Source organism: Papio anubis, chromosome 18, assembly GCF_008728515.1.
Source record: "Papio anubis isolate 15944 chromosome 18, Panubis1.0, whole genome shotgun sequence".
Classification (NCBI taxonomy): Eukaryota; Metazoa; Chordata; class Mammalia; order Primates; family Cercopithecidae; genus Papio; species Papio anubis.
This window is the reverse complement of record NC_044993.1, coordinates 38,046,238-38,190,416: the sequence shown is the minus strand read 5'-3', so window position 1 is coordinate 38,190,416 and position 144,179 is coordinate 38,046,238.

The following is a 144,179-nucleotide window of genomic DNA, read 5'->3' as shown; positions in this document are numbered from 1 at the left end:
AATTAAAATATATTTTTTTGATATTGCAGTTTATTAATATTGCCAGCTTTTTGAAATCAATATTGCCATAATTTCTTTTCTTATTCTAAATAAACATTATTTTTATGCCTAAGATGTGGTTATGCCTGTGCATCCTTTTACTTGATAAGGGCTCCAAAATGGAAATATTCTGCAGGCCCCACAATTTATTAGAGATTAGAGGGCCTGGAATTGGTCTCAATGGTTTTTTTTTAAATGAAGATGAATCCTTACCATATTACCCAGGCTGGACTCAAACTCCTGGGCTCAAGTGATTCTCCCACCTCAGCTTCCCTAGTAGCTGGGACTACAGGTGTGCATCACTGCAGGATGCCCATTTACTTTAAGGACTTCTTTACTTCAGACTGTAAGCACAAGAAAATATGGGTTTATGTCTTCTTTTGTTTAAACACTTATATTACTAATACACCTTCAGTGATCAGTGAAAAGTAAGCACTCAATAAACATTGACTGCATGAATGAATGACCCCTTCTCATTTTAAGATTATCCTCCATGATTCTTTTGTTTCCTATGACAGATCCCATTGTTATTCAAAAATATTCACTGTTTTCCCGACTCTCACTGCCATAGGAGCAATACACTTTCCCACTCTGCTGATATTGAGCGTGGCCATGTGACTTGCTTCGACCTCGTGGTGGGAGGAATACGCTGACTGTTCTTCAGCTAGTCTGCCGATCCAAGGAGATGAGTGGGATAAACCTGAACCCAATCTGCAACCTTTGGGCCTCTGAGCATAACTGGAGGCAGACTTCAGCCCTGTTTCCTGGTTTTTGTCTTCTGTCTAAAATGTAGCCAGGAAATCATACTCCTCTTCAAGCAGACACATGGGTAGGGGTACGATGAACTAGCAAAAGTGAGAGGCAAGAAAAACAGCCTTGCAATGCAACCATTTAGACAAAGTCAAATATAGATTTAACAACTAATTATAGGAGAAAGCTGCAAAGTGCGTTATAAAATCAAGTGTTTGCACAGAAACATTTTTGCTAGAAAGCAAAGTGGTAGCTCATTTGCATGTTTGGTATTGTTAGCATACAAAGGAGCTGAACTGCTAAAATTAAGATAGTGAGTTGTTTGAAAACCTCATTTTAAAATAGAATAAATCACACCACAGACAGATGTTTAAGAGGGTGCCTGATGTGGGGAGAGCTGGCCTCCAGTGTGAGGCTTGGCGGCATTTGAGACTTTACTACAGAAAGGCCAACCCCAAGCTCTTCTGGGAATATCAGGGAGCCAGGAGCAGGAATGTGGGAAGCTCAGCATCTGAGGTTTCCTGGGGTGGCATCATGGTTGAGACTTTACAGTCCAAGACTAGTCCAAGAGAGTGAATGTCAAAGCTGGCAAGTCACCAGGGACTAAGAAATTGAGATGGAGCAGGAAACCCTTTTCGGATCCTGTCAGTACTCCCCACCCAAGCATAAAAACAAAGGAAAATCTTGAGTTCCTTTGAGGTAAATTCCAGGCACCTACCTAGCCCTGAGAACTCAATGAGCAACTTCATAAGCGAAAAAGTAGTAGTACCTTGAAACAATAGCCAAGGAAGTTGAAGTCACTGGATGTTTGGTTCCCCTATAAAAACTAAAGATTACATCTCAGCATATGTCCCTGAGTTGTTTGTCAGAAACCCAGACACTCACTAAATGGATCTGCTGGCACATAGACTTCAGATAAGAGGGAACTGAGGACAGAGCTCTAACCTCCATTTTCTGTGCAGAAAACCTTTGAATGCACCCATGACCTGTGGGCCCCTGTTTTAAGGTGTTCCGTTTTTAGGCCAAAGCAATGTAGACCCTTCATGTATTGACTTAAGACTACCTGTAACCTTTGCCTCCCTGCCTTTAGAAACCTTTGCCTGCAAATCACTGCAAAGAGACGAGAGGGACCTGTGTCTTAAGCATGAGCTGCCTGATTCTCCTCGCTTGGTGCCCTGTAAGTACATGCCCTCCTTTCTCTCGCTGCAGACCTCAGTGTGAATATTTGGCTTTACTGTGCCAGACGAGTGACCCCAGGTTGGTTTGGTAATAAAATATCTGTGTGCCAGGTGTATGTCAGTGGTTCCACATGCAACAGGATGAGGCAAGGAAGGCTCTTGGGGCACCCAGAATGTCATGGGCTCCCAAGCTTGGGGGCTGCCCTTGCACTTGCTTGGCCCTGTGAGGGAGCACCTCCCTTAGCTCACAAATGCTAGTCTTGGCTCTGACATTCAGGATCAGTTTTTACCCTCACCCATCTTTGTCAGCTAAAATATTATTATCTTTATTAAAATCCTGGAGGGATTTTAGGATTTGGAGGATGGGAGAGGTTCCAAAATGTTACCAAAGTCCAATGGACAATAAGTGGGTTGGCTCTGGCACAACCCAAGTCTCACTGCAGGGATTAGTCAGCATCAAACTTCTGAAATTACCCCGGTGTGGTGGGGCACGTGCCTGTGGTCCCTCCCAGCTACTTGGGAGGCTGAGGTGGAAGGGTTCCTTGAGCTCGTACTTGTGTCACTGCACTCCAGCCTGGGCTGGAGACCCTCCAGAATGAGAGCTTGCCTCAAAAAGCAAAAACAAACAAAACAAACAAAAAAACCCAACTTTTTTATTGTCTGCTTTACTGCGAAGAAAATGTGTGAACATACATTTCCATGTATGCCTACTTATTTGTTTAAAAGCATATGCATGCACAACTATATTATCTACTTTATATAGCATGCCCAGAAATAGAGTAATACAAATGAAATAAAGAAAAAAATAGAAATATTATTTTCTTCATATACCAAAATTGGTTATTTTGCATTTTTGAGGGTGTGATAATTTCCCTGCATTGGAAAGAAGTGCTTAACTACTATGCCTTTCATTCTTACTTCTTCTAGGCTAGGGGAATCTTTATTATAAGAGTTCACAGAATCCAGTCCCTCATTTTTATTAATGTGCACTATATTACTTTCCTATTTTTGCTATAACAAATTACCATAAACTTAGTGGCTTAAAACAATACATATGTATTCTTTTGCAGTTCTGGAGGTCAGAAGTCCAAAATCAGTCTCACTGAGCTAAAGTCAAGGTGTAAGAGTGTGAGTCCTTCTGGAGGAAGGAACCATTTTAGCCTGTAGGGACCACCTTTGCTCACTGGCTTATGGTTCCCTTCTTCATTTTCAAAGTGGATCACTCCAATCATCACATGTTCTTCTCCTCTGACTTTGCATCTCCTGATGATCCTTCTGATTACATTGAGCCCACCCAGATAATCCAGGATAATCTACCCATCTAAAGACCTTTAACTAAATCATATTTGAAAAGTCATGTTTGCCATATAAAGTAGCATTCACAGGTTCAGAGGATTAGGATGTGAAGATATATGTGACAAGTCATTATTCAGCCTACCATAACATCTCCCACAGTTCTTGCCTAATTGTGGCTTTCTGTAGATTCAAATCTCCGCAAGAACAGAGGTCATCACCTACAGTGACCAACTGCCCTGCTTTGCCTGGGACCTTACTGGTATTTGCCCTAAAATTCCCATGTCCCTGGAAGTGTTTCATTTCCAGGCACACCAGGATGGTAAGTCCTTTTACTCCCACCTGTAGGTGCAATGCCTTATTCAGAATGCACACTTATTGAGGGTTAAATTGACTCTCCTTCAAAATCTCTCTAGACTTTTCTAACCCTTTTAACTCTTCTTTCTGGCCCAGGTCATCCCAGAATCATGAACATTCATCCAAGCGCTAAATTCATTTTATAACCTTTATATTCCTATATATATAGCACTATGTATATATGTCCTATATACATAGCACATATACAAATTAATTGTTTTATGAAAGCAAGTCCTGATGTTCTGCTTAACATATTAAACCCATGAAACCACACATTAAATGTCTTCAATTTGTATCCTATTTAATACCTAAAACAGTCCTAACAGTCCTAAATCTCAACTAAAATTCAGAGTAGGTATATTCTGCCTTGCCAGCAGCGCTTACTCAAGATAGCTACACAAAACTGCCGAGGAATAAAGTGGTAAGTGGAGACAGAAAAGAAAGCAGAGTGTGAGGGTCTTAAATGGTGACAAATTGTTGGAAGTGGTAAATTCAAAGCCATTGCCTAAAGCAGCAGTTCCCAAACTTCAATAATTTTTATAGTGTTTGAAATACTGTGCCATATCTGCATCAACTGTACTATTATTCTCTTATCTTCACAACAACTCAATTTTTTGGAGCTTAAATACATTAACAAAACCAAAATATTTACTAAAGTTATAGTTTTTTTCCAATAGACATAATGATAAATATGAGATTATTGGAATGAAAATCTTTGTTTATATGAGTAATAGTTATCTATTTTCTATGTAATGAGTTACCCCAAGCCTTAATGACTGAGAGCAACAACATGTATTATCTCACCATGTCTGTGGATCAGGAATTCAGACATGGCTTAGCTGAGTCTTCTGGCTCAAGATCTCTCAAAGTTTGCAACTGAGGTGTTAGGGCAGCTCTTGTCTCAAGGCTGGACTGGGTGAGAACCTGATACCAAGCTCACTCACTGATTGTTGGCAAGATTCAGTTCTTCACTGGCCATTGACCAGTGGTCACCTCCATTCCTCGCCACATGGACCTCTCCATAGGGCAGCTCATAACACAGCAGCTGGCTTCATGAAACTGAGCAAGTGACAGAGTGAGAGAGGGTACACTTACTAGAAGATGTCTTAGTCCCCTAACCAACCGCATCTTGGAAGTGACATCCCAGCACATTGGAAACAAGTCACATTGCCCCAACCCAAACTTAAAAAGAGGGGATTATCCAAGTGTGTAAATACCAGGAGGCAGGAATCATTGGAGGCCATGTTTGAAGTCAGTCTACCATAATATTCCATCTGAAATCCACTTGCTTACTCTTCAGGGTCTATGTGTACTGCACTTTGACAATCCCTCAAATTATGGATGCAATAAGTTGAACTTGGCACAAGTTGCAATGGGGTGAAAGGGATTTGGGGAGGTTGAGGAGGGAAAGAGTGCAGCACAGCCACAGAAACACGGATGTGTGACAAAGAGGGTAAGTGAGAGGCTGCACGCAAATCAAATTGGTTAGCTGGAGTGGAGGAATCACACTAGAAAAAGATGAGTCTCGAGAGTTTTCTGAACTAGGAGAAAAGCCCAGAACTATTTAGCCAGGCTCCACCCTTCCATTGTACATGTCAGCTTCACCTCGGTGGAAGGCTAAGTAATAGCTTCTTCAGTTACAAAGAAAATTATTTTCGATAGATTTTTACAGGTAGCATTTGATAAAGGTGGATTTGATATAAAATCTTCAGACTTGGATGCAGATTTTTCAAACTCTTCTTTGCTGCTCTCCTTATACTGAGAACTCCTCCTATTCCTTAAGAATCAAAATCTTATCCAGTTCTCTAGAGCAATGGTCAGCAAACTACAAGAGCCAAACCTGGCCAGCTACCTATTGGTTTATGACTTAAGAGCTAAGAATGAGTTTTACATTTTAAAATGGTTACATTTTAAGTGTTTATACAAGTTCCTGCACAATAGCTTTAATTTTGCCCCATAAATAGCACAGCCTAAAATATTTATTATCTGGCTGTTTAAAAAACATTTGCCAGTCCCTGCTCTAGAGTTCCCCAAACCCCTGCCCAGCACAAAAAAGGGGATCAAAAAGAGTGAGCTATGTCGTTGTTTTATTTTTTGAAGAGAGAGAGAGGAAGAGGGGAAGACATGGAAGGCTGAAGGGCAGATCCAGGATGCACAGTTCTCTAGGGTCCAAGCCCATCTTTACCTGTGCTGCTTCATATACGCCAGTGCTGGCACTTGTGGATGCTGTTTCCAGATTTTACTGTCTTTCAAATTATGAGAATCTCTAATGAGAAAGAAGGTGAAATATTCCCTAGGTTGAAAAATGAACATCACTTAACCCAAATAAGAAATAAGAAGCACCCCTGACTTCAAAATGTGTCCCACTCTCAGGAAACTATTGTGGTAGTGATGTAGGGGGAAATGGAGCAGTGCTCAACACAAACCTTTAGTTCAAGAAACAGAGGGGAGGGAGATGGAAGAGAAACAGGTCTCGAAAGAGAACCAAGGGACCCAGAACTCAATAGAAGGAGACATAAGCAAAAAGGTTACATACATTCTTTTCTCTTAAAAAGAATAAGGCACAGAAATTTCAATATCTTCAAGAACAGAGAATGAGATTTGAAGGCTTTCCCATAGGAGTTATGTTTGCAGCAACACTTTGGGTGACTTGTCATTAAAAATCTAATAGAATACATTTGAAAACCCCAGAGACTTAGAACCTATGGCAGAATTATCAATCCATTGGCATGAAGGGATCAGACTGAACTATGAGACAGAGAAAGTCTTTCTATCCCATAACACAATAATAACCTATATCCAAGAGTAGAAAAGACACCAGTGGAAGAAGCATTTGGCTTTCTCGACCTCAGAGGCCAGCCTCTCCAGCTGGTGTCATATCACATCCTTCATGTGTCAATGAGCAGCTTGAAGACACTCTTTTTAAAATTTTTTTGTTGTTTTTCTGAAACGCAGCCTCATTCACTCTGTCACCCAGGCTGCAGTGCAGTGGCGTGATCTAGGCTCACTGCAACCTTCACCTCCCGGGTTTAAGCAATTCTCCTGCCTCAGCCTCCTGAGTAACTAGGATTACACATATGTGCCACCATGCCCAGCTAGTTTATGTATTTTTGGTAGAGACAGGTTTTTACCACGTTGACCAGGCTAGCCTCGAACTCCTGACCTCAAGTGATCTACCCACCTCAGCCTCCCAAGGATACTCATTCTTAACGTCCTACAGTGCTTCTTGGAATTGGGTTGGAACAAATGAATACATTAATGAACATGAGTGAGTCACATTGCCCCAGTCATTGATACCCTAGTTATTGGGTTTTTAAGCATCAGGAGGCTTTAATATACCTACCACTGAAAACTCAAATCAAACTGATAATAAAATAAATGTATTGGTTCACTTAGAGAAAAAGCACCATAGTATTACACTTCAGTCATAGTTTTATCAGGGATCTGCCTCCATTTCTCCACACCTCTCTCACATTTGCCCTTCCTTGTGTGTCAACCACGACATCTGTTTCCCTTGTGGTTGCACGTGTCCATCAGCAGGAGCTGGAGCTAGATGCTCCACCACAGAGTGAGACACCTTTACTTCCCGCAAACATCTAACAAAGCTCTGAGCGCCTTTCTGACCTCACCATTTTAGAGGACAGGTCCGTTCACGAACCAATCACAGTGCAAGAGGGTGATGTGCCTCTGGCTGGTGTAGACCATCCAGTGTCTACTTCAAGATCTTAGAGAAGATCAGTCTCACCCAAATCACAGCACTCACTGGGGAGGAAGGATGGAGTTCCCAAGGATTAGCAACTTCAGCGTGTGTTTCTTCTGTTGGCCAGGTGAGAGGCAAGGGAAGCCTCCTTTCTCCTTCTTTTGTTTTTCCTCTCCTACAGATGCATATCTTGTTTACCTCGAGTTGGGTTTAACTTCCTGGAACTGTGGAGCAATAGAAACTTTCACTCCCATGCTCCTCACTGGCCATGGAAACATATCCTCCCTTGCCTCCAGGACTCAAAAATGAACTGGTTAGTGTGGGAAAGTATTCTGTTTCAAAAGCAGTGGCCTAGAGTAGACTTTCTCAAAGTGTAACCCTTAATCCTTGGGCACTAGAAATGTCTAGGATTCTTGAATAAAAGGAAGGACTGAAAAACTGAACTCTATGTCTCACATGTCAGGGCTCAGTAAACCATATTTCCGACACAGTTCCCAAGTGATTTCACCTACTACACTTTTGAGAATTTGGGGTTTTGAAAATAAGAAATATATTGTATTGATAAACGGGGCTTTGACATTTGCCACTGCCACCATCACCATCATGTTCAAAAAAGTGGCTTCTTACCTATTACCAACCAATCCTTACCATATCAATGAGGGACAGAGCAGGAATTGTGATATCCATTTTCAGAAAAAGAAGCAGAAGACCAGAAAAGAAGCACAATATAGGTTAGCAGGGTAATTGACCTTTCAATAGTAACCATTGTGTCATTAATATTGCTTAAAGTCACATGGTTAACAGGCAGTTTACATTTCTGGCCAAGATAAATAAAGTAACAGATTTACCCTCCTGCTTGAACAATCAAAATAAACAGACAAAATATATGAAACAATGGTTTTCAAGATATTGGTCGTAATAAAATAAAAGACAGTTGACTGGGCACAGTGGCTTATGCCTATAATCCCAGCACTTTGGGATGCCAAGGTAGACGGATCATTTGAGGCCAGGAGCTCAAGATCAACCTGGCCAATAAGGTGAAACCCTGTCTCTACTAAAAATACAAAAATTAGCCAAGCGTGGTGGCTCACACCTGCAGTTCCAGATACTCAGGAGGCTGAGGCATGAGAATTGCTTGAACCCAGGAAGTGAAGGCTGCAATGAGTTGAGATCACACCACTGCACTCCAGCCTGGGCAACAGGGCAAGACTCCGTCTCAGAAAAATAAAAAATAGAAAAGAAAAAGACAGTGATCCCTGAGAAAGAAAAACAAGCCAAATGGGCCTACAATTGCCCCAGCTTACTGCCTTGAGAGGTTTCCAGGCCACGGCATGGAGAAATAAAACTCAGGGAGAGCCCAGCAGACTCCTTGAGTTGAAGAAAGGGAGCTGAGGGTCTAGGGACTCAAGAAGGCTAAAGTTCACAGGACTTAGTAACAGAGACAAGAGAACTGAACACAGCAAAGCCTGGAGCTCTTCCGAGAGTCCCCTCTGAATATTCAGCATAGTAGTGATTTGTGCATGCAAGTGAGGAAACTACGCAAGGCTGGAGAAATAACCATTCAATTAGAGGATTAGAGGGAAGAATATTGAATGCTTGCACAGGGCTGGGCACCACGCCTGTTCCCACAGCCCAGAGAGGAAAATCTCATAATTTATGAAACACTGAGTAGAATACTCAGGAATCGGGAATGGTATTGACTCAGGAATGGGGAATAATTAGCCTTAAACTAAGTACTGCTCCTGACCCACCTAACAAATGGTATAGAAATAAGAGCTGCGTTCAAAAGGAACAAACTGTTTCTAAGTAACTCAACTGTATCCCATAACAAAAGTCAAGAGTATTATTAGGAATACAAAAATATCCAGCACTCAGAGATTATCAGGCATGCAAATTGAAAACACACTGTGATCTTTCTACATATCTATTAGAATGGCTAAAATGAAAAAGATTAATCAGACTAAGTGTTGGTGATGATGTGGAGGAACAGGAACTCTCATGTCCTGCTTATAGAATTGTAACCACTTTGAAAAACAATTTGGCAGTTTCTTAAAAAGACGAACTTGTGCCTACCATATGACCCAGTCATTTTACTTCCAGGAATTTACCCAAAAAGAAATGAAAGTATATGTCCATACTAAGATTTGTCCACAAATATTCATATGGGCTTTATTTGTAATAGCAAAAAGCTAGAAACAATCCAATGTCAATCAACTGTTGAATCAATAAACAAATTGTAGTATATCTACATGAATTAGTATTATTCAGCAACAGAAAGGAATAAATTGTGGGTGCATGTTACAACAGTTGTGAATCTCATAATAATTATAGAATGAAAATATATCACACCAAAAAGATTATGTGTGGTATGGCTCCATTTACATCAAATTATAGGAAATAAAAACTAACATATAGTAACAGAAATTAAATCAGTGGATGTCTGCGGAGGAGGGTGACGAGGAAGAGACTAAAAAGAGTCATGGAGAAACTTTTCAGGGTGATTAATTTGTTCATTATATTGATTGTGGTAGTGGCTTTGGGAATGCATACATGAATCAGCATTTATCATATTATGATATAATAAATTTATAAATGCATAAACTGTACAATCTATATATATGCAGTTTATTATATGTCAATTATGCCTTAGTAAAACTGATCTAAAAAGTTGCATATGAAAAAACTCAATATTATAAATCTGTCGATTCTCTCCAACTTGATCTATTTAGACACAATCCCAATATAAACTCCAGCATGCTCTTTTGTAAATATGAAGAAACTGATTTTAAAGTTTATACTAAAAAAGCAAAAGACTCAAAATAGCCAAGACAATGCTGAAAATAAAAAAAACAAAAAAAAAAAAAACAAAAAACAAAGTTGGAGGAATGATGTTACCCAACTTCAGGACTTACAGTAAACCTACAGTAATCCAGACAGTATAGTATTGGAAAAAGAATAGACATATAAATGAATGGAACAGAATAGAAATTCCAGAAATAAACCCACACTGATATAGTCAAATGATCTTTGACAAAAGAGCAAAAGAAATTCAATGGAAAAAAGATAGAAGATAGTCTTTATAACAAATGGTACTTGGAACCATTTTGACTTCAACATGCAAAAAAAAAAAAAAAAAAAAAAAAAAGAAGAGGAAGAAGAAAGGAAGGAACAAAGGGAGGAAAGGAAGAAGAAATAATTTAAGCACAGAACTTACACCTTTTACAAAAATTAACTCAAGATGGATCATAGACCTAAATGAAAAACTCAAAACTATAAAACTTTTATCATTTCTGAGTTTTCTTGTGGAAAAAATCATTATAACACTTCGAGAAGATAACACAGAAGAAAATCTAGGTGACTTTAGTTTTGGCAATTCATTTTTTGATATAGCACTAAATGCACAATCAATAAGAGGATAAATTGATAAGCTGGACTTTATTAAAGTTAAGAACCTCTGCTTTGCAAAAGATAGTGTTATCAAAATAAAAAAGACAAACCACAGAGAAAACCTTTGTGAAACATGTACCTGATCCAAAATATACAAAGAGCTTTTAAACTTTTAAACAAGAAAAGAAATAAACAGCACAATCTAAAAATGGGTAAAAGATCTGAACAGACACCTCTCCAAAGAAGATATACGTATGGCAAATAAGCATATGAAAACGTGTTCAACATCATTTATCTTTAGGGAGATGCGATTTAAATAAACAGTGAGATTCCATGGAATACTTATTAGAATTAGGATGTTAAAATTCAAAACACCGAATACACCAAATTCTGGGAACGATGTGGAGCAAGAGAAACACTTCTTCATTTCAATGAGAATGCGGAAAGAACAGCTACTTTGGAAGACAGTTTGGCAGTTTCTCACGAAGCTAAGCACAGCCTTGCCATATGATCCAGCAATTGTGCTCCTTAGTATTTATCCAGTTGAATTAGAAACTCTCGTCCACACAAAAATATGCACATAAATGTTTATAGACGCTTTATTCACAACCATCAAAAACTGCAAGAAACTAAGATGTACTTCAATGGGCAAATAAATCAACTGTGGAGCATCCATGCTATGGAATATTATTCAGTAACAAAAAGAAATGAGCTATCAAGACACACACAGACATGGAGGAAATGTAAATGCATATTGTTTAGTGAAAGAAGCCACTTTGAAGAGATTATAGTACATTCTGAAAGAGGAAGAATTATAGAAAAAGTAAAATGGTCAATGATTGCCAGGAGTTTGAGAGGGAACACAGAGGGATAAATAGGTGAAGCACGGGCAGAGTGGTGAAACTATTCTGTGTGACACTGTGAGGGAGGATGCCTGACATTATGCCTTTGTCAAAATCCATAGAACTTTATAGTGCAAAGGGTGAACCTTCATGTATACATATTTGAAAAAAATTTAGGAGGTCAGGGGATCCCAGGAAAAAATGCAAACTGTGATAAGAGACTCTAACTGTAGTATAAATGTCTGAAATAACATCACTAGAGGGGACGGGGTAAAGGTACTGATTGTAACTTTGGAAATGAATAGGATCTGTAAGATTAAAGGCAAGAGGAACTGCACATAAGCACTGTACTCCCATTGATAAAGTTGTTTCTTATGGGGGACTAGATCAACAATTTTTGATAATGCTACACATGTATACTGGAATGTTGTAATAGGGATTTATATAAGTATGGGCAGGAAACCAGAATGATCTATATGTTTATAAATCAGAGTCAAAGACCTCAGTAAGAACTCATATTTATCTCAAAACAGAGATGATAACATATAGAAATATTTATAGATATGCATACATATATACATGGGTATTATACACACATATACAGTATTTCTTTGCTCTATTCGCTAAGAGGATCTAGATTCAAAGATAGCTCAATAGGAACAAACACACTTATTGGCCAGATCTTGGTTCCTAATATTATTCTCCAATAAAAATAACCAGAGTTTCTTGAAACAATGCCTGATTGTAGGACTGGAGTGAGAAATAAACAAGATGAGCTAGGAACATCTTATAGTGCTAGAAAATAAGGAAGTCTTTAAGAACAATAATGCCCTATCAATGAAGGTATGTCAAAGGGGTACAGGAGCCAACAGAGAGGGCCCAGTAGTCAAAGCTGAAACAATCTGAGCAACAAAATAGACAAGGTAATATTAAGTTATAACCCAAAATATGAAATAAATATTCATGAGTGCATACTAATATAAATATGTAATTGTATAAACTAATAAAAGTGGAAGAAGAGGCAAGTCTCCCATATGACAGAATTCCAAACAAATTACTTAAATACTCCACCCTCAAGGAGGGAGTACATAACTACCCATGCCTTAAGTGTGGGCTACACACAGTGACGTCCTTCTATAGAGTATGGAAAGGAGAAAGTAACTTAACAGTGGAGAAATGTGACTAACACTGCCTACGCCAGGTGACCAAAGTCAACACCAACAATGATAAAACACCTTGATGTATGATGTATCCTTGATATGATCTGATTGAAATGGCACTTTTGCTCTGTAATCCTCTTTCTCAAAAGCCATAGCCTCATCCAATCGTGAGAAAAACAACAGACAAATTCCAGTAGAGAGACATTGTACGATATATCTGACCAGTGTATCTTAAAGCTGTCAAGGTCATCAAAAACAAGGAAAGTCTGAGAAACTGTCACAGCCAAGAGGAATCTAAGGAGACATGATGACTAAATGTAATATGGTGTCCTGGATAGGATCCTGGAACAGAAAAAGGAGATTAGGTAAAAACTAAAGAAATCAGAATAAACTACAGATGTTAGTTAATAATAATGTATTAATATTTGTTCATTAATTGTAACAAATATATCACACTAATATAAAATGTTAATAAAAGAACTGTGTGTGTATGTGTGTGTGTGTGTGTGTGTTTGCACACATGTGTGTGTGTGTGTGTGTGCATGGTAACAGAAAAACGCCCTGGACTATCTTCTCTATTTTTCTGTAAATCTGGAACTGTTTTAAAGGGTAAACCCTTGTGGGATGCAGGGGCTCATGCCTGTAATCCCAGCACTTTGGGGGGCCAAGGCAGGTACGTGCCTTGAGCCCAGGAGTTCAAGACCAACCTGGGCAACTTGGCAAAACCCTGTCTGTACAAAAAAACACAAAAATTAGCTGGGCATGGTGGCATGCACCTGTAGTCCCAGTTACTGGAGACGCTGAAGTGGAAGGGTTGCTTGAGCCTAGGACGTTGAGGCTGCAGTGAGCTGTGATTGCGCCATTGCACTCCAGCCTGGGCAACAGAGCGACCTTGTTTCATAAAGAAAAAAAAAAAAAAAAAAGGTAAAATCTACCAATTAAAAAACAAAGTCACATGATTTGTGAGGTCCAGAGATGAGGCCCAGGCCCTAGGTGTCTAGACTCTAAGATCAGCGTCCTTCTATTACATAAAAGTTGCCCTGCCGTTCGCAATTAGTGACTAACATGAAACATTTCAGTCGTGGCCAGTACTACCTGGGGATGAGTTGGAGACCCTGCCACCTAAGTCACTTGAAGCTGGACCAGTTCTGTGTGTCTCGCCTGTGTCTCCGAATGGTTAACACCGCTCATATGCAGGAGAGGGAAGGGGCAGGTTTACCTCCTACAGAGTTTATGGAAGCCCAGGATCTCATACCATATACAACTTAAGCCTCATGTTTATGTCTGGGAATATATTAAATGCCATCTGCCTAACCATTTGCCATGTTATAAATTAAGGCGACATCAACAGTGCTGTAACACTAAGGAGCACTCTACTGTCTTCCAGTTTGATATTAAATGGGTTTTGTTACCAAACTCTCTGACAAACATGAAAAGAACAGTTGCAAGCCTTCTGGAGCAGCAGATGGTCCCGGAGGCTTCCCAGCACAGGCTCTCTGTGAAAGTTCCAGGGTTTACATTTTCTCTGCTGCAAAGAGTTGGCTGTGTTATGGTAGCTACAGAGGAGTCAAACACTGCTGTGGAGGAAGTTGAAGCCTGGTCCTGTTGCTTTCTTGCTATGTGAACTTGTGTAGATTATTCAACATTTTAGAGTCTGTTTTCTTACCTGTAAAATGGGGATAACAACGCCAAATTTAGAGCATTGTTATGAGACTAAAATGAGAAAACTCAGTCTTTCTCTAGTTGTATTTGACACACAGTGACAAATATATTTTACACTGTGACCTAGTGTGCACACATGTGCACATACACACATCCACACACACATAATTAAAACAGAGCTTTCATCAAACCAAACTAGTCCTTGTGATGGATCATACACTTTAATATTTTCCACTGTAACAAAATTTATTATAGTCTATTATATTGTGTTCTCTTCTATTTCACAGGCAACCCAGTAAATTAATTTAGACCTACTAAAGCTTACAATCTCCAGATTAAAAAACACTAAGCTGGTATGTTTAAACATGTAAAAAAGTGCTGATGAAACTTTGTTTGAAAACATGAAAGATATAAAATAAACGTTAGCTGTTAATATTATTATTATTGATAATATTGATAATATTATCAATTGATAATATTATTATTGATAATTTTGATTATCAGTTGATAATATTATTATTAACTGTGTCAAGGTGATGTAAAAAGTTGGAATACAAAACAGCATCAGCTTTTCTCCCACTGTTTCCACAAACCCAGTCAATGGGCTCATCCTGTCCTAACCCTGAATAGCATCTGCTGCCCCAAATAGTACCATTTCAGTAATTCAATCCAGGGCAATGTGCTTATTGAGCCCAAATGCTTGAACTCAAGCAGGAGCTTCTGTCTCTCTTGGCTCCTTTCTGCCTCTAGCAAGGTCAGATGCTTTCTCTTTCTCATGTTTCTGCTATTTCAGAGTCCCTAGCAGGACCATCCCCCAGGTGCCCACAGCAGTAACCTGCTCATTAACATGCCCTGTGTTGTATTCTTTCCCTTCTCTGGCTTACTTCCTGTTCCCCTTCCTATTCACCAGTGCTTCCTGGGATCACCTCCAAAATAAACTAGGCGCACTCACATTCCAATCTCAGCGTCAGCTTCTTGGGAGAACCCAACCTAGGACAGTCCTATGTGTGCTCTCCAGCCTTACGCTACCTACCAAGTCAGCCTCACATCAGACACAGGGGTATTAATGGTACAGGGCAGGTGAGTCCCACATTGGGGCTTAGCCTGGGAAGGTTCTTGGCTTCACTCAGGAAAGAATTCAGGGGCAAGCTGGTGGTAGAAGAAAACAGCTTTACTGAGGCAGCAGTGTCGTAGCTCTGTGACTTCTCCTGCAGAGCAGGGCTACACCACAGGCAACGTATAAAGAGTAGCGGCTCAGGGAAGTTCTGCAGTCATACTTTTACCTGCTGTTAATTACATGCAAATTAAGGCATGGGTTATTTAGAAATTTCTAGAAAACGTGTGGTAACTTCTGGGTTGTTGCCAAGTGAAGGGAGGGAGGAGACTAGCTTCCTAGTGTTCCCATGGCAATGGTAAACTCTCATGGCACTGGTGGGCATGCTTCATGGGGAGGTGCTTTTGGTGACTCTTCCCTGTGTCAGCCAGTCTTCAATCTGGTCCACAGTAAAGTCCCACCTCCTACTTCATCAAGATCTACAGACTTATCAATGTCATTTCCACTCATGCAAGTTCCAAAGTCAGTTGGAGACAGATAAAGATGGTCTAGCAATCCTCAGATGAATAGGGACCAACCTTGAGCACTTAGGAGCTTTTCTTCTTTGTCTACATCCTCCTCTTGTAGATGAGTCTTCTATCTTACATAGGTCTGTGTGCCTAAGGACTTCTTCAAATAGCATATGACATCTATCTGCCCATCTTTTCAGTTTGTTTTTCAACCAAATAAACAAAGTGCTCTGATCTTAAACATGGAATAGATTTATTTGCCTAGCTTTCTTAAAACATATCTAATATCCTCCAGGTCTAGAAGGGCAACCCTGCTGTATAACTCACAAGAGCACCCACAAAACTACATTTTCTTCAGAAAGAACATATCTTTTATTAGGCTTGTGTCTGTGATAATGATGCAGGTGAATTTTATCATTCCTTTCACCCTACTAGTAATGAACAAATTCACTGCGTATTACTTTGGACTTGATCTCTGGCAAAACACTACTGGAACAAACAATTTGATTTGTCAACACCTTTACAAGGGCTCCTCAATCAATGTCACAAATCCAAATTTAAACAGCAAAGTACATTTGACTGCAAGACCCTGGACTGATTAGAGCTCCGAGTTCAGAGAATTGCTCCAGACAGGGCAGCAATCAGATTATTAACTCCACTTGAAAATACTCTCTGCTGCCTGAGATTAGCATGCATATTTTGATATAGATCGATAAGCAATCTCCTTTCTATAAGAAATGCCTGCAACATTCATTTGGCTGATCAAAGGTAGATATCAGCTGGCTGTGACAGCTAGCTATTGTTTCCCCGCTTTCTTTACAGAAGAACCTCTATTAAAAAAAATTCTCTGCCTCTTTTTCAGCTAATAGTGGAAGCCAAGAGAGCCACAAAATCCCATCTCCTTCTCAACGCTGAAATACAATTAGTGCAGAAGGGACTTGAGTCTTTTCTGAGCTAACTTAACCCATTTTCACTGTGTACACTGTCAAGAAATGCCAAGTTTTTTCTCCCTCCTTCCCACACTCTTCTCCACTCTGGTTTATTTTCCACTGGAGTGGTGGTCCCAGTCTGGAAGTGTTAGAAGGATGGCACCCACCCTTTCCCACCTGGTTGTTTCCTTGGTGAGATCACAGATCATGCATTAAGTCGCCAATATTGTTTGAAACTAGTTAGCTCAGATTCGGATTCTGGGTGGGGGCTGAGCATTGACTTGCCGCTTTGAGCCTGTTATTCAATCCCCTCACCCCTCTTTCACCTGGATTCTGTTATAAAATACCCATTTCCTTTTTGAGAACCATTTCTTATTTATATTATTTGCCCATTTTGTCCATCTCAAGCTCTTTTCCCCTCACCTAAACCTTATGCAATCAACGAACTCAGAAATGAAAACCTAACTTACACACCAACCAATTCCTCTCTTCTGTCCAAAGACCCTAATAAATAATAAAGCAAGACGTGTTTTTACTCTAAAGATAGATTACTAAGAGATAAATATGAACTACAGTTTACACAGCATGATTCAGCATTCATTTTAAAACAAATATATGCTGTGTTTTGTTTGTGTATCTATATTAACCATATAAATACATATTCATTATACATACATATGCACACATACATGCACGCACAAACACACACAGAAAACATATTATAGTCCTATAGTTAGTGGTCACAGAAGGGTAGATTAATAGGAGACTTTTTTTTTTTTTTGAGACGGAGTCTCGCTCTGTCGCCCATTCTGGAGTGAATAGGAGACTTTTAAATTATGCTTAGCTCTTTCTGTTTTATTTGAATTTGGAAAATCTTTCTTTGTATTATGTTTTAATTCAGGAAAACAATTACTTTAAAAACGAGAACTGGAGATGTCTCCCACATACTCTCACTGTGTCTATGCTCTGATTTGTTCTCAAACTTTTTTCCATGACATGTCAGTGTGTTTGTCTTAGCTCACAGGGTCCATGAAAGCCAAGATGGCACATTTTGATGGCTCGGTCTCGGTGTGTACATTACAGGCTCGTGCCACGAACGTGGCAGTTGTTCAGTGCCTGCTGGGTGGGCGGCGACGTGCTTTTCAGGATGATTTGATTTGTTTTAAAACCTCATGGATCTGAATTGATAGTAGGGGAGTACAGTCTGAACTAGTGAAAATCTGCATTTTAGTATTGTTTAAAATAAATGCACTTGGAACTGAGTCACTTAAGGTACACCTAAAACCACACAAATAGAGAATATCCAGATAGTGGCTGTTGAATACTGTTACCATTAAAAGGTAAAAATATACAATAACTTTTAATTGTACAATCCTTCAAGTTTTGAAGTGTTTGAAACAGTATTTTCTTGAAATAATATGTTTTCTTACTAGAGAGGGGTTTGCTAAGCCTACCTCTTATTCAAGTAACTCCAACTGTTTTATATGTGGAATTTTGAAACATCCTTTGAGTTAGTTATGATAGATAACATTCACAAGTTTTTCTATTATCTCACTGAATCTTCACAACAACATGATGAGCTAAGTTTATATGTTTCCATTTTATAGATGAGAAAACTAAGTTTCAAATGATTAGATGAATTGCCCAGGAATTTCAATTTGGATCTGACTATGAAGCTGGAGGGGAGAGACTTATACTCAAATGGCATTGAAGTCACCTCATGGTGGAATGATATAACTGATTTTAAGAGCTAGAGTCAAAAACTGTGGATCGTAAAAGTGGTATTTGTGAAACTAATATGTCTAGAAAGACAATGGAACTGATTCTAATGTTCGATGTAGGTGGAATCTTGCTCATGGGTCTAACATCTAAATAGAAGTTAGAATTAGAAATTTCTAATTCTGACAGTTCCTTTACTGATAGACCCTAATTATGTCCATACAGAAAATTGAGCTCTAATAAATAATTAGATGTGGCAAAAATGGATATAAATGTGACTCACAGTTGGAGCATACTTCCGTCTCCTCCTGATTGGACGTGCATTCTGACTCAACTAACCAGTTAGGTAACTTTGGTTACACATATTACCCACCCTGTGCCTTTTCTGGAAAATGGGAATGATAATAGTGTCCACCTGATGTGGTTGCCATGAGGTTTAAATGACACAGCATATATAAAGTGCTTAGAATAGCACCCAGATCTTAAAAAGTGCTCAAGAAATATTAGGTATTACTAGTAAAACAATGACAGTAAGCCTCCTCAGGCCATGGGTCACTCATCTATACATATAATCAGGGGCCAGAAAATAAGTATCTTCTTAAAATGAATTATTCTATTTTTCTAATCTATGAAGGCATTTAACTCTTTCTTCCTTTGCCATGAAGACTTAGGTCTTTAGTTACAGAAATTATAATATTGGCTTCCAGTGTTTTTAAATTTCCAGAGTGATTTTATATACATTACATTTTTTTTATGTCTCACAAAACCTCCTCATAGGAGGCAAACACAGAGTCATTTAAGAGATATTTATTAAGCATATATTGTGTGCCAGGTGTTGTGTTAGGTGTTGACAAGTAAAAATGCTGAGGTCCCTGCCCTCGGAGATCTCAGTCTCATGCAAAATTATTAGTCTTATTTGAAATAAATACAAGTGGAAATGAATTGCCCAGCAAGCATCAAAACCTGGGGCTTCTACTTTACAGTTTTGTTGCATGAAGACAGTGGCCTTGTATCTACAATCTACAAAGATCTTTGTGAAGATAGGAGGGAAGGAAAAGAGAAAGGAGGGAAGAAGAGAAAGAGGAAGGAAGGGAAAGAGGGAGGGAGCAAGAAAGGAAAGAAGAAGGGAGGGAGGGAGGTAGAGATGGAGAGAAGAAAGAAAGGAAGGAAGGAGGGAAAGAAAGTCGGAAGAAAGGAAGGAAGGAAGGAAAGAGGGAGGGAGGGAGGGAAGGAGGGAAGGAAGGAGAGCACATTTGCCTATGAAAACTGACATCATCTGTTATCATTAACATGATAACTAATAATATCAAGCTGAAATCTTAGCTGGAATTATAAATGAGAAAACAGTTTAGTTATCACCTAGTCAACATACTTTGATTGGCTGAAAGAATTTCTAAATAATCTGTCCATGCAAAGAAAACCAAGGAGGAAACTAGCAGCTTGACCTTTGTAATCTATGATCTTGATTTCTGTAATTCAGAATTGTTTTCATTGTGCTGTCCCCACCAGGGTCTCTTGGTTTGAAAATGTAATGTTCCACGTGCTTGAACATGTTCTTGGAATCATCAGGTTTAGCTCCCTCAAGGGCCATGAATTTACAAGGGAGAGGGCTTTTCATAAGTTCTTGCCACACAGAACTCTACTGAAGTAGAAACTCAGCCCCATTAGCAAGTATTACCATGCCCTTAAATTCCATGATGCCAATCTACATGCCGTTTTTCGGATGCCTAAGTGCCAACCCCTCATGGTATTATCTCTAAGGGACAAGGGTCCATAGTTGGGGAAAATATGGCAAATTTCCTTTGCCATTGAACTTAAGTTTTGCCTTCTTGGTGTTGTGTGGTAACTACCTGCCTTGGGCATTTTTCTAAGTGCTTTTCACTGCAATATATTGTATATAATAATGTAGCAAATGTTTTCGTTTTCCCTGACTGAAAAAGAAAAATGGTTTTCATTTCTAGCCCAATAATCTAGGACTTTTGCAGCACGAAAAGTGAATCAAACTTTTTGATCCACCTAGTCAAGCCAAAAAGGACATTAGGATGCTGTTACTAAGCAGCCAGAGTGAAGTCTTCTATCAAATCACTGCTTTTTTTTTCTTGTATGAATGATGCTGTTGATGAGAATTCAGACAATTTAAGGGCATGTTTGATGAAAAATCTGGTTTTTCTCCTTGGCTTGCCACAGATAAATCAAATGCAAAGTTTGTGAGATGCACAGTGGGTGTCCATTTGTGAGGACAATTTCTCCTTCTGAAGTGAAAGATTGAGTGCAAGAGGCAATCCAGATTATTGGATGGCTGTGAGAATCAATGAATGAAAAATATTCTTCCCCATTGAATGGGGTAATTTATTCTCATTGATGGGACAAGGGGTCAGAGGATGGTTCTGGCTTCATTAGCTCTCTCACTGGGAGACAGTTCTGACTGGGGCCACTCAAAAGAGTGTCTACACCAGCACATAGTCAACATCCGTGCCTTGTAGTGCTATTGGAAATAAAACTTAAAGGAAGACCGTAAATAGCTATATGTTTTCTAATTTCTTTATTGTGTAGGGACAAATGCCATCCTGATGTTATTTGGTTTGATTTGGAATATCACAGTGATTTATGAGTCTGTTAAATAAAGGTCATTTAGTAGGGTCAAATCACCTTACCCTTAAGATTTCCAAATGTATTTTGGGGAGATTTTCTATGTTCTGTACCAGAGTTTGACACATAATGGTTACACATAAATGTTTCTTAAAATTGGCTCTACATTAAAAAATGCAATGAAAATTATTGTTTGGCATATAATAGGTAATCACAGATGATAGTTATCATTAATAAATAAAATATAGCATATATTATTAATTATAATAATGTGATTTTTACCCTAAATTTTATCTTTGTAATCTAGTGGGAGAAGCAGAAAAACTATATGTATAATTTAACATATTGTGATACAAGCAAGGATGAACACATTTACAAAGTATTATATTCATGCAGAGGAGAAAGGAATTTATTTGATGTGGTTGAGGAAGGTCTTGTAAAGGAGGTAGTGACTGAGCTGGGTTTTGAAAGATAAACAGGAGTTAGCCAGGTTGGGTGGGATGGGTGGAAACGGAAGGGCATTTATACCGAGGGAACATCTTGTGAACACAAAAGCACACACAATCAGAATTTGTGTGCCAATTTATAAGTCAGTCAGTTTTGGAGGAGTATGATATTGTCTTGGTAAATCTTCCACGTGTGCTTAAAAATCATGACTATTCTGGTCTTATCAAGTAGAGTGTTCTATAAATGTCACTTCGGTCAAGATGGTTAATTGTTTTGTTAACATCATTTATATCCTTTGATATGGTTTGGATTTCTGTCCCTACCCAAATCTCTTGTCAAATTGGAGGAGAGACCTGGTGGGAAGTGATTGGATTACGGTGGTGGATTTCCCCCTTGGTGTTCTTATGATAATAAGGAAATTCTCACGAGATCTGATGATTTAAAAGTGTGTGACACTTCACCTTTCTCTCTCTCTCTATCTCTCTCCTGCTACACCAGGGTAAGATGTGCCTGCTTCTCCTTTGCCTTTCTCCATGATTGTTAGTTTCCTGAGGGCCCTGAATCATGCTTCCTTTTAAGCTGTCATAACTATCAGTCAATTAAGCCTCTTTTCTTCATAACCTACCCAGTCTTAGGTAGTTCTTTATAGCAGTTTGAGAACTGACCACTACACCTTACTAATTTTTTATTTGTTCTATAAATTATTAAAGGGGTTATTAAAATCTCCATATATCCCTTTGGATGTGTCTATTTATTTTTGCAGTTGGATCAGTTTTTGCTTCATGTATTTTGAGGCTCCATTATTAAGTGTATAAACACTTAGAATTATTGGGTCTTCTTGATAAAATTACCTTGCGTGTATGTGTATTTGGTTATATTCTTTGCTCTGAAATCCACATTGTCTGATATTAATATAGTCGTTGTTTTGATTGGTGTAAGCATGACATGTTTTTGTATCCTCTTGCTTTTTAACATTCTTTCACATCCCCTCTGAGTGAAATATATCTTTATATTTAAAGTTTGCTTATTGTAGGCAGCATATAGGTGATTTCTTACTTATATATCTAGCCTGACAATCTCTTCCTTTTAATTAGGGATTTAGACCATTTATATTTAATATGAATATTGATATAATTAGAAATAAATATGTAATGTTTCTATTTGCTTTCTATTTGTTACATTTACTCATTTTTAATTTTTTATGCCTATTTTGGATCAAATATTTTAATAGTTCCTTTCTATCTTTTTTGTTTTTTATTAACTGCAACTGTTTTATCATTTAAGGGGTTGATTTTGGGTTTATAGTATACATCTCTAACTTATTATCTTCAAATGATGTTATACCAACTAGTGTATCTATAAGAACTTTTGAATGTTATACTTTAATTTTTCCTTTCTCAGTCATTGTGCTCTTAATTTCATATATTTTGTTTCTATATAAGTTACGTACCTTACACTACATTGTTATTAACATTTGTTTAAAGATTTAATTATCTTTGAAAATATTTGAATAACAAGAAACACTGTATTTATTTATCCATCTAGTTACCACTTCTGGTACACTATATGCTTTTGTGTAGATCAATATTTTCAACTGGTATCATTCTTCCTCTGTCCAAAGGAAGAGGAACATTTCTTACATGTGGATCTTTCTCAACTCTTATATGTCTGGAAAAATATGTATTTCACTTTTTAAATTAAGTTGTTATTTTAGGATGGTTTCAGATTGACAGAAAAATTGTGAAGATAGTACAGAGTTCCCATATATACTGCATCCAGTTTCCTCCATTATTGACACTTTATTCTAGCATTTACCTTCATTTTTGAAAAAATATTTTTGCTGGATGTATTCTGGATTCATGGTTTTTGTAAAATTCAGGATTTCACTTATTTATTTATTTTGAAATAGAGTCTCGCTCTGTTGCCCAGGGTGGAATGTAGTGGCACGATCTAGGCTCACTGCAACCTCCACCTCCTGGGTTCAAGTGATTCTCATGCCTCAGTCTCCTGAGTAGCTGAGATTACAGGTGCTTACCACCACACCAAGCTAATCTTTGTATTTTTTAGTAGAGATGGGGTTTTGCCATATTGGCCAGGCTAATCTTGAACTCCTGGTCTCAGGTCATCCAGCCACCTTGGCCTTCCAAAGTGTTGGAATTATAGACATGAGCCACCACACCCGCCCAATTCAGTATTTTAAAGACACTGCTCTACTGTCTTCTTGCCTGCATGGTTTCTGATGAGGAATCTACTGTAATTTAATTTTCCTTTTCTCTCTGTGACATGTCATTTCTTTTTTCTAGCTGCCTTAAGATTTTTTCCTTATAATTGCTTTTGAGCAATTTGTTTGTGATGTATCTTGGTATTGTTTTTATCATGTTTCTTGTGGTTGGGGTTCATTGAGATTTTTTCTTAGTAGAAATTCAAAGCAGTAGAGATTCTTGTATTTGTGATTTTATAGCAATTGAATCTATAATCCGTGCACCAAACCTCTGTAATATGCAATTTATCCATACAACAAACCTGCACATGTACCCCTAAACCTAAAATAAAAGTTTTTAAAAAGGAAACTAGTGGAACAATTTGCAAAATTTAGATATACTCTGAATTTTTACCTTATCTACTATGTAGATAATAGTATTAAATCACCGTTAACTTTGTAGTGTGGTTATGAAGATGATAACATTAGGGGAAGTTGAGTGAAGGGCACACAAGAACTCTGCAATATTTGTAGTGTTTATTATAAAATGAAAATAAAAATTTCAAAAATTAAAAACAAAAAAAATTTGGAATACTTTCAACCATTATTTCTTCTTTTTTTTTTTTTTGTGCTGTCTTCTCTCTTTCCTCTCCTTCAGCAGCACACATTGTACATACATTAAGCCATTTAAAATTGTCCCACAGCTCTTTGATATTATGTGCTTTTAAAAAATATATTTTTTTCTTAGTATGCTTTATTTTTTATACTCCCTATTGTGGTGTCCTCAAGTTGACTAATCTCTTCTTCTGTATTGTCTACATTTCTGTTACTCCCATCTAGTGATTTTTTTTTTTTTTACCTCTAGATGTTTGATTTGGGTCTTTTTTCTATGTGTATCTTTTTTAGTATATGGAATACTGTAATAATAACCATTTTAATTGTTTTATGTGGTAATTCTAACATGTATTTCAGATCTAGGTCAGTTTTCACTGTTTGATCATTTTCTCCATGGGTACTATTTTTCTTCTTTATTGCATGCCTGGTGATTTCTTTTTTAAATCAGATATTCATATTATGGATTTTACCTTATATTAGGGTTTGGACATTTATGTATTTCTATAAATACTCTTTACCTTTGTTTGGGATGAAGTTAAGTTCCTTGAAAGTAGTTTAATCTTTTTGGGTATTGCTTTAGAAGTCTGAGTTTTCTCTAGGGCTGGTTTTCTCCACCACTGAGCAGTACCTTATTGAGTACTCTGTCCAGTGTCCCATAAATTATAAGCTTTTCATTCTGGCTAGTGGAAACAAACACTATTCTTAGCACTGTGAGTTCCCATCCTCTAGTCACTCCTGTGGTTTTTCCCCTGTCCCAGTGGCTTTTGTTTTACATACACACTGATCAATGCTCTGTTGCATACTCAATAGAGTCTCTACTGACTTCTAGACTTTTCCCTCCATGCAGTTCTTTTTCCTGGTACTCTGACTGCAGCCACCTTTGTCTTGCCCAACTCTCAACTCCAGCTTCTCAACTCTGAGAGTTCACTGGGCTCCACCTGTGATTCAGCTTCCCTGCACGACAATCTGAAAACTTTCCAAAGGCAGTAGGCTGAGGCAATTGTAAGACTTGCCTAACTTATTTCCCATCTCCCAGGGATTGATGTCCTCGGTTGCCTGATGCCTAACAGCCTGAAAACTGTTGTTTTATGTATTTTATCTTGATTTCTAGTTGTTTAAAGAGGGAGATTATATCCTACTTCTGTTTCTCTGTCTTAGCTAGAAGCTGAAATCTAAATCCAATTGTGTGTTAAACAAAGGAATTTTATAACCTATTTGTTTTCCTGGAAGTTCTCTTTGGTGTAGCGTGGAGGATCACTTTGGCAGAATGGAAGGAAGAAGGGAAGAGGAAGGGGAGAGAGAGAGAGAGAGAGAGAGAGAGAGAGAGAAGACTAGTGTGACAAAATACTATTTGAGTTGCACTAGCAATAGTTCAGAAAATACATTTCAGGCCAAGTGCATAGAAATGATAGTGGGGTTGGAGAAAAGATAAGACTTTAAAGATGCTTAAGAAGTGTACACAATAGGAATTGGTGACTTGGTGGCCAGATAGTTGTTTGTGGTGGTGGTAGATTTATCAGTCTATGTCCCAGCAGGAAAACAGAAATCATTCTAGATTTTTTAAGTGGGAAGGATTTAATTCAAGATATTGGTTACAACATTTTTGGAAGAACTGAAATAGCAAAATGGGAAATGGGTATTACACAGAGACTGAGAACATGTACTGCCTCTGGGATGGAACCTATGAGCCAATATTCACTGCTCTTGTTACTGGAAGCACAAGCTTATGGTGCTAACCAGTGACCTATGGTGTTGGCACTAATACTAGTGGAGCTGCTGCCAAGATATGGCTGGGAACCCAGATGTTACTATTTGCAGAGGTGTCACCAGAAGTAGATGGGCTTCTAGCTTCCCTCTATCTTCTAACCTGTTGAGAATGCTGCCTCCTGGCAGAATCCATCTGGAACCCAGCTGGCAAGGAAATCTGGGTGATCGAATTCACAGGATTTCACCCCCAGAGAGACAGCGAATACAGAAGGGTGAGTGCTGGCTGGGAGCCCACAACACATATTTGGCACAAGGAGTGAGGGAGGAGGAGGAGTCGGGGTGAGCCCATGGCTTCTGATTATGCTGAAGAAGAGGATACTAGCAGACCGTCCGTGGTTTGCCAATTGTATCACGGTTCCTTGTTCTATAGTAATACCAAGGTCATCCCTCAACTTGAAAAGACAAACTTGGTATCTGGCCTTGAGACATGTATAATTCCTGAAGGATCAGAATCCCATGTGTGCTTTCCTGTCATGACAGTTCCAATTATTGTAACTAAACAACGAATTAGTTGAGACTATAAGCTCCAAGAGGGCAGGGAGTATATCTGCCAGGATTGCTCCTATATCCTCAGTATCCTGAATGAAATCAAACATATAGTCAGTACTCACTAAATGTGGGTTGGATACATGCATGAGTGGATGGTGAATGAATCTTGCTAGGGAGAGTAACACATGTAAAACAACAAAACTGCAACCCAACAATAATTCCACAAGAAATTGCAAAATGGTTGGGTAGTCAGACAGATCTGGAGATGTGGGAATGTGGTGATTTAGGGGGATCCAAGAAGCCCTGTGGAGGATGTGTCTGTTTGGAGCTGGCCTGGAGGAGCAGCAGAGAGAGGCAAGACCCCTGTCTTTCTCCTTGGCAACCATCATGAAGGAGAGCCTATGAGGAGGGCTCCAGGCCTCTGCATGCAAGGCCATCTGTATATTTGTTTCTGCCATCTAGAAAAGGGGGATTTTCTTTCTTCAGTGGGGAAATACAAATACTTATCCTGGTATGAACGAGCAGAGGCTTTTGGGTGGACAGAAAGTCTTAGTCACAGAGACAATTATGGATAGACAATAATAAAGATCACAAAAAACTGGTAAGAAATGTTTATTTTTCAAGCACTAAAAAGCAAAAGCCCCATGCTCCACTGAAGGGAAAAAAAGCTTAATTAAAAGCAGAACCTTTCTGAAGGGCGATCGGACCTAGTATCCACATAAAATCACCACACTGGGCATAGGAGACACCAGCAACCCAAAGGCCAACAATAAATGAACCCCGTAAAATGAGAAATAAAATAAGCTCTCTGTCTGAGGCTTGAGGCATGGGGAGGGCTGGCCCCTGTGGCTGTATAATTGTCCAGCTCTTACCTCATTTAGGCCAATTAGGAACTGACCTAGAGGTGACCACTTGTGTTTTACATTGAAAATCCAAAGTATAAAGGGCTCACCCAAAAGACAAGGACTGGAGGTGTGATAAGACTGGAGGCATGGGCACGGAGGAGTGTTCTGGTTCTTTCTGTCCTTACCCTCCCAGGAGATGCACAGTGGATTTTCTGACTCACAAGGTGATGAGACCAGCAATTCCAGCACCCATTGGCAGGACCTGATTGGCCAGAGCCATGAACTGGATTTAAGCCTCTGAGCCCTGGTTTGAGGCAGTATAGGAAGGCAGCAGGGGTAAGGGCGAATGAGCTGAAATTCTGACTCCTCAGTGTGTGGTCGTGAAGCAGCAGCTCCATCCTCACATGAGAGCTGGTTAGAAACATTTTGTGCCCCTCCCCGGATCTGCTGGAGCAGAATTGCAGTTTAATAAGATGCCCAGGTAATTCATGATCACACGCTAGCATGAAAACCCTGGCTTACCTGAGGCCTGAAGAGCACGAATGTACTGCACCCAGCCTCTAGAGCCTGACTCCAGCCACATTCACCACTAAGACTAACTTTCCTTTCAGAACCTGTAAAATGGAGAATGTCATCCCTGACCTACCTGACTCTCCCAAGAGAATGTTGAGGAAGGAAAATGAGATGCATCCATCAGAAAGTGCCTTTGAAGGGTAGATATGTTAAATGTTTAAAAAAATTGCCAAAGATATTCCTACGGTGCAGATAAATAAGTCGCTGCAAAAGGAGAACCAGGACAGTTTCCCACCTTCCAAAAAGCAAACGTCCAAGGCAGATGTAGTCATATAGAGATACACCCCATGTGGAGCTTACAAGTATGGGCTCTGAGTCAGACTTCTCTGGGATGTATCATCTGCAAAGTGGCGATATTATAGGATGTTATGTGAGTTAAGACATAAAGCACTGAAAATGCTACTTAGTCCAGACCAAATGATAACCACTATTATTATCTCATAGTAGTGTGTTAGGGGTTCAGCTAATGTACCTAAAGGAACAACAGCACTACTTACATCATGGAGTTGCAAACAGTGAATGAGATACAGAACCAAAATTTGTGAAGTGCTCCTCTTGCTGCCCAAGAAGGAATGAAGGTTTAATAGCTTTTCCCAGCAGTGATTTTTGCTGCCACTACTGTTATTACTATCTTATTTGCAGACCATGTCCACAAATCCTCTGCCTTCAGATCTTCCTTGAGTACACACAATCCCTAACTGAAGCTCTGCAGATTCTCAACAGAGTTACTATGTAAGAGCAAGCCCCACCTTTATGTGTGTGCACATGCGCACATGCGAGCATCACGCGTGCACACACACACACACACTATCTTCAGCTTCCCAGCAGGCAAGTGCCAAGTGGAAAATGGCCTTCATGGGAAGGGATGAGATGACAGTGCCAGCACGTAGAGGGTCTGCCCTCAAAACCCAGGAAAGCTAACTTGGAGCAGCAATTCTCTAGCAGTTCTACTGCTCCAGGAGTGCCAGCCTTCAGGTGGGCAAAGCCACCAATGAGAAGGCACACCTGTTTCTTCCCAACACGGGCTACATGTACACCCAAACCTGCTTGCCCTCTGGGGAGACACCTGGCTGAAAACACTTAAAAAAATCCTGAAGGACAGGGATATATTCAAAGAGGCCACCTGGGTCTTCTGAATCCCCTGCCTTCTTAGGAGTCTTTTCCCTTCTAAAGTTCTTCCAACGAATGAAAGCTCTGATGTGATCTTGACAACCACTCAGAACAAAGGAAGCCAAGCCCACTGTATACACAAGGAGGCACAGATGCAGAGATGAAAGCACCAGCGGGGGCCATGCCACAGGTTGGAGCTCTGCCTGGTCTAGAACCCAGGTGTTTCCATCCTTCATCTAGGTGTGGCGTAGGACAAGGAGCAGCGCATACCCCGCACTAGTGTTTGTACGATTATCTGTTCAATGTCTAGCACCACTGGGTTAAGCTCTGTGTAGGAAAGAATTCTGTCTCCTTCCATTGATGTTGTTCCCAGTGTCCAGCATAATGCCTAATACACAATAGGTTCTTAATACATATTGATTGAATACATGTGGGAAAAGTTTTTAAACTAAATCCTATTATCAAGAAGAAACTCTTGACATCACCCTTAGAAGAAATCCTAAGAGTGAAGAGGTACTCAGCAGAGCTGCCAGGCTTGTCTTTGTCCAGTTATGGTCCCTTCAAGCAGACACCTGCTCCTTTGTCCATGGTTCACATCTGTGAGATTATGAGTATTTATATTATTAACTAATATTCATATGTTCTGTTAATAATGGCAATGACTCTTGACTGAGCACAAAGCCTTGTGCTATAAACAAACATACCTTTGGTCTCATTCGGCCCCCATGGCTACCATGAACTAGAGATATTATTCCCGTTGTTCAGATGGGGATGCTGAACCTCTAAGAGGTGAATAGTCAGAGGTCACAGAGTTAGTAAATGCCAGAACCCGTCTACCTGATTCTAAGTTTGTTTTCTCTCCATTGCATGAGGCTATCTTATTAAAGGGGCTGCCACTGCTGGGCTTCCTGTTATCCTCCATCAAACCTCCATGGAACATAGGCAAAGGCTTTCCACACCAGTAGATTGCTGTTGGAAGGTGGCCTCCCTCAGACCCCGAGTCCTGATGGATGTAAATTGCAGGACATTAAGGAGCAACTCACCCAGTCACCCACCCTTATCCACCCAGTTACCCATCTCTTAAATAAACCTTTGATGACACTTCCCAAGTGACATCTGTGTATGTGTTTGTGTATGTGTGTGTGTGTGTGTGAGACACAGAGAGAGGGAGAGAGAGAGAGAGAGAGAATGGGCTGTGAATTAGGATGGAGAAGCAAGAAAAGCAAAGACAAAGTGATTCTTGCCCCCAAGGACCCTGCAGTCTAGGGGAAAAAAGATAAATATAATCAACTGTAATAATGTAATAATATTAGGCACAGTGATATAGTTTGGTTGTGCCCCACCCAAAACCTCATCTTGAATTGTAATCCCCATAATCCCCACGTGTCAAGGGAGGGAACTGGTGGAGGTGATTGAATCATGGGGGTGGTGTCCCCCATGCTGTTCATATGATAGTGAGTGAGTTCTCAAAGAAATCTGAGAAGTTTGATTTAGTGGTTTTATAAGAGGCTCTTGCCACTTCGCTTATTCACACTTCTTCTTCCTGTCACCTTGTAAAGAAGGTGCTTTGCTTCCCCTTTGCCTTCTGCCATGATTGTAAGTTTCCTGAGGCCTCCTTGGCCATTCAGAACTGTGAGTCAAACCTCTTTCCTTTATAAATTACCCAGGTTTGGGCAGTTCTTTATAGCAGTATAAGAATGGACTAATACATACAGTCTGATGAGGGCCAAACAGGTTCTTCCCACGAGAGGAAATACTAATTGATTTTCTCATGGGCTTGAAGGAGAATTCCTGAAGGAGGAGTTGGCATTTGAATTGGACTTTGAAGAACAATTCAGATATTGGTAGGTGGAGAAGTGTAAAATGATGATAATGATGATAATGATGATGATGACAATGATGATGATGATAACAATAATAAGAAGAGCATTCTAACCAGAAAGCACAATGCAGGCAGATGTGTGGAGGCAGGAAAGTGAGTATCTTGGGTGAATCCCAGTTATGGGTTATGGTTCCCTTGCTGGCCTGCCTCAGTCCATGATATTATCCAGCTTTAATTACACTTTCAGGTGAAGAATGAGAAGGTCAATTTACAGTGCTAGTCTAAAACCAGGCAAGTATGCTATATTCACACGTATAAACCTTTGGGCACTTTATAAAGGAGCTCTGAGGAAATGGGGCACTGGAAATGTGCACTTTTAAGGTGTAAGGAAGAGAGTAGAGCAAGAATGACATGTCTGTGGCATGCGTGATGCCACTCCTTCTTTCTGAACTCATAGCAGACATTACTAATCAATAACAGCATTTCCTCCAAATTTTTTCAAGCCAGCACTTTCCCACCCACTGACAACAGATTAGAGTTTATGAATGAATCAATTAACCCTCCTTGGAATAGTGCATAGAGTCCCTAGGCAGAAGTCTCCAGCAGTCAGACGACTTGAGTTTGAGTCCCAGGTTCACTACTTTCTGGCTGTGTCATTTTGGGTTATTTGTTTGGACTCCTCTGAGCTATTGCTTGGCCATCTGCAGATAGGAAGGGAAGGAAGTAACATTTTGTGGATGCTGCAACAGAAGCAATGCGACATCCTCACTTAATCTCACTGTATTCTCTTCCTGGCTACGTAGTAAGGGAGCATTCCTCAGGCAGCTCTTCTTCAGTTAGGTGAAACCAAGTGACTGATTTGGCAAATGGAATACAGATGGGAGGGGTGTATACAACTTCAGGCTTGATCCTAACCACCATGCTCCTCCACATCCTCCATCCCTTCATCTGCAAACGGTTCCATGGAGGACTTCAAGGCCTTAGGGTATGTGGGAATAGCTAGATGAAACCAGCCTGGATCCCTGAGTCACCACATGGAAACTGCCCACCAAAGTCTCCATTAGAGTCCATGTAAATGAGAAATCCACTTCCATTTGGCTAAGCCACTGTGATTTTGAACCTGATTATGGCGGTGACCATTACTCATCCCAATTATAAGAGTAAACACATGATTTCATTTAAATGCATTAACTGCCCTCTAAGAAAAGTATAATTCTGCCCTTTCTCCACCATTTTGCTTTTTTTTTTTTTTTTTTTTTTTTTTTGAGGCGGAGTTTCACTCTTGTTGCCCAAGCTGGAGTGCAATGGCACGATCTCAGCTCACTGCAACCTCCGCCTCCCAGGTTCAAGCAATTCTCCTGCCTCAGCCTCCCTAGTAGCTGGGATTATAGGCATATGCCACCAGGCCCAGCTAATTTGGTATTTTTTTTTTTTTAGTAGAGACGGGGTTTCTCCATGTTGGTCAGGCTGGTCTTGAACTCCCGACCTCAGGTGATCCACCCGCCTCGGCCTCCCAAAGTGCTGGGATTACAGGCGTGAGCCACTGTGCCCGGCCATCATTTTGCTATTTAACTAATGACAAAACTGTAGCTCAAAGTTAGATAACTTCACTAGTGCCTCACTTTTGGAAGATAAAGGACATTGAAAGACCCCACCCCCAATGGCTCCTAATCTTTATAAAGCATCCAGAATCTTTTGAAAACTCTGTCTACAGTGCAAGAGTTTGAGGAGATTTTGAAGATCTGATGAACTCATGGAGTCGAATAGATTTATAAATATTTAAGGAAACGTACAGAGGCTGCTTATGACAATGAGGATGACAGGACCAGGCAAGACAACTTTACGCTTTGCAGAAGCTGCTTGGTTCTGGCTCTTTCTAAAGCTCAGGCACATGAAGCAGGAAGGGCTGCCTTCTTGTGCTCCCTGGGAGGAGGCATTGGCACCAGGAACCCTGTTCCCCTGAGAAGCCCCAGGGATTGGAAGGGGGTAGGGTGGTGAGAGGGAGAGGAGAAGAATTATAATGGCACAGCAGTAAATGAGCATACTTTTAAATATGAGCCTGATTTACAGGTTCCGCCCACTTAATTGTTTCTTTCATAAACTCTGCACATTCCATACATCATAGGAAAACATTAAAGAAAGATCTCTCATGTGAAATATTAAAGGCAAATGGCCTCTTCAAGGGACAGCCACCCACTACTTCCCTGTGTGGCCAGGTCTGGGGTTTAGACCGGACACAGGCCTTATGTGAAAGAACTGCCCTTCCCCCACCTTGCTGAAGCTGGCCAGCCTGTGCTCCAGTCTAAAGGGACAGGGAGGAGACCCCTGGCCCTTAGCTGCAACCCTTGCTTCTGGCTTCATTCCCATTTTCTAAGATTCATAAACCCTCCGAAACAGATAAGGCTTTTAGAGGGGGACAGTGCACCAAGTCCAGCTTTGCAATTATGAGAAGGGGATCTCACCATAAATCCCCCAAGGTGATCACAGCTTGGAGTAGAGGAAACCTCACTGAGATGTTCAAAGATTTTAAAGATGCTTCTGAAAGAGGCTTTTTGTTTAAAGAGTAGTAAAACTGTCCCTCACATCTTGATTTTGGGTCTCTGGGTACTGTCAACCATAAGGAAATAGAAAAGTGGATTTTCTGCTTCAAAATGGAGGATGTTATTTAAATCCTTTCCATAATTAATCCACCACCTATTATGTGCCCAGGGTGGTTAGGCATTGTGGAGAATGTAACAAATTTCCTGCTTTCAAGGTGTTTTAAACTTGAGGAAAAAGATTAAAAATATATGATAGCATTCTGCATTCATTCATTCAATTGTTGAAGACCTACTATGTGTCATACTCAATGCTAGGCACAGTAGAGATGTAGAAATGGGTAGATGGATTCGTAGCTATGGGTAGATAAAATTCGTGGTGTGCTGGTAAACTTTTAACAATGGGCTCTCAGGGGAAAAAGAAATCCCTGTTTTGTTATATTTGCTGTGGTGTAAATACTCCCAACGTGGCCAATTTCAAGCTACCAAAGTAGCATCAGTGAACTTGGTAGCTGGAAAGAGATTGCACAATAGACAGACCCTTGCTGACCAATATGAAAGAGCCAGTGCTGGAGCCACAGCAGACCACTGAATATACTGAAAATCTAGCGTGTGTGGTATGTGCGGTTATGTCTTGTCATTCAGAGGGGAAGGAGGGCAGAGTATCCTATCTTAATTCAGGGAAGGACTTCTTGAACAGAAAGAATGTGAGCAGGCATCCAGGAAGAACAAGATTTGGAGAGAAGGAAGAAAGGAGCTTTTAGGCCAAAGATGTTAATCAAAGCAAAGCCACGAAGACAGAAATGGGTAAGAAAAAGATGTTTTTCTGGAAGTAGATTGCATTGACAAGCTGGAACATTGTGAAGCCAGATGGCAGACTATCTTGGAAATAAGGCCTAGACTTTGTGTGCCATCTTGGGCTAGGAAGGAGATTTTGGTACATAGTTGGCCCAAGGGGGTCTCCATCCAAGTCAGATCACGGATGCCTGCACTGATACCACAGATACGCACCCAGTGGCACGATCAGTTTCAGGGCAATTAAAAGGCCCATTGAATAAAAATTACAATAATAGCAAGTGCTTATTGAGAGCTAACTGTTCTATGTCAGAAATATACCCATCACTTTCCATCTATTAGCTCACTTCATGTGCACAACCTAATGAGGCGGTTGCTCTATTGAGCCCATTTTATAGATCAGGAAGCCAAGTCACCACAAGCTTAGATAATTTTCTGAACTCCTTGTTCTGGGATCACACAGCTCGTCATGATAGAAAGAAGATCTGATCCCAGGCGGTTTGACTCTGAGTCTACCCTCTTAACCTCTCTGTTATTTCTTTTCCTTTCTCTTATTTTTCTTTCATTTTAAATTCATGCCCAATCTTTTATCTATATGGTACTCTTACTCTTTTCTATTCCCCAATTATTTTGAAGCAAATCCCAAGCACATATAATTCCATCCATAAATAATTCAGCATGTATCTGTAAAATATAAGGACTCATTAAACACACACATACATCCCATTATTGCATTTAAAGTTAACAATAATTTTTAATATCATCCAATATCCAGTCAGTGGTCACATTTCCCCAATTATCTCATAAACGCAGCATAAAAATAAATAACCATTTGTTCAAATGAGGATCCATGAAACATTCAAATATTGCCTTTGATTGCTCTTTAAGTCTCTTAAAACTCCTCTTTTTTATCATGCAATGTATTTGTGGAAGAAACCATATTGTCTGTCCTATGATGTTTTCTACAATTTGGATTTTGTAGTTTGTGTGCCCATGGTGTCTTTGAACGTTTCTCTGCTCTCTCTATATTTCCAGTAGATTGGTTGTTATTTCTAGAGGCTTGATTTGGATTCAATATAAATATTATTTTTTTGTCAAACTTACTTCTCAGGAAAAATCATATTTTTCCAACAGCAGGCACTTAAAATCTGGGGTCTTTCTTTTTGTGATCTCAACAGCTATTGAAGATTTTTTACCTAGACCCACTGTCTCATTAGGGGCCACTAAATGGTAATGTTCTAATTTTATCATTCCTTTTTCATTTGTTCTAGAAATTGAAATACTTCCATGAAGACAAATTTTCCTTTATTATTAACTATTTGGTTACCTCAATGAATAGTTTACAGATGAAATACAGGACAGATCATTTAATTTTTTTTTTACTATTTTCCAAAATAATTTGCTTTCTATCAATGTCCAAAGATGAACATTGAGACTGTTGTTGTTACTGCTGTTTATATGTTTGTTTATATGTTGCTTTTGTATCATTCTGAACTCAAAGATTTGAACATGTGATGTATTTTAATCTGCTGTACTTGTTTTCAGTTTAATGCTGCAGTTGTTCCATTTTTGACCCATGGGCATCTTCTGAGTTCTTTTGGCTCTTGAGTCCTTTTGGCATTGCAGTCTTTTATATCTTCTTTGTTATCTGGAATGACAAGATATTCTCATTTGCCTTGTAAATTTTCTCCTCACCCAGAATCAGCCATTTCTCCAGTGGAAAATGGTATTTAGAATGTGTACTGTAAAAGCTAGAGATGTCTTCCATGCTTCTGCTGGAGTTAAATAGTGGCATAAAAATGCCAAGCTGCAGCTCAGTCAAAATATTTTCCATTTGGGTTTAGCTTCTGCTTCCAGCAAAGAAGGGGTGCCACCTACATATATTTGCAAGTTCACCAAGTTGCTACGATTTGTCCTCTTTCATTCCTTGCTTCATCATTAAGGCCTCCATGAAAAAAGAAAATAAAGCAAATAAACAAAAATTTAAAATTTCTCAAAGAAAGCACTATTAATTTCAAAAGCCAAATTTGTTAAATTTTATTCTGCAATCTCCACCTCCTAAAAAGGAAACAGAAACTAACCCCTTGATCATGTTAGCATTGACCCTAGTGCTGTCTGTTAACTTGGGATATAAGGAAAGAGTTTGAAAATATTATTCTCAGCTTTGTTTACATCTTATCTTTAAAAATTTGCTAATATCCTCTAAACTATTCTCTAGAGTTCAGAGTATAAAGTTTCCAGCAGATGCTGCTGATAATAAAAATGTCTTCCAATAATACCTTTTAACTCAATTTCCAATCCTCAGACCTTTTCTACATGCTTCAAGATGCTCTGAGGATTGACTGTGCAACAGATAGTCTGGGCAAATCTTCCTAGTACAAAGCTCTTTAGCGCCAAGAAAAGTGAGAAACTGATAGTTGCCCACCAACGTCCTTCTTCCTTATTCTTCCTGGGCACCCAGCAAACTCATATTTCCCAGATGCTCTTGAAGTTAGGTATGGCCAAATAATTACATTCTAGTCAATGGATTATGGGGAGGGATGTGATGAGTCACTCCCAGGTTTGGCCCATAAAATCCTCCTCTGTGGGCTTGCCTATGCTTTTATTTGCTTCTGACTGGATGAGATGGAGAAACCATAAGATCCTTGCAGGCAACATGTTGAAGATGAAGGAGATTCCATCTGCCTGAATCCTTGAATATCTGCATGGAAGAGAGCTGCTTGCCTCCACCAGGAGTTCTCGCATAACTCTATTTGAGAAAAAAATACACTTCAATTAAATTTCAGCCATTTCTTATGACTGGGTCTATTTGTTACCAAGTCAAGCTCACTTATATTAAAAGACAGCAACCCTGTAAGGGCCAGATGCTCTGAGAACCTGTGATCCCCACCCTTACTGTCCACTAACTCTCAAAAATCCACTTGAAATTAAAACTTGAAGCACATTATGTAGATATAGATTTTCTACTCATAAGATTAAATTGGCTTCAGAAAGTGAAATCAAGCTTTCTGAAGCATAGCCTCTCCTAGGAACATGAATAGCCAGTATACTATTGAGTCCAATAAAAGGATACTTCAATTAAAAATCAAACACAAAACAAAGCAAAAAAATATTGTGAACTATTTAGTCAGATTGCCTGGGTTCATACGGCAGCTCCAAATTTTACTACCTGCAATAGTAGTCTTGGTTTTCTCACCTGTAAAATGTGAATAAAGTTTTGAGTTAATTTATATAAAGTACTTAGGTCAGTGCTCGGTGCATAAGAGTTCAAGCGTAAAAGCTACTATTCTTGAAATTACATGAATTAATGCATCTATTTAACAAATATGAATGGCATGCCTCCTATGGTCCATCTCTATGGTTGTCACTGGGGTTCAAGGAAGTGAGTCCTAGATGGAAAGGAGTTCTGATGGCCATCGTTAGACCAAGATGTGGGATGCAATTCTAAAATGGAGCCTCAAGTAATATATTTCCATGCACCCATGAGGGGTAAACTTTGTCAGCCTCGGACAAGAGTTTAATTCACTCATTCATCCATTCAACAAATCATAAAATAGATGCAAAGTATAAAACTAGACACCATAGCTGGGGTTGGGGAGGGCAAAGATGAGTAAGTTATTACTAATTATCATGATCTTAAACATTTTTCTAGAAGAGTCAGAAGTCTTCAGTGCCTTCTAGGGAAGCATGAAACAAACTGAAACTCAGACACCCATTACTCAACCTCCTGCCAATTCAAAAACAAGCTTTCTGATAACATGTCTGTAAAACTGGTTATTTCAGGGTGCCAAATTCAGAAACTAGGAGGGGGCCAGGCAGGTGCCTCAGTGATGGCAATCAACCAGCCTGAACAACTGACCTGCATTAGAATCCCTTCCTATGGGGAGAATGGACTTGGCCGCCATATGGGAAGGTGGACACAGATTGCCAGTTCTCCTAAGCTTCCAAGAAAAATATCTTCACACAGCGGTTTCCATGTTCAGGGAAAAATCCATCAACTATTCTATAAACCTAGATTTGTATATGAAAATTTCCAATTTTTAAACATTAACCGATTCTTTAGAGAATGTTTTCCAACTGTGCATGTCCACCAAAACCCAACTGTGGGCCAAACCTGGCATATGGGCCATCAGCTTGAGACCTCTGGTATGTTTATTGGACAAGAGTTAAGGGGATTTGGGCAGATAGAGAGTGAGAATCATTAGTGGTAAATTTTTTTTGAGAAGAAAACAAATCAAAACAACAACAGGGAGGAGTCCACGGCTCTGGGAAGGAAGCCACCCGACTCTCTTCTGTTGAAGGAAGCCGCCAGCATGGCAGGGAGACCCAGCCGCACAACAGCACCCTTCACCCTAGGCATGCCATATAAATCAGAAGTATTTGCAAAGGCAAGAGCTCTCCAAAGCCATTTTCCCAATACGAATACTGTCCGAGTGACTGTTGGGGGGGAATACACAAACAGACTGCAATAAAATTAAAAATAACTTTTGAAGGAAATAGTATATTGGAAGGATTCATTACAGAAGTTCAAACAACAGCCCATATGTTTCCCTCCTCCTGATGGTAGAATATACAGAGGGTCTGTAATAAAATGAGGGCAGGGAAGGGGGGTGAAATAGGACTTGCTTATTGAGGCAAAGGATAAGATCCAAACAGCAGATAAATAACCAAGATATCTTTATGATTATATAGGCACTTGCCTCCTGAGCTAGCAGAAATTTCCTTGCTGATATACATTTGCAATGATGTTTTAATTAACACTGGCTGACTGTGATAAGAACTGAATAGTTTTCCTGTCTATTTTTCTGTCCATCTCCCAACCCCCCACTCTCCATTTGTCTTTAAGTAAACCTATGAATTTAGTCCCTCTGGATATAATTCTCTCTCTAACTTTATTGTTTAGAATCAAAAGTCCCTTGTGATTTTCAGGTTGACTGAAGGTTACATGGCGATGATACAAGAACCTACCCAGAAGTTATGGTTCCTTATAATTTAAGAGAATTACATTTATTCTCAAAGTCTGTCCTAGGCTGTATACAATGTAAAATTTTATTTTATCTTTAAGATAATAAATTTTCCTATAAATCCCAGAACATATTAACTGTTGTAGACAAGTTTTTGAGGGCCTGAAGGAATGAAGAGGAGAGGAGGAACTTTTTCATACCCACACACAATTGTGCTCAAGCTTAAATTTTCATCACAGCACATATATTAATGATATTTTTATTTCTGCTTTGTCCTACCGGCTTCGATTCACTGGAGATGATGCCAAAAGCTTAGAATATACAGTCCAGGCTTAATGAGGGATAAAGGGAAGTTGAGATTAGTTGTATCCTGAACTATCAGTGTAATTAATATTAACTAATTTACTTTTATAAAGGAAGAAATCATCTTTTTTTTTTAAGTTTATTTTCTAAGAAGCCCTGGGTGGATACCATATCAGACACTGCTGAGCTTGAAAGATTTAAGAAAGGACACATATGAAGTGTACACATTTATAAAGAGAAAGAAAAGGAGATAAGGAAAGAAGAAAGAAAGGAAGGAAAGAAGAAAGACAAAGAGGAAAAAAAGAAAGAAAAGAAAGAAAGAAGAAAGAAAAAGAAAGAAAGAAAGGAGGGAGGGAGGAAGGAAGAAAGAAAGAAAAGAAAAGAAGGAAAGAAAGAAGAAAGAAAGAAAAGAAAGAAAGAAGGGAAAGAACGAAAAAAGAAAGAAAATAAAGAGAAAGAAAACAGAAGGAAGGATCTGAAGGAAAGAAAAGAAAGAAAGAAAAAAAAAGAAAGAAGGAAGGAAAGAAAGAAAGAGAAAGAGAGAGAGAGAGAAAGAAAAGAAAGAAGGAAAGAAAGAAAAGAAGACCTTTCCGCTGTCATCTTATCTAGGGAGATAATGAGATGCTGCCACGATCTTTCTCAGACCACCTTTAAAGTTGTAGGCTCTTTATTTCCTTTGCTTCCTGGTTAACCTTAAGTTTAAGCCCTAATAAAATCCAAATTTATGGGGATCAAGCTTGTCACCAGCCTTTCATTACTGCCAGTTTCCCTTCAATTTCATCTAACTCAGTTTGGGGCATTTAAAAATGTTTTATCACACTTAGTAGAGACGTTTGGTGTAGTCACCAGCAAGCCAAATAATGAGTGTTTTGAAATAAGCCAAGACTGAGGACTCAGATCAGGGACTAAGATATGGATAGTGCTTTAGAGAAGGGGGTCTTTGCTGGGTCCCAGTCCCTCATGTTTTAATCAGGAAAGGCGGGTGGCAGGTCACAGAGATTAGGTTTAACCTCCCTGATATACATCAGATCTCTTGCCCTTTCAACCTTCCAGCAGTGTGAGGAGGCATTCTTTCTGAAACCCATAAATTAGAGACCAAGGTTTCTTTGCAAAGTATAATGACAAGATGACAGAATCCCCATGAAGCCTAACTCTTTTCCCTAGACATGAGATTTTTATTTATTTTCTTTGGAACGTTAAGCTACGAGCAGTGGGTCAATGGGCGTACTGCTTTAAAAAAAAAAAAAAAAAGTAAAAAAAAATGCTCTGGTCATGAATGCATTCTGCTAAGATTTAAGACAAAAAAGTTAAAAAAAAAAAAAAAAGCAAAGGACTCTTCCTCCCTTACATGCTTGTTTCAAAATCCACTAAGTAAGTTATTTAGGTTCTGAGAGTTGTATATAATGTAAATCCATCGGGGCTGAAGTAAAAAAACCCAGGAGCTGTAAAGCTGGTTTCTATATTGTTTGGACATAATACTGTTCTCAAGTGAAGCCATAAGGGAATAGGGCACTTAAAATAGGGTGTCACATTTCAAGGTAATAAATAGCAGATTGATTCTACCTCCCAATTGATCCTGCAGTTTACTTATACACAAGATGGAAAATAAAGTAACAAAGCCACTGTGATTTACTTTGTAGAAATGAGACACTCAGTATTAGCTTAAGTGAATGCAAAGGCCAGCTCTGACAATTTATTACAGACTCAGTCCAAATGTTGTTTGGATCAAGTTGCACTATTGGCACACATATATTGCCATGCTTTTAGCATTTCAACAATTAAACACACTTTAGGCCTCTCTATTTCTTAACATACATTTTGCTATGCTCTTCAAACTAGCCTTGTCATTAAACAGTAGAAATCTGCCCCTTTTCTTTGCTCAACATAGACCCCCTTAAATACTGGGACATCAACTTGATCCTGTCTGTGTAGGAGTGGTTCCAAATATTTGGAAATGGGTTGTGATCTAGATGTTTGTTTTCGAAATTCCCTTCAATTCTTTTCTTCCTTCCAAGCACAATGTTTCATAATATGGCTGTTTGGTATTATGAATTGAAAACATTTTTATTCCAGGAGTGTTTGGGGGATTTCCCAGCATCCTTTGGGGCACCTTTATCCACTTGTGTGGGTTTAGGAGAGTTGATCCCGCCTTCTGAATGGCTGGCTCATATTAGAAGGTGCTGACTGGCTGTATCGCTTCATCCTGGACAAAAGTACTGAATCACAAGAATGATAAAACTTACCAATTTTTTTTTTTTTTTTTTTTTTTTTTTTAGTTTTCACAATGTGTCATAAACTGTGTTAAGTACTTGTCAGTTATTGCCAAATGCGGTTTGCCTATTGTCAGAATAGCCCTATGAAGTAGGTGCTAATCTCTGCCTTTTTCAGAATGGGAAACTGAGGCTTACAGAGGTCAAATCACAGAATAAAGGATTCACACCCAGGCCCATCTGATTCCAGAGTCCATGATCTGGGCCAGTATTGTATAATGTCTCCAAGAAGGGCACATAAATATTGTCCCAAACTCTAAATTACTAATGGCTAAAAGTTCATTGTAAAGCTATTGTTTATAATTCTCCATTAACTTGTTTCAGTGAAGCAAATTATCCATCCTAAACAGAAACCTGGTGTGAGGGCTCAAGATATTGGTATGCAGTTTATATTACCCTGTATCATCTCCTCTTTTGTTTCTTTGATGCCATAATAGGGCATTTCAGTTTTGTTTCTAATCAGTACTTTCTTTTGGTCTTCTCATGGACTTAGAATGCAAAAACAGCCTCATAAATTAAAATTGTTTAAAAAATGAATAGTGTTAAGAATGCATGAGACTTTAATTTTTCTCCTAACTCACTGGACAAATGAGAATACATAAGCATGTTTCTATGAGGTATAAGAAAATAATGTCAAACACTGTAGTGGAAGGCATACTTTCAAAAAACATAAAGGAATATAGAGAACAATAGTCTTTCTGGCTTTCTGGTTCTATAAATATGACGGAGTAGATTACCCACTGCACACACACACACACACACACACATACACACATGCCACACAGATGTTCACACAATTAAAAAAAGACTGCTAAAAAATGGGAAAAAACTTGTTGTATTTTTTAATGCATTACTGAGCTCTGCATTTTTGTTTAAGTAAAGAATCCCCAGGGAGAAGAAAATAAAAGGAAAAGACAAATCTAGAGAAGGAAGGTAGTACTCAAATTGGCTTTTGATTTCTAAATGGCTACAGAGGGCACAAGACATGGAAGACAAACAGACACCAATGCACCTCATCCTTACTGTAAGGGTAAGAAAGAAGCACTCCACATACAAACATGTCACACCAGGAAGCATCATGGAAACTGGACTCCACTGTCTTTACCTTGAAACTGGATAGAAATAATTTTTAATCATGAAACTGTTCTCATTGTTGTCTGAAAATTCCTCAAGCTGAGAAATTATTTTAAAGTGGTGGCAGGTTTATGGAACTCCCAGACAACCAGCAGATGAAAATCAAATATTCTCTGCAGAAACAGAATTCCAAGTATATGCTCACAGCTAAAAAACACAAGCAACAAATGGAATGTGATCTTATAGAAATAAAAGCCATAATCACAACACTAAAGCCTTTGGTAATGAAATAACAAAATGCAAAATGTAAACAAAATATGTTTATTATAATTAGAAAATATAAGAGGAGATTAAAATATGAATTAGACGTAACAGGTGATACAAATGATAGAGCAGATTTGAAAAAGTACCAAATAGAACTTCTAAGACTGAAAAAGTAAATATAATACTTGAAGTTAAAAACTCAATGGATGTTTTTAACTGTAAATTCTAAATAGCCAAAGATACTGTGAACTGGATTCTCAATCAGAGGGAATTATGCAGAATGCAGTACAGGGTGACAAGGAAATAGGAAATACGAGAAGAAGTTACAAGGAAAGAAAGAAAACGTCCAACATATGATTACCCAAGTTCCCGCAAAAAACAAGATGAGAAACTGAGGGAGAGGCAATATTTAAAGACTGAGACTTTTCCAAAATTTATGAAAGACACAGGACTTCAGTTTTTAAAAACACAAGGATCCACCCCAAACTATATGTGGTCACCTTATAACAAAAATTAAAATTATAAATGATCTTAAATTCAAGCAGAGAAAAAATTACCTATAAGGAAAAACAACTGAACTGACAACTGACTTCTCAAGAGTGACACAGAAGAGAGTGAGATAAAATTTTCAATAAGAAAAAAAAATCATCAATTTAAAATTGCATGCAACATGCAGCTATCTAGAATGAAGGCAACACAAAGACATACTCAGTTAAACAGAAATTGAGTTTAACACTAAAAGATTATCAATTAAGAAAAAATATCTTTTGCTACGAAGCAAAAGGAATTTGTATTTAAATTTAAATTTAGGTAAGCATTAGCCATATTAAAAATGATAATGCTATTTTGAGAAATTAAAATATATAGATACAAAATACTAGAAAAATTACAGTTGGAAGGTGTTGACTGGACTTGTAGCATTCTAAAATTTTAGGAGAAAAAAAGATATTAGTTAACTCTAGGTTTTGTAAGTATGCATGCAAACACCTTAGAGTTGCCACTACAATTTTAAAAAAGAGGAAGCATGCATAATTTACAAAACAATGAATGAAATAATGGAATTAATGGGGGAAACAAAAATATGGAAGACATAGAGGAGAAAACAGGAAAAAATGGAACAAATAAAAAGCATGCACAAAATGGTAAAAATAAATACAAGTATATCGGTAATCACAATAAATGTAAATGTACTAAATTTATTCCTTACTTTAAAAGTTTGACAAACCAAATTAAAACAACATAAGCAAAATGCAGATGTATGCTGTTTTTATGAGACATATCTATAATATAAGAACAAAGCAGGTTTGAAAGTGAAAAGATAAAAAAAGATATTCCCAACAAAAGCAAGTCAAAAAGAAAGTTGTGAGGCTTTCTTTCAGACAAATTAGAATTTAAGGCAAAAAAATTACCAAAGATAATAACTGTAATATGAATAATACAGTCAAATTAGTAAAAATCTTACACAAAATTTCTAAAATCATAAGTGCTTATTACATAGCTTCAAAATACATAAATAAAAAAGCTAGAATCTCAGGAGAAATTAACAAAATCCAGCATCATTGTGAAAATTTTAACATCCTCTTAATAACTGATAAATGAATTAGCCAAAATATTTTTTTTACTGTAGAATATTTGCACAGCATATTCAATAAACTTGATCTAAGGGACCTAAATAGATGAATGAATCCTCAAATGTAAAACAGTACACTAAATGACACTAAAAATTTTTCAAAACTGGCCATGCACTCTTTTTCTTTCTGCTAGTACTAACAACTTTTTTTTTTTTTTTTTTTTTTTTTTTTGAGACGGAGTCTCGCTCTGTCCCCCTGGCTGGAGTGCAATGGCGGGATCTCGGCTCACTGCAAGCTCCGCCTGCCGGGTTCACGCCATTCTCCTGCCTCAGCCTCCTGAGTAGCTGGGACTACAGGCGCCCGCCACCGCGCCCGGCTATTTTTTTTTTTTTTTTTGTAGTTTTAGCAGAGACGGGGTTTCACCGTGTTAGCCAGGATGGTCTCGATCTCCTGACCTTGTGATCAGCCCGCCTCAGCCTCCCAAAGTGCTGGGATTACAGGCGTGAGCCACCGCACCCGACCACTACTAACAACTTTTAAAAGCTTACATCATACCGTCATGTGAATCACATAAGCAACAACTGATCAACAAAAATAGTTAACATGCATTAACACTTAATTGTACTTCATAAATATACACAATTTAAAAAGGAAGTGAAAAGACAACCCACAGAATGGAATATATCCTTTGCAAATCATATATCTTAAAAGGAACATGTATCTAGACTATAAATAAAGCTTGCAACTCAATAATAAAAGACAAATAACCCAATTGATAAGTGGACAAAACATATGAATAGACATTTTTCCAAAAGTTATACTAATCGCTGATAAGCACATGGAAATATTCTTAACATGTCTAGCCATCAGGGAAATACAAATCAAAGTTACACTGAGATACTATGTCACAACCATAATCAAAAGAAAGTTAATAATAAGTGTTAATAAGAATGAGGAAAAGTGGGAAGAAACAATTTCAAATGGCTAAACATGTTGTTCCTATGAGACCTATTACTTCCAATCCTAGAAATAAAAAATTAGAACAGTCATAATCACTAAATAAATTGAATCCATAGTCAGACATTTTTCTTTAAAAAGACTCCAGTTCTGGACAGGTTTCTGGTGAGTTCTACTCACTTTTAAAGAACAATTCCAAACAAACACAAAAATTTCCAGAGAAGAATAAAAGAAAAAATCCCTCTCCAGCATATTTTATGAGACTAGTAAGTGGTGATTCCAAAACCAAAGAAAATATGATAAAGAAAAACACAGGCCAATCTCACTAACGAAAAACATATATCCTAAACAAAATATTAGCAAATAGAATCTAGTTATGCATAAAACAGAGAATTCATCATGACGAGTCAGATTTATCCCTGGAATTCAAGCTTGAATTACCATCTGGAAATCAAGGAATTATGCACCATGTTAATAAATTAAAGGAGAAAAACTACACGATCATCTTATTAGACGCAGAAAATAAGTGTTCAATATGTGTTACTGTCCATTCAGTTAAAAAGTGCTTAGGAAAAAAGAGGAACTTCTTAATATGACAAACGATGTATTTAAAAAAAAACATTAAGACAAGCATTTTACTGAACACTGAAGTGACAAATGACTTCTATTTAAGATCACAAAGAAGATAAGGCCAGCTCCTAGTACAATTTCTAGCCAGCATTCCACTGGCGAGTCTAGAAAGCGAAGTAAGGCAGGAAAAGCATATATGGAAGGATTATTAAGCAAATAAAAGTGCCATGGTATGTAGATGATGTAGTTTGTCTATATAGGAAAACTGAAATTATCTACCAAAAATTATGAAAGTTAAAGAGTTTAGCAAGGTAGAAAGTTTCAAAATAGCCAATATAGAGAGGTCAGTAGCTTTTATAAACACCATCAACAGTTAGAAAATGCAACAAAAATATTATTTGCAACAGCAATTTAAAATAAAATATATAGGATTAAATCTAGGCCTTTTACTTTTCCATATATATTTGGAAAGTAAGTTGACTTTCAACTTCCATTGGAATTTTGAGTGAAACTACAACCAATCTGTAGGAAACTCTGGAGACAAATTATATTTTTATGGCTTTAATCATTTTTTGTGAATAGCTACACATTAACATTGATGAAGTTCAAGATATAATGCTGCGGGAAAAAAGTCACAGCTGATTGCCTAATATAAAAATACTTTTGCTCAAAAACATACAAGACTGAACAGATTAGAGATACAAGGGACAAGAGAATGATCACACACCATTTAGAATATGGGAGTACCAAACACATTGCTAATCTATTTCTTAATAGGTTGATGAATATACAAATACATACTTTATTATTTTCCTTATTTTTAAAATTCAATATAACTATTTTGAATTATTTAATACAAACCTAAGTGCTTTTAGAAAGACAAAAACTGAAAGAAAAAAGGATGTCAAAGATAATCTTCTGTGATTCTCAAACGGTGCATTAACAGTCAGTTAAAATGATGACGATGATGACAATAATAGTGGCTTTCTCTATGACATGCTACTAAGAAGTTTATTTCTAGTAATAATATGCCAAAGTTGACGAATGGTTTACCTTCAAAAATTATCAATTAGAGCAGAATCAAAGTTCTTTCTATTGTAACATCATGTTCACAGACTGGCTTTATCATCTGCTTTGAACAGGGCATGAAGACAGCCACAGCAGGAATCATGCCTAACCCAGGGCCAATTTTGCTATGCCTCCCTTGGAATGACCTACTATGACTGGTAAAACTTGAACAACTGGGGTGCTTAGATGCATAATTAGATGTGTTTTCCTAAAATTATTTTTTTGGAATTCTTTCAGATTCCGAGTACATCCATGAAAATGCATTGTGTGGGTATATATTATCGATTTTTTTCACCTTGACATAACAGTAGTCATTTAGAAAGGGATTAACATTTATTGACTATCATGTTAGGCAGTGAAACACGTGATCTCATTTAATTTTTATGATAGCCTAATGAGATAGGTATGTCGACCTAAAAGGAAGAAGTTGAAACAAAATCAATGTAAGTAGAAATTTGATTTGGGTTAAGCTTGAGGACTGCAACCTGGGAGCTTAGATTCAAGTTGCCCTGAATATACACTCTGATTATATTAGGAGCAGTTACAAATGGATTTTTAAAGGCAAAAAAGGGGGACTGTGAGTGGGTTTATACAAAACTGTTTGTCAGGAATTCTCATTGGTTTACAGAAATAACGTTGATTATTGATTGGCTATACACTGTGAGGCTATAGGGCGTGGGTACAGCATCCAGTACAGCATTATTAGGTTAATTTATAGCTTCCTGTGCAGTTTCAAGAGATGAATACATGGCTCAAGGGGGAAACAGGACGTGACTGCTGTCTCATTTTAATGTCTCTCTGGGCCTGATTATTTAAAAGGACTCACATTCCTTAGATAAAAATTCTTTTCTCAGGTACTATTATTCTCTTTTTTATATTGGTGAAGAAATGTAGGCCTTAAAATGTTAAGAAATCTACCAAAGTTTTCTTTGCTCACGAGTGACTGAGTTAGGTTTGAACTCTGATCTGGCTGGTTCTAGAGCCCATTTGTCTGGCCCTCATCCTATTCTTCGTTTCTCAGGAGTTGAAAAGCTCCATTCAAACAAAACGTCATTATGTTAGAGATGAAGGCACTAAAACCCGAAAATGGGGGTAATTTTGCAACATAGGTCAATTTAAGACCCCAAAATAGGCAATTCAGGATAAGCATGGCAGAAAAAAGACATTATATGAAACTGGGAGAAAGCATTTCAGCTGATTCCTAATGGTTTATCTGTTGAAGAAGAGGGCATGGGACTATCACTGATTCTTAAGCTGTTCAGGCCACAATATCTCTCTCTGGAAGGAAGTGCATGTGTACACATCCATGCATAATTTGCACATGATGCCAGGGTTTCTCTAGTCCCTTGAGCTCCATCTTCAAGTCTTACCAGGAAGAGTGGATTCTTCTGGATCCCGCAGATCTGTGAAATCCCTTCCAGCTTAATAATTCAGCGATTCTAAAATATCTCTTCCAATAACTACAAAAGGGAGCCTTCCATGCCAGAGGAAAGAACAGGCGCCTTTGGTCCTCAACCGTAAGCTATCTGCATACTGAGAAACTCAGTGGGGCCTCTCCGATATTTTAGTGTGTCTACTGAGGAAGGCTTTGTGTCAGGCTTGTTGGCAGGAACACAGGAAATGAGGACGGGGGCATTAACAGCCTTTGTAAACAGCACCTTCAAGGTCTTCAATCACCAATTTGAGGGTGTTCACCACCAGGGTGGAAAAAAAGAGAAGAAGAGGTAAAAGCCAAACAGGAAATGCAATGAAGGGAGATGAAAGAAGATCAATAAAGAGAGAAACATTTGGTTTGAAGTCTTAACTTTAAAATAATGGGAACTCCCTGGCCACCCCCTCCAGAAAGTAATTTGGGGCATTACTGCAGGTCTGGCCCTTAGGTGTAATTGCCCCAGATTCCAGGCCCACAGAGGTTTAGAATTCCAGGGCTTGTGCAAATAATTCAGTTTGGGGATGCAGATTTATTACCACCTTTTAAATTAAAAAAAAAAAAAAGATTTTAAGATTACTTAATGTTAAAAGATACTGTGGATTTTAATTTTTTTCCCTTCTTTCTGAATTAAGGAGAGGCAAAAGGAATTTTCCTCAGAGTATATGTCCAAAAGACAATGCAATGCCATATTATAGAAATGAATCTCTAGTTGAATTTCTGGAGTGAACAGGGAATGGGATTTTCCAGGGCAAGGATCCTTCAGATCATTAAGTGTGAGACGCTGATCCCTGTGGCCTCCTAGGTCATTCAGAATTCAACAGTCTTTGCCTAAAGAGATATGCAGCATCATCCCTAGAGATGCTAGGACTCTTGAAAAACCAAGCACTATGGAGTACTTTAGAAATTCCAGGTCCAACTGGCTGCACAGGAGTGAGTAGAAAATGAAAACACATTGCTTCTCAAGCCTTTAATTTTCTTTTAGGCATTCATTTTGTTCGTAGGATCTTGAACCAAATGCCAATTTCAGGATCACATTTTCCCTTTGTGTTTTGCACAGAGGAGAACAGAGAGTTGAAGATATTCTAGAAGGAAGGCAAAAGGATTGGAGATTTAAAAGAAGATAAGGAGAAAGACACACGATTCCAATTACATGATGGAAGTGGCCATTATTTTGGGGCAGGAAAGGATGAGCAATTCTAATCCCATCCCTAAATTGTTTTTCAACTTCCACCATTTAGAGAGCTCACTGTTATCTCTGTAGCTTGGAGAGTCTTGAGGTGAAATGAAAATCCCAAATGATTTTCCAAATTGTAGTTAGAAATTAAATAGGACCAAGTCACCCTTTCTGCTAATTTTATAACAACAGCTGTGTTTAAAAGTAAACACCTGTCTTTCCTTATTATTATGGCTCAGCAAAAGAAAGAAGATCCATTATTTTGAGAAGAATTTATTTATTCATTAAATAACTTTTTTCTTAAATTTACTTTGATTTGGTCCCTCATTGAAGCACTCAACAAATAGGGTGTGGACAGTACAGAAAAATTTTTTTCTCCCACCTTCCCCTTTCTTTTTAATAAATGTAGAGTTCTAGGCAGAAAGTGAATCCCTGTAACATTTTAGGCACACAGCAGAGTGACAAAGAGATATTAATAAATACCATTACAGGCTGGGCGTGGTGGCTCACGCCTGTAATCCTAGCACTTTGGGAGGCTGAGGCGGGCGGATTGCCTGAGCTGAGGAGTTGGGCAACGTGATGAAACTCCATCTCTAGTAAAATACAAAACAAAACAAAACAACAACAACAGAAAAATTAGCCAGGCGTGGCAGCGTGTGCCTGTAGTCCCAGCTACTCGGGAGGCTGAGGCAGGAGAATTGCTTGAAACTAGGAGGTGGTTGTTGCAGTGAGCAGAGATCGTGCCATTGCTCTCCAGCCTGGTGACAGAGCAAGACTCTATCTAAAACAAAACAAAACAAAACAAAACAAAAAACACCACTGCAGGTACTTTTACTTTTATTCTCCGATGTTTTTTGTTTTTTCATTTTGGGGAGGGGCAAACATTTTACAATAGATGCTTTATGACATCTAAATTACTTATCTCCTCCGTCTAAATCCTAGTGATTTATAAGTCTTAATTTTGTAGATATTCCCCCATGATTCCTCTCCCCTGAGACCTCATACTTTCTTCACATTCTTCTACTCGAGTCACAGTTTCTGTGGTCACCAGGTCACAGAGCACTAACTGTCACCATAAACCATTGAGATTGTTACCTCTATGTTGGGCCAATTTGAGGGAAGCCAGCTTTTATCAGGGCTGTACATCATACCTGGGCACACATAGGGCAGTAAGTTGGGGAAGCTCCCATCAAAAACCCACTGATCATTGGTTCTCAGTCATGGCGGCCTGCTAGACTTATTTGGAGACTTCTAAAAAATACCATTGTCCAGTCCTCACTTCCAGAGACTTTGAGATCATCTGGTATTTGTAAGCGTCAGGATTTTTTAAAGTTCCCTGGTAGATTCTACACTGCAACCAAATTCAAGAAATACTGCCTTAGAGTCTTTATCTTTTTTTGATTGCAGATTTCTTTCCTGCTCCATTGACAGAATTAATGTTGCTCCAAATATGGGAAAACTTCTATGCACATTTCTTCCGCAAACTTCTGAGACTGGGAATTTTAATAGCCATCAAAGGACCTCCTCTTTCCTCACCCTCCTGCCCCCAGCCTGGAAAAGCTGCCCATAGGGTTATTTATGAAAGTAGAGTCCATGCCGAGATGCAAATTGCAACTGTGTCCGTAGAACCAAATCAGCTCTTTTAACAAAATGTGTGCTCTTCTATGATTCCCTGAAGTCTGTATCAAAACCCGACTCCTCAAATATTTTGATGGGATTTGGCACCAACATAAGATTCCTCTCCTGCTGCGGTTCGGTGCCTGGGTTCTGTGGTGTCTGGCGGCACCTTTGTAAGTAGTCTCCATCTTTGTCAGCCTGCAATTAAATCAGGGCCGAAGAGGCTTCAAGTTCAGAACCCGAACTATGTGATGTTTTAAGAAATGATTGTTCGAGCTTAGTGGGAGTGGGAGAAATCTGATGTTTAATCGTAGGAAATTTCACATGAAAAGCATTCAGCGAACTCATAAGGCTCTTCCAAAACTCTTTTCTTTATGCCAGGTGCAAAGTGGCTTTAACACTCAGAGGCAAAGTATCTCTTACACCATAAAACACTGTTCTGGGTAAACATGAAGTGGTTTACTAGAGAGAGTGTAAACTTCCCAGAAAGATTAGATAATGGCTCCTCAGCAGGTGCAGCCTCAGACATCTATGGCCATGGATGGAAAATCTCTGCGTGACTTGATTTAAACAGCAACTATGAAGCCCTCTCTTCAAATTAGGAAAGAGATATAGGAAACAAGAGAATTGGATCTAAATGTGGGGTTTCATTTGATCCCTGGATACCCTGCAGATTCTAAGATCTATTTAAACACTGAAAAATCTAAGAGCATGATGGCAAATGAATTTGCAAGTGAAAAGTGCAAATGACACAGTTAATAACCATGGAAGAACAACGCCGGCTGTAGCACACTCTTCGGCTTTTGCAAGTTCTCAGAGTCATGAAAGATGCACAAAGTGGAGGATGCAGTTTTACTCACTTGCAAATGGTTGGGTTCAATATGAGTAGGCTATGCATTGAAGCTGTGGCAGATAAAGCAGGTTAAAATCGTGCCTTTTGCTCTGCCTGAATTTCCATGACCTTTGAGTAGACTTCTGGGGCAAATGATCCAACTCCCTTACCCCTCACCACATACAGGATCTTGACCAGAACCTCTGTTTCGATGAAAATGTCATCCTTCATGAGCATGAGAAGTTAATCCAGTAAAATAGCTCTGTAAAATGACTGCACTCAGCTTTGATTACTTCCTTCTGATTTCTTTTGGCATTCTGCTCATTTGGGATGAGGAGAAGGAGTTACCTACTCTGTGTGAAAGATATGGTTAAAGAAGTAGGAGAAGAAAGGGAAAGACACATTCTCCAACCTAGAAATTACTGCTGTCACTGTATTTTTAAAAATATAATCAGTAGTGTAAACTGAAGGCAAGAGGGGCTAAAATTAACTTAAAAATGCAGCAACACTTTGAGAAAACTGAAGGTCTTTTTCAGCACTGGGAAATCAATATTCTACAAAATAATTGTTTATCTATCTGAACATTCTGATTTGAATTCATATCCCTGTTATCTTTTCATTTTTGTTTATAACATTTTAAAAGAAGTAACCATTTGCATAGAACAAAACATAAACAGAACAGAATGGTATGCAGTTAAAAGTAGGTGACTTCCCATGCATACCCTCCAGGCACTGTCTTACATCCCAAGAACAAGCACCTGTTTCTTGAAATCCAGGCTGAGAGCGTGGGGCTAGATGCAAAATCCATGCCAGGGCATTCAGATTGCTGATGATACACGATGGGGCAGCTTATGAGGTCATTCCACAGCCTGAGGAGTGAGTCAGTATTATTTATGGTATGCCGTGAATCTTATATTCGACACCATATTTGACACCGTCAATACCACGTCAAGACCAGCTACATAATTTGTGGGACTCAATGCAAAAAAAATAAGAATTTTAAGATGGTGCTAGCAGAGCACTAAACCATGGTTGCATAGGTCCACATGCCCACAAAGCCTACCTGAAGCACATATTAGGGGGGTGTTATTATCCCCAGTGAACAAATGAGGGAATGTGGCCAACAGAGGCAAAACGACTTGCCCAAGATTGTTTGGCCAATGGGAGTCACATTCACACCAGACATATTGGACCCCCAAAACAGCAGACTGTCTGCAATCTTGACTGGCTTAGCCCTTCAACTTTTCAAGAACATCTTCCTGGGTCACAGGGGCAAATCACCATGCAATAATGTCCATATGGCACGCTTAGAAAGGAGTCTGCCTGGGAAACGTTTAGGATGACCAGCACAGTATGATAATTCAAACCAAATTACAATCCTTATCTTGGATTATGAAATGCCGTTCAGAGTGAGATTTCATAAGATGAATCAGGCTTATTTATAATAAGTATGTCTAGTCAAAATAGGAGAACTACTTAACATTATAATTAAAACTGATACATATCTAGTTGAAAAACTATCCGGTCCCTAAAATACTTCCACAGGAGATGGTTACATACTTTGGCACAGAATCCCCCTGTCTCTTCCAAAACACTAACTTTTTTATTCTGAAAGGGAGATTTTAAATTTTCCCACAATATCATATCAAACAAGAGTCCAGCATTATGCATTCAATGAGCCTCAGCACGCAGCAGCCCCAACATCAAATGCACTTGTGTTGTAAGCTGAGACTCAAGGAAATATTTATTTATTTAAAATATTTTTGTCCATAAGTTAGACAAACAGCAATATTTTATTTCACTGTGTTTTAAAACAGTCCTGTAGACAGAAACCCTACAGACCCCGTCTATGATCATGCTTACATCTGTAGACAGATTTAATTATTTTTTCTTTGAAGTCAGATACCTACTGACAATTTTACATATGAACCTAGTTCACTTGGAAGTGGGCGGGAGAAACCAACTATAGAAAATCATACAATCTTTTTGCATTATATTCATTATTCTCTCTATAAATTTGGCCAAAAGCACAGCATCTCTCCCGATGGCAGACAAGAAGTGGGAGCCAGTAGCAGACAGAACTTCATGGATATTTTCAAGGAGACCCAAGCAGGGCAGATGCTGGTGGCTAGATGATGACATGATTACTACTGGGAAAGACTGGAGTCATCTCTTGCAAGTGGTCCCATTTTCAAAATCTTCAAAGAAGGAGTTTTTACAGTGTCACTGCTGATTACTTAAGGTATCAAACATTTGTCTTCAAGACCAACTGAAACCTTTCAGTGTTTCTTTCTGACTTCTTTTATTTTGAAATAATTTAACTAACTTCCTTCCTTCCTGCCTGCCTTCCTTCCTTCCTTCCTTCCTTCCTCTCACCACAGCCTCAATGTCCCAGGCTCAAGCAATCCTCTTGCCTCAGCCTCCAGAGTAGTTGGGACTACAGGCATGTGCCTCCACACCCAGATAGATAGATAGATAGATAGATAGATAGATAGATAGATAGATAGATAGATATAGATATACAGATATATAGATATAGATATATAGTAGAGACTGGATCTCTCCATGTTGCCCAGGCTAGTCTTGAACTCCTCCCACCTTTTCATCCCAAAGTGCTGGGATCACAGGTGTGGGCCACCATGCCTGGCCTCCGTTTATTGCTATTAGCAGTGAGCATGAGCTAGACTAGTGGTTCTCAAAGTATGGCCCCTGGAACCTAGCAGCATCAGCTTCCTTTGGGTACCCACTGAATCAGAAACTCTGAGGTTAGGGCCCAGCAATCTGCATTCTAACAAGCTTGCCAATAGATTCTGACATGGGCTAAGGTTTGGGAACCACTGAGCTGGAAAATGAGAACCTAATTTGGGATGAGTTCTCTGGAGAAATAATAAAATTTTGATGACGTTTCAATTCTATCAAAGGAGAGATCCTGCTTGGCCTCAAAGCAAGAGGCTTGACCTCAGACAATGAGGAAGCGTGCATATTCACACATTTCCCATTGTTTTTTATGTACCTTTAAAGCACGTGTGTTCTAAAAGTACGTATGACTTCTGGTATTAAATAACATGTCATGGATTCTATGACAGCTATGTCTTAAAAGTCTTGGGTCTCAACCCTCACTGTGAACAAGAATCGCCTAGGGGAACATCTGGAAATAGCCAGACACCCTCTAGCCCCTTAACATTCACATTTACTTGTTCTGGAATAGGACCATATCTTTTTAAAGTTTTTATATGATTCTAATGTGCATTCAAGATTGAGGACTCCAAACTCATGGCATTCCAGGTACTATTATTAGCAAATGTTACTTGGTGCCATTTTTGGGAAAAAAAAAAAATTGAGATTTCAGTTATCCCTTTACTGTAAAGGAGTCCGGGGCTGTGATTCTATCTGAATATTGATGTGAAAGTTCCTTTCCCCCTCTAGGCCTCAATTTCTCTCCCTGTCCACTGAGGATCTTGCCAACTGATGCTCTCTGGTTCTATGACCCAGTGAGTGGTCCAGAGGCTTCACAAAAGGGAGGCACACTGGAGGCTGGTGTTGGCAGTGCCCATGGACAGAGAGCCTCAGAGTAGACAGGGTTCAGTCCTTATCTGCTGCTGGCCCCAGCTGAGTTGAGCCTATATGACACCAAAGATGCAAGTGAAGAAGAAATGATGTAAACATCCCAGTCTTCTACTCAGTTGTTTGGCATTAAGAATGCCCTCATAAATGACAAATTGTTTTCTGAGACCTGGGTAGTCCCCAGACCCCACCCCAGCAGTGTAGATTGGGGTCTCTCAATCATTCGCACCCCCATTCAGTCCTCTGTTCTTTAAGATGATCCTCCTCCCTAGATGTACCATACTGAGTCCACTCAACCAAGAGCTCCCTCTGGAAGCCCCCTGAGGGAGGGACTACATCTTAAATTTTGCTGAAGCCTTTATGAGGTGGTGTTCAGTTCCTTGCTTCCAACAAAAATGTTTGACATATTTGTTGACTTGGAATTCAAGGCAATGAGTCAACATATGAATAACTGTGAAGTTCTGTTTTTAAAAAGAAAGTGAATGAAAATAGCTAATAAAGTTGATGACGGTGGTAAAGAAAGCCAATAATTGCTAAGAATAATGTGGTGCTATGTAGATTTACACATTTAATCTTCACAGCAAACTCATGAGGTGGGTACTGTGATCCCCCACATCAAACAGGTAAAGAGACTGGAGCTCCAGAGGTTAGGTAACTTGCACATGTCACCAAATACTAGATGGTAGTGGGGATTCCAACCCAGCCTTCTCTGACTTCGAACTCTTACCCGACTCTGTAACATGACTTTCCACTTCTCTCTGCACATTCCTATTTAACATTTTAATATAATTATAATCAATGAATATTTGTGTTTAGACTTTGTGCCAGCTCTTTATTAAGCCCTAGAGTTATAGAGATGGATAAGACGAGCTTCCATCATCAGAGATTTCATAATCATATAGGGAAGATGGACATGAGTCATCAATATATATTTACAGTTAGAAATATGTGCAAAAAGAAAGGAGTCCTTAATCATTCTTGCATTATGTTATGTGGTCTTCAAAAAAGTTGGTCAAGGAAGGTAACAGATCTCAGACAGTTATCCTGTCCTACAGGGGAGCATTATTGTTACACAAAGAAAGGCAAGAATGCACCCACATATGTGCATATATGAATATCAACACATATATTTACATATGTAATATTGTATAGGTGGGCACATTTGCAATGTTTCCAAAAATTTTCTGATTGTAAGAACTTGTTAAAAAATATCCCCAAGTGCATCATGTTTTATCAAGTACCCTAGGAGATTATTTTGACTCTGACAAGTTTGGAAAACATGCATATATGTAAAATGGACTTTATATCTCCTCCTTTTAATCCAGAATTATATCCAGAAAATTATAATTTTTATAATTTATAAATTATACTTTTCTGGATATAATTCTTAAGGGCAATAAATTTTTTTTACTGAATTCATTATTACTTGGATTTCTCAATACCACAAGTTAAATTGGGCTGCTTGAAACATAACTACTTGTAAGTAAAATTTCAATATAATAAACTGACAATAGAACTTTGAAAATATTCTCTCCCACAACACACACACACACACACACACACACACACACACACACACACACAGAGGACTACTTTGTTTCTAAGCAAAGATGCTCAAAACTTGTTTGTTAAACAATTCAATGAATACAGTTAAACCTAAGCTGAACAGTAATTCTATAATATATCAGCATTACAAAATATTTGCGTCCAAATTACCATGTCTTACATAAGCCATCCATGCAAAATTACGGGGGCCATTGTCAAGACAGAGATATTTTCCTATCTCTCATCTTTCAGCAAAAGCATCTAAATGCGAAGTGCCTTTCTACACTCCACAGTCCTGTTTATCGGTCATAATGTATTAATGGGCAATCCAGATCTCCAAGTCCACCTTCCACTTTGTGTTCCCCTTGTTCCCCGTCTGTTTACAATTTCCAAACAAGTTTACAGTGCAATTAAGGAAGGCCTGCATTAACATCAAATATTTATACCTCTGTGATTCTGATTTAGAATTTAGCTTTGGAGTAAAACCCAGGGCCAAATTGCTTCTGTTAATCAGTTCTACAGTGGCTTCATCCATCCTCCTAGGAGCTGACAATACACCAAGTCTGTGTTCCTCCTGCATGCCTGCAGCAAAAATGATAGTAGTAGGATCTTATGATTTGACACCAGAGCCTTTCATAGCTGGGACTTTGATGGAGTAAGTAAGGTAGAATGTGAGAGTGGGCTGGCCCAGAAAACACTTCTGAGTAAGTTTCAAAAGCACCCTACTATAGGTATGCCCTACTCAGCACTCCACTGCAGCTACAAATAATAGCCAGTTGTTGCAAGCCAGGCAAGTCAGAGCCAGGAAGATTCAGTTCTGGAATTTTGGTTTGAAGGAAAAATTATCTTTCTCCTCTCCTTACTGAAAGAGTAATAATAACAATAGCTTTCTTGCTACAATATCAATTTAAAATGAGAGCCCCTTTGGCTCTAAGTTGGCATACTTTTGATCCTATGGATTAACTTTATGGAAATGGATTAATCAGGACTCTTGCAAATGACAGAAACCAGTTCATTGGCTCACACACAATTGTCACGACTTGGCTGCTTGTCTCATTTTTTTGATCCATTTTCCTCTGTGTGGCCTCACTTCAGGCTGGGTTTTCCCATGCTGTGGCTAGAGGGTCACCAGTATTATAGGCTTATAGCTTATTCTTTCATTAAATCCAGCAGAAAGAAATTTCTTTCTCCACCCCAAATCCAGCATTGAGTCTCACTGACTCTGGCTAGACTGTGGTCAACTGATCAACCATTACACAATGCAGTGGACAAGTTGAATGTAACACTCCGATTAGCCAGGTCTTAGTATCATGCACACCCCTAGAAGTATGAGCTTTTACTGTGACTGAAACCCACTGGAAACACAGGAACTAAAAGTTGGGAAGAAGTAGCTTTGTTTTTATCAGAAGACGAAAAATGGACCTTGGGCAGACAAGACAATGAGAAAATAAATTTGTTCCTGAATAACCTTCATGGCAGCAATGTTTGCCCAGGTGTAGACATCAAACAATATGATTATAGCTTACTATCTATTGTTTAAATAGTTTTCCAAAAAATGGCGAACTCATGACTCTCATACAGATATACAAGGAACACATGTCAAAACTTGTATTTAAGTCATTAAACAAAATGAGGAAACAATGCAGATGTCACAAGTAGTTCAAAGGAGAATCTGAGGAACATCCATGGTATTAGCTTGGGAATATTGAAATGAACTTGCAAATGAATGCAAAACAGTCTTTCCACAGTGAGGGAGGGCTGTTCCTCCACAAGACAGAACGTAGTTGCATGTCTGCAGAAAGAACCTTTGCATTGCCATGAGTTCTCTAGTCTTTACAGTTCACGGACAAGAAGCGCTAGAACCAGAAAACCTGGAGGAGTGTGCTGAAAAAGTACAAAATTTTCCACGAGAGATACCCGGTGATCTTTTTTGTTTATTTCAAATTTCTTTATACTCTTCCTCTCACAGAGAGATTATTCTGATTACCAAATAAGGTTGATTTCATTAGCACTGGCCTGATTATTTACATATGTGGAATAAGAGTACTCATTTGAGGCAGGAGAATAGGTTTTGGAGGCAGAGAACCTAAGGCCCCACCCTGACTTCCTACAACTAAATTGAAAGGAAAATTCTAACTTTCCACACCTAAGTAACAAAAGGACCAGAAGCCACTCCCTTTGCGAATCCCCATGTTTTTTGTGTGGCAGATGGGAAATTGAAAGTACTTCTGATTGGTTACTTTTTGCAACCAATTAGACCTTTGCATAGGAGTGTAACGTTGTAACTTTACTACAGCATCTGATTGGTTGCTGTCTGCAACCAATTTCTATACAAATACATATGTATATTTCTAACAAATATATAGAAATTAAACAATATGTTCTTGAATGACCAGTGGATCAATGAAGAAATTAAGAAAAAAAATGAAAAATGTCTTGAAACAAATGATAAAGAAAACACAGCATCCAAAACATAGGGGAAGGAGAGAACAAAATCAGTACTAATAGGAAGTTTACAGCTATAAGTGCCTACATCGAAAAAGAAAACAAACAAAAAAAAACCTTCAAATAAACAACCGAATGACACATCTTAAAGAACTAGAAAAGCAACAGCAAATCAAACCCAAAATTAGTAGACGAAAACAAATAATAAAGACCAGAGCAGAAATAAATGAAATTGAAACAAAGAAAACAATACAAAAGATAAATGAAACAAAAGGTTGTTTTTTGAAAAGTTAAACAAAATTGACAAACTGTTAGCCAGACCGACTAGGAAAAAAATTAGAGAAGACCCAAACAAATAAAATCAGATATGAAGAAAAAGATATTGCAACTGATACTTCAGAAATTCAGAGGATCATTAGTGGCTACTATGAGCAACTATATGCAAATACATTGGAAAACCTAGAAGAAATTGACAAATTCCTAGACACATACAATTTACCAAGGTTGAACTATTAAGAAATTCAAAATTCGAACAGACCAATAACAAGCAATGAGATAGAAGCCATAATAAAAAAGCTTCCAGCAAAGAAAAGTCTGGGACCCAATGGTTTCACTGATGAATTTCACCAAACATTTAAAGAACTAATACCAATCCTATTCAAGCTATTTAAAAAACAGAGCGGGGTGAAATACTTCCAAACTTACTCTATAAGGCCAGTGTTACCCTGATAACAAAAGCAAAGACACATTAAAAAAAGGAAAACTACAGGTCAGTGTCACTGAATAAATTGATGCAAAAATCCTCAGAAAAATACTAGCGAACTGAATTCAACAACACATTAAAAAGATCATTCATCATGATCAAGTGAGATTTATTCCAGGGGTGCAAGGATGGTTCAACATATGCATGTCAATCAATGTGATACATCATATCAACAAAATGAAAGATAAAAACCATATGATCATTTCAATTGATGCTGAAACAGCATTTAATAAAATTGAAAATACCTTCATCATGAAAACCCTCAAAAAACTGGGGATAGCAGGAACATACCTCAACATAATTAAAGCCATATATGAAAGACCCACTGTTAGTATCATATTGAATGGAGAAAAACTGAAAGCCTTTCCTCCAAGACCTGGAAGATGACAAGGATGCCCATTGTCACAACTGTTATTCAACATAGAAGTGGAAGTCCTAGCAGAGGAATCATACAAGAGAAAGAAATAAAGGGCATTCAAATTGGAAAGAAAGAAGTCAGATTATCCTTGTTTCCAGATGATATGATCTTATGTTTGGAAAAACCTAAGAACTCCACAAAAACACTATTATAATTGATAAACAAATTCAGTAAAATCGCAGGATACAAAATCAACACACAAAAATCAGTAGTTTTTTTATATGTCAACAGAGAACAATTTGAAAAAGAAACCAATAAAGTAATCCCATTTATAATAGCTACAAATGAAATTAAAGATCTATGAATTAACCAAAGAGGTAAAAGATCTCCGTAATAAAAACTATAACACATTAAATGCATGAAATTGAAGAAGACACAAAAAAATGGAAAGATATTCCATGTTCATGGATTGGAAGAATCAATATTGTTAAAATGTCCATACTACCCAATGCAATCTACAGATTTAATACAATTCTTATAAAAATACCAATGACATTCTTTACAGAAATAGAAAAAAAATATATTTATATGGAACCACAAAGGACCCAGAATAGCCAAAGCTATCTAAGCAAAAAGAACAAAACTAAGGAATCACAATGCCTGACTTCAAATTATAGTACAGAGCGATAGTAACCAAAATGACATGGTACTGGCATAAAAACGGACACATGGAACAATAGAACAAAATAGAGAACCCAGAAATAAATACATAGATCTATGGTGAACTGATTTTTGACAAAGAGTCTAAGAACATACATTAGGGAAAGGACAGTCCCTTTAATGAATGGTGCTGGGAAAACTGGATATTCAAATGCAGAAGAATAAAACTAGGCCTCTCTCTCTCACCATACACAAAAATCAAATAAAATGGGTTAAATACTTAAATCTGAGACCTCGAACTATGAAACTACTAAAATAAAACATTGGAGTAACTCTCTAGGACATTGGAGTGGGCAAAGAATTCTTGAGCAATACCCCACAGGCACAGGCAACCAAAAATGGAAAAATTAGATCACGTCAAGTTAAAAAGCTTCCATATAGCAAACAAAGCAATCAACAAAGTGAAGTGACACCCACAGAACGAGGGAAAATATTTTCAAACTACCCATCTAACAAGGGATTAATAACCAGAAAATATAAGGAGCTCAAAAATCTCTATAGAAAAATATAACAATTCAGTTAAAAGTAGACAAAAGATTCTGAATGAATGTTTCTCGAAAGAAGACATACAAATGGCAGATACATGAAAATGTGCTCAATATCACTGATTATCAGAGAAATGCAAATCGAAACTACAATGTGATATCATGTCACCCAGTTAAAATGGCTTTCATTCAAAAGACAGGCAATAACAAAGGCTAGTGAGAATGTGGAAAAAAGAGAACCCTCATACACTGTTGGTGGGAATGTAAATTAGTACAACCACTATGGAGAACAGTTGGAGGTTTCTCAAAAAGCTAAAAATAAAGCTACCATACTATCCAGTAATCCCACTCCTAGGTATATCCTCAAAAGCAAGGACATCAGTATATTGAAGAGCTATCTTAACTCCCATATTTATTGCAGCACTATTCACAACAGCCAACTTAGAAGCAACCTAAGTGTCCATCAACAGACAAATGAATAAAGGAAATGTGGTACATAGACACAGTGGAGTACTATTCAGCCAGAAAAAAGGAATGAGACCCTCTCATTTGCAACAATATAGATGGAACTTGAGGTCATGATGTTAAGTGAAATAAGTCAGGCACAAAAAGACAAATATCATATATACTCGCTTATCTGTGGGAGCTAAAAATTAAACAATTGAACTCATGGAGATAGAGGGTAGAAGGATGGTTACCAGAGGTTGGGAAGGGTAGTTAAGGCAGTGGGGTGTAGAACGCATGGTTAGTAGGTACAAAAACATAGAAAGAATGAGGAAGTCCTAGTATTTGCTGGTGCAACAGGGCGACTATAGTAAAAGAAAATTGCATTTTAAAATAACTAAAACAGTATAATTGTATTGTTTGAAATACAAAAGATAAATGCTTGAGGTGATGGATACTCTATTTACTCTGATGTCATTATTATGCATTACATACCTTGCCTGTACCAAAGTATCTCACATAATCCATAAATATATACACAAACTATGTACCTGCAAACAATTTTTTAAAGATATTATTAACATGAAATAAAATCATTGATGTTTTCATATCAGTAAAATTTTAAAACGTTATCACTTTTAATTTCTAATATAGTAAGTATCAGTAGTTATAATCTATAAAAATCAAAGTTCTTTGAGGCCTAAATAAATTTTAAGAGAGTGAAATAATCTAGAAATGGAAATAAACAGAATGGAGATTCACAATATTAGGACAAAACAAAATCTTTGAAAATTCTTGAAAAGCAGAAGCATGTACAGTTATATTTCTCTTTTACTATTTCTCTTAATATAGTCTCAAATATATATACTAATTAATACTGTAATCAAGGTAACTAACTTCCATTTCAGAAAGAAAACTGAAGAATGAATAATTGAAAAATGTCTGTCACACAATGACATTCAACAGCTACTCATATTCTTTATACAGCTTCTCTAAGTGGCAAATATAAACTTCTTCATTAACCTGGTCCAAATATATAGCATCTCTGTAACGTATCAAAACAAAAAGGAAAGCAAAAACAGACAACCTTGAAAATATGTTTAGTAGTCAATGCTTTTTAGTGTAGTGTACCTTAGTTAGAAATAACCTACTATAGAATGATTATCCATTAATTAACTCCATTTAACATCATTCTCAGATTTTTAGTTACCTAAAGAGGTGGAAATTTATCTTCAAGCTGACACACTACTGAATATAATTACCGTTGAAATAAGTAGTTTGTGAGAATAAAATGATTCAATTTAGTTAAACATATTTACATTTTTCATAATTTAAACATAATAGAATGTATAACTTTAGAAAAATATACCCAAGCATAATAAAAATGTTTGCTTGTAGTATAATTGACATGGAATAAAAGACACAGTGGTTTTTAATAAACAAAAGTTATTAAGCTAGTCTTATCTGCCAAAGATTTGCCTTAATTATATGAAATTCAGTTACTAAAGTATTTCTGAGGTATTTCTGCAAGAATATTTTTCTTGTAAGTATACAATAGTATCAGAAATTTAAGGTATTAGAAATTTAATTTTCTTATATTTGGGAATTTCAGGAATATTTAACCTGCAATATGCATATTTAGCTTTATAAACCAATTAGAACAGAATTCCTTTTATTTAAGACACCTTACAATACAATTTATTAATATTCTTAGGAAATATGGAAACATTACATATGCACTTAAAGTCTTGTCTGAATTGCAGACATGACATGTAGACGGAGACACGTAGAAAGCTTGAAGCTTCTATTCTATAATTTCAGCCAAAGATCAAGAGAAAATCCAGAACACAAAAGCTCACCAGTCTGACTATTGAGGAGCTGTTCCCTTTCCTGGTAGGCAAAAAAGTCTTATTTGATTTGAACTCAAAATAAACAAACAGACAAACGATAATGACTAGCAAGCCAGATTCTGTCACCTCTCACCTAATGGAGACTAGATCTCAATCAACCATTAATCCACATCCAGAGATCACCAAATGCTCTGACCACAAAACTAAATTCCCAAGTCATTATTGCCACCCATGGGAAATAATGTATTGGCTATAGACACACTAAAAGCAAAAACAAAGAATAAAGCAAAGAAGAAAATTAAAATCAGAAAAGCAGAGAATCAGCAAAGTATTAGTGCCAATTCAGATTCACCTGATTCGGACTGAGAGCTAAGCAATGACATGTGTGGGCTTAAGCTGCCTGTGAAGTTCACCCTTTGACAATGAACGTTAATCAGCTCTGACAGGTGAATCCACTGGACATCTGGAAGTATCTTGCAAACTGTCAAAATATAATTTTCAAACAAAGGTATAATTACAACACTCATACACATACAAAATGAACATGTGTCAACGATTTTATATAACATTTTATTAGATGAAGGAACCAGGTAGATGTTGTAACAGAGTCAAAGGAGAATTCAAACAGTCACATTTATGGATCAGGAATATTGAAATGAATTTGCAAACAGATGCAAAACTGGCTTTTCCATGGTAGTGATGATGCTAGTGTGATGGTGGGTGGGGAGTGTAGGTGAAGGAATGTTGCTTCTCCATTGACTAGAATTCATTTGCATGCTCGTAGACAAAAATCAATTGCATTGCCATCAGTTCTCCACAACTTACGGAGCTGTAACACAGCTCAAAGTCAATGCAAGGCCAGGATCAGATTACCCAGAGAGGTGTCTTCTAAACAGTGAATAATTTTCTATTGGAGACACTCAGTAATGTTTTTTGCTTATTCCAAATTTCCTTATACTATGAATGTGGCCAGAGTCTGACTGACTTTGAGAAATAGGATGTTCCTACCAAAAGCATCCCTGCAAGTATGCAGATTATCCATTGCAGTTAAAGGAAGAGACTAAATTTGACATTTATGTACAGCTACTGTGTCCAATGTAATGTGCTAGGCTATGTTTCAAGGATTGAAAAATGAATAAGACATTGGAAATAGTTCTTACTTGTGCTCAATGAGACCATGCTTAATTTGCTGCAGAAAGGCTTATTACCAGTCATGTATTGTTGCATAACAAAGCACCCAACTGTGGCTGAAACGACAAACATTTACTTAGCTCATAAATGCATGCATTGGTTGAGAGTTTCTTCGGTCTGGGATAGGCTCAGCAGATTTTAGCTGCCATTGCTCATGTGTCTTTTGTTACTTGATAGATCAGTTGGGAATTGGCTTGTCTAGGATGGCCTCCCTTGGGACATTTCTCCTCCACATGGTCTCTCATTCTTCAACAGGCAAATATGGGCTTCTTCCACAGTGTCCATGGTAGGGACCAAGAGAATACTGAGAGCGGAATGTGAAGGCAAGGTCCTTTCTTCTGCCAAAGCAAGTGAGAAAGCCATTCCAGATTCAAGGGCTGGAGAAACAGTATCCACTTCTTGATGTGAAGAATACATTACCAGGACATGGTTACAGGAGGAGTTCTGCTGATGACTGCAATTAATCTACCACGGGCTCTTAACTCATGCACGTTCACTCTCTAGGGCAGAAGGGAGCCATGACGTAAAAACCCGCCTCACAAAAGAGACTTTGATCTCTTTTGTGCTTTCATGCTGCCCAAAGGCTCATACCACCACCACATAATAGTGGAACAGGAAAAGGCTGACTTGAGAGTATCTGGGAGAGCTTTATACATGTGTGACAGGAGCTAAGTTTTGAAGGATGGGCAGAAAACTTCCTTTAAGGGGAGTGGGAAGAGGAGCTGGAGATAACTGAAGGGAGGCCAAAAGGCCCAGTAATTAAAATGGAAATCTATAACCACACTCACTTTTCAGGTGCATATGTATAACTAAGGCCATGATAACATCCAAAGAGAAACGGTATAGGGTTAAAAAAACACATCTCGGTTTAAATCTTGGTTTTCCCAATTAAAGGCAGAATAAATTTGGGCAAGTCACTTTTCCTTCTGAATTTCCTTTCTTCATCATAAAATCCGTATTCTGATTTGACAACATTAAAACTTAAAAGATAAAAAAACAAAACAAAACTTGTGTACGACCTTGTAAACAAAATTAAAACTCAAATGAAAGACCAAGATGTAATGTATTTAATCACTAAGGAGTTAGTATTAATGAAAGTTCTACAAATTAAAAATAAAATGAGAAATGATTTGAAAGTTGACATTTGCAAATAATATGAACAGGAAATGCTATGAAAGAGAAATATGAGTGACTAATAAACTTACAAAAAAGTGATCTATTATTCATTACTAATTGAAAAAACACAAATGAAATAATACCATTTTTTCCTTAAAGTTGGCAAAAATTAAAGATCGATATTATCCAGAGCTAGAAGAATGGGAAAATGAGCCCTGTATATATTGTTGCAGGTTGTAAATTGGTACAATCTCCTTGTAGGATTTAGAAGACTCTGTCAAAAACTTGAATTATGTATATTATGATCCAAAACACTCTACCTTGCCTAAATGCATAAACTTTCTCTTTCTCTCTCTCTAACACTGACTCTTTCCCACCCACGCACACGTATGCATATGCACACATATGTTATGTATCTGTGTATATGTATGTATAAATGTAAGCATGTATACACATACATTCACATGAATACTAATTCAGTATTATTATAAGAAGAAAAATCTGAAGGTACCCTAAATGTCTCTAGTTAGACTGAATTTTCACATACTGACACAAAGGATATCCACGACATGTTATTGAAGGGAAAAAAGCAAGTTGCAGAAAAATAGACATAGCATCAAATGTATATCATGGTATGATATATATGCTATGTAAAAAATTGTCATGACCTGGCCCCTTTAAAGATTGTAATGTTAAAATGAGATAGTAGGTAGTTATGTGCTTTGTAAACTGTGAAGTGCTATAAGTGTTATTAAGATAAGACACATCTAAACTACATTTTTAAAACTTTAAAAATACGTTTATTTAAAAGGTCTATGGCTTTCATTTAGGATCTGTATTTGATTTTCCCAAGAAGACGAAGAAATTATGTAATAGGAGCCTTTGCAAACTGATTTTGGGTGCATTGAAATGCAAAAAAATAGCTCCAACTAGACCTATCTAATTTTTCCTCAGGGGAGAGGATCAATCAGCAAAGACAACATTTTGCTTTTCTCTCTCAGTCCTTCCCTCCCCTGAACAAATTCTTAATCTGAATAACAAACTAATAAAAAATAATTTGGAATCTGGGGCACGATTATGGCCACGGACGACGCTGATGATCACTTCATGTGATCAGAGATAAACCTAAAATAGAGCACTCTTCAATTACCATAATTTCTACTGTCATTGCAATTTCTGTACATAAAAGCATTTGGTCTGAAGCACAACAAATTTATCTGTAAATTACACAATAAAGGATGGGGAATGGACTTTCCTTTAAAAGAACAAACAGAATCAGTCATTTATGGGGACATCTTCATCTCAGTCAACATGTGAATGCAACAAAATGCACACTCCATTGTTGTATAAAGTTCTAAAGCTCGTCACCCAACCCCACACCCACCCTCTCCCAAGTTTAATTAAACCAGTATCACACTGAGACTGGAAGGGAGTCACAATGATACAATAACAAACAAACATTAATCATGATCATTACATACATTTTATTATATGAAATAAATAATACTGTGGAGCTTTCACCAGCCGATAAAGCTCTTCCTCTTGGATAACATCCTAAGGCAATTGAGGGGTAAAATAATACTAATAATGATAATAATAATTAGTACGAAAAGCAGAAAAAGGGCTTATCACCACATGAAGCAGACACTGTATCCTCCTTCACTTATATTAATCTCATATTTGCTCATTTCTTCTGTTTAGGGTCTAGTAAGTATTTCTTCTCATTGAGATACATGAAAAATAGTTTCTTATTTGTGGTCTGACTTTGGTGTACATAATTCAACTCTAATTGCCCCAGGGCAAGAGGAAACATGGAAGATTCTGTCAATATTCAATCCACACTTATGGGATTCCACCAGGAAATGGGAGAGGGGGTTTTGAATGCTCAGACTACATGGGAACCAAAATGAAAGGGAGAGGGAAAGGGTTTTGGTAAGACTGAAGACAATGGTTTTTGTCCTCGCTGGAGAAAAGGCCAGGCCCCCAGTCTCACTATGTTCAAGGCATTTTCCGAACTAACTGAAGTTCTCCCTGGTTTGTCTCTGAATCAGGAATGAGCACCTTCTTACGTTTTTCTTTCCAGAAAGAGGGCCTCTTGGCATTCTTTAGTATAAGGACTATGTTGAGAATTGTCATTAAGCATAGAACATGGCTGCCCAGACCTATTGTCTCATCTCCATGTGAGGACAACAAGAAATAGGTCCTCTCCTACAGAGATGCCCAGTAAGGGCCACTTCACCAGCCAGACGTGATTCCCACTCTGCGGCCTCACTAACTGTACAAACTTGAAGTGTTTTTGTTATGTGCTGCCATGATAACATCTTAGGTAGTCTCTCTTAACCAACAAAGACACCCAGTCTGCCCCAGCAGGCCCCATATATAGAAACAGATATACATTTAGGAGATAGCTTGTGTTCCTTCTCAAAGACTCCTGGACATGTAATTGCTCAGACGGGTAACAGAAGATTCCATTTCAGTTTTCTCTGGGAATTCCAGAGAACTGCCTTAGCCTAGTTTGAAGAAAGAAGGGATGATTACATGAGGATCTACTTTTCACTTCTTTTGAAGTTTCTCTGTTACACAACCTAACTTCTGTTCTTGTTTGAATGAACCTGACTTTTAATGGCTTACAATTCAGGAGGGGGCCCTGCCTCTAGGCTTAAAATGGCAGCTCTAGAGCCATTGGCATGAATAGGTGGCCCTCTGACCGTGGCACTGTGGCCTCTTGTGTTATCTTTTTGGAGCTTGTTGGTTTGGCTCCCAATCCAGTTAGGAAATAGGAGAAGCCGATTCACATAGGGCATTGTCCTTCCTCAATACAAGATATCTCTCTCTCCGAGGTGGAGTCCTTGGTGGAAATGCTTGGGATCCGCTGCACACGGAGTGCGATCAGGGCTCCCTTCTTCTGGCATCTCACACATCTGGACCTTTCTGCTGAAGATTAATCAGAATGGGGCCAGTTATGAGGAGGCCATTAGGGTTCTTGCCCTGCCTCACCCCAGACACTTTTGGACAAATAATGAGAGAAGGAATAGGTGAGTGGACACCCTCCACAGCCTCCTCCCTACCCTAGTCCCTCAGGGAATATCTCCTGCCCTCTGCCAATGAATTTCTAGGGCTGCCTCCATCATAAATACTCTGATTAAAATGTAAATTTAGCCAACCTATCAGCTTCCCATTAAGGGGACTCTTTAAAAACGCCGTTAATCAGCTGAAAGATATGTAGTGAAATACCACTCATCAATTGTAACTGCTTATGACAGTTAACAAAGCTTTATATTTGCCCCAAACATGTGCTGATCTATCCATTATGCCAAGGTTCACTCTCACGCTAATTGTACATTTTCTTCTCTAATGCATTTTTTGCTGTTATCTCATAGGCTAATGAAAGCCAGGAAATCAATAAATATAAATTATACATGCAAAGAAGGACTGCTGCGAACATAAAGTTTCTAATTAATTGCACTTGATTAATTTATATCCTTTAATTATCTTGCTAAGCCACAAACAACATAAATATCTTTGCAATCTGGTTATTGCTATGTCAGTCATAAAAAAGCAGACACAGTAAATCTATGAAATCTAGCAAACTGCATTGCCAGAAAACATGGAATGGCATAACCCATAAATATTATCGGACTTACTCAAGGCACCTATGAATAATTTCAGTGTGACAAATTAACACTAAATATGTTGTATGGTTATTTGACGAAGGTTATAGTGATGTGATAAGTTTAAATGGTGCATATGGAACAAGCAAAAATGTAGATTTTACCATTGGGCTTATAAAAATCTGCTCAAGCTGGGGAGGAGTGGTGTAGGTAAGGACCCACATGCAACTAACCTGTGTAGTTTTGCAAATGGAAGTATTCTTTGCTGGCCAAGTTGAAAAACAAATTGTTAATTGTGTTGTTTCTTAGTTTCCCTTAGATAAGCTCGATCAACAAAGAATCCATTTCTTCTGCAAAGGCAAAAATAAAATGCGTCTTTGAAGGAGAAATTTAAATCCAGGAACTGAGTACCAGGTTGGGAAGAAAGCTAGATGTTGCATGCTGCCATTGTCTTAAAAGATGCAACTTTTACATGGAAAGTGGTTTCTTTTCACCCACCGCCCCCCTCTTTTAATTTTATCTGACTCTGCTAAGCCAGCCATCTGTCACTGATCTGAAATCTAATCCTCTCTGTCCACCAAGCTTTGCTCTTTGTCCTAGGCCACAGCATATTATCAAGCATCTATATCTACAACTTTCATAAATGTGTAAAAAGAAACTGTATCTGTCCTCAGCTACATTCAGACAAAGACCATCTGTCAGCAACTGCAGCCATTCTTTAAAAAAGAAAGCATCCAAAGGGATTTGCCCTTTACCAAGTAAACCCACTTAACCCTTCCAATAAGATTAACTGTTATTTGTTTCCATTAAATAAAAATGACCATACTAATATACATTTAATAGTTCTGTAACAGTTGCAGAAAGATCAGCTCTCGTGTGGATATCTTTTGTAGATAAAACATACATGCGTATAAATAAAGGAATTATGACAGCAATTAGATAACCTATGAGGCAGAGGGATGTTTTCATTTCCTTCCTCCAGTCTGGGCCTACGAAAGAGAAGCCAACATAAAATATAGAAGCCAGAAAGTATCATACTCTCCCGTTCTTCATTTTTACAGTAAATAGCGCTCTAGATATAATAAATGGCTGAATACCCACAATTATTAAGATTCAGAGTCTGTCCTGTGACCTCTGCCCTCTTATCACTGTACATTCTTGGAGACAGTTTTATAGCTTTTTGGCTACCCATTTCTAAAGTCTATATATGTATGGTATACAAATATACCCTCACCGAGTATCACTGTAATTATGGGAAATTTGCTGGTGGATGGGGAAGAAATGCTGTTTAGTGATGCTAATACAGAACTACAGTTAACATTTTGGGAGTTTTGTCTCCTATTTTCATCTTAAAGATAGCCAAAGCTGTTTGCTTTAGCATTTCAGAAGCAAAATAAATAGTGCATTTGCTTCAATGGAAAAAAACCCAGGCAAATTTTCCAAACATTTATCTATTCTCTAGATGTCTATGGACATATTACTCCAGAGTTTTTAATGTCACATACTCAAACTAGCAATACTCAAACTAGGAAGGCCAAGTTCTGCCCACAGGGTAGCTGAAGTGTACATTTCAACGCAGACTTCATTTGCCACCAGATTCTGATAGCCATCATGATACTTTCAAGTGCCCAGGATTTTGTTTTTTCCACTTAGAAACGTGATGAGTTGACCGGAGCAGGTATTTTGTAGGTAACTGGGGTAGGGTGGGCACACGAACCAGTGGACAGGAAACAGGACACAGAGAAGACGCTACCTGCCCTGGTCTGGAACTCCTTAACTGCCAGTCTTTGCTGAGGATCAAGACACATTTGTTTCTGGAAGGTGCTGGAGGATTAGAAGGGGGCAGTGGGAAACTATCAGGCAGATGAGTGACTTTGTTTCTTTCTCCCCCCTTGAGCTTCTAGGTTTTCTCCCTTAAAACATTTTACGAAGTTGTTACTACTCAGTTTCAAGGGAAAAATCCAATCAAAAGATTCCCCAATCCAAACACATACACCTGGCATTTGGCGAGCCACGTCTGCTTTTCTCCTCTCCTTGAGCGTGACCGTAACTCCCCATGGCTGTTTTGCTTTTCCCAAATGCTCAGGTGGATGCTGCAGCCCCGCTCCCTCTGGCTACTCTTAGCTTGTCTGAGACCTCTGCATTGAGAGGTGAGCTCCTCAGTCCCAGGGGTCCCCTTCTCCTGGGGGCCTCGGCTCCAGGATCCAGACTTTCAGCTTCATACCCAGCAGGTAGCTAGGCTGCCCGCTGCGCCTAGAGTCTCAGGAGCGAAGTGTTCTGTGTTGTGTTCGATGTGGGTGTCGCAGTCACTAAGGAGACAGGTAAATCTCCCAGTGCTGAAATCAGATTGGTGAGGAAGATCTGCTCCTGAGGCAACTGGCCTGCCTCCCGGCTTCTTTCTCCAAGGTAATGAAAAAGCCAAGCCGGGAAGGCAGACTGGTGACAAGCATGGTCCTTGCGCATTCCTCGGGCTGATGGTAGGAAAAATACCACTGCGTCCGGCAGGGAGGAAGTATGTATCTCCCACTGGAGTTCACTGGATTTGTCATTTTCGGTTTAATGCACCTAGGTAGCAAGCCGACTCACTAGGTTTGACTGCAATTACCTTATCTTTCCTATTTTTAGTGACAGGACCAGATTATTTTAAGTGCATTTTATAGAAAACCCTTCTTTACTGAAGTATAAAGACTGTAATAAAGACAATACAATGTTTTGAAACTGTTTTAAATCCTTCACTCAGCGTTGCTTCTACAGATTTAACATGTAGGGGTTCTAATCTTACCGCTACTAATTAGAGCTTTAGTGTAATTGTGCCAACAGGGTGCTTGGCATAATAATTACTATTGAGAGATTCTGGTGGCGCAGTAACATGCCTACATAATGCAGATATGTCTAGGATTACAGTGCAGTCACCTTTGTATGTTGACTCAAGTTGGATTTTAACCAAGTAAGGGGTTATTTTGCCTTTATAATAAAGCTTAAAAGGCATATACATATGTATGATTTAGGTATCCATTTTTCCTCTTTGAGTCTTTTGAATACTAATTAGCAGGAACCCCAGAAGGCAACAGGGACACATTTTGTTTCATATGTCTCACAATTTGGGGCAATTCACTCTGTGAGTGGGATCGTCCAGGCCTATGTGGCAGAGTCTATTTTGATGCAACGGTTCACTGCTCCTACATCACTCCCAGGGCGAGGGTGGAGTCCTGCCTTGTTGTGACAAGCAGGGTAAAGAAATGGGGACTCTCAGGCTGGTCAGGAGCTGGATTTGTATAGGATGCGTTTCTTGTTTCCAAGAGGAATCTATAAAAACAGCTTCTCAGTAATTCTCTAGCACGTACATCTTAGAAAGTGTCAGGCTAGGTTGGGGAAATCTAAATCTACCCCATTTTAGGTAGTTTCGATGATCATTATCCCCATTCTCTGTTGTTTGTTACAAAGGGGAAATCTAAAAAGACCTGTCCAGGTGGTACACGTGGGAGGTGTGTGGATGTGTGTGTGCCTATGGGGGACACGTGATCACATATACTAGTCCTTCCTCACCAAGGACAGACCCCAAAATTGGGCAGGTGGCCGTGAGGCTTCCTCCAGATTTATCAGGCCACTAGCAAGGGCCACGCTGGTTGGTTTCACTTTGAGTCACATCAGCTCTGGGGAGGTTCTGTGCCCGGTGTGGGCCTTCCTGCTGCTGATATGCTGGGCACAGAAGTGAGCAGAAACTCCATGGACTGGTACTGGTACATTGTAATGCACACACACAGGCCTGCTGTTTTGTGTGTATTTGTGTGTGTGTGTGTGTGTGGTTTTTATTTTTGGCATATGTGAAAGAATTTCTGCAAAACTGATTTCACAGAGCAATAAGTCACCTAAGAGGGTGTCACCAGCCATTTAAAGTGCACTACTGAGGTTTTTTAATGTAATAAATATATTCGAAAGATAGTGTATCATGGCCCGGAGCCTGGACTCTAGCTAGCTCCATGTAGCTTCGGCAGCCTTGTTTTTACTGCCCCTTAGTGCCTCACTTTTAAAGTGACAGGAAACTAATTTCTGATTACAAATCAATGGGTTAGGATGTCACCTCCGGACAGTGAATTTAGCTGTAAATCCAAGGAGTCACTCACGAGCCTAGGAAATTGGGGGTCAACACAGAAAGGCAACTGCTTTATACAATGAAAATGGAAATACATTTGTGAATACAGCTCTTTAGAACTCTGTCTCTGGGGAAGGCCCAGTAGCTCCAGCCTGCCGCTCAGTCCCTCCTAACAGGCCCAGGGCCCAGCAGGATGGGTTTTCCAAGTGTCTCCAATGTGGCTGCAAAATTTCATTTTGCTGTAGACGCAGAAGACTTTCCCCAGGCTGAGGCCTGAGTGGGATCTCTTTCTCCCCGGACTACGCCGCGCCTTGGCCACATCATGTTAACCAAAACTATCTGTGCTCCTGTCATGTAAGATACCTTTTGATGAGGCCCCTTTTTTCTTTAAGCTTTTAAGATAATCTTAGAGAAATCATCAAGCTATAAAAAGAAATCAATGAAAACAGAAAAGGTTCCCATCACCCCGAAAAAAATCCATAACTTTTGCATTTTAATAGAGACGCTACAGGACCAGACCCGTCATTTTCTTTCTGATGTGTTCCTTTGATTTCCCGCGCATCTCACAGGGCTCTTGACTTTCTTGAGAAAGGGATTATTGAATTGTGTGTCTCCCTCAGATGTACTTGATCACTCAAGTATCTGTACTTAAGAATGTTAGAGTCTGTTCAGCTGTTGCCTCTTTGGGAGCTCATCGGGGCTTGTCATCTTAATATTAATTGGGTTTTGTACAGGAATCTCAAGTCCCACGTTGAGTGGCTTTCAAGAGAGAAGATTATGCCCAAAGCCAGATACAAAGACAAACATATTTAGCACAACAATTATGATAATTGCAGAAACATTCTGTCACGAAATAAGCAAATCTGATTAAGAGCCCTTCTACATTAACAAATATTAATCTGATGTCTTCGGTCTAACCTGGTTTGAACATAAGAGGCTTCTTATGGTTTTATGTATTAACAGATTTGTAGAAGCTGAACATATAGAGCCTAATAGTATGAGACAGCCAAGCCAGGGTAGTAAAAGGATCTTTGTTGAATGTAATCCACTTAAATTTAAAATAGACACAGATAGGATCATAAACCTCAAATCAAAATTAAAATGCACCCTGCCAATGAGACTTTTCATATCATTCCAACCACATGGTAATTCCGAAACACATCATGGAAAGCATTATTAGTGGTCTTTTCTGTTAAAAAGAAAAATGAGGTCAATATCTTTATGGTAAGTCATCACAATAAAATGGACAGTCACTTGAAACTTTCCAGACATTCAACCTGGTTGGATATTGGAAGCAGTAATATTCTTGCCAAGCTACAGAGTTAATTTTATTTGTAATTTTCAGCTGCTTTCAGTTTAATTGCACAATTTCCTTAATTATTAAAGTTCATTCTGCATACTTAAGTTCATTAGCCGTTGTCAAATGGGCAAATTACTTCGCAATTTTAATATTTGTTGGACAAAGCTGTGTTAATAGATTCACCTCTCCAAATACAGTTTTCTGTTTTTGTTACAGTATCCATCGATAATTGGAACCCTCTAAATCAGGAGGCAGACACTGTATTGTTTCTTCCTCTTTTTATGAATATCTCTTAAATGTTAGTGATTTTAACCACACAGGTAGGCTTTTTTGTTTGTTTACTTGGGAAGGATGGAAACTGTGGAGAGCAGCAGTACTAATGACAGGCTTCGAGTCTTGCATAAATACATATGAAAAAGTATGATAGTGAAACTTCTCAATATGTGCATGCAATTTGCATATGTCCTATACAGTCATATGCACATAATATAAACCTATAAAAACACAACATGGACTTGTGAATAATCAATAAATCAAATTTTCAATCAGGTTTAAGCTATAATAGTTTTTGAGTCATTAGGCTGTGTATAGTGTGATACTATACATTATACGATGTATATACACATATGTGTGTATTTCTGTAAGTACATATTTATGTATATTTTAATTTTTTCATGGTGATACATTCCATGGTATATGTAACTGCTGGCATCAGAAAGGCAATCTCTCTCTCTTCCTCTCTTTCTCTCTCTCTCTCTCTCTCACACACACACACACACACACACACTCAACGTGGAGCTATTTAATGCATGTGTCTGTAGACTATATTTAAATACACATCCATGCTCTTGTAACAAAAATGCCACTTTCTATTTGTTTGGTCCCTTGCAGTTATGACACACCTTTGCCCCCATTATCTCATTTGACTCATGAATACACACTTGTTTCCTCCTGCAGATGCAGTTTACCACCCCATCTTCCAGGGAAAGTGATTCCTGAAATGTATCAGCACCTCTAACACGAAAACCAATGCAGCCCAATCTGCTGCTGTCTGTGTCTGCCCTTGTGCTCACAGACCCACTCCAAAATGTCTGGGTGCAGATAGGTCCAGACCTGGAGGACAGAATCCCTGCCAGCCTGGCTTATCTCCCCAGTAATTAGGCTTGTGTTTCTGCTTTATTAACTCCAATACAACAGCACCCTGCCCTCTGTCACCAGGGGGACTAATAGATGATAGTCGGCTCTGATTTGGAAACCATACAAATTAAATGACGAAGTGAGAGGAAGTGAAGTTAAGGCAAATTGTGTCAAGATAAGGCGGTCAGTCATTTACATAGGAGTTTTTCAAATGGTAAGCAGGGAGCTTTTGATTTTACATCTGCAGATGCAAAACTGCTAAAATAAATAAGCCCAGTTTCCTTGCCGTGTTTGTTAAACCTCAACAATACGTGAATTCTTGAATGATGTTAGGAATAATTGATTGTGGATGTTTATAACCAGGGTAACTTTTCTTCTCCTGAAGTCCCCACGTTTTATTGCTTTTCCTGAGAAAGATTTTCTTCTATTAAACGTGGATGTGAATCCATGCATTTATTTTCCCAGGAGCATTTCAACAGGTCTCTATCTTCGTCACCTATAGGGCAGATCTGCTTTTACATTTTTAAAACTCATGTCCTACCTCTCTAGGAAAAACAATCAAACATCTTCTGGAAGATTAAAATTACCCAAGGACAGAAAATAAAATTGAATGATGGAAAGAAAAGAAAAAGAGGCCGTCCAGCAAAGCTGATTTCCATCAGTCAGCTGCGGGAGCTGTAACAATTTGTTTAGCAATATGATTTAACAAGAAGCATTAGCTCCGGGTATGTAGCTGCCGGGTTTTGAGAAGGCTGATGAGATGTGATTATCTCCATGCAGAAATATCAGGGTGGTTAAAAGATAATTTGAAACGAGGTTAAAAATGAAGCGACACTAAGCTTCTCTCACTTGTGTCAAAACAATCCCATCTTTTCTTTTCTTTTCTTTTTTTCCCCTTTCACTTTGATGACATTTGCTCATATTGGAGGTGGAGACATTTCTCATAGCAAACTGTAATCCTTGACTAATTTTAAATTTAATGTGGCTCTGTTTGAAAGACAGCTCTAAATTTTGATCCAAAATCAACTTCTGGATATTACAGAAAGAATTTGCAGTGTTTGTAATATTTGGTGAGCCTTAAACGTTGCTATTTTTCACAGAACTAAAGTTTCATTTCACTACGTTAACTATATTCACGGTATAAACAGCATATGTTGATATGACAAATGACATTTGGTTTGAAAATGTCTTTGAACTTTAGCTTAAAAAATGAAAACAGGTAAATAAAAAAAAACAGAATCAAATGTTAAAAACCATATGTTAGTAAATGAATATTATCTTTCATATTATTTAATGACCTTAAATATAATTACTGCTCCAAATGAGAAAGTTTCAAAGCCTGAGAATATTGCTTACTTTGAAAAAATGTATTTTAGTAGTAGATATATGTATTCATCATCTAAGAAAAAGAAATCCACATAGCGATATTTACAAAATAAAGCAATAACATAGGTGAGGAGAGTTAAACATTGTCTCTATGTACATTAAGAGAAACAAGAATTGAGTAGCTTGCTGAAAACTTCTAAAAAGTCCAAGACAAGATTTAGATCTTGTTATTTTGTGTAAAAGATGCTTGGGCCATTCTGGCAGTTTTAAAACTTTAATGAACATTTAAGAAAAAGAAGCCCAAAGTTACCCTGTACACACACGACAAAACAGCTGTGTACTCACTCTTCAGGGCTGTGACTCACAGTTCAATTTCAGCAATAAATGCTTGGAAATTCTACAATGCAACATTCACCTCCATGTGGAAGGAAAGGCCTCAATGTTCCCTTCCATTCCTGCTTTATCAATCAGTTGTGAATCAATTCTGCAGTGACTAATCGCCCCAAACCCCCTTGCTCCACCATCTCCCCCTAGTCTGCGGTGCTAGAGATGTTTACGCTGATACGAGGAGATGACAATTAGTCATATTTATCCGTGCTGGGTCCATTTAATCCCCAGTGTTTTTACTCATGTCAAATCCATTATCCCAAACAAAGCTTCATACATCTTGTCGGAGATGCACACAGACTTGCGTTGTTTACTTTGAGAAGACGGATTTTTATGGCAACATTAAATACATACTGAACCCTAACTAATGGAGCCACTTGGCATGGTGAAGCAGTTGCACTGGCAATTCCTATCACCCTTAACCCATTGTTGTTTAACTGGGTTCTGAAAACCCAGGGACTTCTCGCTGTGTTCCGCACACATCCTAAATTTTCTCCACGATTCTACATTTATGATCATTGCACCTCAGTGTTTCCAGCAATCACATAATGCAACCCCCTTCCCCCCAGTAGCCAGAGACACTTTTTCCCGAATGCCTCCAGTCTCCTGGTCGCTCTCCTGCGTCGTTTTTGAGCCTAATAAAGGAACACCCCCTCCCCCTTTTGTTTATTTAGAAAGACAAAATCTTAGGTGCTCTGTTTACTTACATTTCTCAGCACTTCTTTGTCTTCCAAACCATTTTAGCTCTTAATATGGAAGTTTTATGAGTTATTTTATCAGAAAATGCAGACCTTTGCTAGTTGACATGAACACTTAGGATGAGGCTGAGTGTTTGGAAACCCCCGATTTCACCAGGAAAAAAAAAAAGTAATATGTGGCATATGTTAACATCTAGGCCTGAAAACACAGCCAGTAAGAGTGGCGCAGACTAAAGGAAATCACTACTTAATTCCACAAACATTTGTTTCAGTCCAGGAATGGCACTAGAAACTTTGAGGCGTCTGTCTCCTTCCCAGCGCCGGCCGGGCACACGAGGGTCCAAAACGTGCGGCACAGCGCCATCTGCTGGCAGACCGGGCCTGGCCGCCCCAATAGCCCGCAGCCGGGGATGGCTCTGAAATCCACACGGGTTAGTGCCTCCACCTTCGTCCCCCAGGGCTTCTCGCTGCTGGGGAGTTCTGACTGTACTAAAAAAAGAAAGAGAGAAGGAGATTGTGCCGGAGAGAAAAAACAGTGCTGGAGAAACCGTTTCCAAAGATCTATTTAACATGTAAACGGAGGAAGATTAATATCTCTGGAACAGTCCCCAAACGTCTTGCCAAGGGCACAGGTTTTCAGCTTTAAAGGTGAAGTTGAGTTTATTTGCATCTAAAGCAAAGAGTTGTTTCTCCTCCTTTCTTTCTCTCTGTTAAACATTGTATCCTAACCATATCCTCTTTACTCTCCGGCTCTGCGTGCTTCTTTATGGAGGGGAGGTCGAGTTAATGGCAGCTGTCTGGGTGTCCAGGTTAATTCATTTCCTGGCGGCGTGGCGGTGGTGGTGAGGGGGATTCAGTAGTGCTTTTGGAGACACTGGGGCTCTGTTTGCCCATCCATTCCAGGAATCAGTGGAGGGACAACCCCTCTCAAGGGCAGAATCTGAGGATTGTGGAAATGCAATCAACACACTTATGCATGCGCCCACACTGCTTTGAATGGGATCCCAGACTCCAGGGAACGCATCTCTGATAAATTGCAAAAGACCCAAACTAAATGGACCAAAGAAGCAGTCATTTTGCTTACGGGAGGGACCTCACTGTAACACAGAATACAGTGTTATCTGCAATTATTTTTTAATGTTTTGGGGGAAATCTCAGTATTTTCATTCCACTTCTAACTACCCGGCCTTTTGGTAACTGCCTGCAACACTGACTTCCAGCATCTCACATCCTCTCCTCTCTCTATCTTGCTCTATCTTCCCACTCCTACCCAGTCCCATAACAAACAGGTTGGGGTGGATGCTGTCTATGTCCACATTACTTAGGGAGAAAGGGGAGGCTGGATCCATTCCTGGTTTCCACCTAAGGATGATTTGTTTAGGCCCCTGTTGTGAGGATTCTCTGATCCTTAGTGCCTGATGGCTCACAACAGGGATTAATTGCAATTGTCTCTGTGTATGGAAGGGACTAGAGATGATCTTTCTTCACCAGGCTTTCTCTTAGGGCACTCAGCACAGCACTGCCTGCCACTGAGACGGTTCAGCGGACAGAGCTCCCTAGGCCCACAAAGAGGTCTGGCTCTCAAGACAGCCATGGGAGGGGCCTATGTCATCAGGAAAGGGCGTTGTTTTCTCCAGGGTTGCCTCTCAGCCTAAAGAGACTTTCCGTCTAATGCCATGAGCTGGCCTTCTGCAGACTAGCAATCGGCTGGTGAGTGCTTTCAGGGGATTGCTTCTCTCTCTCTCTCTCTCTCTCTCTCTCTCTCTCTCTCTCCCCCCTTCATAGAGACTTTTAGAAACAAATACAGTCAGAATCATTAATTATAGAATTGGAGGCCTAGGGTTGCCAGAGAAATTACAGAATACCCAGTTACATTTGAATTTCAGAAAAAGAATGAATAGTGGTTTGATTTTAGTGTAAGTATGTCCCAGATATTACATGGGGCATACTTACACTAAAAGATATTCATTGTTTATCTGACATTCAGATTTAACTGGATGCCTGTGTGTTGTTTTTGTTTTGTTTTATTTTTTGTTTCTTCTCTTCCTTCTCCCTTCCTTCCTTTTTTTTTTTTTTCCTTCGCAACCTGGCAACCTATTAGAGACCCTCTAGTAGAAATCTTTAACCAGGAAACCAAAATTGACAGAGGCAAAGTAATTTGCCCAGTTACACAGCTGGTTCGAGGCAGAACTAGGGTCAGAAATAAGGTCTAGAAATTTAGTTTTGGTTCTCTTGATTAATCACACTGTCTTTGCTTCCCCCAGGATATCCAGTTGGGAGCTAAGGTACCACATAAGCTCACGTCATAAAATCAGTTCTTCATATAATAATTTCAGAATGATTCACACGTGCTTCAAAGAACCATAAAGTAAAATACCACTCATTTGGAAATGCCACTAGTTTATAATTTGTGAGGTTTCCTGGCAAAGTGAATCTTTACCTAGAGACCCTTTTCTCTCTGAAGAGTCCCACAGCTTCCTTTTCTGTGACCATTGTTCATGATTGTTTTAAGGACTTTGTTCTACCAAGTGATTTCACACTCTTAAGCACACAGTAAGATACAAGCAAAGAGTGTGCCAATTAGCCTTCTCTTCCTATTAAAGAAAAAGTTCTAAAGCCATTTCATCTTATCTGAATAAAAAGATTACTCTTAAAATACTCTAATATGTATTATTTCGAAGACTTACATTAGTTACATATCTTGAGACTTCAAGATTGGTGGCAAAACTGTTATTCCATATTGTGGCCAACCTCAGGGCAAAAATGTGACCTTATATTTTGGCTATGCTGTGACCAAGTGTCCTTGTTCGTGTCTCTTATGACATCTGAGCCTCACTTTCATTATTTTTAAAAGGAGGGGTTAGTTCCTTATTAAGTCCTCGAATCTGTTTTGGTTCTAAAACACTAGGTTTCTGAAAATCAGACATGTACTCTGTTAACCTCATCTGTTTTTAAAGTTCCAATTGGAATTCAGCAGCAAGAATTGCATCTAAGTCTTTTGTAAGTATCCACTGTGCCCAGGATGGTACCACAGGCTGCCTGTGCTCCCCAAAGCAATCTGGCCATCAAAACCAAATTATAAAACCTCACACAGAGGAAGGAAAGAAAAAGGTGTTAATGAAACTAGCTGTAATGCAAAGAAAGGTCAGCTTCAGCTGCAAGCACTGAAATGAAACCATATAATTGCAAGTGGCAAAAGGGCTCCAGGTGAGACAGGGACTGTCTTTACACCATACCCTTCTTTTCTGCCAGTCTTATCATCTAAGCAGCTCTTTCTGGACCAGTGAAATAAGAAGTAACAGGCTGAAGATCTGAACCTTCTAGAATTAGACCCAAGTGCCCCAGCCTAACAACAGATCTCCATGAGCATTTCACAGGCTCATTTTTACTGGCGAGGGAAGGCTGCAGTCAGGGGCAACAGAAAGAAGGACCGTTCTGGCAAATGACCGCAAAATCTTGTTTTGCCTGGGAACTCCCTCTTTCCCACTTGGACTTTGCGTTTTTCTAATGAATGTAAAAGAGCAGTAAATGAGGCCAGGTGGAGATAGAAGGGTGATGTTTCCCTATTTTCCTTTCTTTTTTTTTTTTTTTTCCTTCCTCTTTTGACTTTTTTTAGCCTTAAAATTGCTCCTGCAGAGAAACCATTCAACACGGATGAGACTCAACCCAGAGCCAAGATGCTGGAGAAACACAGGCTGCCTTTGCTGGTGGCCTCAAGCCAGGAGAAGCTTTTGTGCCTGCTGGGTGTGGTGCCCACCAAGGAGACCAGGCTCCTGTTCACAGTAATGACAGACTATGCCTCCCAAAGACAAATGGATGAATTTTTTTGAAAATATAAAATCTTCGTGTACTCTATTTCATGAATCGAACTGATTCAAGGACCTTGCTCTGAAAAATGCTATGCAAATTGTTTTCACTGAAATATTTTCCTGTGGCTCCACTTCATCTTTGGAGCATCCCAGGGGCTTTCCCTCTCAAGTACATGCTACAGTTTTGCAGGCTCCTTTTCTAGACTGGAGATGTGCTCTCAGGACTCTACTGGCCAAATCTAGACATAACCAAAAACCCAGGGACAACGTGCTGGGGAGGGTGTTGACTATTCAATGACTGAAGAATTGAGCACTATCTTGAGAAGGTAGTGACTTCACAACCTGATCAGGCAAACACTTAGGGCTGTGTTCCTTTCTTACAAATTAGAAAGTTCCCACGTTTGCTGCTAATAATAACTAGTACTTATGAAGGCTGACTATACGCAAAGTACTTTGCATGCAATTCTCATTTATAGGTACTGTTACCGCCACTTTATGGATGAGTAAACTGAGGCTTAGAAAGGTTTAGAAACGTGAGTCTCATTGACTCTAACAGTCCATCTTCTCAATGACTTTTGACAGTAATAGGTAACTTTTCAAGGCTGTGGTCAGCTATGATTGCATCCCTGCACTGCAGCCTGGTGATGAAACAAGACCTCATCTCTAAAAAGTAATAATAATCATCATCATAGGTAACTGTAATTGACTACCTACTATGAGCCAAGCACTATTGTGAGCACTTTATGCATTTTATTGCAATAAACCTTCGGGATGACCTTGTGAAACAAGTACTACTGTTAAGCCCATTTTATGTATGAGGAAAGTAAAGGACAGAAATTAATCAAAGACCTGGTGACTTTAGCTACTCACCCATATTAGCCGTCTGGGTCAATGGAGGTTGTTGGCCTCTCTTCAAATCCAAAGAAAAATAAAGCCTCATTCAAAATGCAAAAGAAAAATGAATTTGAAAAACAACAAACACACAGCAAAACCTACCCCTCCTCTGCCCACATCCCAACTGGACAGCTGTGTGTATCTTCTTTAGTCTTTCTTTAATTTCCCAACAGACTTTCTCTTCTACTCTTCTTCTTTATGTAAGTATAAGACTTGGGGTGGGAGGCAATTTATGCCTCTAAGATACGTGTGATTCTCTTGTTCTTCGTGGCCACAGAGAATGAAGTCAGTTCTCTAACAATTGCACATTCTCTCTATCTCTTATCTTCTCTCTCTCTGCCCTCTGTCTCTCTCTCTCTCTACACACACACACACACACACACACTCTCACACACTTTCCTCCTTTGATCGCAAAATTCTGAAATGCAGTTTCTATTTATAGAACTTTCTGTTGATTCATTAGCTAAGCACCAGCACACCAGTTTAGGATAGAGATGCTCTGAGACTATCTATTCCTATGAGGCTGGGGTCTGGGCTCCTAGCCCAGGCACTAACCCACAGTCTGGCCAGCCCAGTAGCTGCCTGATGAGAGTGCAACTCTAAGGAAGCCAGCAGGTTTATTTCCCTCAGTAAATCTATTCTGATTAATGTAAACACTCTGTAATACTCCACCTGTAGGTGTTGTAATTAAGGTGCATCGGGACCACAATCAGCACAGTGACAGGCAGAGGGAAAATTATTGACCTCCCACAGATTTTTTAAGTCAGCACATTTAGTACTGTGAAAATCACCAAGTCATTAGCAGAGGGATATTTTTTTAAAAATTCAAATGAAAGAAGTCTGCTCATATTACAGCAATTTGTTTGCTAGCCTCTTTGTCCCCTTTTTTTAAGGACTTAAGTTGAAAATTCTCCCCCACTCCATTGGAGCCTCTGTAGACTAAGGGGCACCAGTCTTGGTAGGAGGTAAAAGTTTTCCAACCCAGATTTGGAGGAGCAAATGGTTTCTCTAAGGGAGACTGCCACCCAAGCCCAATGCAGAGGGTCCTAGCACAAGGCCACCAGGCAAGCATCCTTCTCTTGTGTTTATAGAGCCAGCGTGACCATGAGTGTGCCTTGCTGGGCTCCCATGTTGCCTAAGAGCTCACACCTTGGTGCCAAACTAAACTCCATGGATGCCCATGTGGGAGGGAGGTTGATAGCTGTAGCCTGCAGCTCTGCTTTCTGTCTTCGGCATGGCAGGTGTCAGCATGCAGCCCTGAGAGGCAGACAGGCCCCTTGCCTCTCCCTGTCCTTCTGGGAATAGTACCTTCTGGCCCTTGTTCCCAGCTACCCCTCCCCGACCAGAGGACTGGAGGTGCTGCTTGTGATGAGTTTGAGAAGTAGAGGTGCACTCACCACCCATCTCCAGTCACAGACTCAAGGATTCCTGGACTCTGGAGTCCTGCCTAACTGGGTTCTGTTTCCCACTCTCCCAATCCCTTGCAAATCCTCTTTGTGGCCCAGTTTCCTCATCCATAAAATGGGGATAACAACAGAACATACCACGTAGTAGTACATATTGTGAAAGTTGAAAGGGATAATCCACGACAAGCCTGCACAATGCCAAGCACATTGCAAATTAGGGGTCTGCGAACATTTTTGGAAAATGATAGATAGAAAATAATTTAGGCTTTGTGGACCATATGGTCTGTGTCACAACTAGTTAGAGTTAACTCTGCCACTGCTTGCTAGAAGCAGCCATAGACCATATGTAAAGGAACAAATGTGGCTGTATTCCAATAAAACTTTATTTACAAGAACAGGTATAGGGCCCGATTTGGCCCTTGGGTCATAGTTTGCAGAAACTTATTAATTTAAATAATGAATAAATCTCAGTAGCAGTTAAAACATGTAACATTAGCTGGCTGACCACCTATTATATACAAAGAGTTCTGAGTAAATCAAGAATACGTAATCTCTGCCCTTTTGTAAGTTTCTTTTTTGTTTTGTTTTGTTTTTGTGAGATGGAGTCTTGCTGTGTTGCCCAAGCTGGAGTGCAGTGGTGTGATCTCGGCTCACTGCAAACATCGCCTCCTGGGTTCACGCCATTCTCCTGCCTCAGCCTCCCAAGTAGCTGGTACTACAGGTGCCTGCCACCATGCCAGTCTAATTTTTTGTATTTGTAGTAGAGACAGGGTTTTACCATCTTAGCCAGAATGGTCTTGATCTCCTGACCTCGTGATCTGCCCGCCTCGGCCTCCCAAAGTGCTGGGATTACAGGTGTGAGCCACTGCACCCACCCTGCCCTCCTGTAACTTATAGTGGGTATTAGGGGAGGGGATGTATTAATTCACAAATATTAAATGACAGTCTACTGTATCAAAGAGGGTGACACACAGATTAAAAGCTCTTATATAAAGACTAAAGCAATACATACCTTCGAAATATTTAATTTTTGAACCAACCCCCACCCCATGAAAACAAATCAGGAAGATTTTTCATTAAAATCTTAATTTTAATTCAGTTGCATTGCATTAAAATCACATTACCTTTACAGACTGTTTTTTTTTTTTCCAAGAAAAATAATAAAAATGAAATGGGCATGAATATCATTGCATCACACTCTAAACGTGGCATACATTGCTTCAAGTACATTCAGCAGAAAGGAAAGCCATCGGATAGGTTTTGTTTCAGCTCACAGACCGTTTGCCGAAGTCAATACTCAAGCAGTCAAAACTGCCAGCTTGATATTTTTTGATTGAACAGGCTCCTTAATTTAACCAGGGACCTAAATTGTGGAGAAGTCTAAGATCTTAGCTGCTCAAATGGTTAGGAGATAAATGGACAGAATATCCTACCTTCAAGATGCAATTCCAAAGATACCGTTTAAACACATCTTGAGTTTAACAGATATGTCAAAGAATGTGTATCTATCTAGCACTCTATCTATCTATCTATCTATCTATCTATCTATCTATCTATCTGCAACTTAATCTTTAAAGTCAATAAGATCAATTATACACAGATAGAGAGGCAGTTGCTTAACTTACCTACCTGTCATCTGAAAAGAAATGAATCCTGTTTGAGAGATAAACCAAACTACATTTTCTACATTATAGATTATGTACTTTTCATTCATTCATTCACTCATTTTACAAATACTATTGAGAGTATACTATATGCATTGCTTGGACCTAGGGGCTAAGAAACGGAAACCTGAGTGAACTTAAGCTCCTGTTACAAAATGCTTAGATACAGCATATGGAGAATACCATATTGCTGATCAGGAGTTTCTCTGGGAAAAATCCGCACACCACATTCATTACTCTGAAGAACCCTGGTCAACATCTAGTTTTTACAGAGGTAAGGCCCCTCTTCTAACAAAGGACACCATTTTAATGGAAAGAAGGAGCCTGCAGTCACCTAGTTGTGTGCTAATGGCACCCCCTAGACTGATGATATCGACCAACTGGCTTTTAGATCCTGCCACAACAGGAGATTCACCTGTTCCTGTGCTCTCTTTCTTCTCTATGAATCAGGCCACTTCTCTGACAATCAATGGACTACTCCTTTTACAAAAATTGTTGAAATGGGTGCTACCTTCCTGCCATATCTATTTACTTCTACTTCTGGCTTTTTCATCTCTAAGTTATTTGTTTTTCTTTCACTTTCCTCTTCTAGCACAATCTTTTCTTTTCTCTCTCTCTCTCTTTTTCTTTCTTTATTTTGAGACAAGATCTTACTCAGTCACCTAGGCTTGAGTGCAGTGGCGTGATTATGGCTCACTGAAGCCTTGACCTTCCTAGGCTCAGGTGATCCTCTCACTTCAGCTTCCCAAGTAGCTGGGACCACAGGTGCCTGCCACGATGCCGGGCTAATTTTTTTGTTTGTTTTGTTTTTTGGTAGAGATGGGGTCTCATTATGTTGCCCAGGCTTGTCTCAAACTCCTGGGTTCAAACAATCCTCCTACCTTGGCCTCCCAAAGTGCTGGGATGACAGGCTTAAGCCACCTCGCCCAGCCCACTGGCACAATCTTTAGGTTCAGACATTTCCCACTTCTCTTGGCCCCCTCCACTAAGTCCCCCAGAGCAGCAACCTGCTTCACAAACATATTTTAGGTTTTATGCACTCTTGAACTAACTTCCTCTTCTGATGTTTGGCTGTGTCCCATATGTGAGGATTGCATGGTAGTACAGTAAAATTCTATGAATATGCTGGCTTCTGGGATGCAAGGGGCTTGGAGCTCCTGAGTTCTAAGCCCTAGCCCAAAGTTGGCCACGGCGCTCATTTTCAAAGGCAATCACAAGATGAATATCAAAGAATGTGCAGAATGCACATTGGGAAACCTGTCAGAACATTGTTGGGAAAATAAAGTGAATCAATAGAATGTCAAGAGACTCAAATGGAAAAAATATTGAATATTCATTTTCTCAGTTTCACAGGGGTAGGGATTTACTAGGACCAAGGCAGCTGGTGGGATTTTCGGCTTTCCTTGGAATGGTTCAAATAATTTTTGTGCCGCGCATTGGATTAGTATTCAATTAACTCCTTTAAAATTATAATGCGCAACTTCAACAAACTTGTTAACCAGTCTACAGCACAATTAGAGCAGTTAATAGCCACCAGGTACAACAAATGAATGCTGTATTTCTGTAAACAAGGGACATCTGAAACAAATTCAGCAATGGTGTTTCCTATTTGTGTATCTATTCTACTTTCAAAACCAGCAATACCTGTAAACACCAGAGAAAAATTACAGAAGGGTCCTTTTCTCCGACATATTTGTCAAAGAAAATCTGATGTCAAAACCTTGTAGAGATTGTTTCTTTTCTAATGTGGCTGGTCCCACTCCAGGAAATCTGATATGCTAACACAACCAGCTCTTAGTGGAGAAACCTAATCGGTGTAGCGTGTTACTTGTGTTGCAAACCCATCACTATGGTTGCCAAAATGTTTTAAACATAATCTGTCTCTTGCTCTTACATAGGCCATTTCAATTTAAGAAAACAAAAGATGATCCTGTGAACACTGTATCAGGCATCATTATTGGACTGAAAAAAGGATCACTTGATGAACATGCCTAGCATTTTGTTTGGGTACATTTCACACAGTCAGACACTCACCCTCACTCAGAGAAACAGAGCAAACAGAAACATCCACAGTAGGGCTGGAAATTCCAGGGGAGGACCAAGAGAGCATCTGTCTTCCTGTTGATAATGTAAAAAACGATTTGAAAAAGAATGCATCAGACTTCCATTATGATGATAGGATGAAGAATGCAAACTTCTGGACATTTCTGAGTTTTCTTAAACTAGATAAATAAAATGCATTGTAAGAGCTTTTAGCATTTGGTTTAATGCTAAACCATCTCTCTTGGCTGAAGAATTTTGCATTTTCATTGGATCTATTCTAAAATAACTGTGGAAAATTGATTTTAAACCTAAAGGTTGTATTCTCAATCATTTTTCCAATAAGTACTATTTGTAATTTTTTTCATAATAGATTTTGACCACAAGATATAATGATATTACATGTGATACATCTTTATCTATGCCTAGAAGGTTTCCACTCCTTTTACAAATTCAAAGCGGCCTTACCCACTCTCCTCTCCACACACATCCACACAATTATGAAAGTATCATGTTACGATTTAAATAGATTCACTACTTTTGATAGTTTGTGGAAGAAATGCTACATCTCTTTTCCACAAGGCTGTAAAACTTTCTCACCATTCTTAAATAACAGCCTAAATAATAAAATCTAAAAAAAGTACAATTTAATTTGTTTTTCTTAAGACGTATTTCTTCTCTGGCCTTAGAAGATTAGTTTTCAAAGCGATGGTAAAAATCATTGATGTACGTCTTTTCAAGAAAAAGGAAAAAAAAAGAAAAAAGACTCCTAAATGCCAAACATTTGCTCTTTGGAGCATAGCAAGAAGAAAGGGAGAGGACCAGACGACCACATCCTAAGAACAGAGTATTGTCCAGGTAGCTGTCACCCAAAATGGGATCTCTTTCCAGGTCTTTTTGTTAAAGTTTTTCTTTCCTAAATAAAACTTAATTTTCTCTCGCTAATCTTTCCAGTGGGTGTCTGCCGCTTCCTCATGCCTTGCTATAAGAAAGCTCGTAAAAAGGAAGAAATCTAAAACTAGAACAATTCTATATTCACAGTTTCTCTGACATTAAAAAGTACTCAAGAGAAGAAATTTTTTTTTAATTTAAAGAGACATCCGTCCAACATGGATGATTGAAGAAGGGGTACTCCCCTTTGTCCAGGGCCAAAGAAAGATAATTTAATTACACTAATCACTACACCCTCCCCAAATTAGACTACAAATGAATCTTGATTTCTCATGATTTTTTCTCTTTACAAAATCATCTTAAAGTTTAGGAGGAAGAAAAGATGCATAAACATAATCAACAATGCTTGGAAAAGAGGAAGAAAAAGGGAAATTTCTCCTACTGATCCCGCAGTGCTGGTAAGGGAAGAACGTGGTCCCTTTAAATGATACGGAAGCGGGGCAGGGAAGCGCTGGGTAGAGAAAGGCGTGGTCTCTGGCTAGGGCTCCACCCCCAGGGACCCAGGTGTGAACAGGCACTCCTGCCTTGAGGCCCGAATGTTGCATTTGCCAAGACCCCATTCTGGGCCTATAAAAACCCGAGACCCCTACTGGACAGACACAAAAGCTGCTGGAAGTTATGAGGTACACATGAGCAGAAGAAGACAAGAGCTGAGCAGGTAGTGGAAGGCACACGGCGGAATGACGCAGTTTTGCTGGAGCAGGCCGCCAAAGGGCCCGACTCCAGGAGAAACCCATCTCCCTTCTTGTTCCCCCATCTGCTGAGAGCTACTTCTACTCAGTAAAACCTTGCACTCGTTCTCCAAGCCCATTCCCGGGATACAGAAAGCCCTCTGTCCTTGTGATAAAGAAGGGGGGTCTAATTGAAATGGTTAACAGAAGCTGCCTATAGACAGCAAACCAAAAGAACACCCTGTAACACACGCCCACTGGGGCTTCTGCTGTAATCATTCATCCCTAGACACTGCCATTGGGTCAGAGCTCCACAGTCTGCCCGTGTCTGTGTTCCCCTAGGAGGTTTGAGGAGCAGGACACTGAAGAAGCGAGTCACACCCCCAGCACATGCCCTGCAAGGGGGACAAAGGAAACTTTCCAGTTTAACTACCACTTTTAGAATATCTTATAAAGTCAGCTAGGCATGGTGGCTCACGCCTGTAATCCCAGCACTTTGGGAGGCTGAGGCCAGCTGATCGCTTGAGGCCAGGAGTTCAAGGTCAGCCTGCTCAACATGGCGAAACCCCAACTCTACTAAAAATATAAAAATTAGCCAGACATGGTGGTGCATGCCTGCAATCCCAGCTACTCTGGAGGCTGAGGCAGGAGAATTGTTTGAACCCAGGAGGCAGAGGTGGTAGTGAGATACGCACCATTGCACTCTAGCCTGGGCAACAGAGTGAGAGTATCTTACGGTACTGGTGGCATAGGATTAATGAAACAGAATAGAAGTCCGAGAAATATTCCCAAGTAAATATAATAAGTTTGTGTGTGATAAAAGTGGCATTTAAAATCAAAGGAAGATGTAGTATATTATTCAATATTTTGGTATTGTGGCAACTTCCTATTCATTTAGGGGAGGAGAGAAACGGTAGTCTCTGAGTCATACAAGTAAAAGAATAAATTTGAGGTTTAATAATAAGTATGAAAAGGAAACAATTATATAGATGTAATATACTTGTAAGTATAAAAACCGAAGAATAAATTTTAGATGTAATATATTTATACATATAAAAAAGGAAATGATTATTTTCTAAGAATATGCTGGTGGATATTTATACAATATTGAATTGGGAAGGCATCAGTCCTAAGGCAATAATTATAAAATAAATGAATTACGTTTACTACAGAAATACTAAAAATGTCTGCCCATCAATACATACCAAAAATTATGACTAAGAAGAAAGGACAAATTGGGTAACATATTTACATATACACATATATACATATATATATACACACACACACATATACATACAATATGCTCAATATACAAAAGTTTAACAATTTTACAAGAAAAAGATTAACACGGATAATTTACAAAAGAAAAATAATACAATGACAAATAATTTACCTACCTGCATTAGGATTCTCTTAGAGGGAAAAAATAGGAGATGATATGTAAAGGGGAGCTTATTAAGTATTAACTTACATGATCACAAGGTCCCAAAATAGACTGTCTGCAAGCTGAGGAGCAAGGAGAGCCAGTCCGAGTTCCAAAACTAAAGAACTTGGAATCCGATGTTTGAGGGCAGGAAGCACCCAGTATGGGAGAAAAATGTAGGCTGGGAAGCTAGGCTCATCTCGCCTTTTCTGCTGCTTTATATTCGCTGGCAACTGATTAGATGGTGCCCACCAGATTAAGGGTGGATCTGCCTTCCCCAGCCCACTGGCTCAAATGTTAATCTCTTTTGCAACACCCTCACAGACACACCCAGGATCAATACTTTGTATCCTTCAATCCAATCAAGTTGACACTCAGTATTAACCATCATACTACCCAAACAGCATTTAAAAATGTTAAAATACTTAGGGATAGTTAGGATGTAGAAGAACGGGAATACTCACACACTGCTGATTACAATATAAATAGGTACAACTTTTCACAGATAATAGCTTAGATACGGGCATGATTATTAGTCCAGCAATACCACTTCTAGAAGTTTTTGCCAAGGAAATAACCATGAATGTAAATAAGATTTAGCTATAAAGATGTCTGGAAACTGTTGTTTGCAATATGCAAAACATTAAAAAAAATCCTGTATGTATACAAGAATAGAATATTGAGCAATTGTTTAAAATGTTTCTGTAGTAAATAATATTTAATAATTATTGTCATAATTGTTTGCCAAATGAAAAAAAGAGAGCAAAATAAAAATAAAAATGTTACTAAAGATAGTAATTGTAATTTATTCTGTTTGTTCTTTTTGCTTCTCTCTATCCAGCATTTTTGTGTGTGTTTTCCCTACCCTGGCAAGGCCTGGGTTCTCTTTATTCCATTCAAGATTTGTAGAGGTTCAATTTTTCCAGTGGTATCCCTCCTCCCACCTCCTCCTTCTCTTCCAAGTACCTGGTGACTGTCATCTGAGTTATAATTTCACAGAGGCAGATCCTTCTTTTGCTTTTCTTTGTTGTTATTCTTGGTTGATTTCAGAGATGACACAGTGTCTAGATGCTTCTCTTCTGCCTTCTTTAACAGGAAGTCTTAACTTTTTTCATTAATATTTTAAGAAATTGCTAAAGTTCTTTGATCATGGCTCACTGCAGCCATGAACTCCTGATCTCAAGTGATCCTCACACCTCAGCCTCCCAAAAAACACCCGCTACCATGCCTGGCTAACTTTTAATTTTTTAAGTTTATTTATTTTTATTTTTTTGGAGACAGGATCTCGCTACGTTACCCAGGCTGGCCCTGAACTCTTGGCTTCAAGTGATCCTCCCAACTCAGGTGCTACAGAGTTGCCTAAAGCAGAAACCTGTCCTCAGTGCTGCAACATCTTTTAGGAATGGCCTAACTTAAAGCGAAAGTGGGATGCTTGTCTATTTTCTGGTCTTTTTCTATGACTTTATACATGTTTTAATGATTCAATCCATTACAATGTATTTGGGTATATTTTGTAAGGCAAAATATAATTGCTTACATTTAGTTTTATGAATACTAGGAGCAGCCTTCTTTACTTCTTTACTTTCTTCTGGGCTAAAGGAGGGAAAATCAGGGATGGATAAGTATTAAATAACTTTTTTTTTTTTTTCCCGTGTATATCTGAAATTTCCAAATGTCTCTTTTTTTCTGATCAAGTAACTTGAAGCATTTATTTTTTAAAAAGATTAGGCTGATAATCAAGAATTGTGACTCTCAAACTGTAAGGATTCAAATTCTTGTAATTTCCAGCAGACAATATGAATGAGAGATGTGGACTGCATCTAAGAGGTAGTTGGGAGTGATGGCACTAGCTCCAGGTCATGTATTTGTTGAGGGAATGAAGTCTGGATTAGTTCTGTAATTCTAAGTTTTAGACAGAAACCTGAAATTTGACTATGTTCTATAAAATACTCAATTTTATATGTTAGCAGCTAACTTAAAAATTGAACATAACTTTTATAATAAGGGGAAATTATGTTTAAAATACATGTTAAATAAATTAAGTTATAGCTCTTTAAAATATAGAAAATCTCCAAACTTATTCTGAGCGGTTGTGGATAATGTTACTACCAACTAGCTGGAAATATTTTTCTGTTTTGTTTTGTTTTGATAGAAGGTCTTGCTCTGTTGCCCAGGCTAACTTGCAGTGGTGCAATCATAGCTCAAATTCCTGGGCTCAAGCGTTCCTCCCACCCCAACCTCTGGAGTAGCTAGGACTACAGGCCCATGCCACCATGCCTGGCTAATTAATATATGTATATCTTTTTTGTTGTTGTTGTTAGAGACAGGGTTTTGCTATGTTGCCCAGGCTGGTTTTGAACTCCTGGCTTCAAGTAATCCTCCACCTTGGCCTCCCAAAGTGCTGAGATTACAGGTGTGAGCCACCACACTCCATCTGGGGAGAACTTTTGCGTTTAATCCACATGGCCAGGTGACCTCAATTGCTGCCCATAGCAGAACTCAGCAAGACAAAGATCACCCTTCTCCATACCTCTCTCACCTCAAGACGTCAGTGCATCCTAACGAGATGGCTTTGGCAGGGGAAGCTTCTATATGAAACAAAAACATCAAATCAATATTTGAATCCTTATTATGAGTCAAGCAGGGTGCTGGGCAGCTTATTTTCCGTGATACATTATTTTCCATAAACCTTATAAAAATCCTATTCCTAGGTACTATTATAATTGCTACTTTATAGTTACAGAAACTGAGGCTTATAGATGGTAAGTAATGTATATGGTAGTAAGAACTTCTTTTTGTTGGACTACAAATCTTGTGTTCTAACCACCATACACATTGTTAGGAGGGATTCCTAAGCCAATGCCTTTCCACTCATTCTTTATCTTCATGTCTGCAACTTTTTCCAGAAAGGGTCTAAAGAAGCCTGCCTTCCCATATGAAAGCACCTTCCATGCTGATATCATACCTCATTTTCTGGAGGAAGTGTGGTGTGATGGCACCTCAGAGTGGGGCCCAGGAACACCTCCGTTCAAATTCCACTCCTCGCTCTTATCAGTCAAGTGAGTTGAAATGAGTCACTTCTATTTTCAGAAGTCCGGTTTCTTAATCTATAAAACGAAAAAAATACAACCTACTTCTGAGGTTGAGGATGAGGCTGAGGACGAGATAGGTGCCTTCTGTGAAGTGGGGGCTTAATAAATGCTAGTCATTTCTCTTCCCCTGAGGAAACATTATTACACATTGTTTATATCACTCTAATATTGTCCTAAGAGATCTATGAAAACATGCAACTCAATTAATCAAAGTTTGTCTCTGTAATGTACCTTTAGGAGAAAAGGATACATTGTGGGGAGTAGAGGAGAGAAAGATTAAGGAATTTGGTGGTCACAGCTCCTGGAGGTCATCTCCACCAGGCTGAGATCATCTATAGCCCAACCGTGTACACCGACACCATCTACTGTCCTTTGGAACCTTAGTAATCATGCTTCCACTACTGTTCCTACTAAGTGCATTTAGAGTCTGAACTCATTACCACCACCACCACCCAAGAAAAATAACTACTGTGTTTATTAAGGTAGGAAAGTTGTTTCAGAACAAGGTGAAAGACATTCACCAGAAAATACAATTATCTCCAACCCCACATCACTCTAACATCTGTATATCTACACAATGTATTTCCTTTAAGACACTGATTTTCAACTTGGAGTGACTGAATCGATTTCAGGAGGCCCATAAACCTCATGAGATCGACTTCTATATGCATGTGCCCATGTGCATTTTTGAGGAGATGATTGATTTTCTGAAATTCTCAAGGGAGTCTGCTTGCCTCAAATATCTAAGACCCATTAGACAAGAAGCTTACTATCCAAATCATACATGCTGACATCAAGAAAGACACAGATAGTGGTAGGTTGATATGGAATTTGGGAGGGCATGGTCATGGATAAGGTTGTGTGTATGATTTGTGGGCAGAAGTGAGTTTTATGCATTCAAATAGATGTATGAATCCTTTGTGAGGAAGGTTTATTTTGAAGCGTTAGTCGTCTTTTTTTTCTTTCTCAAAACAAGGTCTTGCTCTGTTGCCCAGGCTGGAGTGCTGTGGTGCAATCATGGCTCACTCCAGCCTCGATCTCCTGGGCCAAAGTGAACCTCCTGTCTCAACTTCTCAAGTAGCTGGGACTACAAGTGCACACCACCATGCCCAGTTAATTTCGGTAGAGATGGGATTTTGCCATGTTGCCCAGGCGGCTCTCAAACTCCTGGGCTCAAGCGATCTGCCCTCTTCAGCCTCCCAAGGTGCTGGGATTACAGGCATGAGCCAGCACACCCAGCTGAGACCCTAGCCTTAAAAAATTAAGACCTCCCTTCTTGAATTGTAAGCATTTCCTGCACTTTCTCTGCAACATGAAAGAGCCAAACATTCCCATCCAAGAGAAGGAAATAACCTACTACCTAATTGAAACTGCTTCAGTGATGCGTCCATTTTTCTATTTAACACTCTTTTCTCTCACTTTCTTTTTTTTTTTGAGACTGAGTCTGGCTCTGTCGCCCAGGCTGGAGTGCGGTGGCCGGATCTCAGCTCACTGCAAGCTCCGCCTCCCGGGTTCACTCCATTCTCCTGCCTCAGCCTCCCGAGTAGCTGGGACCACAGGCGCCCGCCACTTCGCCCGGCTAGTTTTTTGTATTTTTTAGTAGAGACGGGGTTTCACCTTGTTAGCCAGGATGGTCTCGATCTCCTGACTTCGTGATCCGCCCGTCTCGGCCTCCCAAAGTGCTGGGATTACAGGCTTGAGCCACCGCGCCCGGCCATCACTTTCACTTTTCATTTCTTGCCTGGGTTCACACAGCCCATACCTTGTCTTTTTTAATAACTGACCAAATTATTACTATTAGTAATTTGGGGAGGGGGAAGAGAAACACAAATAAGGGAAATGGGTTTCCATGGCAACCACAGGCCTGTGAGATCATTTTGAACATCCTTTCTATGACTATTTCATTAGCACTCTCCTGAGAACCTGAATCATAGTTAACCCGTTTATGGACCAAGCATTCTTTTGCAGAAGGCTCTCGAGCTATTATTCATCATTTGGGATGTCGGTTTACTGTTTTTAGAGGGCACTTGGATTTTGTGACCAGAATCAACTGACATCTATATATCTGTCTCCTGCTGAGAGTGTGTCCTGCGATTCTCCAGCATCCTTCCAGAGTTCCTTGGGTGAGGACAAATGAAAACTCATATTTTTAAGGAAGAACTAAATTAATACTTAAAAAAGCAAAATCCTCATAATGACAGTTCTACCGAGGCTAAACTCCATTCCCTTTGGAGGGGAGGAGGCAAAGGAGCAAGTATTAGTCAAAAGTGACAGGGTAGTGCCATGGTAGCAAACAGTCCCTCTGATGGTTAATTTTATGGGTAGACTATGGTGCTCAGTTGTTTGGTCAAACTCAAGTTCCATATGTGGGTGGGCTTCAGCCAATCAATTGAAGGCCTTAAGAGAAAAGACAGAGGTCTCATGATAAGGAAAGAGTTTTGCATCTAGATTGCCTTTAGACTCAAGACTGAAGCATTGACTTCTGCTGGTATTTCTAGCCTGCTGGCCTGTCCTACAACTTCAGACTTGCCAACCCCCATATTTCCATGGGTCAGTTCCTCAAAATAAATCTCTCTCTTTCTCTCTCTCTCTCTCTCTCTCTTATCAGTCATATTAATCATATTAATCACTCAGGGGTCACAGCTGAAGGAAGCTCCATCTCAACCTGTGCTCCCATGATCACAGTAGCAGAGGGAGAGGGTCATGGTAAATCACACAGTGGCTCTTAAAGCTTCCATCCAGAAGTGATGCCTGCTACTTTCACTTGCATTTCATTGGTCAGAGCAAATCTCATGGCTATCCTAACTTCAAAGGAGGCAAGAAGGTGCAATCTTGCCAAGTGCTTGGAAGAAGGAAATAGAGAAATATTTGGTGAACAGCCTAATGACTACCAATCATGGATAGACATGAGTGGTGCCTTTTGTTCCACTGATGTGTTCCACTGGTTAGGAAATGTGAACCAAGAAGTCCAAGCGATCTCTTTGATCCTATTGATTGTGTGATTTTTAGAAAGCGAGTTAGCATACCTGGGCATCAGTTTCCCCATCTGTTCAATGGTGGGAGCAGACGATAACATCCCTTCTCCTTCTTCTCTCCTGTTGCTATGGAGGAAACGGCCATCCTGCTCTCAAAGACCATTCTCTTCCTGTGTGCTTTTATTCACACCGGATGCCCATGTGCCATACTTCATTCTATTTTCTCCTACAACCCAACTTCCAAGTCTTTAAAGAATCCTGTTGTTTCTCATTTCACATTTATTTCAACAAAGTCACATCTCTCCCTATCCTGTGCCACCACCTCATTCCAGTCTCCCATATTCTCTCCCTGAGCTTCTGCAATAACCTGGAGCTAGTTTTTCTGCTGCAATAGTCAGTCAGCTCCTATCGACTTTCCTGTGATTCCTTCACAGATAGTATCGAAATGAGGGAAGCGATATAGCTTATGGGTTAAGAAAAGAACAGGATTTGAACATGCACAGCCTGGGATTGCATTTCTGCTCTGCCACTTGCTAGCTTCATGACCTTGAAAAATTACCTAACGTTTCTGCACCTTAGTTATCTTCATCTGTAAATTGGGATAATAATAGTATTTACTTAATAGGACTCTTATGAGGATGGAGCTGATATATACACAGCACTTATAATGCTCCCTGGCACATACTAGGGACTGTATGTGTTTGGTATTTCTATTATTAATGGAAGTTTTTGTAATAGTAGTATTGTTTTCTCACCAGTATATCTCTAGTTCCAAATATAAAACTTGACACATTGCAAGGAATCAATGATTAGTTGTTGTTATAATAAATAAACCTAGATAATGAAGAAGTGAATTCATGGTTGTGATGGGCAGCTTCTAATCTGGCTGCCAGTGATCTCTGCCTTCTAGTTTTTATATTCTTGAGTTGGGCTGAACCTAATGACTTTCTCTGAAGAATAGAATACAGCAAAAGTGATGGGATGTCACTTCTGAGATTAGGTTACGAAGGACTGTGACTTTCCCCTTGAATCTCTTTCATCTTGCTGTCTCTCTTTCTTGCTTGCTTATTCTGATGAAGTGAGCTGTCATGTTGTGAGCTGCCTATTAAGAAGCTCATTTGATAAGGAACAGAGGGCAACCCTCAGTCCAACAGCCCCCAAGGAACTGAATCCTGTCAACAGTCACAAAGTGAGTTTGGTAGTGGTCCTTTCTCCAGTCTGGCCTGCAGACAACAGCAGCCCTGGCTGACACCTTGATTGCAACCTTGTGAGAATCCTTGAGCCAGAGGACCCAGCAAGCTGCATCTAAACTCCTGACCTATGGAAACTGAGATAGTAAATATTACTTTAAGTTACTAAATTTTGGAGTTGTTATGCAGCAATTAGCAATTGATAACTAATAAAATGATAAAGATGACAATATATGATAGCATGCTTTGAGTACTCAGGAAGAGATTTTTTAAAAACCCAACCTTCAGATAGAGGAGCCACTTCCCTGGGCTCATGGAAAATCACTGGCACCTCCAGAATCTTCCTCTTCCCTTTTTGTCTGTCTCCCCACTTCCTCCTTGAACTTTGGAGGCAAATAGAAAATAATTGAAAACGTGAATCTCTTATTTTACTAACCATGTGAAGTTGGTTAAGTTACTATATTCTGGTCAAGTCGCTCTGAGCAACTTTCATCTTTAATAAAATGGAGATGATGAGACTACTGTGAGGGTTATGGTGGTGAGAACCTATATATGAATAAAATACCCCACAGAGTATCTGGGACACAGCTGGTATTCAATTAATGTTGAGTCTTGTCCCTAATAACTAATAGTGACTGCTTCACATTTTTTCCTTTTATAAAAAAGCTTTAGATTCAGGGAGTACATGTGAAGGTGTGTTGCATGGGTACATTGCATGATCCTGAAGTATGGGCTTCTGTTGAGTCCATCACTCAAATAGTGAACATAGTACCCAACAGTTTACTAGTTTTTCAACTCTGGAATCCCCAGTGTCTCTTGTTTTCTTCTTTATGTCCATGTGTACCAATGTTTAGCTCCCACTTATAAGTAAGAACATGTGGTACTTTATTTTCTGTTTCTGAGTTAATTCATTTAGGATAATGGTCTCCAGCTGCATCCATGTTGCTGCAAAGGACATAATTTCATTCTTCTTTATGGCTGCATAGTATTCCATGGTGCATATGTACCACATTTTCTTTATCAAATCCACTACTGATGGGCACCTAGGTTGATTCCATGATACTGTGAATAGTGCTGTGATAAACATATGAGAACAGGTGTCTCTTTGGTAGAGTGATTTCTTTTCCTTTGAGTATACACTTGGTAATTGGATTGCTGTGTCAAGCGATTCTATTTTTACTTCTTTGAGAAACGTCTAAACTGCTTTCCATAGGGGTTAAACTGATCTGCACTCCCACCAGCAGTGTTCTATGTGTTCCACCATTTTTAACCTAATTTATGACTAACACCCTCTTCAGTGTTAACATTCTTCAGAATTCAACAGAGTACAAGTGTGTTTCATATGGGAAGAATTCAAATGTGGTGTCTTATCAGACAGAAAATAATTATTCATTTTTGAACTCATAGTTGGACAAATAATTCACAGTGTTCAAAGGGCAGCAAACTTCTTTAATGCATATGAGGAATTAAAAAATAGAAAAAAACGTTTAGTCTACCTACCAGTTCATCAGGAAACAATTTTACTTTATGGATGGATGTGAAACTGCCTCACCTTTCCCATTCCCATTTCCCCACCTCACAAACACACACATGTTTCTGGCCATTGTGGACATGAAGAATGAAAACTTTGCTCTGGAGACAAATCCTATGTGTGTGTCTAGTGGGGGCTGGAGCAGATATCACAAATCATGTGCCATTGCTCTGAGACGGCATTGTCAGGAAACTCAGTTCCAATCCTAGAACTTAGGTCATTAGGAAAAGCAAGAAAAGGCAGAAAGTTTTCATTTACAACTTGAGAGCTTGCCTTTCCTGGACATCAAATGCCACAATTAAAAACTTGCTTTTTAATAAACACAGTCATGAGTTGGGAAAAGCCAAAGCATCATTCACATATCATTTCCTGCACCACTCAGCTCATATTAGCAGACTTAGGAAAGCATCAACCACAAACATGTTGCTGATAGAAATTTCCTAATGCAAGCAGTCTTTATAGATTTCTGCTATTTCAATGTAGGTCTCTGAGGACCATTTGAATCCATATTAATTTCCTTTCTGGCAGTTATGCGGCTGAGTATGAACAGCACTATTTCACTTTTAATCTGTCAGTAATTTAGTAATGTGTAAACTAATTATGCACAGATATTAATGTAATCGGTTTGGGGAGCTATAAAATCAATGTGTTTTTACAGACTGCATTAAAGAGAATTGTGGTGTTATAATCACATGTCAGTTACAGATAAGGTTATGGAATTAAAAAACGGATGTCACCCCTACTTCAAGGAGCACCCACAAACTCCATCAAATAATAAGAGCATGATCTTCACACTTTCTGGAACTACAGGAAAAATACTAACATCACAGCTAAACCATCCTGCTTCACTCTGACTTTGATAACATTATTTCCATGACTTCCCTTCTCCACTTCTTCCCCTTCCTCTGTTAAATAAAAACTTGCCATTCATGATTTCAAAGATCATGTCACAGATCAACTTTCTAGGGGTCATGCCACTGCCTCATGGTAATGGCTTCCTTGGGTGAAGTCTACCTAGTACAATTAACCAGATCATTGAGCAGAGGAAGATCAGTTAGCATGAACCCAGTGGTTAAGAGGGGTTACCATAGCTTTTGCAGAGTGGTTCTCACTAGGTCTGTGACCCTACAAGTAGTCCAAGATATGGTCAAATCCTTTCAGGGGGTGAAGGCATTTCACTACCTTGACAGGTGTGTATGCATACAGGTTTCCTACCTCCCATAGAAGGAATCTCATTACTCTATGATAGGCCTTGAAATCCTTAGACAGTTCTTGTCCAATTAGGTGTTTGGATAAGTTATAGAAATGTATGTTCACATACCTGTATTGAAGGGACTCCCCTCACGCACTCAGAGTTTATCTCTAATTATTGTCTCCTTCTAAAGACTTAGGCCATTCTCTTTTGTAGCCCTAAATATAAAGTCTATAGTAGAATGCATCATCATCTGGCAAACTGAAGAGTTCCAGCCTCAACCTTGCACTTTAGCAAGGCGTGGCTGTAGAAAGGAAAGAGGATTAAGACGGCAGATAGAATTTCAGCTCTAGAAGTACAACTTGGAGCCATGCTGAAAGATAGGTCTAGGATAATCATGATTCTAACATTCCCTAGATGTGTAGTTGCCTTAACACTTGGAATCTTACTTTCCTACTTTGTAAAACAGCATGGTAATAAAGTTCTGTACTTCATGGAGAATAAAATGAAGATTGCACCATGCTTGGGTCATAGTAAATGTTCAATAAAGTAGCTAGTAGCAGGCGGAGGAGTAATAATGCTCACTTGACTCCATCGGTCTATTTGCTTTCCTCTTGTTATTTTACAAGAATTAAATAGATAATCTCTAAAGTCCCTTCCCACCAGTAAATCTGAGGTGCTGCAACTAACTGCATCAACAGTTCACTTGCAAAGAGGATTCTCAGGTGGAAGAAGGTTGGTCAAGGCTCTTCCCACATAACTTCTCCCATCCACACATCTATCCATCCTTATCACTAATCCCTGCCCATGATGCTACATTGCCTCATGGTTTGGCTTCCATTTATATCCATCCTTCCTCTAACCATCTGAAGTATCTTGAGTAACTCATATTCATTTTATGGGCTTACTTATTTACTCCCCAAATACTCACTGACATCTACTAAGGCAGAGAGGAGTCTGCAGGGAATGTTGATATGGATCAAGTCTGGCTTCAGCTTTATTAGTCTATTAGCAAGATAAGAAAAGTCTACAATAACTATAATTTATTATCACCCCCTTCCAGATTCCTCTTTGCATTGACTGAAGTCTGAAATTCCTTGTACGATGCCGTTTTCTCCAATACCTTCTCCAAAGGAGTCTGTGCCTCCCTTTGCTGGCCCATGTGCTGTGTGGCCACTTATATAACACCATTTGCCACTTATATATAATATTTCCCATTTTAACTTTACACATTCCACCTTTTCCCATTCCAAAATTTCCACAATCCCCAAATGGATTGTGTGCCAATCTCCAAAACCCATACCCACAGTGATATTTTTAGAACTTGATGCAAAGTTTGTTCTGCCACTCCATCCTCTCATCATTGCTCACAATTCCAATATGCACCTACTTAGCTGACTTTCTTCTCTATCTGGCCTCATTATGCCTTGATTCCAATGAAGGTCAACCACAAGCCACAAGGCCAACTACTGGACAACTACCCTGCTCATCATTAAGTGAGATAATGTATATAAGCTACAAAGAATGTGCCTGATGCGTAGCCGTCACTCAATACTGTCAGCTGCACACCCTTCCCTCCAGCTTTTTGTTATTTAGTCTAATCGCTATCATGTCCACTAGGAACTTGTTCACACACAGCTTCTAGAGTAGGTTCTTGGGGGACAACATTTGTCTACTGTCCTGGAAGCTGAGGACATATTTTATTTTCTTTTTTATTTTTTTGAGATGGAGTCTTGCTCTGTCACCCAGACTGGAGTGCAGTGGTGCGATCTCGGCTCACTGCAAGCTCTGCTTCCTGTGTTCACACTATTCTCCTGCCTCAGTCTCCCGAGTAGCTGAGACTACAGGCGACTGCCATCATGCCCAGCTAATTTTTTTATTTTTATTTTTTTTTGTATGTTCACTAGAGATGGGGTTTCCCATGTTAACCAGGATGGTCTTGACCTTTTGATCTGTCCGCCTCGGCCTCCCAAAGTGCTGGGATTACAGGCATGAGCTACTGCGCCCGGCCGAGGACATATTTTCAGAAGGATGGCATTGTGGTCACTGTCCATAATCATTAACATCCCATTATAGAGATCAAATACCACTCAGAGTCCAGAAACCAGATGAGAGTTTCATTACTTATATGTTTAACTTTTATGAAATCCACTTGAGGCCCTTGACCAAAAATGAAAAAACAGAAAGAGAAGAACATAGAAACATAGTAATTTAAAATATTTAAACATAGAGTTTGCATGGACAATCTTTTTTATGTGAATATGTATGGTAATTACTTGTACGCATACAATATTGTACAGGGTTACAAATTCAACATTATAAAACTGTTCTCTAGGGGTCATTTAGGAGATTTGCAAGCGTAATTTTGGTCATACCTAACTGCTCTCTTTAGAATCTAATCCACATCAGACATACTGTCCCATCATAATTCATTTTGGGGGGATGTTTTTTTAGCATGTTGGTGGAAGTCAAGAAAGGATTTCAGGCCAGGCTGTAGTCAACCAGAAGCTGGCATTATCCTAAACCCCTCTCATTACATGGATCTCAGTAAACCATGGTCCTTAATTGGCTTCATGGCTTTTTCTCAGACACTGTGTGTAATGAGACCCCATGCTTCACCAGGAAGGTGCTGAGAGAGGTCACTACCCTGAGATGATTTGTCTCCTCTCTCTTTCCTTACTCACGTTTCTTCAGGTGAAACGGAGGGTCTGGTCTATTTATGCCTACTCACACCTGACAAATGATCATCCTCTCTGACCATCCTCTCGGCTGTTGAAAGTCAGCCGTTATCAGGATTCATGTGTGATTTCTCTTCTTTGCAACAATCACTTGAGGCTGGTCCTGAAATAATTGCCAATAACAAATGTATCCAGGCAGTGGCCTTCATATCTTGCACTAAGGGAAGATAAGGCAATGGCATTTTCATTCTCTCATCAAGAATGTCTCCCAGGACAGCTTTTTCTGTGCCAAGTTAGTAAGAAATAAGCCCCAGAGAGTTCTACGTTATGATTGTCAGGACATGGATTATTGAGAAAGGAATTAGAATCAACTCTGGCAGAGGAAATTTGAGAGACTGAGGGGATTCACGGGCAATGAGGACTTTTATGGTGAATAGTTTGGGTTGTAGCTTTGGCTCTTTTGCTCTGCTTCACTGATGGAGTTATGGACGTTAGATTTTTATCAAGACTAACTCATGCACTACTAAAAAACTGTACAGCTGAGTTCTTCATCTATGAGAAAACATTGGCAATTTAAACATTTGAAGCACCTTGATTCAGTTTACCTTGAGCAATCTAGGAATACCCCCAAAGCACTGAATTTGAAGTCAAGAGACCTTGGTTCAAATCCATCACTGTTACCTTGTACATACTGACCTGTGCTGTCCAATAGGGCAGTCACTAGTCACAGGGTCCTTTTAAAATTTAAATTTAAGTTAGTTATAATTACATACAATTACAAATTCAGTTTTGAGTTACACTACCACATTTCAAGCGCTCAGTGGCTCCCGTGTCTTGGTGCTACCATGTGGATAGCCAAGCTCTAAACTGAAGACCAATAAGCTTTCCAAGTCCCAGTTTCCTCTTCTGTTAAACAAAGAAAGAAAGTGAAATCTGTCCTATTTACTAAGTGTGGTATAAGATAGTGAATACCAAAGCACTTAAAAATTATTAAGTATTTTATAAAAGATAAACTATAAGTCATAAAGCACTTAATTTGATATCTTGAGCTTCACTGAGTAGAACAAACCCTCACATTCTTATTTAAATTACTTTGAGGGATTTTTTTCTTAAAAATTTCATGTTCATTCTAGTTATTTCCTGTTGCTAGAATTAGAAAAATGGGAATGGATCAAGCTCTGTTTAGATTATCTCCAGTCTTGATGTTGTAGCTTTCAGAAAATTAGTGTCTTAGTATTTTCAGTGGGTTTAAAATTACAAGCAATTAATAATTTTACAACTTGTGTGAGACCCAGGCAGCATCTACAGACAATTATATGAAGAGGCTAGGTTGGTGGTGACTTTTACAGAATAAACACTGGTGGGCTGGCTTGTCCTTGGGAACATCAACAGGGAAGTGGCATTTCTTGACCTCTCTCCTATTATTAAGAAACCAGTAGGGACTCTGCTGTATTGAGGATTTACATTCCTTTACCTTACACATTTTCTTGAAAATACATGCCTTATTTGTCCATCTTACCTATATTTGAAAATGTCCATCTGACAGGCAAGAAACAGGTCTTCAATTTTTTTCTTCATGAATATCAGTGTCTAGAAGAGGGTTATTGGGCTTAATAAGTGGATGTAGGGAGAGATATAGTGAAGTGAAGATTTCTGGGAGAGGGTTTGGAAAATGAAGCTAAGACCTGGGAGGCACCATGGAAGAATGACTGAAAATTTCCTTTAATTTTAAGAGTCGAGTGATAAGGATTCTATATAGCCAGGCAAAGAGGGTATGATTTTCTTGATTGCATACGAATGGGTCTTCATCACCTTCATCGTCATCATCACCATCAAACCTTTCATTGATGTTGGACTTGCAGGTCTGAGAGTGCTTTCACATACACACACACATTTGATCATTATGGTAACCCACACGGAAGGCACAGTGGACTGCTGTGACATCCACTTTCTCTGCTCAGGTTTACTCCCCCTTATTCTCAATTTACTCAGAAAAACTGCCTTTCTCTTAACTGTAGTCTATATGTTTTAAGGGTGTTGATAACACCCCGGATCCAAGTTTGAGTACACTCCTGAGGCTCTGACTCATCAGTAGATGACATCCCCCGACCACAGTGCCTGTTGAGGGGCAAAAACATGATCCAGGTCTGTCCAGCGAAACCCAATCCTGGGTCTCTAATTGAGCCTATGAGGAAAAATAAACCTTTTCCCAGTGAGGCCCCTAAGTTTAGAGAATGAAGCCTGGATCTCCTCAGGCCTTGGCTTGGGGATAGGTGGTCTGAGAATAAAACTGATCCTGAGGATGGAGCCAAAAGCTGGAGAGCAAGAAGCCTGGGTCCTCAGGGTGTGGTTCTAACCCCTCCTATTTGGATATGCCTAAGGCAGGGCTCCGTCTGGAGGTTTTAGATAGAGCCAGGTTGACTTGAGTTTCTGTTACTGGCCAAGAGATGTGACTATTGAAACTAGCAGGGAGAGAGTAATAGCTCCTTTTTCAGACTAGAAAACTGACAATCAGCACAGCAATCATTAAAACACAATTTAGGCCATTCCAGTGTCTCTGAATATGGAATCTCTAAAGTCTTTTTGAAGCCCGTCGTCAGGGAGGATGGGAAGGAAAGGGTTGGCAGGCCGTAGCCACAAAGAATGTTTAAGGGACTCATTAAAAGGAAAGTGAAACGAGAAAGAACAGAGCCACGCTTATGGCATTACGGGACCTTTGGGAGAGCAGAAATGCTGAAGTTTACAAATGTGTAAGAGGTGGGCAGATAACTACAGTTGGGTTTCACTAAAGAAACAGTATCCAAAACTAGAATGGAGTTTAGCAATGGTGGAATACACATGGTCTGGAAGAAAAACCACTGCAAGTATTTCTTGTAATTATCTTATAATTACATACAATATGGCAAAATATGAAAAAGTATTCCTTGATATTCAAATACAGTGTGTGTGTGCATCAGATCTCTGACTAGAGCATTCATGGAGTGATGATCCAGATTGGGAGAGTCTGTGTATTAAGGGGGTTGTTCTCAACATATCGTCCCTGGACCAGCAGCATCAGCATCACCTGGGATGTTCTTAGGGCCACCCCCAGATCTACTGAATCAGACCCTCAGGGGTGGGAGAACCAGCAATCTGGGTTCTAACAAGCCTTCCAGGTGATTCCAATGCCTGCTAGAGTGTGAGGACATGTGTGTGTTTGTGCAATGTTTAAGAAAATGTTTATCAACCTCCTCTTCTGGAAGTCTTGACAGAAAGACTGCCACTGGTATGAACCTATCCTGGAGATGGAGGTACAGATTTGCAGCCCTCTAGGCCTTTCTGATCTCTCTGTGTGTGGGGTTTTGTTGTTGTTGTTGTTGTTTTGCTTGTTTGTTTTTGTTTTTGAGATGGGGTTTCACTCTGTCACCCAGGCTGGAGTGCAGTGATCTCGGCTCACTGCAAACTTCTGCCTCCTGGGTTCAAGCAATTCTCCTGCCTCAGCCTCCTGAGTAGCTGGGACTACAGGTGTGCACTGTCAAACCAGTTAATTTTTTTGTGTTTTTATTAGAGATGGGATTTCGCCATGTTGGCCAGACCGGACTCCAACTCCTGACCTCAAATGATCTGCCCACCTCGGCCTCTCAAAGTGTTGGGATTACAGGTGTGAGCCACCATGCCCAGCCGCCGTTCCGTTTTGAAGAGTCCTCTGTAGTCATAGAACCAATGGCACTCAGAGTGATGCAGGACTATTCCATTTTCAGCTTCTTATTTTTATTTTTTAGAGATGGGGTCTCACTCTGCTGCCTGGGCTGGAGTGCAGTGGCATGATCATGGCTCACTGCAGCCTCAAACTCCTGGAGTCAAGCAATCTTCTTGCTTCACCCTCCCCAGTAGTTGGAACCACAGGCACATGCCACCACACCAGACTACTAGTTCTTAAATTTTTTTGCAGAGACAGGGTCTCGCTATGTTGCCCAGGTTGGTCTTGAACTACTGTTCTCATGCAATTCTCCCAGCTCAGCCTTCCAAAGTGCTGAGATTACAGGTGTAAGTCAATGCACCTGGCCACAGTGTCTATCTTAGTTATAACTTGCATAGTGGGCAGAATTCTAAAGATACTCCCTCCACCAAAATCCCAGTTTCATGGCTATTTAATCTGACACCAATCTAGAAACCGCTGTGAAGGAATTTTGCAGATGTCATTAAAGTTCCAAGTCAGCTGACCTTGAGATGGGGAAAGTTATCCAGGTGGGCTGCGTCCAGTCAGGTGAGCCCTTTAAAGGCAGAAAATTTTCTCCAGTTGGTGGAAGAAGGACTAGTGGGAAAGATCTGAAGCCTAAAAAAGACTCAGTGTCTCAATGTTGACTTTGAAGATGGAGGGGCCACAGGAGAAAGATTGTGGACAGCCTGTAGAAGCCAGAAAAGTGGGACCTCAGTCCTACAACCAAAATAAATGAATTTTTGCAACAACATCAATAAGTTTGTAACTGGATTTCTCTCTGGAGCCAGTGGATGAGGACTTAACTTGGCCAACATCTTGATTTTAGTCTTGTCTTACTTTGAGCAGAGAACTCAGCCATGCTATGCCAGACTTCTGACCTCCAGAACTGTGAACCAATAAATGGGTATTGTTTCCAGCTGTTAAATTTGTGGCCATTTATATGCAGCAATAGGAAACTAATATAACTTGAAAGAGAATATGGCAGCTGGAATATGGAATTTGAGTATTTGGAGTTACATGGGATCTAATCATTTGGAATGAACAAAATAGTTGATGTAGGAGAGAGAGGAGAGAGCCTTTGGAGGAAGATTCAGCTCAGTGAAAAAGGAAAAGTACATTGAAAGAAAGAAAAAATCTGACTAATAGATAATTAGTAGAGAGCAGTGAAGACATTAAAAATGAAAGGGAAGAAAGATAGACAATTCCATGGAGGATGATGGAAAGCCACTGAAGAGGTTCATGCTGCTAAGTGACAGGGGGTTACATGGCAAGATTATTACTTAGAAGCGTATTTGCACATTTTATTATCTGAAGGCATTGTTGAGACAACATCATTTAATTCTTCAATTTTTTGTAAGATATATATTTAGAGATGAAGGAAGAATACGTGGATTGATCACGGTTACAGGCAAATTAATTTCTGAGTCAAGACCGCAATTCACATCTCCCGAGGGCTCCTTTTATTTTGCCAAACTCCTTCGGCGCTAGGGCCAGTTCCCTAAGGAGGAGGAATAGCTTACATTGTCACTGGGAAGAGAGCAGAGGCCTGCACAAAACAGCTGGACTGTTGATACCTTAGCTTTGCGAGATTAAGCCAATCCAAGATAGGATGACTTTTGCTCCCTAGCCATCTACAAAGTCCCTCACTTTGTCACAAAGCCAAATGCAATTAGCACGCAGGGCATGATCTTCCAGGGAGCCTCAAACCCGATTAACAGGTTAGAAAATAGGGCCTGTGGAGCGAGATGATATTGGGAAGCTTGCACCTGGCAACAACAAGGTTAAAGGATGACCAGATGGGGAGGGCAGAGCAAGGCTTGCAAAGCGCACAAACTGAACTGCGCTTCCTAGCACACACGCACACTAGGTCTGGCCCTGCTAAGCAGCTCCTCTTCTATGTGGTTTTGTTTATTAAATAAATTATGGTTTATTAACCTCAAAGCCACTGCCTTCCCCTTAAGAAACTAAATAGAATATTAGTTCATGCAAAAGATCCTCTTGTTCAGATTGGAAGAGAAGTTACCCATGGGCTGGTAACTGTTTCCATGGGAACCAAAAATAAATATTGATACGGTGTTAATGGTCTGTGTCTCACTTAAGCTCCATTAAATTTCAAGCACTTGCAAGAAAACAGCCCATTGATGGCCCAGCTGAGGGAGAAGGAAGAGGCTTTATAAAAAGCAACAGTGTGGAAGGCACATGGGGTGCACGCAGGACTTCTGAGCGCTTCTCAACCAGGAAGCTCTTTATGGAATTCTTCCAACCGAGGAGACCTACTTAGGTGCACTCAAAGTTGCTGCTTAAGATGCTAGTTGCAGACTGAATAGATTTTTGTGAACCTGTTCTTTTTAAAAAGAATAGTTGTATGTTTTGGAAAGCTGATCTGTAGACAATAATATTTTCCAGGAACCCACATGCCCAAAGCACAATCAACAAGTGGACCGAGAGTCCAAATTAGAATATTTCTTTCTATACCTGTTTTCCCAAAGCAATTCAAGTGTAGACACTGAGGTCAGTACTGTTGCCTTTTATATTTATAATCCTGCTTTTAGGAGCAAAGTATTTGATTTATTGCATGAAAGTAGTTTACAGCTTTAAGTACTGCTACTCCTTGGAATAAGGAACATCACAGCCTGCTTAATTTACACAAGGGATGTTAGGACTATTTAATGGCATGTAAACATTTTATAAGGCAAGTTCAAATTGCAGGTGATATTTAATATACTTTAGCAAAATGGACCACAAATGGATTCTAGTTCTTATTTATTGGCCCAATCTTTCTTATGGCATCAAAAGTGAATCGAGTTTTAAAAGGTGTTAAGAGTTTTCAGTACAGTTCGTGACACTGGGCACAATAGGTAAGGCTGCATAAAACAAGCAGCATGTGAATTAATTCCAGAACCAGAGAAGCTATGAACCTCCGAATCAGACTTTATCGTGAGGCTTCTGGGGCTCTGTCAATAGGAGTTCTTGTGCCCTCAGCCCCTGAAAGAGCTTAAAGCCCCAAAAGGAGCTGCCAAGATGATCACTGGGGAAGAACACAGTCCACAGAGTGTGGGTTCTTGTCATGAAAAACCGCCAATGAGAAAAGTCCTCCCTAGCAAAATGGAGATTTAGGAAGTATCATTAAGCTAGTGATGATAGTCCTAAGTGATCATAAGAATGCAAAATAATCTGTGTTATAAACTTCCAAAGTCTCTGAATGGTAGACACATAATTCTTACCTAGAATTTCTTTAGGAAACACCCTGCACCTTGTACCTGTTATCAAAGCCCATGTGCTAAGGCCAGGCCAATGCCACCCCTAATCCCTGATCTGAGGCTGTGCTGGGACCTGAGCACACCAGCTAACAGTTCAGGAAAGACTTGCGACCCAAGCGGGTTCAGGAAAAGCACTCAAAGACTGTGGTTTTGGTTCTGTAACTGAACCAAACTTTGTTCATTTGCCTGCAGGCAACAGAAAGCCAGACACCAAATAACCCAAGTCTTTGCAGGGAGAAAGGTTTATTGTCAGGTGTCCAAAACAAAGAGACAAGAATTGAACTTAAATCTGTCTCCTGGAGTTGGGGGTTGAAACAGGTTTTATAGTCAGATGGTAATGAGGTATGATCTGATTGGACCCTGCTATGGGGTGTTGACAAGGCTCAATCTGATTGGTTCTTGGATCCTGCCATGTGGAGTCCACTTCTAAATTCAGTCTCCTCTCTTCAATCTGTGCACTTAGGTTCTGCCTGTGGTTGCATGCTTGATTCCTCTGGGCGTGCTCTGGTTATGTGACCTTCAGCCTGGAGGTCTACAGCACCTGAAAAAGTCACCACTTTGTGACATAAAGATTGAACCAGATTGGCCTGATGTGGTTACAGTTCTGGGAAGGAGGCCTGAAGCTGTAGCTCTTAGCTGCCAGCCATGTGCCACCTTGTGTCAGGAGACCACCTGAGAATGAAGGAGGACAGTGCTGAGAAATGTACCACCAAGGACTCTGTTGAATATCAGGATTGTGTTGTGCTGAACCTGACCTTAACTCCTGGTCTTGGCGTTCTGGGAGCCAATAAATCCCATTTTTTACTTTTTAAAAATTGTGTTTAATCAAGATGTGTCAGCTGTCATGCAGAGTGTTAGAACAAACCCACTGCTCACCCGTAGGAAAAAGGAAGGGAAAACTGGTTTCCACATCCCTAGAGCCTCATTCCATATGCCTCCCTCTGCATCCCTTATCCCAGATTCCTGGATCATTTTCCAGTTATGCTCCCTGAAAAGCATGTCAATGTTGATTTCTCTCTCCCAGCAGATAGCTCAGGTTCCACTTCTAGCTGTCTTCTTCCTGTCTTTGTCTAGACTCTTCCTGGCTCAGACACTGATTATGAATAAATCAGTTAGTCTTTCAGAGCTGTTATCTCAACTATAATGAACTTTATACCAACAAATATCCACTTGTATTTCCCCCCCAAAACCTTTTATCAGAGGTGTTTGAACCAGAGCAACTCCATCTTGAATATGGACTGGGTAAAATAAGGTTGAGGCCTCCTGAGCTGCGTTCCCAGGAGGTTAGGCATTCTTGGTCATAGGATGAGATAGGAGGTTGGCAGGACTGATTTTGCAAGATACAGGTCCCAAAGGCCCCGCTGATAAAACAGGATGCAGTCAAGAAGCTGGACAAAGCCACCTAAATCAAGATGGCAACAAAAGTGACCTCTGGTCATCCTCACTGCTCATTATATGCTAATTATAATGCAATAGCATGTTAAAAGGCACTCCCACCAATGCCGTGACAGTTACAAATGCCATGGCAATGTCTGAAAGTCACCCTATGTGGTCTAAAAGGAAGAGAAACCCTCAGTTCTGGGAACTTCCTGTCCCCTTTCCCAGAAACCTCATGAATAACCCATCCCTTGCTTAGCATATCATCAAGACACAACCATAAGTATACTCAGTCAAGCAGCCCACGTTGCTGCTCTGTCTATGGAGTAGCCATCCTTTCTTTCTTATTTCTCTATTAAACTTGCTTTCACTTTACTCTGTGGACTCACCCTAAGTTTTCTCTTGCATGAGATCCAAGAACCTTCTCTTGGGGTCTCGATCAGGACCCCTTTTCTGTAACACTTTTAACCCACATTTTGTAATAACCCTGTGAAGGAGGTAATCTCATCACCATTTTAGAGACACAGAGAGATCAAGCCAGCCTCCGAAGTCACTTCTCTAGGAGGTGGTAAAGTTGGTTCCAGAGCCCCTCTCCTCTCCTTCCTTTCCAGCCCTGTATAAGGACGTGCTACTAAAGAGTCTTTGGGCCCCGATTTCCCAGTTGTCTTGGCCTCCCCATTCCTTTTATGCCCCTCATGACAAGTTCATAGGTTAGATAACACAGGGGTCAAGGGAAAACCTTTCCCTTCACCCTCTAAAGGTTCACTGAAAAAAATCAACTCACAACAGGTGGATTAATTGGAGAAAAGGCATACAAATGCATTAAGTGTACATGGAGGAAGAACCACACAGTGACTACTCACCTCCCAATGGGGTGCAGAAACTTACACACCATCTTGAGGTTACAGAAGGAATAGGGGCTTGGATCCTGGCAAACTGGTTATGGGGATGAGAAGGAGAAGAAGAATTCTGTTGAGGGGCAGAGTAAATAGTTATTAGGGAGAATGAATGGATCAGGAAGAGATTAACTCTAGAGAGTTCTCTTTGGAATTTTAATGAGCCTGAGACACAGACATTATCTTGTGAAAGGGTCTGTTCAGTTGCCATTACACTCTTGGTCTTTTTTGTAATAGATGGACAGTGGAGGTGTGGGGTCCTTGAGCTCTTGCGGCTTCTTCAGCGCCATACCTTGGGGTGTCAGGGTTTCTGAGTCACAGTAGTAACATCTTCCCTCTTTTTCAAGTGGGGAAATCAAAGCAGAGAAACTAAAATGAATTGCTCAGGTTCTCAGGGTCAGGATTCATACATAGGTCTTTTTGGACAACAAAAGCCAATGTGTCTACTTTGTCATTGCTGGGGAGATAGATGGGCCAGCATGACAAAGTCCACTTACCTTACAAGTTTGCCTTAGCTGGCCATGCAGTCGATGGTCAACAAAATGTACCACACACACGAAAGCAAGGCAGATATGGGGAAGACAAATCCTAAATAATGATGGCACAGCACGCTCATTTGTGATGGAAAGCAATGAGATACTTCAGGAGCATAAAGAAGAGTGAAGAAGGTGTATATGGGGGAAAGGGCATGGGAGAGTAGGTAGGAAAAGCTGACTAGGGGAAGTGATATTTAAGGTAAGACCTAAGGGATTATACTGAATCTAATCCAATAGAAGAGCTCTAAAGGCCCTCAATATGTACATTTTCTTTCCTGGCTTAATTTTAAAAGTCAAAATGCATTGCACACATAGCCCTTCCCCCTTTTGGGGTTTCTTCTTATATTTGCTCCTTATTTTGGCTTCAGGAAACCCTTTGATGTGTGGCTGCCAAGGGCCCTGCCTAGGGGGGCCTGCCTCAGGCCGAACCATATTTCATCCAAAACAGGGATTCAAAATGGGAGACCATTACCAGTCATGTAATTAACGCTGCTGAAGACATACTGCTTTATGAAAAGGAAAATGCTAGTGCTGATTATGAAATTTATGAGGTGCTTACATCTAGCGGATTGGAGTGAATTATCTAGTTCCACCGATGCTCTGACCCATTTAAAATGAGAACAGAGAAGGGCAATCTGTTTCCCTCTCAACACCCTCCACCGGGAAGGTAAAGCGGGTAATTTATATCTTTGTATCTGGCCACTTATTCAGTCTAGAATTAGATAACGGGTTTGTATTTACATCTGTAAACCACTCTCAGTCAGGAGATGACATACCACAGAAGAAAGCAGAATGATTTCAAACACACCCTCTCTCTGGGCACTTCTGCCCATGAAGAAAACTCATTTTGCTGGAGAAGAGCCTGTCTGATGTGGGAAGTGCGTGGATTAGGGTAAGGAACCTGCGCTTCTTCATGTGCCACCCTCTTTTCTCTTCTCAGCGCATTCTCATTCAGAGTGAGAAGACATTGGAAAGGAAGGACACGAGCTCTGTCTAAGGCTCCCACTACCAATTCTCCCGAAACAGCCTTTTTTAATAGTCACGGGGTTTACGAGACACGCATACTTCTGTTGTTTCCAGCCATGTGTAAGATTCCCTCCAGAACCACCTTCAATACATGGTACAGAGCCTCGTTACCATTTCATTACCAAAATCCTCTGCATTCCAAGTTTAAAATGAGGCCTCAAACCCTTGACACCCAATTCATTTATTACAAAATAAAACAAAATTTTAGAAAACACCAAAAGACCAAGTTCTACCTAAAGAAACTGGAAAGCAAATTCCCTAAAGTGCTGTTAGCTCAGGGAAAAGTTTTGATTCTGTCTGAGCGAAGAGCTTTTGCTGGAAGGAAGGAGTTTGGCGGGAGCAGTGGCTCTCGACTGCGGATGATTTCTGCACACGAAGGACATTTGAAAATGACAGGAGTTGATTGTCATAATGGGGGGGATGCTACCAGCATCTCGTGGTTAGAGGTCAGAGATGTTATTAAACATCCTATGATACATAGGACAGTGACTGCCACACAGAGAAAGAGCTGATCTAAAATATAGATAGTACTGAGTTGAGAAACCCAGCACTAGAAAAAGATGCAAAATAATAAATAATGCTCTGATATTTTATTTTATTTTATTTTATTTTATTTTGAGATACAGTCTTGCTCTGTGGCCCAGGCTAGAGTGTAGTGACACGATTATAACTCTCTGCAGCCTCACCTTCCTGGGCTTAAGAAATCCTCCTGCCTCAGCCTCCCTAGTAGCCAGGACTTTTGGCATGTGCCACCACCCTCAGCAAAGTTTTTGTTTGTTTGTTTGTTTCTAATTTTTTGTCAAGATAAGGTTTTGCTTTGTAGCCCAGGCTGGTGTCAAATGTCTGGCTTCAAGCAATCCTTACACCTCAGCCTCCCAAAGGACTGGGATTATAGGCATGAGCCATTTTGCCCAGCCTGCTTTCATCTTTCAGATTCTTGGATTTTAGTGGAGCTGGTGTAAGCCCAAAGGTACTGGCAATCATACCTTCAGAAGGCAGTGTAATACACAGGCTATAGGACATAGGAGCAGAAGAAATATCATAGGGAGGCTGGGGTGATTTGGTCAGGGTTGATGAGACTGAGAGGTGGCCCCTAGTATCATGTTTGGAAAAGTTCTAGGGAGCTCTAAGTGACCATTTTCAGGGGGCACAGGGAGCAGACAACAAAGCGCAGTGGCCTGAATGTAGAATTGGACAGGAAGATTAGTATTTTTTCAGGACTTGGCCAGCAAAAAAAAGTATTAAGAAATATTTTTTGTGTGTGCATGTTGTTCATCTAGTGAATAAATATATTATAATATTAATAACACAGCAGCTAACATATGGGAAGCACTGATATGTGTTGAGTCAGAAATTGTGATGAGTGCTTTACCCTGAGTCCTTACCACAATCATATTTACTGCTCCATTTTACAGTTGAGGAACCTTAGACACAGGGATTGCTATGAGAACCCCAAATCATACGGCTGCTAAGTGTTGGCTCCAAATCAGTTTTACTGGCAGAAAAGTCCATTTTTCTGCTGACTGTCTTATATTGCCTTCGTAGTAATAAAATGACTTTGTTTAGAACAAAAAAGAGTGAAACGAAGGCCCCATATTTATGCATATGAATAGGTGTCTACATAGGCTGGGTTTTTACAGTCATGGGCATTAAGTGTCTCAGTAAAGAAAAAAGCAAGAAAATGATGCAACTCCAATAAATTGTTTATCAAGCCCAAGAGATGCTCAGCCAGAGGCTGCAGAGGGAGTTAACCCTTCACCCATTCCTTGAGTCTCACAAAGGAGAAAAAAAATTCTAATAAATCACTGGAATTTAGGTATTCAGGTTTCCACTCTGGGTGTCCATTTAAGGATGAATTTTTGGTAAAAATTTATTGAACTGGTGCCATTTATGCAGCTATGAAGACTGAATCATCCTAACGATGATTCCAGGGTAAATCTTAAAAAAAATGGTATAACAAGCACACCAGCAATATCTAAAAGCCGAACAGGATCAAAATTCAAAGTAATCTGCAATGACTAATAGTTGAACAGGAGCAACATTCAGTATAATCTGAAGTAGACCTGCAGCTTTACCCACAGCATTGATTTTAGACAGAACATGTGCTTTTCCATTTAATCCATTCAACAGCCCTGGTGGGCTCTCATTTTGCAGATGAAGTAATGGGGACAAGCATCGGTTAAGAGAATTGCTCCCAGACACAGCTAGGGTCAGAGAGGAGTCAAAATGCAAGACTTCTGCCCCCAAATTAATTGAGCTTTCTACTACAGTGCTCTTTCTCCTCAGTTAGGTGAATATCTCTTCATTTAATGCATCAAATAATAACTGGGCCACTGGCCCTAGGCCTATGGGATCCAACTTAGAAACAAATAAATTCAAGCTGAAAGGAAGAATGAGCGATGGTCAGGAGTATGGATCCTGGAGTTTGCTGGGATCCTGGATCCTGGAGTTTGCTGGGCCTAGCAGAAGGTTTGAACTCTGACTTCACCATCTTCTAGTTATACCAAGGAGTCAACACTCAGCAAATCATAGTGGCTTTCTGAGTATTTGATTCCTCATTGGCAAATTAAGATAAATAGTAATATCACTCCATAAGGTTGTGGCAAGTAAGAAATTACCTTCAACTGCAAGGTGAAGGTGATGCGTGCAACATTGTTAATATTATGCCTGATGCAGAGTGAGAATTCATTAAATAGCAACTGTGGTATTAATATTATTATAAATTATTTGGCATAACCATCTTTTCTAGAGGTTGAATAGACAGATAAACTACAAGAGCTGGGTATAAAACATAGTGATTAAAGCAAGCCCATGTGGTGCAACAGGGATTGGTGGTGACTGGTAAAATGTAAAGTGCATGTTCTGTCAAAAATTATTAAAATAATAACGATGATAATAATAATAATAGCTCTGGCACATACAATATACCTGTGGGTTTTGGGATTCACAAGCCACCAGTTTATAACTGCTATTTGATTCCAATTTTCATTGTAATTATGAGAAAAGAAAGACCCAGTGAACGAGAGAAGTAATGATAAAATTCAGATTAGAAGTAGCAGACTATCCTTCCACTTCATATTCTTTTACTGACAGCTCATAAAATTATGAAATCTCAGTTATTTACTTATATTTTATTTTAAAACCAAAGAGGGAAAGATCCATATCATCAACCCAGGGAAATAAGTAAAGTGGATGGGAACAACTGAGAAAGCATCATAAGAAATTAAGTTTCATTAAATGTTTTGTTTTCCCTTTTGGGGAACAGATTCATGCTCCTGGTGAGTGGAGCTGTCACAAAAGGTTAGAAGACAGAAGCCCCATTAACAGTCTTGCTGACACTAAACACAAAGAGGGAATAAAATAAATAATTTCAAAATCATAAAATACATCATTTCATTAGTGCCATATTCAGGGGTTCTCACCTACATCTCAGAAGAACAAGGTATTGATCTGACTATTAAGCTGCGACAATAAAACAATGCTCTATTGACTGGCCCTGCGGGGTTGCCTAATATTATTTATTGAAGTAAGTTGAATAGCAGAAGGAAAAGCACTGCCTCAGTAATAAGTGGTAATTGCTGGGAAGTGAGGCATTGCAGTTCTCATTGACCCCTGCATCCTGATATTTTGATGGATTCTATGTAACTCCCATTAGGATTGGCATTGTAATATTACACCAGCTCAGCTGTAGAACAACAGACCTCAGTTTGGATCATTGATTTTTGATTATACAGCTCCTCAGCATACCCCGTGCCTTAGTCTGTTTCATACTGCTATAACAGAATACCACAGATTGGGTAATTAATAATAAACAGAAATTTATTTGGCTCATAGTTCTGGAGCCTGAGAAGTCCAAGAGCATGGCACCAGCATCTGGCAGGGGCCTTCATGCTGCACTGTCTCATGGTGAAAGGCAGAGGGCCAAGAGAGGATGAGAATGAGAAAGCAAATGGGGCCCACACTGGCTTTGATAACAAGCTGACTCTTGTAATAACTAACCCCCTCCTATAATAATGTCATTAATCCATTCATGAGAGCAGAGTCCTCATGATCTAAAATACTTTTTGTTAAGCCCCACCTCCCAACATTTTTGCATTGGGAGTTCAGTTACAACACATGAACTTTTGGGGACCACATTCAAACCACAGCATCCATAGGGAACTCCCATTGCTAGGGCTGGGAAAGTGGAGTTGTTGGGGGTAAAGGATGAAATATTTCGTAACCTCCAGTTAACTCCATGGTGCTATAAAAGAGCTGCCTTATCTAGGAACCTAAACAAGGGGACAATTACAACACCCACTTTGTTAGTGGGCAGAGTTAGCTAGGCTTTAAAATTGTGTTCATAATGAGTACAATACAATTTGGGGCATATTTTTGGAAAATTAACTTCTCTTTTTTTTTGAGAGAGAGTCCCGCTCTGTCACCCAGGCTGGAGTGCAGTGGTGTGATCTCAGCTCACGGCAACCTCCACCTCCTGAGTTCAAGCAATTCTCTGCCTCAAGCATCCCAAGTAGCTGGGATTACAGGCACCTGCCACCACTAATTTTTTTGTATTTTTGGTAGAGATGGTTAATTTTTTTGTAATTGTAGTAGGGACGGGGTTTCACCATCTTGGCCAAGCTGGCCTTGAACTCCTGACCTCGTGATCCACCTGCCTCAGCTGGGATTACAGGCATGAGTCACCCACCGTGTCCGGCCTGGAAAATTAACTTAAGGTTTGGGTTGAAATTGGCTGAATGTGCAGCCCATGCTTAGAATACACTGGTTAGATCTTTGACATTTTCATTATTGTTTCACTCATGTTCTTTCAAGAATCATGCCTGGAGGAGATGTTTTCATGTCTTTCTGTTCATGCGTTCATTCCTTAACTCATTCAAACACTGGTTTTTATAGTAGTCCATGAACCAGTGCTTCTCCCGATCTGACTCTCCTGGGAGAGGGGGTATTCAGATGAATTCTTGAAGCTCATCTCCATAACTGTGGAACTCTAGTTTCTCTTGTGGAATGTGACTTTGACCATATGACTATACAAACATTAGATCTGGTTGTGAAAAAATTGTAGGTAAGAACTTAATTGATGGATAAAAACCTGCTAGGGAAAAGTTTCAGAATAAAAACAGTGAGTATTTTCACTGTGAGTGATTTTTTTACAATTATCCTTCAGTAGAAAAAAGCACCATATATGCTTCCTTAACTCATATATAAGCTGGAGTTGGGCTATCTTCTGAGCTACAGTAGTATGTTCTTCCATAGCATGTCATAACTGTCTGTTTAGGACTCTTTATTATTTTCAGTATTTCCCATGATGCATTTCTATTTGTTTTCCATGATGCATTTCTATTTGTTTTCTTAGAATTAAGGGTATAGTGGACACAGAGTAGGTCTAAGAGTCAGAAGTTTTTCTTTGGCAAATAGCCTGGGACTAAGAGATTTTGAGACCTGTCATCAAACGTTGCAAACTTTACAATCTTCAAAGAATGACATGGTAAATACTCAGAGAAGGCTGAATATATTCCTCTGAATAAGGTCATACTGGGTATCTGAGGCCAAAGCCGAAAATGTCAAAACAAAAAGGTGGGAGACCTCCCTGAATCAGAGAACTTCTCTCTTGTCACGTTGACTATTTTTATGCTTCCTTGACTTTGCTTCTGTGGTTCTCTTTTCTTACAATGCCTTTTTTTTTCTTTCTAGAAAAATAAATACTTACCTGTCAATGCCTAGAAGTTTGTCACTCCTTAACCCAGAGAAACACATTTGGGTTATTCAATCTTATTCATGAACCTTTTTGCAAACAGATTCATCTAACTCATATGACTTATGCCTTAAAGGGCATTCAATGAAGGCACATTTAATTTTGCTCTTTTTTTTTTTTTTTTTTTTTTTGAGACGGAGTTTCACTCTTGTCGCCCAGGCTGGAGTGCAATGGCGCAATCTAGGCTCACTGCAACCTCTGCCTCCTGGGTTCAAGCGATTCTCCTGCCTCAGTCTCCCAAGTAGCTGGCATTACAGGTGTACGACACCATGCCTGGCTAAGTTTTGTATTTTTAGTAGAGACAAAGTTTCACCATGTTGGCCAGGCTGGTCTCGAACTCCTGACCTCAGGTGATCCGCCCGCCTGAGCCTCTCAAAATGCTGAGATTACAGGCGTAAACCACCGCACCCACTCTGATTTTTCTTTTAATGAATATTTTTCTGCAGAGAGGGGACATGCTGAGAAGCACCTTCATGGGTGTTTAGCTTGCTCAATAGTTACTTTTCTCATTACCAATTAATAAACATCAGTCAAGCATCTATTCATCATTCTCTGGGAGTTTGGTTAATATGAGTCCCACCCCTAAAACAGTAATCGATTTAAGGTATACTGGGGCTTCCTTAGGTGACATTCTGCTTCAAATAAAACCCTTCTATCCTGATTACAAGTGCAACGACATTATCTTGTGCAGAGAAGTTTGTTTAAGGGATTCCATGATTTATGGAATTCCACCAAGCTCATGTGTGACCATGGAGCAGAAGTCCCTCTCCAAACCAGCGCCAAGGCGCTGCCTATGGCTCCTGAAAACAATTGGTGAGGGTGGGGTGCCACTGAAGAATGAACTCTGCAGTGATTCTTGGTAATATTTATGGAGGGGAATCCAAGATAAGATTGAACTTTCTGATAAACAGCGTAGGTGGGGACTTGAAGTCATAGTAATTCGTTCCCCACTCAGGTAAGGCAGGATGTATCATCTTCATCTCACTGCAGGAGAGATCAGCTGTGTGGCTGGTCACTCAGGCACTTGAGCCAGGCCACCAGTCCAGTGCCCCATAGTTGGAAGAGCATAGCTGATAAAAGATTTTCATGGCCGGGGACGGTGGCTCACGTCTGTAATTCCAGCACTTTGGGAGGCCGAGGCGGGCAGATCACGAGGTCAGGAGATCGAGACCATCCTGGCTAGCACGGTGAAACCCCGTCTCTACTAAAAATACAAAAAATTAGCTGGGCGTGATGGCGGGCGCCTGTAGTCCCAGCTACTCGGGAGGCTGAGGCAGGAGAATGGCGTGAACCCGGGAGGCGGAGCTTGCAGTGAGCCGAGATCATGCCATTGCACTCCAGCCTTGGCGACAGCGCAAGACTCTGTCTCCAAAAAAAAAAAAAAGATTTTCACATTTCTTTTGCTGTTTTCTTAGTTTTAATTGACAAAATCTTTCTTTAATTATGTTCATGTTGCCCAAAGTTTTGCTTTGTTCAGTTGTTGATTGCCTTTTAAAAATATTACTTCTACACGAAATTCACAACAAGAGTGATCAATACACAAACTAAATGCGGGAAACGTGGCATACTATTGCTCCCTTTTGGAAATCCTAAATTAGTGTATCACAAGTTCTGTAAAGTCCTATTTGGAAGAAACCTTCTTATAATTATTTAAAATTATTTTTATTGTGCTATCTCCAATCTATTTGGCTGCAGTGTGTGTGTGTGTGTGTGTGTGTGTGTGTGTGTGTGTGTGTGTGGTTTTTTTTTTTTTTTTTCCTAGCTGAACAAAGACTCTTGTCACAGAATTAGTGATCTACAGAAATCACTTCAGGAAACATTTAATCAGGAACGATAGTCAAATCTTGCCCCTGGCGGCATGCCGTCTCTTTAAGGTGATTTTCATCCTTTCTCATCATGTTCAAATGTTTATTATTATTTTATTTAACTTGGCCTCCTAGAGAGCAACCCCATTTCCTTATTTCCAGGCGTTTCCTGGGGTTCCTCACTGCTGCCCCTTGTGCCACCTGAACAACTGAGTTTTCTAATGCTATCCTAAATTACTGTCAAAAGTAAATACGTGTTACTACATATCAAGCCCTTTAATGTGACTAAGGAAGGCTTGTTTCTATATACTTCCTCCTAAATGCATTTTGATAAAGGGCATTTAAAAACACACATTAAATTTTATGATGACTTTAACAAACAAGTCAGTGATCATGATTTTAATATGAGCAGCAAGCAGTTAAGGAGAAAGGTCAACTAAGCCATGGCAGTTTCTGCTGGTAGAGGGAAGACTGACGCTCTCTCTGTAGCAAATGGAAGTCTGTGGACTCCCTAATGCTATAGTTAAAACATAGATTCTAAATAGTCAGGTAAATGACTCCAAAATTAAAATAGTCCTGGCCCCTGGATGCAGCTAGTAATTAACTTTTAATTTTATACAGAAGCATGTCGTGCTTTTGACCCTTGACTTTATTTAGTTCTCTCCTGGCATTTCAAAAGCACGCTCTGCTAAATAAGGTTGTTAAAATCAGTATTACAGAGAGAGGCAATTGTGGCAAATGTGCATATGGAAATTATAGCTAGAGGGGCATTTCATAGAGAAGCTGCTTCCATGAACTTAAATTTGTGCTAATTGCTATTGCTGTATTATTCAAAATTATAAATTAGGCTATTAGCAAATGGAATTATGTAAGACCTACGGAGCAAAACAATTATTGTCTTAGAGCCATGGAATGTTACAGCTGAAAAAGCATTTTTGGAATATCTATGAATCCTACTCTCTTACTTTACAATTAGGGAAACGGAGGCTGAGTGAGGGACTCTGAATCATCCAGAGTTATACTATTAGTAAGGGGGAGTCTCTGTTTTAGTACACTGGAAAGGAGGGCGTTTTGATTGTTGTTATTTTGTAGTTTTTAGAAAAGCATTCTCAAGTGTAACTTTAACCTGCTCTTCACTCTTGAAAGGTGGAGGGAGAATTGTGGTTCAAAGGTTAAATTCTAAAAGTATGTACATATGGCAGACTGAGACATGACTGCCCTGTCAGCAGCTAAGAATTTTGTACTTGAACCAATTTTTATTTAATATGGTCTTAGTCTGCTGGGGCTGCCATAACAAAATACCACAGCACACTGGGTGGTTTAAACAACCAAAATTAATTTTTTCACAGGTCTAGGGGCTAGAAGCCAAGATCAAGGTGCTGTCAGGATAGGTTTCTGGTGAGACCTCTCTTCCTGGCTTATAAATGACCATCTTCTCACTACATCCTTATATGACCCTTTCTCTGTGCAATGCAGAAGGGTGTGGGGCAGGGCAGGGGGTGAGAAGGAGAGAGAGAGAGCTGCTGTATTTTTCCTCTTGTTATAACAGCACTAATTCTAACAGATGACGGTCCCACCCTTATGACCTCATTTAACCTTAATTAACTTTTGAAAGACCCTATTTCTAAATATAATATTGAGGTTAGGGCTTCAACATATGAATTTTGGGGGACACAATATACTTCACCTACTAGCTCCTCAAAATGTATGCCCTTTTTGCATGAAAAATACTGCTACCTCTTTCCAATAGCCCCCTCTAATTTTTAACCCATTCCAGTATCAACTCTAAGTTCCAAGTCTCATTTAAATACCTAAATCAGATATGGCTGAAACTCAAGGTATGATTCACCCTTAGGCAAAATTTCTCTTCAGCTATGAACCTGTGAACTCAGACAGGTTATATGCTTCCAAAATACAATGATGAGACAGGCATAGCATAGACATTCCCATTCCAAAGGGGAGAATTTGGAGAAAAGAAAGAGGTGATGAGTCTCTAGCAAGGCAAATGCCATCAGATCTTAAACCTCAAGAACAATCCTTTTTGGCTCAGTGCTCTGTCCTCCCTGCCTACTGGATGGTAGTGTCATCTCTATGGCCCTAGGCCACCACTCCACCCCCTTGGCTCTGCCACTTTGTTCCTGAAGCCCTCAGTGAGGGCAGTTTGTCCTCCTGAAACAGATGAGGTAGCCCCATGCTGTGAAACCGAAGAGGAAACAGCCTTGCGCATTGGGCCTGTGGGGAGAGTGGCACCCTTGATGATCTCTGAATCACCTTTGAGGTTATTCTTTCTTTTTCTTGAAGGATAACACATGTTTGAAGCCAGATAGCTCTATTGCCCCATCCTGTAAAATCCCAGTCCACTGCCATACTTTGTTCCATCCCACTTCCTCTGCCTTCATTCATTTAAACTGGCAGTGTCTCTGCTGGTATAATCCCTTTTCTATTCCTGGCTTCTGCTGAGATGGCTGGTTAAAATCATGAGTAATCTTTTTATGGAGTAATTGTCCAGCCACATCCTTGGTGTTCTTCAGAACATGCTTTCTCTCTCTCTCTCTTTTTCTTTTTTTTTTTTTTTTTTTTTTGCAATAGGGATGGGCTGAGAAATCTCCACATCTTCAAGTTTGGGTTCCTTTTGCTTAATGATTCCTTAACTTGATATCTCTCCTCTCACATTTTACTATAAATAGTAAGGTGAAGCCAAGTTACACCTGCAACACTTTACTTAGAAATTTCCTCAGCTAAATATCCAATTTCATTGCTCACAAGTTCTGCTTTCCACAAAACTTTAGAACACAATTCAGTCAAGCTATTTGTCACTTTATAATTATTGTCTTTTCTCCAGTTTCCAATAACATCTTCCTCATTTATATCTGCAACTTCACCAGAATTACCTTTACTATTCATATTTCTATCAACAGTCCCCTCAGGACCATCTAGGTTTTTTCTATAGGCACCTAAACTCGTGCAGCCTCTACCCATGACTCTGTTCCAAAGCCATTTCCATATTAATGTATTGGCTATAGTAACACCCCACTTATCAGTACCAACATCTGTTTTAGTGCCCTCAGGCAGCCACAGCAAAATACCACAGTCTGAGTGTCTTAAACAACAGAAATTAATTTTTCTCACAGTTCTGTAGTCTACAAGTCCAAGGTCAAGGCACTCTCTAGGTTTGTTTCTGGTGAGACCTCTCTTTGTTGCTTCTTGGAAAGATGACATCTTCCTATTGTATTCTTACATGGACTTTCCTCTGTGTACATGAAGAGGGAGGGAAGGAGAGATAGATAGATAGATATATAGATAGATAGATAGATAGATAGATAGATACTTCTATAGAGATACTTCTATACTCTATCTATATAGATAGATAGGTAGGTATGTAGATAGATGATAGGTAGATAGATAGACAGATAGATAGATAGATAATAGAGAGATAGGTAGGTATGTAAATAGATAGATGGATAATAGAGAGATGATAGATAATAGATGACAGATGATATATAGAGAGATGATAGATAGATAATAGATGATGATAGACAGCTATGTAGATAGATAGATAATAGATGTAGATAAATAGATGATTGATAGCTAGCTAGATGGATGGATGAATAGATAGATGGATGGATAGATAGATAGATAGATAGATAGATAGATAGATAGATAGATATCTGGTGTCTCTTCCTCTTCCTATAAGAACATCAGTCCTATCAAATTAGGTCACCTTTATGACCTCATTCAAGTTTAATTACCTACTTCAAGGCTCTGTCTCTGAATACAATAACTTTGGGGGTTAAGGCCTCACCAAATGAATATTGGAGGGACACAATTTAGTCCATAACAATATGTTCAATATTTATTTTGAGGAGAAGCTCATGACTCACTGAAAATGTTGTGAGAACAAGAACTTTGCTGTTATGATCAGTTCCTCCAATTGTTCTAAGCTTTGGCCTTAACTTGTATACTCTGTGATATTGTGAGACCTCACATTTTAACTTCTGCCTTTACATCTTTGAGTCATATAAGGCCTCAAAGATATAATCATGAGTTTCCTCCTGCTTTTTCTGGATAAACTTCCCACCCAATGAGAAAGCAACCTTACCCAGCTAGTTCTCCATTAGCGGGACTTGCTTTACTCTGCTGGGTCCTCTTAATGGGTTTAGCTTCCCTGATAACCTGTAGAATTATTCAAACAAGCCAATCACATCCTGCTGGAGGAACCACAAGGCATCTCACCCGTTTGTTACTACAAAGCTTGTCTCCCACAGCTCCTGATACTTCACTTCGCTCTTCCAGGGGACAACTGCTATATGGCCTTGCATCGCATGTAGTGCCGTCCTCCCCAAGCTGTGAATATGTATAACTAATAACATGTTTTCAATCTTACCTGTCCAGTGCTTGATGTCATTAGGGTGAGGGAACCCTCTTTTGCCAATGATGTGAATAAAAGGTCATCAGAATACTTGCCCAAGAACACAAAACCTCTTCAATTAACAAGATCTTGCCTCTTTGGAAGGCACTAGTTGCTCTACCCTGTGGGAGGTCCACATCCTACTCTCTTCCTTGCAAGGAACTTTCCAATGCTTTTCTTTTGACTATATACAGTTTTCTCCATGAGAGCTGGATAAACACAATTTTCTCCATCTACTGACATTTTCAGTGATATTTTATCTGCATTTATTGATTGGCACTCTGGGATACTTCCTTTAATTGTGTGTGTGTGTGTGTGTGTGTGTGTGTGTGTGTGTGTGTTGTATGTGTTAAAAGACAAGAAGCTGGATACAAAGAAAAACCCATTTCAGCAGCCAGGCTGTCATAATCCACCAATGAACACATTGAGGATAAGGGATGCATTCTGGTATCAAAAAGACGAAAACTTTAAACCATAAATATAAAGTTGGTATTATATAAGATGTGCTTTCGAGTAGAACTGAATTTTATATTTCTATCTCAAAAAACAAATGTACTCTTTTAAATTACATTATCTACTTTTAACATGTCTTCTCCTCTACAAATAATCTCAGTTAAAAAAAGTTATATTTCAAAGATTCATGCATAAATTAATAAAGGAATGACCTGAGAAAGCATTTAGCCCAGAAGTCAGTGTTAGAAATAGTGTGTAAGTTCACGTATTAGCCCTCAGAGAGCTCTTTCACCAAATTATTTCCCAAGGAGAAAAGGATATTTGCCTGAGCCATAGTGGAAAATAATATTTTTAAAATATTTGAAATCAAACAAAACATTAAACAATGTGTCACCCTCAACGCATCATTTTCACCTAAGCCTCAGTTTTTCTATCTAAAAAGAAAAACACTATTCCCAGCCAGGTGCAGTAGCCCACACCTGTAATCCCAGCACTTTGGGAGGCCAAAGTGGGAGGACTACTTGAGTCCAGGAGTTTGAGACAAGCCTGGGCAACAAAGCAAGACTTTATCTCTACAACAACAACAGCAACAACAGCAACAAAATTAGCTGAGTGGTGTGGGCTTGTAGTCTCAGAGATTCAGGAGGCTGCAGTGGAAGGATTGCTTGAGTCCAGGAGTTCAAGGCTACAGTGAGTCATGATTGTACCACTGCACCACTCCAGACTGAGTGACAGAGCATGACCCTCCCTCAAAAAAAAAATAAATAAATAAATAAAAAATGAAAAACACAATTTCTAATGATTCATTGTCGGGAAAATGCTTTTAAAATCCACCACCTAAAATAAATGTAACTCAAAATTCAAGTAACAAAGAAACAAACAATAACAACAAAACTATACCAGAAAGCAGATACATGGAACTTCAAATGTGGCATGATATTGTGCAATTAATAAAAGCAAAAACAACCACAAAAACCCACTTGCCTTTGAAGGCTAAGACAATTCACCTTTAAGTGGCAAAAAGTCATAACACTAAACCCTCAAAAAATATATATAATTCTTGTTCCATAGGAAGCAAATACGCATTTCTTTTAATATTGCTGAATATCATGTTTCTGGCTTTAATGTCAAACCATAGCCAAATCTTGAAAAACTTAACTATGATTAACAAAATACCATATATATATATGATAACATAATATTATAATTCAGATATTTGAAAGATTTTGTCTAAAGCTGCTGGAACAATAAATAGAAACTTAAGTATATGGTTTGATATTGCATAGGAACTAAGAGTAGTAATAGAACTTTCAACTTTGCTGTGATCAATTAATAGAGCTTTTATTGTCTGTACCAAAAAAAATTCAGCCAATGGATAATATCCAGCGTTGACTCACCAAGAAAGACTGATCACAGCACAGTCTTCAGAGCTGTAGGAGTAAAAAGGGAACTAAAAACAGAAATATTAAAACTGCTGTCTTTGAGAAGTAGGAATGAGGGAGGGTCATGGAACTGGTTTTCTTCTGTGTGTCTTGTAACATTTTTTCTATTGTCTGTTGGTGGTGGCACTACCATTATTCCATGTGTATATATACAAACATGCATATTACATATGTGTATATATATATGATTTGAAGGCTAAGGTATATCACATAGAATCTTTTGTGAGTATTATACAGAGCTTTCTTCATACTCTTAACGTCTCTTGCCATATAACTTTCCTCTTCTTTAGGCAGATATGTCACTTCAACTCTGGTCTAGAAGAATCTGTGTAATTTGTCCCTTTTCTTTTGCCTAACTCTGTTCTCCCTCTCTCTCATTTGCTCTCAGACCTTACAGACCTTCTCCCTGGTTTAGAAACCACCAGGCTCATTTGCCCTCTCTGGTTCTTCACATTTGCTCTATCCCATTCCTTCGGAAACCCTCTGCTCAGGCCTTCCTTACACATGTCTCTCCACATCATTCAGGCCTCTGCTCAGTGCAACTTCTGCAGGAGACCTTTTCTGACATCCCTAGCTGAACTGTGCTCTGGTAACTTTCTACAAAACCTTTTTTCTACTAAGTACATCATACTCATATAAAAGAATATATCCATAATTAATATATGCATTTTAAGTAATAATACACTAACATAGATGAATTCAGTGCAACCCAAATCCAGCTGATGGGTAGAGCATTGCTGTACCTTGGAAGTTCTGAAGGGCCTCTAACCAACCTTCTCCCTCTTTCCGTCTCAGATTAACCACAGTGCTGAGTTTCATTTTAGTAGCGACCTTGCTCTTCTTCACCACAGGTGTATGCATCCTTCAACATTTCATTGTTAATTTTGCTTATATTGAACTTCACATAAACGGAATCATACTGTATTTGCTTATTAATTTAATGTAACATGTTTGAGAAACATCCATATTGATGGGTGTAGCTGCAGTTTATTCATTTTCACTGCATGTGGCATTTTCACTGCATTCACTTCTATGGTAGGACAATATCACACTTTATCCATTCTGCTATAGGTAAGCATTTGGATTTTTCCAGATCTTTGCTATTATGAACAATGATCCTATGAATGTTTTGGACATGTTATTGCTGTGGCAAGTTTTTCTCTAGGATTAGAATAGCAGCATCATAGGCCATGCACATGTTCAATTTTGGTCAATAATGTCAAACTGTTGGCTAAAGTGCTTGTACCAGTTCACACTCCCATTAGCAGTGGGTTAGAAATTCTGCTCCATAGTCTTGTCAACACATAGTGTAACATATCATACCATTATCAGACATTTTCTGCAACCCGAAGGGTGAATGGTAGCTCATTGTGGCTTCTCATCACTTTACATCCCCTGAGTCTTATTTTTTTCACAGCATTTGTCACTCACTAAAATTATATTAATTATATTTATATAAGTTGCTCGTTTCTCCTACCAGAACATAAGCTCCATGAGGAAAAAGACTCTCTTCTCCCTTGCTATTCGAAATATCAGTTACATAAGTTATGAAATCGTTCTTGCCATTATAAACCCTAAAGAGAATCACTGTTTGACTCAAAAACAAGAAGAGTGGTAGAAAAAGGAAGAGTGTGATTTGATCATGGATAAACACTGAAAGGAAGCAGGAATGAAGACATGTAGTAAAACAAAAATAAAGTGTGTCTGTGTTAAGAAAAAAATATACTGTGAGGTTGGCATTAACTGAGCAATGAAGGCAAAAGAAAAGTATTATGAGAACATGAACATGATATCTCTGGTTGGAAGTGTTGGGGACTAGGGTAGGGAAATAAAAAGGAACTAGAATGAAAAGCAATGCACAAGACAGTGCTTTGTCTCCGTCACCAGGTGACAGGATGGGCCCAGGACAGCGTAGTTGCTACTCTGCTTTTGGGAGGGTGGGGAAGTGTGAAGAAGAGCACCAGGCATTTTCCAGTGATCCATGGATGTAGAGTGTAGCCGGAAATTAGCACACTGGTACCTTTGTAAGTCAAGTGCTCATTACGTGGAGACTATGTCTTGTCTATAGCATCTCTGTTATGGTGACTTATACATCGAAATATTATTAGTTGGTAAAGCTTCAGATGTGGGTGGGTCGGAATTTTATCTGAATTCTTCTCTTCAGTTTAGTTTCTAAAACAACTGAAGTTCAATGATTTAATTAATACAAATACATATGTCTAATATAAAACATATCCTTTATTCTTTTCTAGCCATAAGATTTCATCTCCACAGATATTGAACAAAATCTTTTTCAAATCCTGTTTTAAAATAGATTCGGTAGGTTTTACATCTGAGTTACTTTTGGCTGAATTTGAATGAAGAGTAGATTCCTATTTGCTTAAGCTGTGATCAAATAAGTCAGCTACCCACAGGCTTCACGAGAAACATGTAGGTAATTAATTTTCCAAAAGTTGAGACCAGTGGCATGACTTGGCTGACGGGGTGAATGAAGGACTCTCTGTGCCAAGTTTAGTACCTAATCAAACTTACAGGCTTTGAATGGTGAACAGAACTTCAACCCATCAGCGTTCAAGTCTATTTACCTTTGATAAAACACCATTTCCTCTTTCTAATGAAGAAAAAACAAATGATGTTTCAAGATTTTTTTGAAGAAAAAGAAAGAAATGAAATGGACTTTAGATGTTAAATGCTTCTTCCTGAACAACTTAACACATAGATGCGACAAACAAGTGAATAAGAGTTTTGGAAGAAACGGGGAGCAGCCATCATGAGGGTTGAGACCTAAGCAGTTTAGGAAATTGTCTTGGAGAATTCAGAGTTGACAGCACAGAGGGGAAAAAAATAGTAATGCTGAGTTTGACTTTCACTGGATTGAGTTGAGGCAGCTTAGAGAGTGCCAAAGGAATTTCCACTCACCTTATCTCAGAATCCAGACATTTTGAATTGGCTGGGAGAAAGCGAACTTCTCCAGTCCACAGAAGACGCGATTCACCTCATCTCAAGATCACAATCAATTGTTTGAGATCTGTCCACACAAGGATGAAATGGGCACCATGCATTTTTTTTTTCTCTCCTTTTTTTGCGGGGTGGGGTGGGGAGGGTTTCACTCTGTCACCCAGGCTGGCGTGCAGTGGGGCAATGTCGGCTCATTGCAATTTCCACCTCCTGGGTTGAGGCGGTTCTCCTGTCTCAGTCTCCCAGGCAGCTGGGATTACAAGCATGTGCCACTACGCCCTGCTAATTTTTGTATTTTTATTAGAGATGGGGTTTCACCATGTTGGCCAGGCTGGTCTCGAACTCCTGGCCTTAAGTGATCCACCTGCCTCAGCCTCCCAAAGTGCTGGGACTATAGGTGTGAGCCACTGTGCCCGGCCCATGCTTTTAAATTCTGTATTCACTTCTTTCTCTGAACTTCTTAGGCTGGGAGGAAGTTTCGAAAGATCCTCAAAATCCTCCCCTTTCCCTTTCCCTAGTGTGGTTCTGTCAGAACCACAAATTATTTCAGATTCAATTTAAATCTTGTTCACCCTAATCACAGATCTGAACCGAGATTTACTGGCAGGAGCAAATCTTATGACTACAAGGGCTTTCCTAATTTACACGTAGTACCCCTCTGATCCTAAGGGGCTCAAAAAGTACAGTCATTACCCAGAAAGGCTATGCTTGGAGTGTTTTATTGCAGTTCCAAAATGAAATATATACATAAAAATTAGAATTGTTAGATGCAATATATTAACTAGGCATTACGGCATCCTGGCTGTGGCCATGATATCACCCAAAGCTAATCAGAGGTCTCGCAGTTGCCTGCTTCTAACCTCAATTCATAACCAGGTCATATTTCAGAGGCTGCTTCTTTTACAGAAAGTGCTCATAAACCAAAATAAAGACCTATGATGTTCATGAAGCTTATCTGATCTGACTGTTTACTTTTCATCTTACTCTCTAGGGCTTATCTTTCTTCTCAAAACATAAAATTCTTTTTGAAAAAGAAGAGAAGATATTACTAAAAATAGAAAATCTTTTAAAATTATATCCTGGGATAATACTAAAATCTGAGAGTTTGAGGAGCTAAAGAGAGAGAGATCATTTCTCAGAGAAAATTAACATTACTGAAGAATAATATATAATATAATGATAATAATATGTAGTATGATATTATGTGCATTATGGAAATTGCTGGCTATTCTTATGTCTTTGCAAAATAAAATAACATAAATATCTGAATTTTTTTGACCATGAAATAAATTAACACATGTGATATTCATAAAGTTAACATTATATTATACATATAATATATGTTATATATTAAATATGTGATAACATATTCTTTATCCAGTCTATTATTGGTGGGCATTTAGGTTGGTTCCATGTCTTTGCTATTGTTAATAGTGCTGCAATAAACAAATGCATGCATGTGTCTTTATGATAGAAGGTTTTATATTCCTTTGGGTATATACCCAGTAATGGGATTGCTAGGTCAAATGATAGTTTTATTTTTAGGTTTTTGAGGAATCACAACACTGTTTTCCACAATGGTTGAACTAATTTACACTCCCATCAATACGGTATAAGCATTGCTTTTTCTCTGCAACCTCACCAGCACCTGTTCTTTTTTTTACTCTTTTAATAATAGGCATTCTGACTGGTGTGAGCTGGTGTCTCATTGTGGTTTTGGTTTGCATTTCTCTAATTCAAACTCGATTTTAAGTGATGCTTAGGGTAAGGTGCCTATATTCTTTATCCTTTAGAAGCTTTTGCAGAGTATTTCCAGGAAGATGTCATAATCTCTGAGATAGATAACAATGAAATAGTTACTTTGAGATCACATCCTACCTGTCATTTGAGAGGCGCTTTCCACACATTATCTCATTCAGTCCTCCTGAGATAGGTATTATTGCATCTATTTCACAGAAAAGGAAACTAAAAGTATTAGAAGGGAAAGAATAACCTTTCAAACACACAATACATATGTAGCCTGACCTGGTTCAATCTCAGATCTGTTGGCGAACTTAATTTCTACACTATGCAGACCCTCATCCTAAGGCTCATTTTAAAAAGAGATAAGGTCCCATTGATTCCTGAAATCTTGCTGAGGGACAATCAGCAGGAAGAGACGGTCCTTGAGGACTTTTTGTGTGGTATGTAGGACATTGTTTAGAACAACGGTGGAGATTAGTCATGTAGGGACAGAGGCTTTGGCTGGCCCTGGAAGCTGACAGACTTAAGGCAGAGTTAATCAGTGGGGAGGAGCGTGGCGGCCACAAGAATACTTATCACAGCCTCTTCTCTCCTTGGAAGAGAATTAGGAAACTTCTTGCTCAACATTCAAGCAGACTGCTTTTTTAAAAACTTCTATTTTAGGTTCAGGGCTGCATCTGGACAGATTATTTCACTATCCAGGTAATAAGCATAGTACCCAATGGGTGGTTTTTTGATTCTTGCCATCCTCCCTCCCTCCATCCTCAAGTAGGCCCCAGTGTCTCTTGTTCCCTTCTTTGTGTCCATATGGACTCAGTGCTTTGCTCCCAATTACAAATGAGAACATATGGTGCTTGGTTTTCTTTTCCTGTGTCGGTTCACTTAGGATAATAACCTCCAGCTCCATCCATGTTCCTGCAAAGGACATGATCTCATTCTTTTTTAATGGCTGCATAGTATTCCATGGTGTATATGTACCACATATTCTTTATCTAGCCTAAAATTGGTGGGTATTTAGGTGGATTCCATGTCTTTGTTATTGTGAAAAGTGCTGCAATGAACATACACATACATGTGTCTTTATGGTAGAATGATTTATATTTTGTTGGTATACACCCAATAGCGGGATTGCTGGGCTGAATGGTAACTCTGCTTTTAGTTCTTTCTTTTCTTCAATGTCTTGTATTAACTTTGTCTAATGAGATCACACCATTATAGATAAAGACAGATGTGTTATTATCTTGCCCTATAAAATAGGAAATAATAAATAAGTCTGATTTTTAATTCTATATAATACTTTATTTTTTCAATAGGAAAACAGCAAATGTTTAGTGCCATGTTTGAAAGTCAGTGCACATAATTGCTGTTTCACGTAAGTGAGGTTGAAGGATATGCAATAGCATGAGAGACTCTGTCAGGCAGAATATTTTGGGCAAAATAAGATCTTTCTGTTTATCCATCTGTACCAAACCCAGCTATTTTTTAAGGATTATATTAGTTTGTATCATGCTCTGCCTTCATGAATTCTTGGCTGAGCCAGATCCCTCTAGCTCGTGATTTTTCCTTTTTCTGCCAGCATCCTATGGTCTTTGAAAATATCCAAGAAGTGGGAGAAGGGAAAGCCCTAATTCCCAGTGCCTAGCATGGTGTTGATGGGGAGTAGGCATCTGCTGATTGATTGACTAATAAACTATCAAAGGAGAAAGATGGAGTGTTTAAGCGCACATTAGACCCAGTTAGGCTGGCTCTATCTCCTGACTCCAGGTGCATATAAGATGTATGGCCTTGCTTAGGTCACTGCACCTCAATGAACCTCATTTGTAAAATGAAGATGATACCAACCTTTCCCCAAAGACTTAATGAGAGGATTCAATGATGCCTGTAATGTACCAGTTAACAGGAGCTCCTGCTTCTACAGACTTTTCACTGGTTGTTGCTCCATGGAAACCTACCAGAAGGGGGCACTGTGGAACCAGACAGTCCCTCTAGGAAACATTGAATTCTGGTTATTGCAAATACTTGACCTACTACTTACTGTATTTTCTCCTTTCTCTTCTCCTCCTTCTTCTATAAGACACAATAAAGAATACTTTCAAAGCATTCTGTACAAATTTTGGGATGAAAAATTCAAAACAACCCTACCCTTGTCAGTACTGGTCAGTTGGCCAGTGTTCTGGCAGACCAGTGCAGTGGCTGGAAGCCATCAGCCAGGCCAGGGATGTTTAAAACTTTGCCTTCCATTCAACTGTGCTCTGATTTCTCCTTATTTCTCCTTTAATAGGTCTGTCTTTCTCTTGCTCTGAGAACAAGGGCTGACTTATCCATATGTGTATCTCTAACACCTAGCTGGACCCTTAGGACCTAGTGGTTGCTCAATACATATTTGTTGAATAAATGAATGAGAGAAATGAGCTAAACTAAACACCAATTTGTCCATTAATTCACTTTACTCCTTTCAATTCTGCTGTTTCCCATAATCGGCAGAAACTTCTTAAGGAAATAGGGATGTTCTCACTAGAAACAAGAAAACAAATACAACCTGTTTCCCCCTGAGGTAGGCACAAAAAGGTTCCAGCTCCTAGATTAGATTATTATGAAACCTCCTTGGTGTGGTGGCTCATGCCTGTAATCTCAGCAGTTTGGGACACTGAGGCGGGAGGATCACTCGAGGTCAGGAGTTTGAGACCAGCCTGGCCAACTTGGTGAAACCCGTCTCTACTAAACACACATACACACACACACACACACACACACACACACACACACACACACACAAGCTGGGCGTGGCAGCATGTGCCTATAATCCTAGCTGCTTTGGAGGCTGAGGCAGGAGAATTGCTTGAACCCGGGAGGCAGAGGTTGCAGCAAGCCGAGATCGTGCCATTGCACTCTAGCCTGGGTGACAGAGCAAAACTCTGTCTCAAAAAAGAAGTGGAGAAACAAAATTAAAGTGGCAAGTAAGAAGAAAGGAATATGCCTGGCCTGCTGGGCATGGTTGAGAAATTGGGCAGAGCTGACCAAGAAGCCTCACTTGTACAAAGAAAAGGCCTCCTGGCTTATAAGGGTGATGCTGTCACAGCTTGGAACTCCTGATCTTGTGCATCCCGATGCAGCAGGAATTTCAGCTAATTTGTCCTCCTATTCGAGTTGCCTCAGTGTATCCTCTCCATCATCTTAAAATTCCTCTGTGGACCACTATGGTTTCAGGAGTGATGTTCTGCATGGCTTGGTCCTTAAGGGCAGTGTGGAGAAAAATGCAACCATAACAGTCCAATTTTCCTGAAATTGCATTGTGATCTTCTTCAGTCTACTTGGCTTGGTGTGTAATAAAAGACAATGCCCTTCGAAACTGGATTTAAAAAAGAAGAAGGCTGGGGCTTCTTGAGCCCATGGGTTTCTACCTCCTCTCTAACTTCCGAATGGTCTTTACTCCTGTGTGTCCTTCCAGCCTGGACCACCATGGCATGGGTTTCCATTAATATGTTATTTCCCTTTCCTGTTATCACAATATAAAGACCTTTGCATTGACCTTTCTATCAAAACATCCTTTGTTTAGAATGAAAAGCTATTCACTGTTAAAGCCTTATCTATAGGGTTTAACCAGAGGATCAAATCCAAAGAGCAGAATTCATTTACTTTGTATTAAATGAGCTCAGTTAAGAAGTCTCAATTTTGGCAGAAAGGTGCATTAATCACAAGGAAAAGAACAGATCTCGCTTTTCACAGCTTCTGGTTTACTTTCAATACAGTTACACAGTGAGGCTTTTGTTCGTGAAAAGTAGCACTGTATTTAAATACAGTAAATATAACAAAATTGCCTTCTTAAAATTACACAAGAGTTCCTCCAGCTCAGGATGCCCATAATGACCTCAGTGTTGCAGGACCAACTTTACAGCTTCAAAAAGGCTCTAAATTAGTTTGGACAGATGGGTTTTATCCTGAGGAAATCAATGAGTTTTTGTGAGTCTGACTTAATTTTTATGCAGCTAGCACTTTGAGATGAAATTAAAATATGTATGAAAAACATATTAAAGTTTCCCTTGGGTCCATCGTTGTTTGTACATTTACAAGGTGTTAAAGAGATGATTTAAAAACTAACTCTATAAGGGATCAATGCAAGCAGACCATGATTTATGGCCTTCCATGACATTTTTGACACTTCAAGCCTAATGTCTTGTGCGTGTTGAACCACTAATTATCTTTTAATTCATAAGGGCTTCGTGGTATTTTATAAGTGTAATATAATATATAGGGTTGGATCACATAGAAGAGCTCAGAGAACAACATGCTTTACACGTTTGGTTGAGTGGGTAACATGTGTAAGCAAATTTGGGCCGAACCTGGCTGAACAGGCTTCTTCAAGATGCTATAAAACTGAACCACTGTTTTTACCTGCCCAAATCTAGAACAGTCAAATATTTTACTTTTCTAAGGCATATGCAGGGTCAAGACCTTAGTAGATTAGAAATTATATTTCTAATACGAACCAATAAGTTAAACAGTACCTGGATTATAGTAGATACCCAGTAAATATTGATCGACTGAATTAGTAATTGAATGCGAACTGAACCAGAAATGAATTCAATTCCACTTTTTCTCTTTCCTTTCAAATCAGATTTTTCAACAGTTTGTTCATTTAGTGATACAATGAATATTTACCAAGTATCCCCTTGGCGCCAGGCAGCGTTCTTGACTCTAGAGGGAACACAATACTCGGTCCAGATGCCATCAGGGAACTCACAGTCTAAACAGCATGAAACCCCGTTCCTCAATAACACTGCCCTGTGAAGGGGGGTCAACGGAGGTGAAGTCAAATTGTAGCTGAAACTTGAAGCCAGAGAGACAGCATGGGTAGTATTGTTTTTATTCCCATTTTACTGAGGCACAATGACGTAAGATTGCATCTTTAAATTAGGCAACTAGATGGTAAAAATACAGTGTTAGGTCTTTAGGGAGCGGCCTAGTGAATTAACAATTTTGGGGGAAAAAATCTTAACTGGGAAGACCATGAGCACCAAATGCTTAGGGACTAACCTGCCTTGTGTACAAAGATGAGTCTCTAAAATTATCACCTGGCCATTGGTCCATACCTCTGAAATGATTAGGAAATTCATGTGTACTTGGGAAATGTAAGCACTAGTCTGCTAAGGAATTTTTAAATTAGGCTTTCCAGCTGAGGCAGAAGCCATTTAAGGCATAGACACCATGAAGAGGAGAGAAGGCCCCTCTTATATGCATTTTATGGTCATCATCCACTCTTCTCACCTTATTGACCCTGTTGCATATCAGGGGAAAAAATTAAGAGGCATCTGAACTACTTTTACTGAAACTTTTCTGAATATGGACTGTGCAGATGTGAGTGGAATGGAGAAGGGGAAGGAGAGGAGGTGAAGTGATCATTTGGATATTATCACCATCAACAGTTACTGAGTAGTTACTATGAGATTGATATGTTTCACGGATTATCTTAATTAACAACAAAACAATCATCAGAGGCAAGGATTAATATCACATCCATGTATCAGACGATGAAACTTAGTCCCTGAGTCATGTGGCTGCTGTTGGTTACAAAGCTGGCAAGAGGTTGGGGCAGGCAGGCATACACCCAAATTCTTTCCACCACACTGGCAGCTTTTGAGACCCTTTTGGAGCTCAGCCTATGGGGGCTGGGCTGGGCATTAGGCACATGTCTCAGAGACCTACAGCCTCATTGGGAAAGTAAATACAACATGTGCCTAAGTAGGCACAGCATAGGATAGATAGTGCCAGGTAACATGAAGCAGGGCAGGTAAAGTGCTACTCAAGTCACAAAGAGCGGTGTGTCCAAACTGGGGGAAGTGAAAGATTCTTAGAGCAGATAGATAGATAGAGCCTTGTAGCTGGGGAGACCACCACAGCTCAGCAGCACCAACAGCAACCCAGGCTTCTCTGACCTCCCTCATCCACTTTCCTTGACATGTAGCTCTTATGTTCATGGTGGTGGAATGGCTGTGGCACCTCTGGGCATCAGTCACATTTCAGACACAACGAAGGATGAAGCAAGAACCGAGAAGAGGCAGCAGCAGTCTCAGGAAAGCCAAATCTCCACCGATGCATATCTCACTGGCCAAAAGTGTGTTAACTGGCCATGCCCAAAAGCATAGAGGGAAGAAATTCCCCAACTGAAAGTTGATGGATCGTTTTAAATGCCGACCAGCTATGGAGGAGCGTTTTAGTTGCTCCACAGTTTCAGTTGGACATACTGAACACAACTGAAGTTCTGTTGATAAGAAGAGAGAAAGGATATTGGATAGGCAGTGAGCAATCTGCCACAGGCCACAAAGGTGAAAGAGAATTAGGACAAGTAGACAGAGAAGGAAGTGTATTTTAAGCAGAAAGAAATACACATGGCAGAAAAGCAGATGAGTGTGGACAAGATCTAGAAATCTAGAGTGTCAGGAACAACTGGGTGGCAATTGAGACTGGGAAGATCTATTGGAGTAAAATTACAGACAGCCTGGCCTGAATACCTTCTTGCAAGTTTGATTTTAATTCTGTAGGCTGTGAAAGAACATTGACAATGGTTTTTTTTGTTTGCTTGTTTTTACAACTTTATTGAGTTAAAGATGTTATAAAACACACTCTATAAGATGTACAACTTTCTGAATGTTGACGTATGTATACCTTCAAGAAACCATTGCCACAATCAAGGTAGTAAGCATTTCTATTATCCCTCAACTTTCTAATCTATCCCTCCCTCCACCCCTGCTTCCAGTCAATCACTGATCTTCTTTCTGCTATAACAGATTAGTGTGCATTTTCCAGAATTCCGGAGATTTATACATAGCATTTCATGAATCAATAGTTTGGTTATTTTTACTGCTGAACTGTATTGTTTGCCTATTCACCTGTTCATAGGTTGATTTCAGTTTTGATTACAAATAAATTGCTGTGAACATTCATGTGTTCTAAGATTTCCTCCTAGAAACTTGAGGTTTTACACATATGGTACACTTTGAATTAATTTTTATGTATGGTGTGAAGTAAGGATTGATGTTCTTTACTTTTTTTCCCCAATAGGCATCTAACTGATCCAACATTACTTGTTGAAAAGACTTTCATTTGAAACCTTTGATGAAAATCAATTATTCATTTATATGTGTGTCTCTTTCTGAAATCGTTATTCTGTTCCATTGATTTCTATATGTATATATTTGGTAATATTAAATGATCTTGATTATGGTAGTTTTATAGTAAGTCTTTAAATCAGATGGTATAAGTTTTGGGTTGAACATCTACTTTAATTTCTCCTGGTTAAATACCTAGAACTAGAATGACTAGATTATGTAATATTTATGTTTAAGTTTTTAAGAAATTGCCAAATATTTTAAAAGTCGCTGTTGTGCCATTTTCCATTCCCATCAGCATGAGGAGTGTTTCAGTTGCTCCAAATACTCTCCCACACCTGAAATGTTAAGTCTTTTAAATTTTAACCACTCTAAAAGGTGTGTAGTGGTTTCTCACTGTAGTTTTAATTTGACATTCTCTGAAAATTAATGATGACAAGCATATTTTCATATGCTTGATCACTTTTATCTCTTCTTTTACTGAGCATCTGAACTTTTTGCCTATATTTTAAAAATTGAGTTGTGTTCTTATCATTGAGTTGGATGAATTCTTTATATATTCTGGATCAAGTCCTTTATCTAAAATAATATTTCTCCCAGTCAATGGCTTGTCTTTTTATTCACTTAACAATATCTTTTGAAGATAAAAGTATTTTTGTTATTGAATCTAGTTTATCAACTTTTTCTTTCATGGCTTCTGCTTCTTGTGTTCTAAGAAACTTGTGTCTACCCCAAGGTTTCAAAGATTTTCTCCTAGAAACTTGACAGTGTTAGATTTTATGTTTATGATGCACTTTGAGTTAGTTTTTATGTATGGTGTGAAGCAAGGGTTGGTGTTCTTTACTTTTTTCCATATAGATATCTAATTGATCCAGCATTACTTGTTAAAAAGACTTTCATTTTTTTCATCAAATTGCCTTGAAACCCTGAAAATCAATTGGTCATATATGTGTGTGTTTATTTCTGAAATCTTTATTCTGTTCCATTGATTTCTATGTCTATGTATTTTGTAATATAAAACTATTTTGATTATGATAGTTTTACAGTAAGTCCTTACAGAAGGTATAGGCCATCCAAATTGTCTTTAGTTATTCTTTATTTAGGTTCTTGCATTTTTGTATCAATTTTAGAATTGGCTTACCAATTTATATCTTTAAAAAGTCTACTGGAATTCTGATCTATAAATTGTCATCAATGTATAGATCAATTTAGAGAGAATTTCCATCTTAGCAATATTTAGTCTTCCAATCTATGAACATAGTATATATCTCTATTTTGTTAGGCCTTCTCTACTTTTTGTCAGCAATATTTTAGAGTTTTTATAATAGAGATCATGGATGCTTTCATTACATTTATTTATAAATATGTTATGTCTTGGACAATTTTTGAGCAGCAGATGATACAGGCCTTCTTATCAGTGGGCAATAGAATGAATTAGAGAGAGGTAACAGCAAAAACTGTGAAGAGGATATAGCAATATTCCAAGTGAGAAGTCTGGCTGAAGAAATAAATTAGGTGAAAATCCAGTTACAGCAAACACCTTTATGAAGACTGTTTTAGGAAGATGGTGGCGCATAGGAATGTTATCTTGGAACCACCAGGAGTGCATACAGCCGGCAGTGTGCAGAACTGGGGGATCCCTAGATGAAAGACAAAGTTCAGAATACTGAATGTAGTTGGCTTCCAAATTTAACTTTTACAGAAATGGATTGCAGTAGTCCAAACAAATGTCACCTGAAATGCCTCTTCCTTCAAGAAGCCTTCTAAGCAAAGTGTAGTCCTCTCTCCCTTAATGATTACTGATGACACAATTTGTGCTGAGCATCTGTATATTTGAACCCAGGATTTCAGAACTATCCGAAGCCTTGGAAACCACCCTCTCCAATTTATTTTTGGGAAATGGAAGCCCTGATTTAAGTACAAAATCCAATTTTGCATCTAGGACTATGTATATGTACTAATATAGATATTAAAATATCTATTCTTAGATAAGTGTATATATATATAGTAATATGCACATTAATATATTCAGTAGTTCCCCTTTATCTGCAGAGGATACATTCCAGGACTACCAGCAGTGGATGCCTGAAACTGAGGATAGTACTAAACCCTATCAATACTATATTTTTTCAATCTGATAACTAGATGGCTACCAAGTGACTAAAATGCTTTGTATATACGTGTGGATTTGCTGGACAAAGGGATGATTTATGTCTCAGACGGGATGGAGCAGGGCAGCACGAGAGATTTCTTTATGCTACTCAAAAAGACTTACAATGTAGAATGTCTGAGTTGTTTATCTCTGTAATTTTCCTTTTAATATTTTGAGACTACAGTTGACTGCAGGTAACTGAAACTGGAGGACTTAAAACTGTAGATAAGGCATACTACAGCCATACCTTGTAGATATTCTGGGATTAGTTCAATAGAGTGAATCACACAATTTTTTTTTTGTTTCTCAGTGCATACAAAAGTTATGTTTACACTACATTTTAGTCTATTAAATGTGCAATAGCACGATGTCTTTAAAAAATACTATGTATACACCTTAATTTAAAAACACTGGCCGGATGCCTGTAATCCTAGCACTTTTGGAGACTGAGGCTGGCAGATTGCTTGAGCCTCAGGAGTTCAAGACAAGCCTGGGCAACATGCTGAAACCCCATCTCTACAAAAAAAAAAAAAAAAAAAGCAAAGATTA